Consider the following 144179-nt stretch of genomic DNA (forward strand, 5'->3'; position numbering starts at 1 on the left):
GTGCCTGCAGCAGCGCTCCTCAGGTGCTGGGCTTTGCCCTGGGTAGGGGCTCAGGGGGCTCATGGAGAGGTCCATAGCAGCAAGGCGAACTCCTGTGAGAAATGTTGACTTGATGGACTTTGCTTGTGGGGGGTGCAGGGCCAGAGGTTAAATGCAGAGAGGTGCAGAAGAGCCGGTGGCAAGCTGCAGATCCAGTCTGGGCTGAGCCCAGCTCGGCGCTGCCCGCTGAAAGGACAGAACTGAAGCACAGAGTCCTGTGAGTCACCTCCTACCGCAAACTAAACCCTAGGAGAGGTGGGAAAGTCATGTTCTGCGCAGCATTGCCTCTCCCTCGGAGCATTTCAGCTTCTCCTGCTCAGAAATCCATGGCAACTGCAAGGCAAGACCACGTGGCCGTGGGTTTATCAGGAGGCACAAGGAGCTTTTGTCTCCTTGCTTCTTGCCACGGAACTGCCAGCTCCTGATGTTCTGCTGCGCTGGGAGGCTGAAGAGGTGGGCTCAGCTGCATGTGTGCCCAGCGGTGCACTGATGTTTTGACCTGAAACTATCCTTGTTGGTCCTTTGCTCCAGGAGGCCATCCCAAAGTGGTCCTAGCCACTGACCTGGAAGGTGGTGGGATGAAGAGCACCCAGCAGCTCCCCAGAGGCACAGAGCAATGCCCTGGGAAGGTGTCTCCCCCGAGGTCAGGCTGCGAGCTGAGTGCACCGTGCCCTGCGTAACTGGTGAAGGTTAAATATTTGAGTTTTGAACGGAGAACGACATACTTGTGTTTCCAAAGTGAGTCCAGTGGCCAGCAGCATGTCCAGCATGATCAGGCCTTGTTAATGATGTGAACTGCACTCCAGATTTAGCTCTGATTTAAACAAAGTAAGATTGCTTCTGGAGGGAAGCAGCTTGCTGGAGGGAAACAGGGGGGTACAGGTTACTGAGAGCCTGTGCTCGCCCTCGTGCCGGCTCCCAGGAGGTTAAGCCTCATGTCACTCCTGCTCCATCTCTGAAGTCAGCAGGTTTATGATAAGGCTGGGTTAGATGTTTCTCCTGCTGCTGTTCACTTCATCAAGGTACTCTCCAGCCTGGATTCATCACTCTCTTTGAGTCCGAAGAACATCTGGGAGGACTCTGCATTGCTGGATGTAACTGTCTGTTTACTCTGATGTTGAAAATCCACACAGCTGTATCCAGGGCTCTTAAGACAGAGAAAGCTGCTGTCTTAGGTGGAATTTGGGTGCAAACAGCAAAAAAAAAATGTTATTTTTAAAAAAGTAATATAAATAAATCTGCACTATCTGGACAGTTCATCTCTAAGATGACAAAATCTAGCGGAAAAAGGGCTCCGCTGATTCAAGAGTGATGTGTATATGTTGCTTGTGAAACTGCCAGCGTAACAGGTTAAGGTGAAATGAACAGCCACGTTTCAGAGTTGGGAGGAACACTCTGTGTCGTCCTCTGGGGGTGGCAAGACCCTGTCTTTGCCCTGGAAAGGTTCCTGTCTAAACGCGAACTAATGCTGTGAACATTGTCAGAGGAGAAAGGGGCAAGGGAGGGAGGGTTAGTACCTTTGGAGTAAATACTACGAGTTTCTAAAGCCTTTTGGTTGAGACTGAGGCATGTTAAGATGGAGCAGGCAGCCTGGAAGTGGTGTTCAACAGGGAAAAGCGGGATTTGGAGCAGAACAGCTACAGATGCTCAGCTCGTGGGCACAGGGAAGGTGTCACTGGCACAGCAATACTCCGAAGAGCGCTGGCAGTAGACGTGGGAGGGATGTTTCTGCAACATAGCCCAGATGTATGTGGCAGAGAGCGCCAGAAGCTCTAGGGTCTAGAAGTTAGAGGGGGTGTGAAGATGCTGGGGTGTGATCTAGCATCAGGCAACGGGCTGGGACGTTGGTTTCCTACACCTTGGGTTTGCCAAGGCTGCAGCGGCGCACAGCTAATGAAAACACAGCAGCTGGGCAGCCCTGGCTTGCAAGAAATGGCAGAGGTAGCCCCAGGGGGCTCTGCAGTTTGGGGTGCAATGAAGTTACGTCCTGCATCGATGTGAACTGATAATTTCTCTAAAACCCGCTCACTTCAAGGGTGGCTTTTGCCTCTTTCTGCCTCGCTCATCATCCTGGACGAGAGAGGCAGCATTTTTCTAATTAATATGAATTGATATTTACTTAATGTCTAGACTAAGCAGCCAAATGTGTTCTGCTTTTGCCACTAGTGTGAGGCAGACTTTTTTTTTTTTTTTTTTTCACACTGGACACCAGAGAATCTTTTCATGCTGGTCATCAACTTGGTTGCCAAACAGCAGCCGTGTCTTGGCAGCTGTGTGGGGACGCTGTGGCTCAGGGAGGGGAGCAAAGAGGCTCTTTTGCCTGTTCTGAACCGTTCTGGCTGTCCAGTCCCTCCTCTGTTGTTAGCTGACCTTTTTAAATTTAGCAGAGGAACAAAATGGAGCACTCTTGGGAAGCAACCGTGCATCGCCGGCCGTCCCCTTGCGAGGACACGATGAGCCAAATCATTCTTTTGGTTTGCTCTCAAGGCTTTTGTGGTGCTCACGTTCCCCAGCAGGGATGTTTTTCGTTGGCAGCTGGGAACTGGTTTAAGCACAGAGCCCAGCCAGTCCCAGGCTGCTTCTCTCCTCCTTCCACACGTGGGGTGTTGACAGAAGGTAGGGCAGTGCACGGGAGAGTAACTTTTGGGAAAGACTCCGTGATCCTTAAAGCCACGTGGCTGTTTCAGATGGAACCCACACCTTGCTAATGCTTGACTTGGCGTGTAGTAGAAAAGGGGTCCTCTTACTGCTGGGAGGAAGGGTGGCTATGCTGAGTGAAGGTGCTCTTCCAGTTCCTGCATGGATCGTGGCTTCACCAGTAAATGCTGGAGAGGGGGAACAGGGCAGAATGGGTGGACAGTCACACCTGTGTCCTGCCACCCCCCCTCATCCTGGGTTTGCATTGAGAGGACCTGCCGTTCACCCCGAGGACCATGCTGAGCTGGTTCCGGATGCAGCTCATGCAGCAGGAATAGACACCGGGAGTGGGGCAGGAGCGTGACCCCACGCACTGTAGGCACCAACGGCTGTATTTTGGGCTTGATGCCTTATGTAGCTGAGTTGCATAAAAGCTTCACCGGCTTCTTCTGGAGAGGCAGAGAAACTGTCCTTCCCCTTGTTTTATACCCTCAGGTTCTCACTTCACACTTAGAAGCACTGATTAGTGAAAAGATGGAAAGAAAGCGAACTCCTAATTTTAGAATGTCTTTGATAGTATTGGCAAGCAGCAACAATATTTCCTTTTAACATGCTTAGAGGACTCTGAAAACAAGAAAAAACAAGACCCAGTGCTGCCTTTTTTTATATAAAAAAAGCTAGTAATTTAATAATTTTAAAATGACTCTCTACAAGATAACAAACTGTAATACAAGCTTGCAATAAAGGTTCTCCTTTTGAAAGCACAAACTATCAACGTAACCGCTAAGCTTCGAAACAACTTCTTGCTTTCTAAGAATACACGGCGAAAAAAAATGGACAAGGGATCCTGACAGAATCCCAAACAACACTAGCACAAAAGAGGTTTGCTTGGATTGCTTTTCAGCAACTGGCTGTTGGTTACGATAGTGTAACTGCCCTTTCGGGGTGTTACGCCAGAGCCAAGCCCTGGAGCCGATTCTGGGCCAGCTGAGGTTGTGCTGGCTCCTGCTGCCCTTCCAGGAACATTCTGGAACTCTGGAAGCGATATTACGGCAGCCATGAGCCACCTTCACTCTGGGACAATACATTAAGGCTGCAAGATTTCACGTGCTGCTGAAATAGTTTTGTTATCCAAGACGACAAATCCCATTTCAATGAGGCATGTGCGTGGACACTAACTGGGAAGGTGAGCGGTCAGGCAGGAGTGCCTGTTTTCTGGGTGCTGTTGATCTCATAACTGGGTATTTACCAGTGATCCGCTTGCTGATGCAAACGCTCGGGACACATCAGTGTGGGACTACCTTGAATTACACAAGGACGCTAGTGTTTCTGCTTTAAAACCAGAATCGCCCAAAATTTGCCTTAGCCATCGCTCACTTTGAGGCGTGGATTTTAGTCTGAGGACCCCAGGCAAATGGTGTTCTGTGACTTATTTTTAGGGAGTTTGCAAAAAGCAACCGTGACAAATAAGCTTATGTGTTTTGGAGCAGCCAGCACGTGTGAAATTTCTAAAGCAGTCTACTGCTCTGATAACAGTTTTTACGGGTCTAAATTGAAAATTACTGGGTAGGATTGTGTGTACTTAGTGATGGAACGGCCCCATTAAAACAGAAGGTCATTTTCCACAACAGTGTAGTGCAGAAGGACCAGCACCTATGCAACATAATTTGGAAAAAAAGCCCAATAATTGAATGGAAGTCAGAACTGCAACAGATACAATTAATTCCCAAGAATGTCCTAGAAGAATAAGTGCTATTTCTTCATTAAATTTTGTATAAGCTTAGAGATGTTTCAGTATCTGTTATTTCAAATTAAGCTGTCTTCTTTCCATATGAATTACAATGTGCATGTTTATCCCTCTGGAAGGGACTGGTATTCTAAGACACTGCTCATCTGCAGCCTCAAAGACGAGCCCAGTGGATCCTGGGATGCTCTCAGGAGAACTCTGAGTCCATGAACAATAAGGCTTTCCAGCCTCACTGTTAAATTTAATTGCTGATGCAAGGTCATACAAGGTAAACACGTATGAATTTACATTGCTGGGAGTTCATCCACATTTTGAAATCCCACGTTGCACAGCTACTAGAAATAGCAAAGTCTGAATGCCATCAGATATTAAATATATACGATTTTGCCTTCCTCCTCAGAAGGCTCTACTTATATATCCTAAAAACGCTTTTCTCCCAAATGCTGTATGCCTCGCTTGATGTGTTGCTGCTTGCAGTTGTGCATATACGCTAGTCAGAATGGTCAAATGCTGTACATAATAAAGCAACATCAAGAGGAGAGTTAAATCTCATGGAATTAACCTATAGAAAGTAATTTCTAAGAAGAGAATGGAGTTCTATGAGAACCATCACACTTGCTTCATGGATTGCTACAAGAAGGTTTCACAACCAAGTTCATGTGCCAAAATCAAGATGGAATGAAAGAAGAGTGCAGCATCCAGTTAACAAATATACTGAGGAAACGGGCAGTATATACAAAAAGATAGGCGCTGCTTACCCGACGCGTAGTTTTTAAGGTGCTTAATTGATGTTTTAAGGAACGTAGCAATATATACATATATGCAGTGTATACAAATCTAAACGTGTATTAGAAACATAATACAGAACCAGATATATTCCCAAATCCCTGATTTCATTAGATTCTCTAACGCGTAAGAATGTATTTAAAATTTTTCATAAAAAAAAATTCTAAAAAAAAAAATAATGATAACATTTACATAAAAATAGCTCCAGTTTGTCTGCTTTGCTGCTCACGGATTGGATTCCACTGGGTTTCATAAGGATGCCATTTGGACCAGCGAGAGTTTGAACAACTGTGCGTGACGAGACATCTCTGTGACTCGGTCCACCATCTTCTGTAGGGCTGCGGTGTTGGGGTAATGCAAGGCAGCCACCTTGGTAGCCAGAACAACGCTCTTCAGCAGTTCACACAGCTGGTTGCTGGAGTTCATCACTTTGTTGCGTATGTCCTGAGTTGTCACTTGCCTCATAAGCATGTCCCCAATGAACACAAGTTTGTGAGCGCTCAAAATGACAAATTTGCTGTGAGCCACGAAGATTCGGGGGGGCTGAGAAGCATTGACGCAACTGAAGAAGGCGTCAATGGCGTTTAGGAGGGAGTTGAAGTGAGTCTCGCACTGGTCAGAATAGAATAAAAGCAGCTGGCTGTCATGGGAGGTGGCGGTGCTGTTTGCAGTCTGGAGACCTTGAGGTGGTTTCCATTTTGAGATGTCATTCTCTACTGGCTTTGTGATCTCTTGCTCCAGACGTTGGAACTGATTGATCTGAAAGGCAAATGAAAAGGCTCTCTTCAAAGAGCATTCTCCTAAGACGTTGTTATGTGTTACAATTTCACCTTACGCCTCAGGACAGCCCTGGGCATCCTAGCTTGACCTTATGCTAAATAAGAAGTATGTTTTCTAAGATCTTTTATTTTTGGAGAGTGAGGGGCACTGAAGTGCTTTGGTTACCATAAATCCAAATACACAGAGTTCAGAAGGGAAAACCATCTAAAATACTTTATTTGCATTTCAACAAAAAGAAACCAACTAAAAAAACAACCAACCAGCCTCCTGAATTTTTACAGGCTGTTTGAATTTACAGGCTGTTGCTCATTTGGAATATTCTGAAATCACAAATGAGAGAGATGGAGCCAAGTGGCAGTGACTCCTACACAATCTTTAAAAAGCTGCCATCTCCGTGGGATTTTGAGATGACAAACCTTTAACTCTCACCTCCACATTGCTCATACAATTTTCTGCCATGCAATATGGCAACAACATATTGAAGAATTAATGAGGGCACAGTGACAGCCCTCCATCTTATATGACCTATTTTTTTTTAGCATTTAAAGTGATGTTAAGCACGATATTTAATTAATGGTATCACTGTTTACTGAACAAACGTGCAGGGGGCGCGTGTATTCAGTGTGGCCCAGTGATTAAGGCACTGAACTGCAGGTCGGGAAGGCCAAGTTCTCATGCTGGCTTTGTGACTGGCCCACTGTGAGACACTGCAGAAGTCTGTTTCCCCTCTGTGGTAAACTTTTGGAGACAGAAACTGCTTTTTCTTATATGTATGCACCGGGTCCACCACAATGGTGCATTGTATAAAAAATAATTACCTTCTGAAGTTGAGAGGGTTGGAAATTGTTTGCAAGGGAAAGGCTTATTTCTGCCACAAGAGGTGTCACTCTAAACACTGACAGCTGTGGCTAGGCTTCTGCTCAGGTATGGAGTGGCAACAAGGAAATGAACAGGGCAGCGATGCTGATCTTCGGAATAGCTGCTCTGCAGCAAATACCGAGGGTTTCTTTGGCATAAGCAATCACAGCACACATGGTGCCAGGAAGGTGCTAAAATTTTGATGCTTATCATGTCCCATTTGGAGCATGACAGTATGCGGCTTTGTCCTTCGCAGTCATAAATCCATTGATGGTGGAGCCTGACTGGTATAAATCCCACTTGGAAAGAAACTAACCTGGAGCTGCTGTTTAGCCAAGACCTAATACCTGTCATCTTCATCATCTAGCACCTGGGACAACTGTGTGTGCTGGCGCTCACGCACACCTCACAGCCATGATGCTAGCAGTTGCACACTGCTAAGGGAAGGGCCCCTCCTGCTTTACTTGACAAATACTCCTTACGTGCAAGCAACACTGCATACTAATGTGATTACTGCACCTGAGCAAACATACCTGATGGTGCTCTAGCTCCATTTTGTTTTGCTTGATGATATTTTCTTTCTCCAGCAGCTCCCTCTGTTGCCTTTCAAACTCTTCTTTCCCCTGTTTTGCATAACAGAAGACACTGTGTTAAATCAAACCCACTAAATGACATCTCGTAGGTCAAATAACAGGCTGCTTTGCATCGGCTTTTTCACTGGTAGTGCACCACTAAGAGTATGGAGAAGAAAAGGATAGTGTGGCACAGCAAAAGGCTACTGCTATTTTTATATATATTATATATATATATATCACCCCGGTGGAATTACTCTTGAATGTAATATGTATTAGTGCGGCAATCTAATTGCTGCTTCCCTGAAAACAGCTTCTGCAAAAACCAGACAACTCTTACGTGGCCTTGTGCAGAACAAGGTGTTGGGTTTACCTACCTGCAGGTGAACATAATCGTAGTCGTCCATCCAGCTCTTTTCTGAGCTCTCACTGGTGGTACTGGGAGGGTGCTGACCCTTACTCAGGAGCGGAGGAAGGGAACTGCAGTGGTTCTGTGCTTTTTCTCCATGACGCTGCATGTGAGGATTGTCATATAGGTAGTCAGGAGCGTTCATGATATTCTCTGGTATGTTTTTGAAACGTGAGCTACTCAACGCCTGTTTGAAGAGCACCTCTGCGTTGATGCTGATGGTAGTGGTCAGTTGCTTGGCATCATCCGGGACTGTCCTTGCCACCATAACAAACCGATCCAGGTCATCACACTTGTTCTGCAGTCTGTTGACAGCTAGAACGTTCAAAGACCAGTTGTAGCTGTTCAAGTCGTGACTGGTTTGGGTAAGGATCTGGTGAGAGTCCTCCAACCTTTGCACTTCCCTTCTCATTTTGTTAAGAAGGCCGAACTCAGATAGGCAGGAAGCATTGGCTGCTGATCCTTTCGCAAACTGGAGGTACTCCAGCAGTGACTGCTCAACCTTATCCACAGCAGTGTGAATTTCATTGATGTGTTTCTCCATATATCCATAAGACCGCCAGTCTGCTGTAATGAAGGCCATAAGGTTACTGACAGCTGTCTCCACCATCTGCTGGAGGCGATAAAGCCTCTCTATAGCAGTGTCTGGGTCAAGGATTAGTCTTTTGTCCTGTGCAGTTGATGCTGAGAAAGAAGAGTCTTTTGATGTTGTTGAAGATGTGGACATATTACTCCTTGTGCTTCCTGTGCTGGAGAAAGACAACCTGTTTATCCCATCAGTCACATCCTGTAAGCCTTTAGTGTCTTGGAGGACTGGTGGTGGCACGTCATATACACCTTCTCTTCCTTCTGGGATGAGACTTTCACTGAGTCCTGTCTGTTGTCCTGGGAATGCAACTCCTCTTGGGGTATCATAAACATCTTTTTGAGGTGCAATTTGCTGTCCAAGAAAATGGTTTTGATGGTTCACAGGGATGTCATAAACATTCTGTTTCTGTTGCACTCCATCTGGCAATAAAACGCTCTCAGGAGAAAATTTATTAAGTTCTTTCCCAGTTGCTTTGGTGATGGGAGGAGGAATATCATATACTCCTTCTTGTCTTACACTGTGGCCAACTGGAGACGAAAAATCCTGCAAATTTTCCCTCAGGCCTGTATCATCTCGGCATGCAGATGGAGGTGTAGCATAGACCTGCATCACAGAAAGCAAACCATGAAACTGGCTAGAACAAAAAGTATTTTACATCTTCCACATGGCCTATAAAATGCTGGGGTGGATGATCTGCCATTGACTTTCATGGAGTCAGCTACTTATCCTGCGTCTGACAGAGCATCACTTTCAGAATCTCACTTTTTAGCATTCATCTTGATGCAAATTTTTAAAAGTAGCAAAATCCAAAGACAGCACGCTGCCACAAAGAGAATATAGGTCTAATAATCAATTCACACTCCTTAACATTAATAACTTCGATGCAGTGCATCACTTTACCAGTTTTAACAGTTTAAAAAACCAAGGAAATCTTTAAAGTACTGAATCTCCTTTTCCGTCAGGATCACATATGAACTCTTGTTTAAATATGTCTTTGGTCAGACATGAAAATACAGGATCTTGTGGAAACAGCGTAATACTTACCCCTTTGGCGGGTGGTATGTCATAGACTCCTAAAGCTTTTGCTTCGTCCATGGGAACTGGAAGCGCAGGCCCCTTAACCGATGCAGGGGGAATGTCATATATCTAAAGAAAGAATAAATTGATACAGACAAGTCACCTCAGGAAAGCTCTGGTCTCAGGTGAGTTTTCCTGGTTTCTGTGTTTCCTCTCATACAGCCCAAAGATGATCAGAACTCTTCAACTTTGTTTCGTATGGGAGAGCTGCTGGGATTGGCCTGGGATTTTGGACAGTTAGGAGGAAATGCACTTTGCTGGGCCCCCTCTGGGCAACTGTGTGGACAGCAAGCTGGAGAGATGAAGTCATGGCTGACTTCCATCCTGACAGTTAAATCAAGGCCAGTCTATTATACATACCTGTTGGGGTGAACAGGGGAGCAGTATAGTCACGTCACCAGAACGAATCCCACCCTTAGTGACAGAGATCAGAGGGGCTGAGGAATAAGCTTGTACTAGTACGCACTAAACTCTGAAACTAAGGCTGCCCTTGTCAGCATCACCTGTCTGCTTTATCAGGTGCAGTGTGAGCTGTCTCACTAGCAGAGAGTACAGCTGTCAGATGTTTCAAGCATCCCGTTTGGTGGCGTGTCCAACGTTACAGTGGGTTCTGCATGTAGTCTAAGGCCACCATCTGAATGTCTCTTAAGCCAGACTTCCCAACAGTTCTGGCCATTCGGTGTCAGCCTGTGTTATGTACTACTGAGCTTCAATGTTATCCTCTAAAGGAGCTGCTCTTTCAAAGAGCCGTGGAGAGATGCAGGATCGTTGGGTTATAGGTCCTGCAAGCATTTAGATGTCTGTGGTCTTGGGGACTGAATGCTAAGGGTGTTCCCCAGAACAAAGATGTATTTAAGTTCAGTGACATGGTGCAGTAGACATGTGGTGAAAATAACTCCCTGCATAGTAGCTGTTCATCTAGGCGATAATTTTACCCTTACTGAGTAAATTACTGTCAACTATGCAACAACAAAGTAAGGGGGAAAAAAAGATTGTTCCCAGGGAGCAAGTTTATTCTGTTTAGATACAGTCTTTGATCAAAACACAGAAAACAAATGGGACTTTTGCGTTTGGTGTGCTGCCAAATCTTAGTCAACATCAAATACAACTTTGAAATACTTCTGCGCTCTGTGAATAAGCCACAGCATCTAATTAAAACATATTTTCCCTCTGAAATGAGAGAATTTGCTTTGCTCATAAACTTCCAGTAGACATTCATCACCTTCTGTGCCCTGTCAGTGCTGCTGGCAGTTTTATTGGTACTTACCCCTTGGAGAGGGCGAACAGGGGGGATATCGTAGGTATCCTTCTGGTATTTGGAAGGGAATTCATAAACATAACCTTGTCCTGACCTGACTGGAGTTATTACCTGTGGGATAAAAGAAAAGAGGAAACTAAGTCTCTGAGGATGTTGGCGTATTCTCTCTGTAACCGCACAGGGTATAAACAATCTAGTACTATTAACATTCACTCTTTATGTGGCAACGTTAGTAACACAAGTCTACATGCACTTCTGACAGTTGAACACCACCAAGTGACTGTTAGTAGCTACAAATGCACCATCTTTTCCTTTTAGACCATGTTCTGACATGGCTGCTTGCTAGTGCTACAGCATCTTCTGTTTGTCAAGCACATGTTCTCCAGCAGGGCTACGGGAGTTTGGTCCCTTCCTCCCACTGACCACAGACCACACAAGCTGACGGTTACACCACCCGACATACACGCTGATCCTACTGAGGTGGAGTGTCCCCACTTACTGGCAGAGGCTTAAAATACTACGTTCAGGCTCTGGGAGTCTTTGCTTGTGGAGGTACTTCCCACCTACTCTGGCAGGATGTCTTGTGCTACTGTGCTCCATAGCACAACATCCTGGATAACTGGGTGTGAGCTGTGGCTCTGGGAATTCTTTACATAGAAAAGCTATGCTTAACCCTTCCAAAGCGGGACGTTCAGCTTTCCTCTCTGTTTGGTTCGTCTATATTAGTGGCTAAGAGATAGGAAACATTAAGCCATTCTTGGAAGTATATAATGCAAGAACAGCCTGTGAAAGAAAAAAAAAACCCTAACTTAGAATTTTCATTTTTTGACATTTTCTACACCATTAACTACCATAATGACTTCAAATAAACCTTGGTAAAATGCCTCGTGTCTTGGACAGCATCTGCATGGCAGAATTTCAGTATAGTGTGGTATAAAACAAATGTTACCTAACCTCAAGAAAGAGCTGGGTTTACAGTGGAAATGCTGACATCTTAACCTCTGCTGGTGCTATTTAGCTCTAACAAAAAAATAGAAATACTGTAACACAAAGGCATAAAATGTCAAATTACAGAGGCCTGTACAAGATGTAGCTCTGTACTCGTATGGGGAGAATTCTGTATGACAGCTCCCTAACTGTCTTTGGAAATGTATGTATGACATACAACAGAGTTTCTGCCCAAATGCTCAGTAAAGATCCTGTAAGTGTTTGCTGTAAGGAATGCTAGTATCCCGGCCAGATTCCACAGGGAACTTTGCTTGACTGAGGTCTGCAGGGAAAGCCCCTGATGCTAACCTGCTACCCCCTCTCCGCTATGGTAACAACACAGGCTTTTCTTCTTGTACCAAATATTGCTGTGTAATCTCTGTCCCTGTGCCACAAAACAACCACTGGATTTTCCCCCTGGGGTGACTGCCGTACCAGTATGCAGTACACGCCTGACCGACTGGGAGCAGCCCAAGGCGGTGTGGCCACTGCCCCAGGCGAAGGAAGGCCATTCAGCCTGGCAGGCGGGGAACCAGTGGGTTTTGCAGCTGCTTTTCCTTGAATTAGCATCAGAGGAAGGAACTGGAAGCTCTATGGTCTCCAGAGTGCTGGGTCACTTCGTTGCCCATGAGAGAACTCCTGCTGAATTGGGTGTGCGGTTAATAGGGCTTACATACAAGAGTTTCTTAAAAAGAATCTAAAAAGGTATCGACTTTTTCTCTCCCACAGAGTCACCTACTGCACTGTAAAAGGTACCTACAGACACAACTTTCAGAAAGTTCTCCCTTAAATTACTGGAAGAAGCTTCCCATAATGGATCGCTCCAGACATTACTCCTCCCAGGCCACTCTCATGTAATACTGGGATTATTTTATTTGCCTGAGAAACTGCTAACCTGTATCAACATTGCTTCCTCATGCTTTTTCTGCCAGTGAGGGCTGGTGATCACACTAGCTGTCTATTTTTTGCCCCCTTTTTTTTTTTCTCCCCTTTTTTTCTTTCAGTTGGGTGCTGCCAGTCAAATGCTTTCCACCCAAGCCAGGAACAGAAAGATTTGGTTTTAGGCAATGTTTACTCAGACTTCCAGGGACTTCAAAATTACCATCCTAGCGTTGCTTTAATAATGAGTCACTGGGTGTTTAAAAATGATCCTGCGGGAGAACAGCCAATGCACAGTAAACACGCAGGGCTGTTTCCTGGGTAGCCCGTCTCCGTGATCCCTTCTGCTACTGTGAACACTGTGGCACTAGGCTGCTTGCTAATATGCCAGGAAACTGCTTGACCACTCCAGAGGGAAAAACCCCAGTCTGTCCATGGCAGGCAGCCAGAGACCCCCCACCAGTTGCACCCCTGCAGTTTGGCTCGGCTTTCCCCACTGCCTAGCAGAACAAAGCAGGAGGCAGGCTCCAAAAGGCAGGTATTGGTCCCTTGGTCTGAAATTTTTGCTTGAAACCCTTGCTCAGCTGTGGTCTACTTCAGAAGCTGAACTCTTATCGTAAACCCAGAGCAGGAATAAAATTTGACCACATCTCTTCCAGGTCTCAGATGTGCGATGCTTCTTGCAGTCCTGCCCATGGAGGCAACGTATGGCACCTCTGCAGCAGCTTTATGGCACCTCAGTTCTCCGAGGTTTGCACAGCACTTTAGAGAAGCGCCTTTCCACGGGCTCAGCCCTAACTGTCCTACCCATCTCATGCCTAAACGCGTTCAGGATACAAGACACCACCACCCTCTCCTTGCTCAGAGAATTAATTGCCACGAGCAAACTCAAAGAAAAGTCACAGGCTTCCAATATAAAAAAGGGAGCTCAGCTGAGCAGCGCAGGGAATAAGGCATAGAATCACAGAAGGTTGGAAAGGACCTTGAAGATCATCGAGCCAACCCTAAATCTAACACTGCCAAACCCACCACTAAATTGCATTCCTAAGCACACACAAGTAAAAGCACTTGCTGTGGTTGTTACAGGTAAACACGGTGTTTCGCTTTTGTAAAAAGAAGCTCTGCTGGCAAAGCAGATGATATCCTTACGCTGTGGAGACCAGGACATACGTGGAGAAGCTACGCTCACGCTCAGTATTTACAGAGAGATCCTCCCTCGCTCTGCGTACAGGAGTATCATGCAGCTGTGATTATTCTTGTAGCTCATCCTTAGAGACCTTTCCCATTTTTCACAAGAGACTGACACACCAGATGATATAGGAAAGGTTTACAGTGCTGCAGGGCTGCTTATATACTGTGCCATTATACAATCCTGAAGAACTACACTCAAGCCAGACCGGCCAGATGAAGGCGGCCCGTCTCACCCAGAGCTGCAGGGCTTCTGCTATCACGTATCTTGACACTTGCTCTCTTTCCCATACTTGACTAACCCAAAGGAGCGGTCAGGCAGAGTCACTCCTTTATTTAGGTGAAACAACCCCCTGCCCTGAGTGCTTCTGGCTGTTGTCAAAGGAAGCGAGAGGCTAAACCACGAGGTGCCTGATTCTGGGTATTCACGGGTACAGCCTGCCTGTAGGGTGACTGCAGGCAGGAGACCTGAGCTGCCTGCAGCGCTGTGCTTAGCGGTGCACTCTACTTAAGGTGGCATTTATTTTCCAAATAAAAATGCATCAGAGGCTTCTATGTCGGCTCCTTTCTAGGCTTGTGAAAAAGCTATACAGAAGACAGAAAATAAAACTTTAAGAAACCCAGCAACAACCAAGCTGTTGTTAACATGAAAGACAATTTTTCCTCCCAGTGACTCAGGTATATTTCCCTGTGTGGAGGATTATTATCTAGTAACAACATGTTCTGAGCGATTTCACATAAAATCTTCTGCAAATGCTGATCTGGTTTGCAGTGAGTACCAGAACATTCCCTGCTGTACCTCTACTCCTCTTCCAACACTCCTCACTAGGTTAAACATGCCTGTGAACTGCTTGTTCCTAGTCCATTCAGAACAGCAGCAGCTCATCGCCAAAACCTATCCTGAGCGAACGTTGTGTAACAGTAATTCAAACAATATCCACGCTACTTCACAAAGTGAAACTGTGGAGCTTTGTTCTGATTCTCATGTCTCCAAGACATGTCTCATGTCTCCTCATAGGTCATGTGAGCCAGGACATGTGGCTGCACTGCTGCTTCTGCATGAGAAAGAGGGAGGTAGCAGAGTAGGTGAATTAAGAGAAGTACCAAACCCAGTATTTTCAGAAGTAACTTTTGCTTTTGGATCTTCATCCATAAACACATTGAATGAACTTGCTGCTTCTGAATGAGATGCTCAGCCCTTTCAGTGCATTGTTCGACCATTTTTTATGGTTTTGAATGTTTGATGGCGGTTTAATTTTGAAGATGGACTTCAGAAGGAAGGAGGTGGCTGCAAAAGAAAAGGTCCTCTTCTCTCACTTCTGGAACAGGGATAGAAGCTCTATCTGGTACTTCAGAGTTTATTTCCTAACAAATGTCACTGAACTTCAGGCCTTGCGAAGATTTTTCCTCCTTTTACCTGTTCTCTTTTAAGAATGCCTGTGGTCATCTAAGTTTAAATAATCCTGCATTTCAAACCAGCAATTTTCCTTGTTTATGCGTTGAGGGAAACAGATGGTGTTCCCACAAATTATCTAGCCGAACATTCTCAAAACATTGTTAACCACTTAATCCATGCAGAGTAACTAACCGGGACCAGGTTTGGCTCTGGCAAAACATGTAATGAGCCTACTTCAAACTTCCAGTACCGCAAAAGAAAGACAACTGTGCAGAAAGTTTGTTCTGTTCTTGCTAAAGACCATACTCTTCCAAAAGCAATTACTTGGGTCTTTTCCATGCAATGGCATGTTACTAACCAAGAAAAAGAGCTGAATGTGCATGTACTTTGCAAAACATCCAGTCCTGTGGTTCATTAAATCCCTCTTCCTTAAATACAAGGAAAAAAACCCCAACTCATTCTATTCCTTCCAGGATTAAAATGGATGTTAGGCTGCAGTAGAGAACATTCCTAACCCAGGCAGCAATAAAACAGTTCTCATGCTTACGGCAGACGCACAGCAGCGTAGTTTACATTGTTTAACAAGGAAAAATAGCAAATAAACCTACTGAAGCCAACAGAGTTACTCTGAATTCATAGCAGCACCTTGGAGGGCAGAATTTGGACTGTTCCCATAAGCAGCAATACCTGAGATGCAGAATGATGGTGGGAGGTGGGAGAACTGAAGGTGAGGTTTGCTGCACCTCCGCAACACCTCACCTCACCCAAACCACAGGCACACAGGGGAGCTGAAAAGGGCAGCTTGCTATTTCCCAGCACGGTCTCTTAACCCCAAGAATGTCTGCTGACGACTTTTAAAATAGATCAGTTCTTTTTGGAGGTAGAAAAGAAGAGGCACATGAGGTGAAATTTCACGTATTCATTTTAAATCTGGATGAAGAATTGTATTAAAATATATCTCCTCCCATTATGCTCCCCTCTTCACCCCATGGTAACTCTCAGCAGTTGATGAGCTACTGCCACCAGCTGCTGCTAATCTCAGCTGTCAGCCCCCGTATCTATTAAAACCAGCTGTACCTTACCCTGGGAAGGGTCCTGCCCTGGAGGAGGCCAAGTGGTGGGGTATAAAATGGGGCTGTTAATAAACTGTGAATGTGTGGAAAAATGACTCAAAATGTAAGTAAAGGGAAAAAGAGCATGTTTGTTTTCTGTTGTGAAGTATTTCTGTAAATTTAATACAAAGCTCTAGTGGTTGAAGTCCTGTTCCTAAGCCTCTCGGGTGGATATGTAACAGCTACCTGGGCTTTCTTAGGCTTGTAAGAAAAATCAAATAGTTAAAGAAAATATGGGGAGATTGTAAGAGAGAGGAATTAAGGGGAAGAATGTAATTCCTGCTCTCTTGAACTCCCAGTCCTTTGGAAGGCAGTGGTGGGAGCCACTGAACAATGCAAGATCAGGCTGTAAGCTGCCTCTTGGCCATTCTGTTTTGCTGTATGTATTTAAGAAAGCCAGGTACGTCTCCTTAAATGATTTTTCTTTGGGAAAGTCCCTGTGGCAAAGTTGAACAGCAAGAAGGTTGTGTTAAAGAACGGAGTTTCTAAGGTAATCTGGGTATTTGAAAGAACCTAGCTAGCTGGCTAAAACCCTGCCCTTTTTACAGAGAGCATGTAGGGTGTCCTCTCTGTCTCTTGCAAGCTGCGTTAAGATTCCCAATAACTGATAATGAATTTTCTGACAGTAATACCTATTGTATCACTTGGTACTGCCTACTGTAAAAAAAAAAAGAGCAAAAATGTTCTTATGATGCAGTAGCCCCAACTTCTTTATTTTCTATATATGATGACACACAATGTTTTTCAGCTGTCAGTGAGTAAAGGTTGGGGTTTCATTCTCACATGTGTTACAGATATTCACTCATAAATGTATTTGTAGGCTGATCTAGGTCTTAGGATTATGAAATGGTAATGCTTTAACCTAAATAATGTATCAACACTGGGCCACTATAAACTGTCACATTGGAATATTTTCTGCCACAACTGAACCATTGAAGAGCTTTCGATCAAAGCTCACAGGCTGAAAGAGCGGGGAAGAAGCTTGTAGAAGCATTTCTTCTAACGCACCAGGCTTGTAGCTGCCACTGTGAGTTGTGTCTAGCAATGAGCCCAAACATTTCTGCAAGGTAAGAGGAAATCAGCAGAAATGACTGCATTTTCTTTCCTGGGTTGAGTGAGTTATCACCTCTGTGTGGTGGAAAGAAACGTGGTATGAACACACACAGTGATACTACCACTTGCCTTTGATTGGGTGTTCCCCAGTGAATTTTCTGAGAAGAAGATTTAGATACGTGAAGAAAAGGAAATGTGACAATTACTACCCTGATACAGAACTGATTTATTTCCTGATGTTGCTTTCATCTTCAAGATATACCTGCTTATTTTCTCCTATGCTTACGAAGATCTGCTTTTCTCCTGAAAGTGAACATGCTCTTAGGGCTAAAGTATGTCCAGATGTCGCTGATTCATGTGTGTTAAATTAAAAATGCTTAACATTGCAGGCTCAGGGATTTAAACAGCAGATTTTAAATGTGGCTCTGTAGTGCCTCACCAGTAGATGCCCAGTCTTAAAAAATGCCTGTGATACTGTAATGCAAATGACAACAATGAAAATGGGTGTTTCACTTTTCTCCTTTTGAAGACATACTATTTCAACCAGATTTATGCAAGTTCTGGGTTGTGAGTCTTGAAGATGTAGAGCTGAAGTTGTGAAACTGATTTAAAACACAAAATGTGAAGTCATGAGCTGGCCTTGATTCAAACCATCAGCTGCTGGTGATAATGGTATAGCCATAGCCAACTGCTTTGCAACTAGCCTAATTCTGACTCTTTAACTTCTGCTGTGACCTTTTCCATTGATTGGCACACAAAAGCAGGTTAATTACACTATTTTTCAGTTTTGTTTCTCCTATATTTTGTCTCTCCAAATATTTTTTTTTTAATCTATGGAGTTACATAAATGACCTAAGCTCTGATTCACATGAGGGCTGTATTAAGTGTAGGGGAATGCTGCTGACTTGCGTCAGATGTTGCTTTGGGTTATAGTGTCGAGTTTTTGCTTGCTGCTGATGTTCATGATCACAGACTAACTGCAGATACAAAGGTCTGTCTCTCTGCAGACCTTACTGAATGAGCAGTACAAGGCACAAAAAACCTCAAGAACTTTGTCACTGACAAGACTTGACTGGGGATTTTTTTGCTTTGTTTTATGATGTTTTTGTGACCTGGTCCTGCTCTCTCTCGTACCAACTCTAGGGCTTTCTGCTAGTTGTGTTATGAGCAATGTTTCTGCTTGCTTCAGTGGAACAGGCTTGGTGCCGGCTGGCCTTGAATTGCAAGGCTGACTCAGAAGGGGTATTTCCTAGCTTCTGGTGGAGTCATTCTTGCTTACAAAATGAGATTAAAAGGAGCCAAACTAACATTTCTGAGGATCTCCCATTTTTGAGAGGAGAGGAAGAGAATAAGAGATGAGCAAAATATATCCATTATTATGAAATTATCAGGATTTCTAAGAGAAGTGTGAAAGAGGATACTTGCCCAATACTCTTGTTACGAGTTTTACCAGTGCTGTCCCTGTGACAATTACTTCTTTTTAGACAGACAATGAGATCCCCATTTCTGCATGGATGGGCCAACAGGACTAAAGAGCTGCTGTGTTACCGTACTGGTGACAGAACAGGCATGGGCTTTGAAATAAATGTCTGTGGATGGCTCTTACAGAGAAAGAAACCCCCCAGATTATTGTGTGCTAAGTTCTAGTGGAGAAATAGGTGTAACTCCTAAAGCATTCTCTGGAAACCTGTGCTTAAATTTGAGCTGGAGTTTTAATTAATGAAAGTGTGTGGCGAAACTCAAAGTGTTTTGGTGTCTGGCCCGTAGTAAATATTTAAAGCAGCATCTTGCTTTGGCTGTCCCAGTCTATCTAGTCTTCCCATTTTAAAAAGGTTGTCACATTAAGAACCATTTGGCAAATACGCATTTGTTTTCTATGCCAGTAATACTATGACTTCTCAAAGACAGAAGCCTGAACTTAGGGCCAGTTTGAAGGAGGAGAGGAAACGAAGAAAAGGATGTGAAGATGAGGTGCTGGGACAGGTAGAACACTGTGGTCTTACTGTTGTGAATGACACGAAATCCTAAGGTCTCACAAACAATAAATCAGTTTGTTCACTCCAAACAACTTGTTTTAATTCCTTTGAGGAGCTTCATCTTATTTCAGTTATTTTTTTCCCTTCTACGCTGAATTTCTAGATGGAATGCTAGGGGCTGGAGGGGAATAAAACTTCATTTGGGATTTGCTTAAGTATGGTATTTCCATGACTACTTGTTTCCTGTCAAATATTTTATTTCTTCCTTTAAGACATTTCTCAGAACAGATCCTTCCCTGTCAACAGTTCCAGTTTTGGTGACTGGCAATTCCCAGTGGGTAAAAAAAAAAATATGGTTGAGATAAAGTACTGCCAAAGAGTTTCAATTCCACAAGACTGTCCTCAGAGGTACACTTGGGCAGAAACCAATGGAAGTGTCCCTAAAGCCTTTAGGTTGGCAACCATCTTGCTGAGAGAAGTAGGCTAAGAAAGCCTTCCATCAGGAAGAAGCTCAACTTAATTTGATTTATAGAGGCTGTCTGGCTCACAAGCTGTATTTTAGCTCCATTTTTGTATGGCTTCCTCAAGGCAGCTGTACAGACAAGTGCTCCCATTAACTGGTGTTTAGAATAGCTTGCTTTGGCAAGTTTGTGGAAGGTATAGACACCTTTTAAACAGATATAAACTCCATCCTTAACTGTCTGTTGCATCTATATAATAATTATCCCAGACCTTAGTCAGGACTGGTTGTGAATATAAAATGTTCTGATGAGACCCTATGGGAATAGGTTAGTTTCTTTTAAGGATTAGGGATGGACTCTTACGGAATGTTTGTCTCCTAAGAACTTAACTACATTCATTTCACTTTGATTCCATTCTAACAATCTGTTTTGGTAGAAAGATTTAGATTCATTTTTTTTTTTAAAAATGGATGAAATATTAGCACTGCTATTTTGAAAAGAACAATTGAGATGTTTCATGCCAGACATGTGGAGTGATGATATTCTGATGCTAATTAGTCTTCCTCCAAAACAAAATGTCTACAAAATCACTGAACACCTGTAAAGCCTTTAGATTGCAATAGAACTGTTTTCTGTCAGCAACCTGTCTTCATCTATTCATTTCCTATCTCCAGAAACCATGCTTCCTCCTTATGATGAAATTCACTCTCTGAATAATCGGTTTTCCACTTGTGTTTTTGTAAAATGCTGCTGTGTTTAGGTTTTAGTCCTTACAGGGAAACTTAGATTACCCAAAATCAATGCTTGGTTAGTGGGCTTCCAGATGTAACCAAAGGTCCGGTTAGGTTTCTAACCACCACAAAAAGAGCCCATAAAATTGCATTTTTCTTTTAATAGTTTTTTTTTAGCTAAGGTTTGATCCTGCACTTGTCCCTGTGCAGGCGGGTTTGTGTCCCAAGGGACCTCAGTTATTGGATGAGATTGCAGGACTTGCCTTTTTTCAGATACTAAAGGGAAAAAAAATGCGTGCCTCTGGTCTACAAATAGAACTGATTAAAAAGAGCCCCACGCTTAGGAAGAAACGGGGAGTAATCTTGAGCTCATATGTTTACTCAGCCTAATAAAATGCAGTCTTTTTCTTAAAATACTTCTCTACACATAGCATCAGTGACTAACTGCTGCTTACTCTGTCTTGTGGATGAGGGTTTCTTCACTCTGTGGTTTTCACAGAGATCAGATCAGGAGGACAGATTAACTGCACAGGCTCTTTATCAGTAAAATGTGTGACATTAATAGAAGAAAAGCCAGAAAGTTACAAGTGGAACTCTCAAGCCTAAGTAAAAGCCTGTGTGCCATTTTTACCATTGAGTTTGCATTGAATTTGAGAGAACTTCATCCTTTAGAGTGCACTTTGTGAAACAGAGCATTGAGTGCTGAGGTATGTGTTACTGCCCCTGCTCCACTCAGCAAATTTGCTGTGGGTTCAGCACTTTAACATTGAAGTGATGTTTTGTTACTAATGTGAAAGCAGAAGAAACGAGGGACTGTAAGATGACTGGCTGGGTCATTTGAGTAAACCATTTCACAGGAAGCTGTGGTATTTCAGACTTGAGGGTAAACGGGGACATCATTCAATCTTGTAATACAGATACATCTTGCCAGCAAACTACAGAATACTAGATATGCTTGTGGTCTTTCTGATGACAAAATATACCTGCCACACAACTCCTTACTATGCTTAATGTAGGTCTCACTTCATAAATGTGAAAATAGGCAAGAAAAAAAGTTAATAACGTGAAAGCAGGCTTATTTCTGGAACAAATGTTTTATATAGCAGTTTTTTTCCTCCCGGCTAAGACAGCACTTGTTTAATTGGAAGGAAAAACGTCATAACGTGGCTAACTGGCTCCTGCTACTGAAGTCTGTGCCAGAACTGTCAGGGTGGTGCTGCTTGTGGGGTGGTGTCTCCACTTCTCATGGATTCACCCAACACGACTCTAAAATAAGGACCAGGAAACAAGGTCTGTTCCCTTGGCTCTGGCTTACCCAAACCTCCTGCTGAACACAGTGAACCCTTGAAAAAGGTGGAGATAGCAGGATGGTGGGGTGTGAAACCCTTGATCTGTCAAGGGCATGTTTATACTTGGAAATGGGCCAGAGATGTTCACATGTGGACATGAGTTCCTTCCCTGTTCTGCTTTATCCACTTTTAAAAGGTGGATAAAGCTTGAGTGTTTCCTGAACTGTAAAGTTCTAGTTCAAACAGAACAACAAACAAAAAAGCTGCTATGTTCCAAGTTGGCATTAATCTCTATTTGCCTGACTTAGTCCATGCCTTGTGAGAGCTGCAGTTCAGGGCTGGTAACCCCTACAGTGCAGCCTCTTCCCTGCTCAAACAGCTGTGGTGCATCAGCCTTATATTCTTTTTTGTGCCAATTTCCCTTGATCTAAAGTTCTCTGGAAAGCTACTGATTCCTACAGAAAGCCTTCAGAATTTGTCAAAACTGTATTTCAACAAGGAAATGTTTCCCTTGCGTGTTTTGGCCAATGCTATTTCCAGGATAATAGGGAGTGCACAACAGATCAGTTAGGGGTAACACTGCACCAGAAAAAGTGTGTTTACAGTTAGGGGTAACACTGCACCAGAAAAAGCGTGTTTAAATTACAGTAGTGACTTTTTTTAATGTGTAGCCTTCCCTGTTTAAAGCTCATGTGTAAACTAATAATTAAACACAGATGCAAAAGAGACTTTGTGCTTTGACAGCATCTTTCTCAAAGTGTGTTCTCGAAGCAGTCTGTACAGAACAAGTTCCTCTCATAATTACCCCACATATTTTGCAGGTGAGATTGCTGAGGTGCAAAAACACTATTCAAGACTATGCAGCAGTCTGGCAAGGATAAAAACCCCAGGTCTCCTGAATGTCAGATTTGTGTAAAGGTTCCTTCTCTTTGCTGGCTGCAGCAAAAGAGTAAGTTTGAAGGCAGAGCACAAAGAAGGAAAAAATTCTAAGATACAGCTTTTGTATCTTTATGCTCCTCAGACTCTCTTCACACTTAGGGGTGTAGCCGTTCAGTGACTAGACTTGCAGAAGAGCTATAAAAGCTTGGGGCTAACCAAGACTAATTTTAAACCATCCCTTGTTATCGGTTTTGTTTATAGGGTGTGTTTTAGAAGGTGGTATTTCTATGTGATATAAGGAGCTGATACAGCTCTGTTGTCAACAGCTTGCTTGGCCAGAATCAATTAATCACTATAATTACCTGCCTCAGGACTCCTTTTTGACTTGCTTTGCCTTTCTGGCTAACAAGATGAGTTACCTCAGCACAGCTTTACAACATGCATGCTGTTGATTTACTGTTCCTTAAGGCTAGGCAATTCCTGCCTGACAGTGGTTCCTAAGCTCTGCCTGTAAAACTCGTATCACAGCCAAACCACAATTTGCACAAAGAAAACAGGCAAATGCGTGCAGAAATGGATAGGTCAGAAACTGCTGCTGGTCCTGCTTAGAACGGTGTCTAGAGGACACAGCCTGCTCTAGCTACTGCTATGGGAAAGGAGAAGGCTTGCGTATAGGATGCCCTCAACGCAAACCCCTTCCACAGCCTGAAAACTGGTGAAATGCAGAGCTTGCTAACCAGCTGTTTCTGCTGATGGGAGAAGGCAGAGTGGCTCACTTAAGCCACTGGCACAGGTGTCACAAGTCTGAGAAGAGATTAATCATTCTGGAAGTCAAAGCAAAGATTCTCAAAATCAAATCTTCAAGATTTCCAGCTTTCCTTTGTACTAAGGATTGCTTTTTATGATTCCTAGAGGAGGAGAATCTGGAGGACGGACTGTTTCCTCTGACAAAGGAGATGAGTGCTGAAGTGCTTCCTCTTAATTAGGCTTTTCTTTCACAAAGGCATAAGCAGATAGTTGCAGCTGTAGCAGTAAAAAGCAGTCTTGCAAGGTTAGGATGACAAAAAAGGGAGTATGTTTTGCATCAGACTCCTCCTTTACTAACAACCCTACACTTCTCTTGTCTACTAGGGTTTCAATCCCAATGAGCTATTTTTAAAAGTGTAGGACTAGCAATTCCAAGGGAGTAGAGGCATGTCTGCCCCTTGCCGAAGCAAGCCATTGCCATGAGGTTTGCCATCTAGCATGCCTGCCACTAGCGAGACAGTTGCTGAGACTCAGGGCTCTTAAGCTAAATAAATTTAAAGTCGGGATTAAAATGATCCTACCCTAAGTAGCAAGAATTGGCTAGTGCTAAGCATATCAGTAGCTACTTTGCTGAGGGTAAAATGATTTATAAATGTGCATGTTTAGTTTATTTTGTAGTTGGCAACGTAGCCATTTGTTTTTATACAGCATAGCTGACCTTTCATAGGTTGCAAGGAATTAAAATGAAACAAGTCAGCCAAATAAATGCTCTTGATTTTCTAAAGAAGGTGACCTGAATTCAGAAAAAATCATATTCAAGCTTGTTGAAAAATTTCCAGGCAGAAACTTGGAGAAAATAGATGCTTTAATGCTTCTGATTTTTGCATCTCAACAGAAGTTTGCACTTACACTGAGACTCTGAAATCTTTGGTTTAATTTATCTAGGGTTTTAACAGTCCCTGTAGCAACCAAGTCTATGTAGAATGTTCTATTTCAGAGAGAACAGACTTCACATGCAGTTGGAGAATGCTTTCCTTTCAGGCTTAAATTGTGCAGGGTACACATACACACTTGCGTTACACTAACTATGCCAGTGGTTGTTTAGGTAGGTCAGGTCCTAAAATTAAAGTACGTAACACTCCAAGCTGTTAGCTTGGGCTTCCCAACAGACTTCAGTGCAGCTCCTGTGGCATCTCTGCCGCAGCGCTGTAATGTTTCATGCAATGTACAGTAAAGTGGGATCTCTTCTGTGCTGTACCATCAAAAGGCTGTTCACCAGGTGCCCATAAACTACCTTGGAGGATATCTAAATGCTGCTGTGGATAGGTAAACTATATTGCCCCTGAAAAAGATTTCACTGTATCTAGTCTGTAGGGAAAGGAGAAATGGAGAGAAAAGATGTAATATTTCTCAGAAAACCTGCATAACTGCTCTAACAAAACTCCTATCTCTACATGAGCAGCAAGCGCAATTTTCTCACTTTATCTTTTTGCACACCCCACAAAATTTCATTGTGGAAAAGCTGAGCAAACAAACCTCTTTATAACCTGACTTAGTATGACTTCACAGGTCTCTTTCTCTTGCTCAGGAGGAAGAAAAAGAAATCAATTTTTACCAAGGAAAATGAAATTGTAACAAGGAAATAAAAGCATTAGTAGATGCCTTCCAAAGGCCTGATATGAAAAAGGCTTAGTTGGGGGAGAGGTGGGGGAAAAACCTGAAACAGCCTGTCTTGTTGATCTAAATTAGGTGACGAAAGTTTAAACCGCTCAGGAACTTCTTGACAGAGACATCATCTGCTCACGTAACTTGCAGATAAATACTATGCCTTAATCTCTAAAGGTAAGGAGGATGCTAGCATCTGGAGCTGTTGAGCAAGGAATGGAGGGAACGTAGGAGGTTCTCTTTGGCTTAGCAATAAGGGATCTGGAAGACAAGGAGAATCTCCTTCCTCCCTTGGGTACCTTCCTTAACCCTTTGCAGCCATTGGGGTACCTGGCTGGTACCCCATGAAGGTACAATGAGGGAGTGACAGGAGATGGGGAGAGCCTGAGAGGGTCAGCAGGAATAAGGGACCCACATAATGCAGTGCCTCTCATGGGAGCCTTGGGAGTTAGCAGCTGCTGCAGCGATGAAAGTGGGAGCTGCAACAGCTCCATGGTGCAATCAAGAAATTTAGCTGGAGACAACCATCAAGTGCACCCTTATAAACTTCAGGTTCAGTATTAAAAACATCCCTCACTATCATCATCCTCTTGCACCCTCGGACTTCCAAGTATGGCCCTTGTCTCATCAATCACTGTTTTCTTTGTAGTTTAGACCCACTGGGACTTCTCCAGCAAGGCAGTACATCATTTTTAATTAAACAAAAATTACTTGGGCAGATGATGTTAATTTGTGGGAGAGTTAATCTTACTGCAGCAGCTCTCTTTGAGCCTATAATGCAAGAGTGCCATAGGCAAAACGTGCTTCAGCTTCCTTGGGGAGCCTGTGAGGACACAAGCTCACGTGCTCTCCCTCATCTTTAGATCCTGCGGAAGCGCAGCTCCAAAATCCTCTGCTGTGTATCTTCGTGGCAAATTAAGCAAGCAGTTAAGAACTGGGCTTTTATTTGCCTCCCACAGGCAAATATACACCGATCCTTCCTATCATAGGCTATCACTGGACATTAACTACTTTACTGGTGCTCAGCACAAGTGAGCTGCTTTGGAGCTATGACATAAAAGCAAATGCACACACACCTTGTTAGTCAGAGCTGAACCATCAATACATCTCTGCATGGAAGGTGGCACTTGGTAAATATCTTGTCGCACGAGACCATGACCGGTGGGTATTTGGTAAATTCCCTGATTCGGATGGGAAGGTGGCACTTGGTAGACAGGATCACGTGCTGAGGCATGTGAGCTTGGCACTTGGTAGATCTTTTGCTGGTTGAAGGATTGATGCATCAGTCCTGAATTGGACATATCCTGGCCAGAAGGACTGTCCTGTACCACTGGACCTATCAGGAGTTTCACACGGTTGCCTGGAACAATGCCTTGCCGGCCATGCAAGGAGCAGAGCCACCATCCTTCAAGACCTTCAGTGTTCTGTTCTATCACCGTCAAAATGTCTCCTTTGCGGAAGGCCAACTCTTCTGCACATTCAGGGACATTATCATACAGGGCTCTTGCCATAAGATTCTGTGGAGAAAGAAGGGCAAGAAAAACACATGAACAAACATACTAGAATCTTCTAAAACTTCACATTCTAAGTGGAGAGAAATAAGAACTTATTTTGAAAAGAGTACAGGAAATCAAAATAACATGGGAAAACAATGCAGCACAGGATTTCTCTGCCCTGCGCATGAAAAATGAGAGGCTTGTGTTAGCAACACTGCTAGTGAGAAGTCTTCCAGTAATGCTAGGTCAGGTAGGAGCTCTTTATGTGGTCTAGTCACCTGAACAGACAGGGAGTCAGGAGAGCTCTGCTCTTGGCATTGAGATGCTATTCCTGTGAATGGGGGCTTGTACCTTCATCACTTGACATTGACTTCCCTGTAACTGTGCTGTGTGCTGCTACAGCCAGCTGATACTTAAAATAAAACTTGAATAAGGCTCTCAGGGACATAATCCAGAGCAGTTGTTTCCAAACATTTTTTTACGTTTTTCAGGGTCCCCAAAGACTTTCTGCTAGAGGTGCAGATCCCATTAGTGTGAAGGTGGTGAGCTGGCTTGTCTTAGCTCTCACCTGTAGGCTCCTTTAAAGTCAGGGATCTGTAGATCACCTGGTGAGAAAAACCAGCCAAAACTAAAAATTGACAAAATGTCACGGGTTTTGAACTATGATGCTCACATTGGTATGTAGTGCTCTGCCTTCTCATTCTTTCTGTGAACTTCCTTAGTGGTGTGGTGCAGCACAGCACTGGCTTAATGGGCAAAAAGCTTCTTCCCCCCACTGCCTCAAAACCACCATCACCAAAAAAACCCCCCAAACAACCAAAAAAACTCAAAGGAAAAGGTTCCCCAGAGTCCCCCTCTCTGTAGAGAGATCTTGAAGAGAACATTTTTTAAAAAGGTGTCCAGTGACCCCAGATGGAGTCATGCCTTTGCTGTGGGGAAAGCTGTAGCAATATGTGTGGGCTTGTCCTTACGTTAAAGAGCGTTAAGAATTTAGGTTCCAATCATTACCATAGAGTGCATCTGCATGCAACTTGGGAGGAGTCTAAAAGCAGTCAAGTGCCTTTGAGCTGTGCCAACGTACCTCAAGCACACTTACATTCATTTTGCTTGACTATGTCAGTGGAGCAGTAATAATACAGGGAACTTCATCACACGGATCTACTCCCAAGCATTTGCCTACTGTTTCAGGCAGGCTTTGCAGCCTGCCCTGACCTCTGTTTTGTTGTAGCTATGCTACCGGCAGTACCTCTACTAAGAAGTTTTAAGCCAGCTCTGAGTTGATGTATGATTGTGGTCTGACTCTCAGGGACTGAACCAGCTCCCTTTGCAGGTCCACATGGCACATGCAGGTCTGAGTAACTGGCCAGGTGTCGGTATTCAATGGAAAGTAGGCAAGCTGTCTGCACTGACATTCTTGGACCCCTCACAAAGGCAGTGAACACTTAATTTCTTGGCTCTGGTGATATTTCCAAATGCATTGGCAACAACTGTTCCATGCCTGCCTGCTTTTTGGTGAGGGCAGTCAGCAGAGACAGTTATAAACTAATCGTAAGCACTTGAAAAAAAACACAGGAAGCCCTGGGTCTGGAGTGTTCTAGCTGAAGCATTTGAATGGTGTACACAAACCGAAATGGTGCTAATCCACCCTAAGATAGGATATGCAGCTGTCTTGACGACTTATCTTCCCTCTGTTAAAGGGATAGCATCAAGTTCAGTTTAGTGTCTTCATCTGTCGTGTTTATTCTCCTTCTTGGACATATCAAAACTTTTTATTTTATCCCCCACTTGTATCTTTCCCCATTGACAAGCACTGATGTTTTTGCATCATCTCTGTGCTTCATCAAAACAGCAGGCTTCCATTTGACCTTGCTCAGTTCAACTTTTCCTAAGTGTAGTATACAGCTGGGAGGCTGTATGAAGGGGCTGACTGGTGGATGGAGGAAGGGTCAGCTCAGATGTCACATAAAAGGTAGAAGAATATGCTTTTCCCAAGACGTAGTGTTGAAATGGGGTGCGTGAGATCAGTTTTCTCTTCTCTGAATGGGGGATCAGCTTTCAAATGTATGAGAAACACTGGCTTTGCCTTTCATCGGTATCATTAGTGAGGCCAGCATAAATCAAGTTTGGCTTGGAAGAGTAGGATTGCCATTTTAAACTCCCATGCAAACAGCAGCACTGGGGCCCACCATTCTCTCTGTACAGCTACTCAGCTCATCAGTCAACAACACTCAGAAATGCAAATAGAGATAAAGCAGGGAGCAATTTTGTCCGTGCCTTGGCAGAACTGTAAAACTATTCTTTAGCATGGTCAAAAAACAGTGGTGTCGTCTTGAACACTGTATCTGTGCTCTTGCCATGTTGACTTGGCTGCTCAGCTGAGTCGAAAGAGCTCAGAAAAGATAAGTTCCTGCCCAGTCTGAATATTCAAGTTAATCTCTTACCTTTCTACATTTCTTTCTAGTTTGTCTTGCACAGGATAAATCTACTAATGTGACTAGCTCAGGCTGTGCAACTGACTGTTTAAAGGAAGCTTTTGCAGAGAGTATTATTTAACAAAGGAGGAAGGTTGGGGGGGCGGGGCGGGGGCACTGAACAAGCAGGCTAAATCAAAGATAAACGCTTATTCTTCCATACTTTAGTGATTAAAGGTATTTGAAAAGCTCGATTAGCTTCTGTAGCAAAGCAATTCTCAGAACAAAGCTGGAAAACTGGTAGAATTAGAGCAGATAAAAGTTCCCATGTGAATTTTTTTTCCAGTTGCTCATTATCTCTGTCCCAGTGACCTTCTCACCACCTGGCATGCAGCATGTTAATACTTTCTGGATATGCTTCAAGAACTTCTTTGCTGCAAACGGCTTCAGATTCTCGTTGTCAGTGTTAACTCAGGCACCAGTATGTGAATTATACTAATTGGTTGCCACTTGTTTCACAGCAATATCCTCAAGGCCTTTTAAATGGCCCATGCCACCAGCATCAGCCACTGATGGAGTACTGAAGCTGGCAAAATATTCCTGCAAATAAGAACTGGGACCAGAAATCCTAAGCCTGCTGCTTGTTGCCAGCAACACAGCCACTGTTCCTGCTAAGCAAACCTGTGTTTTGAGCATTTCCCTGATTTCATTCTTCCTTCACAGGATTTCTTAATATGAGCTTCAGGAACACTATCACAGTTGCTTTCATTAGTCAGCAGAGTCAGTCTTCAGAAAAAAGAAATTATCACCACAGAATGTCATCAGGAAAGCTTTTGAAAACCACAGAGCACCTTTGACCTGCTGTGGTGATCAAGACTGTAGTCCCTACTTTTACGCACACAAAAAGAAGTCCTAATCAAAGACACCCTGAACACTTGTGGGCTGTATCTGGATTGATTTGACAAATGCAAATAATTTTTGGATGCTGTGGGCATCACAGCCTGCATCTCAGAACACTCCCCATCACTGGTCTCACCAGCTCAGAGACTGGGGAGGGTTATCTGGAATTAACTGGACTTGCTCTTAGAGGCAAGGATCTGTCACTCACCTGTCTGTGAAATAGGCACCGAATAAGCACTAACACGTCTGATATAAGAAGGTAAGGCAACAGCAGTGACCTTTTTGTATGACTAAGTGCTACACAAATAAACTTGACCATTTCCTAAACAAATTGTCAATAGAGAGGGCTGCTGAGAAACTTGTCTTGAAGCTAGTTTTTCACAGCTGGCAAGTTGCACAGGTGTCCCTTTATTTCTAATACAAAGAGAAAAAAAATATATAGGTAAATATATAGCTCTATCATCCCGAGCCCTTTGTATTACAGCAGCCATTACTTCCATTAGTGCTTCTCTACAACTAACGGTTGACTGGAAAGGTTCAGTTCAGCTTTTGTATCCTCAAGCCTTGCTAGCAATACTGGGATGTTTGGAAGTGGAAGCCAGGGTCAGGCCCCCACTGTGTTTGTACTCTATACAGGCAAAACAAAAAGAAAATATTTGTTCTCAAGAAGCTTAAATTCCTCTTAACCTTGGACTCTTTGAGTGCAGTAGAAAGCACCTTCTGTAAAATCACTGAATAAAATGAAGTTTTTTAGTAGTCTGCTAAATCAAGTGCTATCCCAATTGTCATCAAGTCAAAGTGAAAGGGAGCCTGACCCTAATGACTGCTGCCTGGGGACTGTAGCTGGAACATGCTGCAGGAAGAGGCTCACCAGACTTTGTTGCTGCCCTGAAAGCTGTCAGCTGTTCTACTTGCAGAACCTAAACAACAAAACCTCAAAACCCTCTGTAAACTATTTTTCTTCTTAGATGCTGAAGGAATTACAAGCCAAATTCAGATGCATAAATGAGGTCTATCATTGAACAGTCAAAGGTGTGTCTAACCTCTCCTTAGCCTACTGCATCTGATGGTTAACATGCCTGCAGTTGAATAAAGACACGTGAAAATACTTTGAAGAATATGATCTGTTTTGGTTCGCCTTCCCTGCAGTGAAGGGATCTGGTAGAATTCTGTAATTTGTGGTTTGGAGGATGAAAAGGTTGTTTGTTGATGAGGCTGAATGGCAGAAGAGTTAAAGAGTGGTGGAAATATCTACTCTTTCTATTAGTGTGAACACATCCAGTGACGTGGGTAACAAGAGCGTGTGAGGTGCCCACAGCCATGGAAGCAAACACAGGAATAATAAATGACATGCTATGAGGTTAAATACAATGGACTCTTTAAGGGCTGAGTGTCGCGGTGCCAAGCTCCTAGCGCAGGGCTGCCGACTTGACTCCTCGGCCAGCTCTGCAATGAATGAACGCTCGAGGAAAAGGTTCAACCAACCATAAGCTTGAAGAATTTCAGTCGCTTCCACGAAAGTGCCACATGAGGATGTTCCAGAGCACACAGGCTTGTGGAGACTGATCCCTGCGCTGTGCTTGGCTGGTGGGACACGTTGTTTTGTTCTGCTTTGTCTTGTTTTTAAATATTGCTTCCTATATGTAGAGTTTTATGTGCAAACAGAACTAGGGAAATCACCTCTGCTTTTAAATGAAAAAGGGTGGGACCCTTTTCGTCTATTATTGGACAAACTGTTTCTTAAAATGCCAAACAGCTTTTCTACGTTTAGCTAGCTCAGGAGAAGGAAGGAAGAGAGGAACAAAGGAAGGAAAGGTGGGGGGAGACACCCCAAAGGAGTGTCTGTGCTCTAACCAGTAGCTTCATTTTGGTTGGCTCACTCTTAATTATCCATCACATAATAATTTTCAGTATAGATTCCCCCATCTTTTAGGTTTCTTTAAAACTAATCACTGCCATTCAAAAGCAAGCTTAAGCATTTATATACCCATGTATGGTTGCAGTAGGTCTAATAGTAATGATTTGCCTGTGAGACTGAAGAACTGATCTGAAAACCCAGTAAAGAATGAGTTTTATTCTGAGAAACAGTTTTGACTACAAGCAGTACTGGCAGAAGATAGGCAAGTTTGTGCTCTGCGCCTTCTGACATAAGGGCTTCAGTGCAAGAGTCACTGGACAGTTTAACATCGGCGCTTTTTAGCACCTTCTCTGCTTCTCACTGTCACTGCCCCTGAAATAAAGAATTTATTGCATGGTGTTTACAACGCAAGAAACTATCGAGGCACAGTAGGTAACAGGTGTATACCTTGAATAATGTGTGTTGCTGGTCTCCTCAAACCTGGAAGCAGGCAGCGCTTTTTGTCACACACCAAGATGCACCGGCATGTTCTTAGGTATGTCCATGTGGGTGCCAACATGGGAAATGAACTATAAAATGATGCCTTGTTGCTTGGCCGTAACAGCCCCTACGTGTGTGCAGACCTGTAACTGCTAATTGCCAGCAGCAAGCTGTGTGCAGGCACTTAGTATTTATCTTAAGTCGACAGCGAAGCAGAGGTGACAGGAAGTGCTACCACAGCATGTAGAAAAGCTTGCTGCACAGCCAAGGTGTTGCAGTTAACTGCAGCTTTGGCAGGAGGACTCTGCCAGGTCCTTGGCATCTCGTTCAGGCTGCGGGTCTGCTCGCTGGGAACTGTGAGCTTCCCTGGCTCTCAGCTAACGACAGAAGAGGGAGCCTGGTTGTAAATGCTCACCATGGTAATGTTTCAGTTCACGCTTACAGACAAAGCCCCCAGTTCCAATTTTCAGGCGCTTTCTTGCTTTCTTCCACCAAATTTTCTTTTAGTGCAGATACTTTTCTGGTCAAGCATTGCTAGCCCAAATAACTGCAGGTCCTGCTGGATGTAAATTAAGGCTGTTTTCCATGTGCAGATTTGGAAGTTTGGCTTTACAGCTAATGAGAGTTAACAGCCTCAGCAGAGCCCTAAGGAGGACAGGTCTTCGTCCACCCTGAGTATCCTTGCACTCTAGCCCTATGCGTCTCCGGAACAGAGGCAGTCAGTCACGCTCAAGTACGCCAAAATGCCTGGAGGTTGTGATGTGGAAAATCTTGGGTCTGCAGGGGAGAAAGGCAAGTGCCTTATTTTGGTGTTCTAGCTCTCCCAGCCCCTCTGTCTGGCCCGAAAGGTCTGAATTTCAGTTTGTTCTGCCTGGGGTTGTTTTGTAGCATGACCATTACACAGAAAGTTAAGGGTGAAAAATAGGAATGTCCCCTTTTTACTGGATTGTACTTGGATAAGATGAAGTAGGCCTTATGGCTGTCATGCTTTGGATGTATTTACTCTCAGTTTTTGCAGGTACAGCACTCCAGCCAGCTCAGGTGGCAGGCAGGCAGTGAGCAGACCAGGCAGGGCCCAGGCACTTCACACTCCTGCTCAAGATGCTGCTGTGGTCCATCAGTTCACCCAAAACTTGTATTCAAACTTAATTTAAACATGCGAGAGACTGAAGGCTCTCCGGCCTAAGAACATCTCTTGTTTCAGCAGAGCTGTTCTATTTTAAGCAAGTGCAAGATATTTGTGTAGCCATTATTTTTTTTAGGCAGTCAGCAAAGTGCTTTGTGACACCGAGATGTGGCAGTGAACCGGCAACTTGGGAGAGAATCTAAATGTGTGAATCCAAAAGAAGGAATAAGGAGGGTAGAAAAGGCTGGGAGGGAAGTAAAAAAGGAAAAATGTGAAAATGAAGGTTAGAGATCTTAACTGAAGCTCTGGCCTGTGTGAATAAAATACTTCATTGTTCTGCACTGAGTGCATCACCATGAAGTGCCTGACGTTTCAAACTGGACAAATGAGTTGAAAAGGAAGTATTCTGGCTCTGTGTCCGTTAAGAGTAACAAAATGGTAACTCTGCATTGCCTAGAAGGACAATAAACCAGGCTCTGTTTGTTTGTCTCTTGATTGAGTTTTGGCTGGGCTGGTTTTGCTTTATTTTAGTTAGAGAAGTTAGAGAACATAGATGCAGGGGTGTGCTGCTCTGATTTCCTGGGCACTACAAAGGTAATCGCAGAAACAGAATTTGAGGTCAGATGTTAAATAAGGAGAGCTGACTTACCCGCTTCTGTTTCTGATGCAGTGAAGGATGGATGTATTGGATGACAAACACCCTTTGAATCATGTAAAACCTCTGAGGTGCTCAGAAGCGTGTAGGGGAAGTCTGACAGAAGTGGCAACTCCCTTTTACTACATAGCAACCTTCTGTTTGCAGCCTGTGCCTTGAGACGCAACAGGTCATCGCTACGCTAGCAAAGGGCATATCTGAGGTAATGCTCACTCGCTCAGCCCTGGGGAACACCCCGAGATTAATGCCCACTGCTTCTGTGCTGTCAGACCACCCACCCTGTTTTGGAGCATCACAGAAGACTGATATGGTTTGTGACAGTAACATTTGCAGCAAAGTAGAGCAGTGATTTCCTGAGATATATCCTGATCTTGAGCTTATTCCCCTGCCCTCTGAGTTAGCGGGGTTTTACAGGAGTGCTGAAATACCACTTTCTCTGCTCTTTCTGGGAATGCAAACCACATCCCCTGACTTACCTTCAAGACCTATTAATATTTTGGGAAATTCCACCACACCTAACTCACAAAGTTTTCTATGTATGTTTTACCCTTGTAACCGGTTTCCTTTCCCCCCACCCAAGGAAGGGTGTGATCTAGTTCCATGACTTTAAAAGGCCTTTTCAAATCCGTCCCAGGGCTGTGTGCCTTCTGTGACATCAGCTGGGGCTGGGGGGGGGAGGGAGGAAAAAATAAAGCATGCAAACAATAGCCTTAGAGTAAATATGATCTCACTGTGATTAAACCACAGTACATCAAAATCAAAAAGCAGATGGAAAACCTAACCTCTTTCCTTCAGGCAAGCAATTAAAAACTTAATGAAAGGAGATCAGATGTTGAATGCTTAAGAATTGAAGGAGCAGAGGAGAAGGGAAAGGAAAAAAAAATGGAAAGAAAGAATCCTGAAATGTGTGTTTCGAGTTCTTAGTTTTCCATCTTCTGGCATTTGCGAGCAGTCTTCTCCCAGACAAAGCTTCCTTAAAAAAAAAAAACACCACACCATCCTCCTCCCAAATTTAACCCTTCTCTGTACAGCTCTGAGGAAACATTCACAACTAGACTGTCAAGAGACCATAGCTGTGCAGACACAGGACCTCAGTATTGTCACCAGCTTATTTCTGTCTGATATCTTCAGCTTTGGGGAAGTATGATTTTTTAATTATTTTTTTTTTAAATCTAGAACTTAGCTGAACCAGGACATGCTCTTCTTCTCCCAAGTCTCTCCAAAAATTCTCTATAGAAGGGAAAGCCACCCTTCTCTGTCACTTTAGTGTCACCACCTGGGATACTACATAGCAGCAACAACTTGGGGTGCTCTTAAGAGTCCAGCTTACCAAAAAAAAAACCCCAAGCTTGGGAACTCGTGTGCCCAGCTTCCTGCCAGCCCTCAGCGAGCTGGTGGGGGGAGAGGCAGCAAGTTGCTTGTGAATCAGAGATGCTTCCAGGGGAGCAGAGGAGGCTCTGCCAGGTCTGGTCAGGGTCTTCTCCATACCACAAGGCAGCAGCCAGAAGTCAACAAACCCCCGGAACAGCTTGATTTTGGCAAGCTGATGTTTTCTAGGGAAGCATACCCCTGGAGAAGGGAGAGGGAGGGAGGGTGCAGGTGTGCTTTAAGTAGTTAGTTATTACGCTTAGTCTCAGATTGAAATACAACTTTAACTGTGTTCTTAATCATATGAGAGATTGGCTTCTGCAGTTTCTGTGCAGTTGGGCTGCAAACGAGATAAAGCAGTGTAAGCAAGGAGAGAGGAAAAAAAGAGAAGATATCTGCTTGTAAAATAGGCTCTTTTATAACAGTAAAAATTGGTTTATTACCCTAAGCATTTTATCTGGATGTAAAGTCCATAGGACAAGGATATTCATGACCCTACCTACTGGAAGCTGCATGTTAAAACACTGCATGCTTCCAGTTGTTTTATACTTAAGTTTTGGTCAAAAAATTCCTTTGAAAGAGAATCATTGAATTTTCGTGGTCTGTATTTTCCTCCTCCTGCCCTCAACTAAGCAGGACATTCATTGGAGGAGTTGAGACTTACTCCTAGGATGCTTCAGCATTTTCTATGGTTTGTTGTCATCAAATGATCCACCGTATTGCTAAAACTTTCAACCTTGCTGTGAATGAGGCCTGCTTATGAAAGGCCTTCCGATGCACTGATGGCATTCCTGTAAACTTATTCTTATTACTCTTCCTTTTCCAGACAGGCTAATCCACTCTGACTGTGAATGAAGTGTTTTTAAAATGAATACAAAAATAGAAAGGCAAGAATGGGCCTCATCCCTATAGAGAAAAAAAAATATACAATTGGCAAGAATGGGCCTCATCCCTATAGAGAAAAAAAAATATACAATTTTTGTCATGCTATGCACTTCTGTTTCTAGAACTGCAAATTATAGCTTTAGCAGTCCTGTTTCTTGTCAAACACAAGCTATGTCCAAATCTGCTGTGGAAAAATGAACTTAAAATTAAGACAGTTTCCACTACTGTAATGTCTAGACCAAAAGGCAAAATAAAAAGGCCACTTGCCAAGAAAATGGGAACAGTAGAAGATAAGGGTTCTCCACAATCGTTGCAGCTAAGGCAGGCACCTATGCATGCTCTTAAGTGCTCATGTTGCTTTAAAAATGAAATTAAACTCTAGATCTTGGAGACAGGTGGGTTCCTAATTCCTGTTAGTATGAGTGGGATTTAAGTACTTAAATGTCTGTGGTGAGCTAGTCCAAACAAAATAAGCAAAACAAAAGTGGGTTTAGGTTACTTAGGGGCTTAGGTAAAGTCATCTATTGTATGCAGAAGTCATGCCTATGCCCCTAACATCTTTGATAACAGCAGCATGACAAGAAGCCCTATGCTCTAGTCATGGTTTTCTACTTCTTGTAGGCACAGAGACACAAGTTTGTTTACTGTTTCCAGATATTGAGGGAATGTCCTCTTCTCCTGTACGTCTGTGCAAGAACAGGATCTTGTGCTTGGCTAAGGAGTACCATGAACGCAAGCTATTTGCCAGATGACTTTGCAAGCGGAATAGGATTTTTGTCTCCTAGTGTTTCTAAAGTTGGTCAAAATAGCTAGTAGGTACACCCATGCCAGCTGTGGTGCATGGAGGTGTATGTGACTCAGGATTGCCTCACTTGAGCTTTTATTCGGGTCACTAGACACACCTGGCCTTGCTGCAATGATTCTGATATTTGTAATGGAGCACAGGCAGTTCAAAAATATGAACTTCTCCTAAGCCACCACACGTTTGAGTTCAACGTTCAGTGATAGGATACTGGTGCAGGTATAATCTTTCCTAACCCGACCTGTTGCTGTGCTTGAGATCAGAAGATTCCAAAGGTGAATTTGAACATGGTCTTAGGAACTGTGCTCCAATACTTAACAAGTTCACAGTAATGCTTCATGAGACTTCTCCCAAGTCTAGCCTGTATTCTGCAAAATAGTGGTAATTAGCTTAGAAGAGCTGCAGGACTCTCCTGAAATGTACTTTCACTTTTCCTTTGCAGAAGATGTTTGCCTAATAGTAAGACTTTATGGAGTTCTTCTGCTCTCTGATCTGGCAGGTCCCCCACTGATCAGCTCTTTTTACAGTATGGCACCATTTGGAATGACTAATGTTGAGTCAAAGTACCTCAAGGCAAAGTAACAGTCTAATGTGACTACAACCTCTAGCAGGATGTTACAAGCGTAAGTAAAACCCCCAGGTCAGTATCCTCTTGTACTATCTAGGGTCAAACTGAATTGAAACTATCAAAAATACAAGGAAGACTGTTCATCTGGCAGTTCTGCTTCCCCATCACATACTAGGAACTACTGGACAGAGACAGATTAGGCTACCCCAGTTTCTTGATGAAATAGATTTACAGCTACATTACTCAGGAGCAGGCATTAGCATTAAAACATAGAAATTTGAAAATCTGCAAACAACTGCACGTTGTTTAGCTATAATGCTTTCTGATGGCTCTTCTTCCTCTGAAACAAGTCCTGTAACATCCCTGAGCCTCAGCACCTCCATCTGTACATAAAAGAGAATTAACAGCACCTTGCCATCCCACCAAGTCTTTAGGAGCGCAAACAAATTCTATTGTGGAAGTTTCTCAAATATCCTGAGGTACTGAGGCAGTTACCTCTGTTATGTATACAAATACATACTTGACCCAAACCTGAAGGCTTATAAGCAGTACATAGGTCTGCAGGAGGGGAGGGGGCCACAGTGGCGAAGAGCAGGAATCTGAAAATGACAGTGGCCCTCCAAGCTTTGGGAAGGACCCAGTCCTATTGCTGCATCTCGCTCGTGCTGCTGCTGATTTAGGCCTGATGCTGCTAGACTTCTGCCCCCTCCCTCCCTCCATGCCCAGAGGAAAGAGGAAAAAATCACAAAACTTGCACTGCAAATTCACGACGGTAACAGAGACAGTGCTTGGACAGTTTTTTCCTTTGTTGGTTTGTTCCTCTAGTACTACCTTTTACAAGGTTTTACAGTTCCTATTTACTTCTAACTTTGACTGTCACCCTGTGATTGCTGAGGTATTAAAAAAAAAAAAAAAGGGAAAACAAAGAGGAATGTGAAGAATAAATGAAACTGAGAGGATTTGATTAGTAAAGTACAGGCAGTTCTTTTCCCTTTACACGGCCCGACATTCAGTCTTTCATTGCCAGGGTTACAAGCAGCTTTTCACAAGCATTTCTGGTTGGGAATATAGTATTTCTTCCCAGGGACACTATTTTGTTTGTCTTGGCGTGCAGGCATTGTAATCAAGTCTATATATTACAGGACTGTGCCTTAGCACAAATGGCAGGCATTTCAAACCCTATTTAGGTTTCTTCCTTGCCCAGCAAATTATCTAAAAATAGATAATCAAGACCTCATACTTTACATCTACGTCATTCCTTTTGGCTTAAATGAGGTAAGGAATGTAGTTGTTTTTCCTCTCCCCTTTCACTAACTGTTTGGATCTTTCAGTAAACATATTAAGTCCCCGTTTTTCCTTCCCCCTCTCTTTTTGTTTTGCTTGTGAACAGCCAACAAGCTACAAAAGCCTTGTTATGATAATGTCTTCTCCCTTTTGCTTCTGTCACACTTTATTGGCTGAGGTATGGGCATTGGAATTGCTGGCCAGCTATATCCTCTCCCATCCATGTTCTTCTCTCATCATGGCAATCCATTAGTATTTCTGTTCCTACATAGTTCATTTTAGCTGCAACTACCTCATTCTTGGAATCACAGTCCGAGTTTGATTTCAGAAAGGATTGATCCTACATTCTGAACTACAGAATATTAGAATGGCATCCTGTGAGAACTTGATGGGATGCAGTTTTGTACATGGAGATTCAGTGCAAAAGGATGCTGTTGTCATTGAATGAAGAACTGGGGTGTTGCCATAATAAAGTGCACCCTACAGGAATTAGTTTCTGAAAGTAGCTTACAGACAAGTAGGACTAAGAAATATGACCAACCAACACTTAAGTATTTGTTATACTTAACGTTTCCCATCTTTCCGTGGCTCAGTTAGAATAACTTTTGTGTCCTCCAATATTTAACTGGTAGACCAGGACTTAACATCGGGTCAAATTTGTCTTTGCTTTGAACAGTCACATCTTCACTGAATTTCACATGATGCGCAAAAGGTAGACGTGTAGAGACATATATATAAGGTAAAATTCTGAACTGGCTTAAATCCACAGGGATTTTCCCAGTAGCTTTCAGAGGATTCAGACTTGAGTATTAAGTTGGAAGAATGTTTAAAAGAGTGGGGTGGACAATAAAAGAAGCTTAGATGAAAGAGGAGAGGGAACAAGTTTTCAAAACACTTGAGTGAAAAAAAGGTAGACTGAGCAGTGTAAAGGATTTTTAGACCAGAAATTACCTCGGGTTTAGTCACAGTGAAAGTGAAGCCATGAGTGATGGAGAGACATACTCAGGGTCTCACACGTGAGTCAGTTCCTGTTCTGTCCAACTCTTAATACTCTAATTAAACTGCAATAAGCACCTCAATCGTTTCACTAAATGAGGCTACATCTTATGGACTATCACAACGCAAGTAGACAGGCCCCAATACAACACTAGGAACAGTTAAACAGACCCAACTCTACACCTGAAAGCTAAGCCACCTCTTGTGATGCTAAGTGATGGTATGTCCCGAAGGCAGGCCACAAGCATGCTCTGTATTTTCTGTATACAAGAAAAACTACAGGACCACTGTTTTCCTATAGAAAAATAAAATAAAGGGGAAAAAATACAGAAAGAAAATGCCAAAGACTGAATGAGCAAGTATTTTCTTTATATGTTACTCCTGGGATAAGAAACAGCTCTAAGAATGTTTGTCCAAGTTAAACAGTGTAACTACCTACTTCACAATTCTCAGGGAAAGTAAACACCCTAGTCTGACAAGAAGGTTTGTGAGGCCAAACCCCTTCGTCTCCCCCCCCCCCCCCCCTTTTTTTTTTAAATAGCTTTTTCTTTCTTTGTCTAGCTTTCTCTATCTAGAATTATGTAATCACAAAACCAAACCAAAATGCTCATTCCAACCAGACAAGGCAAAGAAAACTTCCCCCTTTTGAACCACCTTCTCATTCCCTACGCTAACGGGGACACTGCTCTTCTACCCCCGAGTGCCTGGCACTTTGTAGTAAGAGTCACAGCTTCTCCAAGCAGGTACAAAGTCTACCTGAACTGATCTGAGATGGAGTAGAAAGGGGCAGGAGATGAATTTGATCTCAGACTTCGAATCAGCCAGTAGTTTGAGATACAGGGGGGGAAAAAACCCCAAAGGCCATTAGAACCAGATAAAAATTTTCAAACTCATGGAGTATCTTTGTCTGTCTATATCTTACACAATTTCTTTTCCCCGGTTATTTTTAACCAACCATCATGAAATGGAGAAACTGGCAGCAGCTTTGAAAACTTCACTCTAGTGACCTCTCCCAAAGTTTGGGTATGAGAGATCCTGAAAGCTTGGGCTGAGCTTAGAGATATATGGAAAAGCATGAAAATCTGTGTATATTTACCTAGACATCACTCACACATCTCATTCTACCCAGGTTTATAAGCCTTATAGAACTTTATAGCATCAGGGCTGTTTTACAGTACGCTGCCTAAATCCGCTAAGAAGATGGCCCTCACTTCCAAACTAAGCATATAACGTGTGACATTTCCAAATCACCTTTTTATTGATGCTTAAGTTATTTCTGGCAGAGGAAGGAAAGTTTTTCCTTCGCTCCCCCTTTTTTTCCAATCGCACAAGCTGACGGTATGTCTGTACAGTAACCTAATGCCCCGTGGGCAACTCTGTGCCTTGCCCAAAGTTCTTTTGAGTAATATTGGGATGAAAGCCTTGACATTTGTGTCTTTTGGGGAAAAAAAACCACCAGCCAACCTCTGATAAAAAGTTAAGCCGAAATGACTTACCGTATTTAACATGGGAGACAGGCTACCCATTTTTTAATGAGATGGCTGGGTTTTGGTGGGGTTTTTTTCCCCTGACTTGCGACCCATCAAACAGACCCCCCCACCCCTGGAAAAGTGCCCTGGGCTCAGGATGCAGTCACGAAGGGCTGGCGAACGGGCGAGGGACACGGCGGGGAGAAGCCGCGATACCTGTCCCGGAGCGCGGCGGGCCCCGCGGACCAGCCCGCCCCTCCCGAGCCGCCGGGCTCGCACCGAGCGCCGCCGGCAGCGGCACCGCGCCACGCCGGGCTCGGGGGACAGCCCGTCACCCCACCGCCACCCGCCGGCCTGTCCCCTCCGCTGCCCCCCTCGTCCCACCGCGGGCGCCTCCCCTGGGGCTCCGCGCCTGGACACAGCGCGCAGGGCTCGGCCGCCCCGTCCCGGCTGGACCCGCTTGACCCGGGCGGGGGAGTGCTGAGGGGAGCCCCGAGCCGGCCGTCTCCTGTCAGGACGGCGGGCCGCTGGCAGGCTCTGGACGCCCGCCCGTACCCCGGCCCCGGGACGGCCCCCGCCGCCGGCTCACCTTGTACTTCATGGCTGCGGAGCGCTGAGGGGGCCGGCGGGGCTCCTACAGCGCCCGCCGCCGCATCGCCACTGCCTCTCCGCGCCCCGCCGCCCGCCCCGCCGCCAGGCTCCCCCGCTCATTTGCATAGCGCCTCCCCATTGGCCACGCTCAGGAACAAGGTGGGCCCTCCTGCCCCCGCCCACTTCATTTCCCGCCTTCCCGCCGCCGGCGGCGCAGCGCGGGTTACGCGGCGGCGCTGAGGGGAGCGGGCGGGGGGCGTTGGGCCCAGCTGCTCCCGGGGGGCGAAAGCCGCGCACGGAGCGGGGCCGGCGGCCCTGCTCTCTGTCACCCAGCGACTCTGCCCCCGCCGTTTCAAAGCCTCTCACCTCCAGTTCTCTGCGTGAAACAGGCACTCTGAACAACAGGCCTTCTGTCTGCCGCCCCCGCCACTGCCTCCTGCGCTGGGGGATTGCTGGGCCTGTCGAGGTTCAAAGCGCCTGGGCTATCGGTGAAGGGAGTGCTGGGAAGAGTGACTGAAGTGACAGAGTGGTGTGGCACTTCTAATGCCTGTTGCAGCCTGGCCTGGACCGGCCCTGCCAGCTAGGCTCTTGCAGGGGCCCCAGCCTGTTGTAAAACCCGCCTGGTGCTAAACCTTTTCCATCCATCCCTTCCGTAGTCACCTTGTGCAGCTTTCGGAGGGCTTGAACGCTTACTTCATGCTGCTCGGTTCTTCTCTTTGTATTGTTTCCTTGTTGATTTTTGTTCTCCTTTTAACTTTTTACTTTAAACTAGTACCTCGGGAATCAAAATGCCAAGTGTTGCCTTGCCTGGGAAAGCCTGCTATTTAAACACTGGTTAGGCACCAGAGGCCAAGATGGCTTTAATGATCGAAAGCTGTCCATTATAAAGAGTGACCATGGCAAATAAGAACTATTTAGAAAAGAGTAATAATTAACTCTGGTATCTTGGGGGTAGGAAAGAGCGGGGAAAATAAGTGTGTGCTGATCCTCCATGCTTTTTAAGTCTAACCCCTTAATCAGGCATGATTGACAAGATGCACATAATAGGAATCTTTGTGTATGGGGCATACTCCAGCTTGTTTGGGTGAAGGGGAAATAAATTCTCTCCTTTTTGCCCGAGTTGGAACTTACCCAACATTTCTAGGTCACAGATGGATGCAAGACTATTTCTAGTGGCCTAAGGAAAAACAGCAAAGGATAATCTTGTACTACCAGATTACAAACATAACTTCATTCCATAGTACAGTGATATCCATAAATTCTCATGTGACTACTCTTCTAGAGAGGGATCCTATTGCTAAAATGGCTTCATGGCTTCTAAAGTATGTCATACTTTTATCTGCAATCTCCTCCGTTCTCTAGTTTCAGCATAAAATACATGCTTGTACTAATTGAATGTGAATTTTTTTTTCTAGACCACCTTCTTGACAGCATATGCCCTAGTAGTTCATCGGTGTGAGTCCCTGTCAGTACAAAAGATGTCACAGTTACTAGCGAGAAAAGCGAGCTTCTGCTTTCTGTGTTGCAGAGCATGCCACTGTGACTGGGCTCCCTGTGCAGTGCTATAGCTTCACTGCCTATAACCCCTTGTAAGGGTTTTTCTTTCCATTTTTGTTGCTGTTGTTGATTCTTCTCATTTTCCAAGAAGATACTTGTTATCATTTTGTACGTGCTGAGTTTGGGGCAGCATTTTTTTAAGTGTAGCATCAAAATAAATTTGGTTAGTTTCAGGAGAATAATGCTCATTTGTATGTTGTGTCCTTAGACGCTGTATTTTAGAAAAGAATTCTTCCAGTGATTATGCATAACCAGCTTACTATTAGGAGAGCGCAAATCTCTTTGGAGTGATTCTTAACTGTAGAGTTTAACCTTTGATTTTCTTTTTGCATGTTTTTCCCCTTAATACTCTAAGGATAAAACTTTCTCCTGGGCGGAGAAAAATTTCTCCTAAGTACAGAGGACGCAATGGCTAAGGTGTTAGCATGGTATTGGACTAGCATGCAAATCCTGTTTCCTGACCAAGATCTGAATAATCTCTTTATGTGGCACCGTTGTCATGAAGATAAACGCATTCAAGACTGTAAAACCACATTAATAAGAACTGGATAAGTATCAGAGACAAAAATAAGAAAAGTAGAATCATATTTCTGACTTCACCTATATTTAAATACGGAGTGCATCTGGTTTCCAGTCACTCCACCAATACTGATACTTTTAATTGTTGTTTTTTCCTTTTTCAGAATGCTTTACAATCACATTATGAAACCTAAGCACATTTGAGAAGCTGTGCCTTCTACTTTTGTCTTAGCTTGTGTTGCTTTTAATGTATGTAAAATGTCCCTGACTGATCTTAATATAAGGTAACTGATGTGTTAATGTAGAATTCTAGTTGGGTGGTTCTATGGTAGATTTTGTTTTGCCTTTATCACTCTCTGTAAGTCATATTAAAAACTTTTAATTAGATGCCATTGAAATGACAGTTCGGGCATGAAAACACGAAGTCTATTGGTGTTGGTAGCTATACTTTACAATTCTGAAGAAGCAGAAACAAGAGTTGGTATTTTACAGGGAGAAAAAGAGATTGCCATTGCACACCTCCTCCTCAGTGAAGTCCCACTGCTCATTTAATGTGCGTACCCTCCCTCAACCTCTCACCTACTTTGTTTACTGTCTCAAGTTTTCTTTGCACTTTGAGGGAGTTTTTAATTTCCCCAAGGGTGAAATACTCCCGCTTAGTGCAACACTTCTAGCAGAGCTAGAAGCATGGTAGAGGTCCCCGATCTATCGTGAATATCAGGAATTAGATCTACCTTGAAAAAGAGATTTGTAAATATGATCCTCTAGCCTTGACACATTACTAAAAGAAGTCAGGATTGTGGCAAGTTCACATTTGTGGTTAGCGCAAGCACTTTGCTTTTCTTGATGACCTTCTTGACTGCCGTGCATTTACTATGTAATACTGTATTTCAGGCGTAGTCTAGGAAAGTTTTGAGTTGGTTGCCTTGGATAATCAGCTCAATTATGCAATGGAACATGCTGATGAGGAAGCCAAGACCTGGTATTACTGATGTCTGTCTTGTAGAGGCAACTTGAGCTATATTGCCAGGATTTATAACTACAGGATCCTATTGAAGTTCTCAGGAGGGTAATTCCTGTAATGTGTCTTCTTGCTTCACAGCACAGCAATGGCTTGATTCACTGCCTCATATTTTATGCTGCTGGAATTCTAGCAGAGTAGCAAATGGGTTCTGTGACTTGGTCTTGTGCCTGCATCAATGGCTTTTGTTTCTTTGCTTCTGCTGACGGCAACTAATATTACTCTCTGCTCCTTTGGGCAACCTGCTGCTTGCCTCCTACTCTCATACACCATCCTGGTAAACTTATCACTTGCTTTATTTTTCACTCTGTCACTGGTCTGTGTCTTCCTGGTGCCCTCCCGATTGCTGCTTGGGGTTCCGAGGTATTTGGGGGATGGCAGCAAGTAAAATGGTAGGGCAGCCAAAAGGACTGCTTGTCAGCCAGGCTCTGCGGCTCACCGGCCACAGCCCTAGGCACACAACATGAAACAGAGCTGTCAGCCGGGCTGGGACACGAATACCCGTTGAAGCAAATCAGCCAGCTATCACCCTGTGACAATGGATAGGAGAAGAACACAAGACAGATATCCTGCTCTGAAAGGTTACTCAAACAAAAATCCCTTGTTCCTATTTCCCCATGATACAACCTGAGAAAAGAGAGACACAGCAGAGTGTCTCCCTTACAACTGAGAGACTCTTTTCAGGAAGGGTCTGTGAGCTCTGTGTTTGGGAAACACTGAGCTATCTTTTTTCTTCCCTCCCCCCTCCCCCCCCCCCCCTCACTGCACAAAGCTCTAACTATCCTTTGGATAATGTTGTGTGGCATCTGCATCACTTCTTGCTGTGATACTTGGCCGGGGGGGGGGGGGGGGGGGGGCGGGCGGGATTGGGATTAAAATTAATTTAGTTATAGTGCCACTGCACTTTACGAGCAAAGGAGTCGTGGTAATTAGCCTTGGTCCTGCTGCCTCTATAATGCTACCCAGACTGGTTCAGCGGGTATGCAGTGGATGGAATTCCTTCAGTATAGAATAGTTCTATACACACGCAGAGTGGTGGAATTTGCTTGCTTGGACAAATCTGTTAAAAAAGATGAAACGCTGCTGTTTCCTGAAAAGAACACTAACAAAAATTCACCACTGATGTGGGCAGGCTTCTGTGTCTGTCTGCACAGAAAGGCCCCCTCTCCCACCTCACTAGGAGATAATGAGAAAAAGATTTCATTCTCACCCAAAGAAGGGAATATTTTGCATTTCAGCAAACCAAAACAAGGTCTGCTCTGTTTTTCTTTGACCAGCGATGGAAATCTTTTCAAGCAAGTGGTCTGTTCCATTTAATGGTAACAGAAGTCTGTCCTGGCAGACAGAGGGGTGAGTGGTGATCGCTGTAGTAGCCAGGTTTACATTATTACATTCTCAAATTATGAGGATAAAAATTGTTAATAGAACAGTCTATTTAAATTTGACTGTCCTTTGCCATTCTGCCTAAGATGCATTTTAACCGTGGAGCTAGTTCACTTGCCTTGCTCTTGAATTCTAAATTTCTTTTAATATATATGAACTAATCCTACACGCATTCCACCTACCTTCACAGTCAAGCACAAAAGCTGTTCACATTCTCAAGAAGGGCATTTTATGCAGTGTTTCTTCAGAAATCACTCATTTAACTTTGTAAGTCAACCATCAAGGCCCTGTTTAGTGACCCTCCTTCAGATAAAGGGAATAAATGGAGCTCAGCTCCCTCTGTCCTTTCTGTTTTGCTTCAAATGCCAGCCAGAGAGAAACATACTGGTGTCCTCCCACCCAAAAGATTTTGAAAGTGAATCCGGCCTTTGTTAGCTTGAGAAATTATGGCAGGCAGTTGGGGTTTAGATATTCTGGCACTGGCCATCATTGAGCCACCAGCCTGACCCAGTGAATGAAATCTGAAAAGTCTGTTTAATTAAAAAAAAAAAAAAAAAAAAAGAAAGAAAGAAATGGGAGGAAAATAAATACCACTACAATTTTCATTTGTTATGAGAAGCAGGCCGTCACCTTCTCAGGGGAAAATGAACACAGGAGAAGGAAACAATGGAATCGCTACTAAAAGAGCATGAGGGACCCATCTCACCCTGCAGAAAGGAAAAGAGAGAATGTAAAATCAAAATGAAGTACATTTATCTGTGATCCAGTGCTGAGCACTAGCTGCAGATGAGGATGGATAAGAAAAGCTTTTCCAGGTCCATGCAGCACAGCAGCTCCCCAGCCACCTGGCTGGTGTAGAGCAAGCGGGTCAGGGGGACTCTATGTTCTCAGCAGCACTGCGAGGAATTTGTGTGAAGACGGCAGCAAGCGCAGCTGAGCTGCCACATACACTTTGCAAAGCTGAGGCAAGTAAGAGCTCTGCAACCCTTGGTATGTGCACTGGTGCAGGTAACGGTGGTGCTTTGGGTAGGAGAGATGGCAGAAGCCGGTGGCTTCAAGCCAGGTGCAGGGCTGTGGCAGACTGGGTTCCCAGTGCTTGCCTGCCCATAAACTGGTATGTTAGGAGGGCAGGAAAAATGTCAGGTATGCGGGGAATACTGGAGAGGGAAAAGAATGTCAGGATGGAGCATGCACTGGCCTATTCCTTCCAGAGATACTGTCAAAGACTTACTCATTTCCCAAACAAACCAACCAGTCTAACAGTGGTGCTCACAGAATACGCTCCTTTATTTTCCCCTCTGGCACTGAATATTTTTTATATATGGGTTAAAAAATACAGGCTTGCTTCCAGACGTGTGGCATGCATGCCATTCAACCTACAGATGCCAAAAGAGGCTTTTTTTTGTTTTTCCTAATAAAAGCTGAAAAATAGCACAACTATGGAGACTGCAAAATAATTCTGTTCTCTCTGGTTCACAGTTGTGTGGATGAAAAATGATAAATGTAATACAGGGAGGTTGCTCAAGAGGAAATGTATATTTAGACATCACAGCTCATTTAAGATGAAAGGAATCCAGTATTGGAACCGGAATTGCCTCAGACGAGAAACTTAGGCACAAAGTTTAGGTGTGTTAAGCTTTTCATGCAGTCATAAGTAGTCATAGTGCTGGCATCCAAAAGCTCAGATCTTTACCTGAACTTTCTACTTGAACTTTCCTCAGTTTGGGCAAAACTCTGGAGCTGAGATTTTATTCACATGGATCATGTTACATTAGTCCACTAGGTATTAAAATTGTTAAAATAGGAGTGAGTTGAGTAAGGTTTTTCTTTGGGTTGGGTTTTGGTGGGGTTTTTTTGGTGGAGGCCAACCAGCCAACCACAGCACTATGATCCCAGTTTGGAAACACCCCAGGCTTTTTTGAATACATGCATCCAGAATACTAGTTTGTGGGAATGAAGTCCTGAGTCAAGTAGCGCATAAGCCACCCGCAGAGGAGTTCCTTCATAAAAGCAGGACTGCGAGCGTGGACAATAAAGTAGGAAACAATGGCCTGGACTAAAAAGGTTTGCTGACGTCCTGTTTGATATCTAGGAAGATAATAGTTTTTAGACTATCATCACTAAGTTTTTTTCTCAGCAGGTGTGATCTCGTCTCCACACATGCACATACAGAGTAATGTCAGCAATTCCCATGCCCAGAAGCTTTGTCTTGAATGCAGTAGTGCATGGCTTTGCTCTTTCCAGGCTCTGGTGCCCTGCTGCTGCCTGCTCTTCCTGCCTGCCTCTCCTTCCCCTCCTCCTGCCTTCCCAGTCCTGCAGTCAATGGGGTGGAGAGCCCTGAATCCAAACACATGTGCCAGCACTTTTCTCTGAATTTGTGGATGTTTTGGTCCATCTGTTGCAGAAACAGCCTAACATTTATTCCTGAAGTGGTATTTAGAAAAAGGTCCTGCGATTCAGTGGGAAACATTTAGGTCTAAAGATCACAAGGATGTTGCACAGAAACATGAAGCTACAAAATAGCATATAAAGAGGGGTGTGAACTGAAGTCCTTACACATCTGTTAGATTATAAATACTGCATCAAAATCCTTGAAATCTCATGAATCCTCTGTGCAGAGCATTTCAGCATCTTAGCCCCATCTCAGGGAGCTAGGACCAAAGAAACCCTTATCTAAATACTCTCCCCTTCCCCCCGAAACAGCATTTCATCTTTTTTAACAGGCACACTAACTTGGCAAAAACTCAAAACTGACCCTAAAATACAATCCCTTGACCATAAACTGTCCATCAGTTTTATACATCATCCAAGGAATCGTCCTGTGACTGGACTAGCCAACTGTGTCCATTTCGCTTGCAAAACCTGTTATATTTTTGTTTTCTCTGGTTTTAGGAACCTTTTGTTGCATGTCTCCCACACTTCTTTTAGTAACGGTAATCTGCTGTCGTTATATTTTATATCCTCATGTTTTCCCTCTCCCCATCTCTCACCCGGAACTCTTGCACAGCACCAAACCCATTTCTCCCTGGTAGGGCCAGCAGCTTGGTTGTTGTCCAGTAGCCAGCAACTAGTTCTTTCCACTGGGAGAAGGGGAAGCAAAAATGAAAATTTAATAAAATGCAAGTTAGCAATTAAAAAAGAAATCAATTAATCCAAAGGGGAAACTTATGTTTTGCCTTTAGCACCAAGCTTCCCCTGAAGTCTCAGCCCGGAGGTGTTTTGAGGCTTGAGGAATTTCAGGGAAATTTGCTTCTTTTGGAGGCGCTTGGAGCGAGGATATATGAAAGGAAAGCAATCAACTTTTCTCTCTTTTGCCTCAGCTAGATCTGTGGAGGTCAGTTGATATCCATAACAACAGGGAACTGCACGTGAAATGTCTCACACTGTCTGACTTATTTTTCTCTTCTTTGGGTGTTGGTGTTTAAGCTCTCATCTCATACTCAGTGTAAATTTGCATCTCCACAAAACTGCCAAAAATGGTTATCTTTGCTGCCATCTAAATCTGTTTTTGGTCTACTCTCCCAAAATCATTCTTTAAAGGCAAACAACTGGTTTCCAAATGCCTCCTCCTCTTCTGTTATTTTTAACAAGCAACTCAGTCTGATGTCGTTTAAAGAAAAAAAATCATTGCCTTACTGCGTGTTGCAGGACTCAGGAAACAATACTAGAAGAGAAGGAACGTGGGAACTCTGTTCCCTCTCTTTTCCATTGCTCTCGTTTGCAAACTCTGAATGCTTCCAGCAATGGGGTAGCCAAAGACGGGGTGAAAAGGACAGAACATGTTCCCATTGGCAAAGCTTCCCTCGACTTAAATGGGACCAGAATTTGGCCTGCGCCGTGTAGCATCCCAAGCCTTGGCTTTGACTTAATTGGCTCCTCATAGTAGACTGTCTCTGCTGAGGGAGACAGCGCTTGCAGATAACTTGGCTCTCACAAGTATCCACCACAGTTACTCTTCTGCTTGCTTCAGTCTGGATACTTACACTTGCACAGCTGATAGAAGCACCGGTCTTGGGATGACATGAAAGGAAGGCTGCACACAACCATTTGCTGGTCTGTCCTTCAACACCTACGTTCTCTTCTCTGTCTGCCCTTTCGCTCACATCGCAGTTGACTCACGGTGTTTGCTCCTGAAGTCTGATGAGGGCTTGAGTCATAAGTGCTGACACGAGGGTTTGACTCCTCTCCTCCTCAGAGTTCAGCCCTGCTGTCTGGGAGCTGTAAAGATCTGTGTCCGTGTGTGCTCATGCCTTTTGAGGAGGGGCTTAGCTCATTTCTTGTGCCATAAGGTCCTGGAGAATGTATGTCTGGAAGCCATTGCTGAAAATCCCTGGGACTGTCAGGGTGCTGTAGAGGCTGTCCTTTAAAGTTTTGACACAGAGCGTGTTGGCTCTGGCTCACTAGACAGTAAGTAGGCACTGTAGAAGCACCTTAGTCGTGCTTTCAAAAGTAAGGCAGCGTGGTGTGCCATAGTGAGTGCAGCTGCCATGGGATGGGTCCACAGTAGCTGTTCCAGGAATTGTTGTTTCCAGCGAAAGACCATGGTATGGATGAGTGTTTGCCCAAAAAGAAAGCCATGAAGGCTGTACATGTGCAATCCCCTCTCCCCAGAACATAAGCAGTGGTCTGACATGAGTACCTAGTGATCTAAATGCTGGCTCAGAGACGTGAAACTCAAAGATGTGCTGGGGCAGCAGGTTTCGGGTATATATGTGTAGATGGGTAACAAGGTTTGGACTAAAGCTGGTGGAATAGACTCCTTAGACTGGTCTTATCATTTTGTTTTCCATATTTCTCAGAGATGGATGTTCTGGTGCAGAGATGAAAAGTGGGAAAGCATAAGAAATGAAGGTCCCAAATGCTGACTCCTGATCTAAGCACATGGGTGAAAGAAAAGTCGGTCTGACCAAGTTGCATTTGTAGGGGTGGAATGGAGGGAGACAATTCTTTGAATTTGTGGGAAAAGGGGCAAGAAAAGGAAGGTGGGCAAAGAAATAGGCGATTATTAATCAAAATAAAGAGAGACAAGTAGTCAGGGGCATTAGGGATACAAAGCACCTCACACCTTATGTGGATCAGAACAGATTATAGCCTTTTCTGTCTTCTGAGAAATCTGTTCCCCTCACTTTCTTATTTAAAACGTTCTGCACGTGATAAATAACAAAAAATATAGTTCTTAAAGACCGAACCACATTCTGGTAGCAGCCAAGATAACTTTATGAAGACAGACAAACTTGTGTTAAATTAAAAAATACATATATCATGCTAGAAAGTTATGTAAGATTCTATTTTAAAATCATCTGGTCCTAATTTGCTAAATTTACTGCCTCAGAGCTAATGCCAAACTGCTACATTTGATTTATAGAAATACTTTAGCACATTTTTCCATCAGGCTATTGTAGAGTATATTTACTGCCTTTTTATTATTGTTAAAAATGCAGACTTCTTTAAAGGAAAGGAACATTTTTGAAGAGCTTATTGATAGTTTCTCACAGGATGCCAGGAGACATGCAGATAGTAAACAATGCTGTGTGCTTAGGAACATTCCACTCGATTTTCAACTCCTTCACCATCTATTTTTTTTCTTTGTAATTGAACAAAGCAATCCATCTGGTAAATGGATGTTTGAAAATGTCCAGTTTGTGCCAAACCACTTTTCTTAAGCACAGACTACATTTTTTTCAGGCAAATATTTAAACAGCAGCCGTACTATGATGCATTGCTAACCATTAAACAAACACACACAAAACCCAGACAGCGGGCAGGGGGCAGTCAGGGTGGAAGAAAGCTTAACAAATATTCCATTAAAAAAATCTATCTAAAAATATCATGCTAAACAACCCTCCTTCTTCCCCTTTCTCTCCTTGAGAAGGGCTTCCAAATGGGAAATGACTGCTAGGGAGTGGAACCTATGCCCTGCGTTCAGCAAAGTGATTGAATGCGGGCTTAAATTCATTTGTATGTGTGTGCTTCACTAAACTGGGTCCTTGATGAGCTTTGTACGCTTGTGCAACAAAATTGTATTCCAGAGGAGTTACGTTTTTCAAGATTTTGAGAATTCATCATAGTTTTTTTTCTCCTGCATCTATCTCCTGTTGAACATATCTGCAAAGTTTGCACCATATGCAGTGAGTTCTCAAATTTATGGATGCTGGATGGAGCTCTGGTTCAGGCCTGTCCCTAATTTTTATTCATCTCTGTATACTGATTGACTGAACCCAGAAGTGCCACAAGCAGAGGGAATTTTTCTAGTATTTCCAGCTTGAGCAGAAGTAGCTGGTATTACACATCTCCTCTTCTGCTGTGGTAAACTCAGACTAACTCAGACCAGATCTAGCAGTCATACCAATACCTCTTCTCCAAAAGTCCCCACACAGTTACCTGAAACTTGTGTTGCCTGCTTTCATTTTGATGCCTCTCTTTCCTTCTTCTCTACAACTGTTCTCTGTTCAGTCTTAGATTCAAATTCAGTCTCCTAAAGTCACACAACCAACTAACCAAGTTCAAGGACTTTAACTTCAGCCTTGTTTTGAGTCCATAAACTCCCTCCTATTTTGAAGTCCTAATCTTTGAGTAATTTTGAAGCTTAATTAATGAAGACTGATACTTTTTTTGCCTTGATGCAGCAAGACATCAGACTTTTAATGGCAGCTTCAAAAAAGCATCAATGCTTTTAAAGTGTCTGGTCTCAATAGCAATACTTCTAGGTGAGTTGGGTTTGCACAGCTGAAGAGGCTCTTACCTCAGCAAAAGAATGAGAGGGTGTGATGCTCATCCTAGCAAAGCTGTGGCTCGTGTAGCTGTGACTCCATGTTATTATCTGTTTAGTCTCAAGATAGAGAAGACCTAGTCAGTTATGCCAGTCTTACAGCGCCAAGGTAAAATTTATGAATTTTATGAAAAAAAATGAATCCCTTGCCACTGTGTCTGCTTGTAACATCCCAAGATTTTAGGGCATTTCTATTTTGTGAAACAGGTACTAGGCTGTTGTAGTTTTTGTAGATGTTGCTATGGTTGTTGGAGAAGGACTGTTAGAAAAGGGTAACTGTGTGTGTTGCTCAGTGTGAAAGGCTCCGTGCTAAGAAAATTTCCCTGCAGCTCATCAAGTACAAATCCACCAAATCTTCTCAAATGCTTCTGTGATATAGATGCATGAGAGCCGCTCATGAAGAAATGGACTGACATGAAAGGGAAGGAGGGTAAAAAGGTCACAGCTCAGAAAAGAAATGATTCAGCACTAGTTTTTGTGAGCTGGCATTTGTGTTTGCAGGTCAAAGTCAGTGTAAGGTTGCAAATGTTCTTTTGTGTTCTGCTCTGGAAAGGAGATAACGGTGCAAGACAAGCAAAGCACTAAAGTCTAAATTTAATTTGACACACCATGAAAATGAGACAATTGTGTGCTAGCTGGTTGAGGTCCAGAGATGTCACCTCCCATTACTATCATTTGCTGAGTGGTTGCCAACATTTGCGCGTTTTCACAGCCCCATCAATGCTATAGATGAATATTTCTGGGACTCCTCAGTAGTCTGAAGAAAAGTGGAGCTTTGTTTTTCGGGAGCTAATCCCCTTAAACCACTTCCTCTTCCCATTGGAGTGAGGTTTTCTTAATGCCTTTTTGTGTGTTTTGTTTTGTTTTAATGACCAGTGCTCTCGGGGCTGTTTCCAGGTCTCCCTGAAAGGTCAGGTCTGCTTTTCTCTTTGCTTGCCATTCATATGGTGAGTAGCAAGTGCTCCTCCTGCCTGCTTCCCTCAGGCTTTGAGACGGCTGTTTGCTGACCTCAATTCCTTTCTTTGAGGTTGACAGTGATTATTTCGTTATTTCAGTCTTCAGAAAAATAAGAGACTTCCTTAAAAACTTGTGAATTTATATCCCTTTTTGCTATTTATCACTACTTTGCCCAAATCCCTGGGTAAATAAAAGTACATCTGCATCTTTCCTGCTTTTCTTAACACAGTGATAGAATGAAAGACACCTGATGCAGAGAAGAATTTTTTTACTTGCAGCTCTGGAGAGCTTTCATCTCTGCTTTAATGTTTGCCTTTGTTGTTGCAGGGTTTGTTCTGCGTTTCAGAAAACAAAACCACACTTGTGACATGTCTATATAGTCATGGTTCTAGACTTCAGATGTATTGTGTGTCAGCAGGTGTCCGCAGATAATATAAAATATATCAGGCATGCCATTTTTATAGATGGATATGATAAAGCCCCTTAATTAAACTAGTCATACATCCTAAAGAAAGACTGCACCTGTCTTTGGTTCGTTCAAGATCCTGGTGGTGTTGAGAACCTGGAAAGCTATACTTAAGCTGCTTAGTTTTATGAGTGATAACTGTCTCTTGGGACCAGTCCAGTTGATAAAGCTTATGTTGAAGTAGGTGACAGGGTATGGCATTCGTATGTGTAGCGTAATAATTCTGACTTACTACATATAGATAACTTCATACCTTCATACCAGATTAATTCCAAGTGTCACCATGAATGATGAAGTTAGATACAAAAAAATATGTCAGAGTATGAGAAGATTTAACTAAGTCCAGCCTTCAAAGCAGAAACTATCTCCTCTGTAATCAAGGACATGTCTTTTTATAACAGTATTAAGTTCCGAAGTTCGGAGCTAGATAGCTAATGTGAGCTGGATTAATTTTGCTTCTTTCTCTCTCCATTACTTATTTACAAAAAAAATTGTACTATTTCTTGGGTTCACTGATATATTTTCAAAATAATTTGGGGCTTTTTGGCTCGTATCATGGCTCCAATTCCATAGAAGAATCATCTCATGAATTTTTTTCCTGCTATTCATGACTCTATGATCCATTCCTCTTCAAGGTTTCAAAAATGAATTGATTGGAGAGAGTGCCACTTTTGGACCAGATGAGGTCAGAAGACAATTGCTGAGATGCTAATATGAACCCATCTCTGGTCTACAACCACAACATGAGAAAAGGAGTACTAGAGAAAAAGTTGGTTCATTTAGCTGTGTTCTTTATCAGAGGAAAATAAGGGAAGGACTGCATACATCTTAGCCTGTCAATGGTATATTGACCACATGGTGGCTGAATTTTGGTTAAAAGAACATCTTCCAGTGTTTAAATATTTATTGACCTAGAACTATATATGACAGAGATGTAATACACCTGTTTGATCACGTTGAACCCTTGCATTTAAGAAAATTTACTGCATCCTCTACTCCATTTTTTTTCCTTGATGGAAGTAGTAGGTCAGCAATCTCTGAACTGCTGGCTGTGCTTTGACATAGAGTAGTATCATCAGTATTTTGCTGGAAGGAAAACTGAGGCACTTGGTGATTTGCTCATGGTCACACAAGAAATGCAAAAAAGTTGAGGTACAGGCAGCTGTGAGATGAATGGCAGGGAGAATTGGCTACTCAGCTGCGACAACAGTGCTTAATAGGGGAGCATGGACATCGCTCAGTGGGGCTGCTGTGTCTTCATTGAATCTCCCCCATTATGCCCTTGGCTGTGTTGTAATGCTACAAAGAGCACCTAGCTAGATTGCCCTTGCTCTCCGGTCTGTGTCATCCTCCTCCTCAAAAATCAAAGTGGTTTGGAGGTTTGGTTCACTTAGGCATGTGAATGTTTGAGGGCTAGGCTTCCAAAGATAAATGTGGGTCCACCAGGCATGGGACTGGGCTGACTGAGCATGGAGTCTATGGACAGGTCTACCTTAAGGTATCCCAGCTGACATATGGCTGCAACTCCAGGAAGGTAGTGGTATCCAAAAGGTCCCGTTGCCTTATACCCACCCTTTTATGGTTGGTTGAGAGTTGGGTGCATGAGCCTCTTGAATCCGATGCCTGAACATTTGTTGGGATCATGGCCAAGATACCTGAATGTCCTGGCTCAGCAAAGCTGAGCTGGAGTTGGAGACCTGCATCTCCCCTGTCCACAAATGCATTTCTTCTGGCAGAAACAAGACATGCAGAGTAGAAAACACATAAAATAATAATAATCACATCTTCAAAGTATGTTTGAGCTGTTTCCAGGTAAAATTTTGGTCCAGGAATTCTGGGAGCAGGAGAGATTTGGTAGTCAGAGTAATAGTAGTAGAAAAATCTGGGCCCAGTTTCCAGTCCCTGATGTTCAGCCAAGTGAAAATTCATCCATTGTGTAATTGTCACAGCCTGCTTGCTTAGACGGCCACGACCTCTGCCACTGTTATCCTGTAAATACAAAGTGGCCTCTTCCCTGGTTCTGTTCCCAAGGAACAGAAAATTATTTCACTGCAGTCAACCATCTCAGTGCTCAAAGTAGACAGTAAGTTTTTCCCAGGACTTCTGAAAATCCTCTTCATTTGATGGAATGCACGCAGAAGACAAAGATACCTTAGAGGGAAACTACTTTTTTAAATTGTTTTCTGCTTCTACTAATTTGCGCCATACGTAAAAAAATAGAGACCCTTAAATCCATTACTGATTCAGTAACTTCTACATCAATATCCTGCTCTCTGCACCAGCAGTCTTGCCTACCTTGCTAGCTGCAGTGACAAAATGTGTCTTTCTGGTTCTTTAGCATGAAATCACACCTCACACTTGGAGTTTCTAGGTCTCACATTCAGAAATGCTCACATTCAGAAAGGATGTGGTTTTCCTGTTCTGTATGTTGCAGCACAGAGCTGCACCAAAACGCACTCTGATGAAGCTTGCTGTGTAGTGTCAGCTGTGACAAATGCTTTACCATTTTTCTTCACAAAAGGATGAAACCTGCCGTTTTAGTCTTCTGAACTGCATCTGGCCTGCTGGGAAGGCTAGACTCAGGTTTAACCTGCATGCTGGGCACAGTAGGACAATAGGACAATAATTAGAAGGACAGAGGAACAAATGGAGACATACAGTGCAATGATTCTTGCCTAAGTGCTTAGTAAAACTGGCCCTGACTTACTCTTTGCTTTGGCTTCTTCTGATATTAAGGTGCCACCACAATAAATCTTTACTCTTTCAACCTCTGTGGCAGGTACCTAACTAGACTTTACGTCCTGGCTTGACTCCATACCCACAAAGCTGCACCATACAAGGAAACCTTACATGTCACCTTTTTGCTTGCCAAACATCTGCTAAGTCCCTGAGAGCGCTTAAGAGGTCTAGTCTGGGCCCTCTGGATTTGGAGTCTGCAAAGGGCCATGCTCACTGGAGCTAGTTTCTGTAACTCAGTTGCGAAAGGTATAGCAGACTTCCCAGGAGCATGGAAGAAATGCAGGTGGGGACATCTCCTTAAACCAAATGGTGGGGAAAAGCAGATGCAGCGGTTCCTCTGAAGCGTCTTCCAAAAGGGCTACACATTTCTAGGAACACAGGGCTAGTTCGGCAGGGACTAGCTGTGTCACTGAAGAAGCTATATTCATTCGCTCAACCCAATCCTGCTACAAGTCATAACACACAAACAATTTTCTTTCCTTTTTGCCAGCAAGCAGCCATGGTTCATCATCGGTGCATTTATATCTTCAGGGAGGGATACACTCCTCTCTGCTGGGACTGCAGTAGTCTGCAGGTCTTTATGCATGAGGACCAAAGTTTCTCTGTCCTTCCTGACCAATTTGCTAATAAATTGAGAAGAAAAAGCGTTCACCATGTTAATGCTATTTCTCCACTCACTGGCCAGCAGTGGACACCTCTTGTGCTAGGTGTCGAGGATGGCCCAGAGGTGACTAGCAGATGCGCACAGCTGTGCAATTAAAACATCCACCTGCCTTCTGGGAGCATTTGCCATACTTGCTGCTCTTGGCCAGAGGGCCATGCTGGCTAATGCTCCGTGGTAAACCTGTAGCGACACCGATTTGACAGAACTGGAACTGCTGAACATACTCAGCATGGAGTTCCTTAAGTGCTAGTATGGCAATGATGTCTCCATCTTTCTTCTCCATAGAGAACACACACACACAAAAAAAAGCTTTATAATCTAAAATCCCTCAAAGTTGTGGTTTGAAACTGCTACCAAATAAAAGTGTTGAGGAAATATTTGCCCACCAATTAGTAAACGGTTCTTTAAGGACAAGTTCTTGAGATTATTGCACAATTCCTGGTCTGCAACCCCATAATGAAAAAAAGTGACTTTTCTCTAAAACCACTGCCTGGCCACAAGTCAGGATTTCATTTCAAGGAAATGCTGATATCAAAATAATGAGACCAATTCCATTCATTACATTTTAATAATCTTCCAGACCATCTCATTTATGCTGAAGTGGCTTCTGTTTTTCTCAAAAGAAAATATGTAAAGCGTAGTCATCATACATAGGTTGGGTTCTTTTCCCCATGTATATGTTTTGAGTGTGAAACACGGGCTTCCAACAATTTGCTTTTGGTCTTGATTTCATCTGGGTTTTTAATGGGACACACAACAATTTTGAAACAGCTTCTGACCTAAACAGCTCATTGTTCTCCTTGTATGGCTGAGGACCACACATGGTGATTTAAGAGACAGTAGTTGCTAGTAGATCTCAGGTATTTTCTCCCTCTCCTGACAGAAGGTAACGTTTTACATACAGGAGATGTTGCGGCAAAATTTCAGCCCATACTGAAAAAAACCCAAGTCAGGACAGACATGGTAGTATGGGGACTGCAAAAGCAAAGGACTAGCTCAGGGCATGTTTGCACTAAGCTGGAGGAATTAGATAAATTCTCCAGACTCTTTTATTTTCTTTTTTTTTCTTTTTTTCCCTTTTTTTTTCCTTTTTTTTTCTTTTTTTTCCTTTTTTTTTTCCCTCCCCAAGATAGCCTCAGGTCTTCTGAATCATACATAACATTCAGCAATGGAAAGTTTCTGAAATCTTGCATTGGTTGAATTTTCACAGTGCATCTTCCAAAAGTACCCATGGCAGCATGCAATATTTATATCTAATCCAGTATTTTCAGACCCATTCTGCAACTGTGCAGCTTCTTCCTGGAGCAGTGAAAAAGCTCCAGGGGGACTCCCGCTCATGTGCCAGGCCCTCAGTTTAACAGCGAGGCAGTTTGATGCACTAGCACGTGAGCATCTCTTTTCTCTCTCATTCCTCAAGTTCAAAGAATACCAAACACAGATGAAAATGGCCCTGACCTTTCTACCAAGCCAGCAGTATTGTTCCATTTTTGCCTTCTAGTAAGCAGCTCTGACAGCCCAAGGCCTGCCTAATTCTACCTATATTTAACTGTGTTTTGTTCTGCTAATAGTGTAAATTATTTCACATGGAACAAAGGCTGCCAGGGGAACTGGATGCTCTTCCCCTTGAATAGCACACTGAGGATCTATTCCCAGGTCATTCTTGTCCCTGAATATTTTCTGAACACTTGCATTTTGATTTGTTCCTACCAGCCTGGCATGTGAATATCTAAATGGTGATGACTGCACCAGCTCTTATAGAAGTCTTACAGAATTCCATAGGCCAGATTATTAAAGCTATCTCTAGGGGAGGATTCTACTTTATTTGTGAAGTATCATAAGTGATTTAAATGATGCTACTCATCAGTTGAGGTGTTTTCAGTCAGAATAACGAAATACTGGATTCTGTACCTTCTAAAAAGGATTCCTGCTTTCAGTAACCTCATTTCTAATTTATAATGGATATTAAAATATCTGCATGTGTGCAAATTATATCCACATGTAAAAATACTCATTTTACAGTTGATCTTGTTTACAACTAATATGGTAAAGCATTCCTCTGTTTTTTAAATATCATAAGTGCACCTTAACACAGTCAGTAAGTACCGACTGCCACTTCATTCGAAGCACTGGTATTTCCTTTCTTTACTCATGTATTTCCTTTCTTTACTCATGTTGGGTGATATCACTCATCTTAAGTTGTCTTATCTTCTTTCGTAAGTCCAACTGAGAAGTAAATATTGTGGTTAAGAAAGTGTAACCAAGTCTAACCCAAGTACCTGTGCTGGTTAATATAGTATGTAATTTTGCAGCAAGCGCCTCAAATAAAAAGGAGTGTGAAATCAATTTGACACATTTATTTCCTATTTTTTGTCATATTACAGTGATTATCGAAAGGTTGATTTAGAGATTCCAACTTAAAAGATAGCCTCCTGAGTAAAGAAGAGAAATGGCTAAAAACATTATCTTTTTTTTAAAAAAGGACAACAATCCCTAGAACGTGATTTATCTGAAATATAAAAAAAGCCCCACTTGGTGTTAAGTGCAGACTGAAGAACAAGTGTGAAGATTTCAGGCTTGTCCCCTGGCTTAGCACAAATCATCCTGGTTCCGCTGATTTGAGTGAATCGATACACATCTTCGCTAACCAAGGACCTGGCCTTTACAAATATGTGAAATGATCTCTGGTTTCACAGTATTCATGACTGACTATCCATTCATTTCAACTGGATTAAGGTCCAGTGTCTTTCTGTTAGATTGCAATGGATATGAGACTTCTAGTGCACACTGCTTCCACCTTTCAATTGCCTCTACTCAGAGATTCAAGCAAGAAACTTCTCTGTTTTTTCCCTTCTACTTCCATTTAGATTTTTGGCTTCTGCAGTTGTTGCTAGTCCTCTGCAAAAGGACAAAAATCAGATGGAGTTTCCAATAGGTCAGAAGCTGTCTCTAGTCCTTGATGGGGTGGGCTTCTGGGCGGCTACTGAGGAACAGAATGTCCCTCTTGATGCCTTTCTGAAAGTTGCACTTACGAATCTTTCCATTGTTCTAGTTCAGCATTTAAAAAGCAATAAATGGATGTGGAGAAATTTGACCTGATCCCCTTTGGGGTGATAGAACAAAGGAGGATATGGAAACATCAAGATGGTCACCATTTTCCCTCCGTAGGCTTTCTTTAAAGCTAAGGATTTGACTGCTAAAAGTCACTGTTCCCTACCTTCTCATGCTTCTTCAAAAAGTGTTTTAGAATTGCCATTCTCCTAGCAGAAAAACGAGTGTTAAGAAACCCAGGAAATTCCTCTTGCCCTTGCAGGTGGTTTTAGAGTAGCAAGCCTTCGTTTCTCCTGGAATATGAACCACTCGTACCCAACTGCTACATAGTTTTGGGAATACATCTATATTGTGGTGGTCCTCTATGCAGATTTATAAATGGCTGCTACTTTAGGACACAAAAATGTTTAACCTTGTATATGTTAAGTTATTTTTCTATGAGCTACATTACCTATTTCCTACTTCACTATTGAGGAAAACCTTTAAGACAGTGGAGGAAAAGATTTCCTCCTTTCCTTCTGCTCCATGCTGTATCTATGAATATTGTATTTCCTACTAACATTATCCCCTTATATTGAAAATGCAGGCAGATAGGATGGGAAATAGCATCCACACAGCTCCTTATGAGGGCCTAGCTAGTGACTCCAGTGTATCAGATTTTTGGTATCTGAAATCAAATGAACATAATACCCCAAGGACAGTGACACAATGGCAGATAAGTTCTGTGTATTCAAAATGATCTGTATACTGCAGGTAACAGCACTGAGGCACGCTGAACTCCCTGCTTTTCTACATGAAATTGTTTAAGTTTTGCTTGCAGAGATTCTAAAACAAAACCAGATGACCTTTATTTCAATGTATTTATCTTTCTGGGAAGAGAAACGCCATGCTTGTATTTGGGGATATTTCTACTTGATTTCTCTCTTTTTTTCTCTCACGCACAAGAGGAGGGTGAAACTGGGGTTTCTAAGCCTGAGATTTTCCTGGTGTGAAAAGAGTACAGCTGTTGTGTGAAAGTGGTTTATTCCCTTTGTCTTCTAAGATTTTAAAGATTTTTTCCTGAATTTTTAAATGACAGAGAATAAAATCTCTATAATAACTGAGGTTTTCTTTTTCTTTTTTTTCTTTTTTTTTTTTTTTTAACATGTAAAAAAATGTAAGCTCTTGCTCTACTTCTCCGTCTTCCAGGGAGTGCCTGGACTGCTATCACCTCTCATTCCTCTAGGCCAATCTTTTCATGACCGTCCATCACTGTAAACACCATTCACTAGAAGACTAAATACTTCATGTTTATTACTCATTATAATTTTTCTTACAGCTGAAGCAGTTTATTAATTCACATTAGCAAAACAAGGTTAAGGCTTTGTCCCCCTTCCCAGCCAGACAGTTCTTGCTCTCTCAGGTAGTGCCAGAAAGGACCTATGCCTGTTGTGAATAAGACCTTGTCTAAAATCCAGGCTGCCATAAAGGAGGTAGCTAGAAGCATTTGCCGGACACCGTAATATCTGGAACTCATCCACAGAAATGCAATAAAGTATTTTTAAATACATACGAATCTTCCAAATCCTTGGAAATCTGAGCAGTTTGCTTTGAGAATGCCCATAAATTAAATATCTCACAGACCTGCAAACCACATCTGTTGCCAACATTTAATCCCAAATACCAAAAGTGCAGAAAGAAGCTGGCTCATAAAGTGTGCAGGGGTACTCCTGCGTGCAGATAGATCATCTGCTTTTGCAAAGTCCCCGACAAGTCCCCAACATGTTCAGTATGCAGCAGCTGCACAACTGCTGCAAAGGGGATTTCTGCATGCCAAAGAGATGGTTTTCTTGAAGATGGTGCTTTATGTACCTCAAGGACTTCAGAGGATATTTGGAATTTCATCTCACTGGGCTAGGCTCTGGATGAGCTACCAGCCTTGGCTCCCTGGAAGTCAAGAGTTTGAAGTTTCTGAAGTTCAGATAAATGGCCATACATGCACATGGTAAAGTTTTCTAAGAAATATGTATGTTATCCCTTAAGCTTTCATTGCCTTAGGAAGCACATCCCCACCCCACAGGTGCACTCACATACAGATTATACATTTTGTAGATCTATTTAAGATTCAGTTTGACAAGTTTACCAAACTGTACTGGTCCTTGAAGTACTATTTTGTCCTGTTGCACATCTGTGTAGGCTCATTGGTAGTTGACTTTCAGAACTAAAAGCAAGGGAGTACGTGTGGTTGCTGTAATGCTTCCAACATAGGTGTTATTGCAAATCTCTACTTATCTACATGTTAACCGGACTTGTGGGTTTGGTAGTGCTATTGCGTAACCTCTATTCGTGCAGCTGAAAATCTCGCCTCTTCCTGCATAATCAAGTTCTGACCATTAAAATCAGAACCCAACAAAAAAAGGTCAGCATTTAACAATCATCCATTGTATAAAATGTCCACATGTTGTTTCCTATTCCCTCCACAGATAACTAGGATGGATTTTTAGGTACTTTTTGGCTGACAGTTAACACATGTTCATTGCATAGTTTGTGTCTGTATTAAAGTATTTTGAATCTCAGCTTGAATGCTTTTATGTGATTTCTTCTGTGTAAGGAAATGAGGGTCAGACTTTTCCATTGGTTTCTCAAGAATAAGTTGCTTGTTCTTTTACTGCTGATGTACATGACTATTTATACAGTGCTGAGGTTGGACCAAATTAGACTGTTCAGCTAATGATTAGTTCCTTAGATCCTTCCAGCAAGTGAGAAGTGCAATTCCTCAGCTATTTGGTAGGATAACATTATGGAATCATATATTTTTTTACCAGCCAGCAGATAAAATGACAGCTCTCCCTGTGCCTTGGAATGTCATTGTGGTGGCCTCTTTTACAAGTTTTGTCAGCTTAAGTAAAACAAATGCCCTACTCATTTGCCTTAGGTTACAAAATAACAACTAGGCATTTACTGTTGCTATAAGGAACCATAATTATTATCAATTGCTAAGTATGCAAACGTATTTTGTATACTCAATGGATTTAGACCTATTTTCATTCCGGTCTAATTAGAAAGCTACATGGTAATCTCAGCCTCAGGCTTTTCCTACCCATCCTTGAGTGACTGCTTAACTTATCCCTTCAAAATAAACAAAGAGCTGCCAAATCAACAGCAAAGCTTAAAAGGAGGCCCCATACACAGTGACACAGCATTAAGAGATGACTTTTTTTTTTTTTTAGCAATTCCCTTTCATTTTGCTTTGCAAAATTGTCTACTAACTACTAGCTTCAGTGGGAAGATTTAATTTTGAAACTCAGTTTCAGTATTTCTACACCAAGTTAATATTTTCTTTCATACATGATGGAAGAGGAAGAAAACAAATGTGAAGCAAAGATTAGTTAGTTGACTATAAGACAAAAAAGATAAATTCTGGGAGTATAAAGTACTGAAGCAGGTATCTGGACGAGGTTATGATCTTTCTCATATGCTTTCCAAAGCATGTTAGATAAACATGCTGGGGTTAGCCTAGGGATATCAGATGCTGCCTCTGGGAAAAAAATGGTATTAGATGATCTCAGGAGGTCTCTTTCAGCCCTAGTTTTCAAAGATTACATTCAATTTAGACAGGGTGCTGAGCTGTGCGAGTCACTGGACTTAATCCACTACTGCTAGAAATCAGGGTGCACCAAAAGGCAAGAGCAGACCCTCCATTTGAGAACTGTGCCACCGCAGGAGGAGGTAGACATGGAGGTGAGAGGATGCTGGCCATACATCTCCAGGCTGGAGGGTGTGAGCAACACCAGTCAAAGTGGGTCACTCCCCTGGCCTCTGAGACTGGCAAGGTACTAGAAGGAGGGTTTGAAGGGAGCCTGCCCACTCTGCCCTAGGGAAGGCAAAGAACTGGCTGGAAGAAGAGGGATCCTAAGGTTTGGGTCTCTTACTCCCTGCTGGAACTTGGTGGGTGTCTCTGACATAATTGAATGTTTGCTGGAAGGCAGCTTGATGCCCAGCCTCCACATCCCATGTGAGCTGGGTTACTGATCTACCCTCTCACTTTCTGTGTTATCGCTGTCCCAGTTCAGGTGAGGAAGCAGGGTGGAATAAGTCCATCTAGTGAGACAGCGGGAGGACCACTCCAGGATAACATGTAACATAATGGCTAAGGTGGCCTCCTAGGAGTTTGAGAAACCATCATCCAACCCCTGTTTCACATCAGGTGGAAAAAGGCTTGAGCTCTCACTTCTGGTGTCTCAGAAATAAGATTTAGCCATTGAGCCTCTTGATAAAAGAGACGCATGGTCCTCTTAGTCTCCTCTTGAGCGTGATTTTGTGGTTTTGAGTGGATTTTGGGTGGTTGCTCTGAACAAGCCTGCTGTAGGACCAGTATTTAATGTGTATTATGCATGAAGCAGTTTGGAGCTGAATGAAAGAGATAACAAGGTTCAGCGTCTGCAGGCTGAGGTCTGGGTTCTCAGGGTGCAAACCACAGGCTTTGTGCAGAACACGGCAATTAGGCACCTAAACCACCCACACAAATCTCATCCCGTCAAACTGTGGTGTTTGTCTGTTTATGTTTATGATTATGCTTATATTTATATTTTAGAGGGAAATGCTAACAAACCTCTTTGCCAAATGAAAATACCTCACTCCACAAAAAACATTTCCATCAGGAAGAAGCGACCCCATATGACAGAGATGGTCACACCACCCGCTGTGCAACCAGGAGGTGTTTGATACCACAGCAATGATGCTTCCATGAGAATTTGGGTAGTTTAGAAGTTTCAAGATCCAGCAAAGGGCAGATGAATGCATACATCCTCGTGGTCGTTGTTGTGTGTGTGACAACCCATATATTTTGGTTGCAGGATGGGTATGCTTTTTGATCGTGGGAGAAGCCAGAGCTACTCATGTGCATTTGCAAGGTTAGGTAGCCTGACTCTGGCAAACAATCGGACTCTATTTCTCTGTATCGTGCTAATATTTCCACTCTGGGATATACATTGGCTTTAAGAACTCAGGAAGAGCCGTTTGTGCAAATTACCAAACAAATCAATGGTATGTGCATTCCAAGGGCTCATAACTCAGGCAGAAAAAAAAAAATCATCAAATTGCTCAAAGGAACTTGTTTAGGGTGGCAATTTCCTTGCCATATATCAGCTCTCTGTCTCCAGCTATTCAGGCTGTGAAAAATAAATCACTGTCTGGTTTTTTTTTTCTTCTTTTTTTTCCTGAACAATGGGGGAAGTGTAATCAGTTTGTTTGTGCTCACTCTTTTTTTTTTTTTTTAATTCTCCTTTTTCATAAAACCAAACAAAACCTGTGACTGTTTCTGTTGACAACTCTGCCCTAAGACCTAAACATGCAAAAACTTTAAAAGGGCTTAAAGTAGTATTTTAACCAGGAGAATCAAAATAGCTTAGCTGTTTTGCCTACCACTGGAATGTAATGCAAACTATGTACACAAACCAGGCCTCACATATTAAAAAACATCAATAAGAAGTAAGATCCATTCCCCACTGTAGAGGCTATGGCTTTCATCCTAAGTTGGAAGGATGCTGTGTCCAGACTCCTGTTAGATGGCCTCATCCCAGACAGTGGTGAGTCCATATAAAATCACAACCATTTGTGGGATATTTTTTGCCAAAGCTGAATATATTTCCCTTTGAAGTACTCATGGTGAGGAGCATGTTTTATTATGCATGGTGTTAACACCAGTTCAAAAATTTAACTTCTTTTTTCATATTACAATAAGAAATCGTGTCCATGAGAGTTTGAGACCAGCTTTTTAACTACAAGCTGCAACTTTTTTTTTTTTTCTCAAATGAAATAAAGGCATTGCTTGGGAGCAGGAGACCAAAAGGATGTTTCTAAGCTAAAAGGCAGGCAGAATAAGCTTGGCTTGTCACCAAGTTGCACTGAATTTGACAAATGAAATTTCATTAGAAGTGCAGGGGCGGTTGTGAAACTGCCAGTAAATAACTGTCTCCCCAGAGTCTCACACTTTTTCCAGAGTCTGTTTTCTCTTTGGACTCCATTCTGCCAGGGACAATATTTTAAAAGCAAAAACCAGAGCTAAGCGTCAGAGTTAGAAGTTAGTAGATAATAAAGGTCAAATGTATTTTTTCCAGGAGCTACTGGAATTTATGCCATTACTTTATCTTTTCTTCCTCCCTTGCGCTTTCCGTCACAGTTTTTACCACTAATGGGTGCAAGCCAAGGCCATGAATCTAGACAAATTCCAGGATGGTTCCAGAGCTAAGTTGTGTAGCTGACCATTTTCTCTCCAATGACCTGAAGCAAAACCCAAGTCCCATGCCTGTCACCCTGTGCTCTGAAATGCTTGGAGCTGCTTCAGACCTGGATCTGAACTTGATGGCTGATGACCCTCTCTAGTCATCATCCTTCAGTAATTCAAAATATAAATAAAATGCACATCATCATTCATCCCACCAAACCACAGCTGTGCATGCAGCTACTTTTGTGCTCTCAGGGCATTACAAAACCATGCAGTATCTCTCCTCCTTGCTGTTACTGAGCAAAGAAAAAGGGTTCTTGGTCTTGTTTCTTGCTGCTTCTGTAAGGAAGGTTTGCTACTCTTTCTGGCTTGGGGATGTGAGACATTGCCATTTCCAAACAGGAAGCTCTATCATGACAGTTTGTGTTTTCTGTAAGGATTATCTGTTGAATTTACTCTTCTGTACCACCCCTCACTGCTCCTCAGCTGAACTGTGGGCTGGGGTGGCCCTGACGGTGCAGCTCCTTTTGCTCTGAAGGCAAGGTGAGAAGCCTGGCGATGGTCCGAAGGGTGGCAAGGCAGCTTTCCTGCACGGATGCTGGCACTTGTGATTGAGACTGGTTGGACGGAGCACCTGAGCTCTTTTCATAGGAGGGTTCCCCCTCAGTGACACAGTCTGTATCTCTTAAATGGCACTCTGAAGGACACCTGCTTCTGAAAACACGTACTAACTGCATCTGTCTGTCGTTAGGCACAATTTTGATCATGCATAGAGATGTTTTATAAGGAAGCTCTTTCCTTCCCTGCATGCAAGGAAAGAGCTGGCTTTTCTTGGCATCAGGTTAACCCAGGCGTATGAAACACCTGCTTCTGAAGTGCACAGCAGTATCTCCAAATGGACAGGAAATGGAAAAGGAGGTGCCCTCAGACTCATTTGCTAGTGTTTATTTTTAAAAACTTGAGACCATGTGTTTTGGGCAAAGTTCATACCTGGTGCCATTAGAAGAGCAGAGCTGGGATTTCAGCTCCCTAATTTGATTGATAGTTTATTTTGCTGGGAAACAAGTCCTGCGTATCACATGCTTCAGTCAATAATATCAGCAGAACTTTACTACCTTCCCTCATCAGGCCATGTCACTGATGTAAATGGAAGTCATTATGCCAATAGTTTATGGGAAGAGGATTTAGGGTATGGAGAGAATAGAGCCCCAGTTTTTGTTCTTCCAAGTGTTCGAAAGCCAGAAATGCTTGCAGAAGCAATATGAAGAGCATATTTCCAGTGTAGAGGAAGTTGGAGGACTCAGTTTCTTGGTACAGCTTCTGCTTTCCAGCACCTTAATTGGAACTTCCAAAATTCACTGATAACCCTGATGTCTTGCCACTGCTTTTAGTAGAAAGTAATCCTAGATGACCTTCCACAAATCCCTTTTAATTAGCCTCTTTCCCAGAGTGTGCCATGCCAGCAGATGATTAATACATTAATCTTACTGTATTCGCAGCTGACTCTTTATTCTTTCTCTACAGAAAATAGAGTGGAGTTTTATTTTGAGGCCCCATGAAGTTTTAGCTTGCAGTCATCTACTGTACAATCTATTCTTACTGTTAGAGGGTCTAGTCATGTTTTGGGGAGGACAAGGGGAGGGGATGATCTAAAATAAAATCTTGCAGATGATATCGCACAAACCACCACACACAATTGCACACAACAACATACAGAATGCTGCCAGCAGTCCTGCTGCTCGAGAACAAAAACTCATGAAATCTGAATTTGCAAGTTGGTTGTAATGCTATTGAACAAGCTAACAAATGCCATACCCTTGGACAAGCTCACACAGGAGGCAGTGCTAATGCGTTTGTTAATGGTACCAAATTGTGCAGATGGTGACATCAGATATACCTTTAAGTCTTGAGAAATAAGTATTTGTTTATGGTGCTTATTATTGAGAAATAATAAAAGTTCAGTTATGGCACTTGATATTCTTCTTTATACTAGAGAGAAAATAGCCATGTAGAAGTAAAATCTGGGGGATTTAGTTGGGCTAACTAGATTTGCTGGAAAACATGTCCTGCATATCACCTGCTGCAAATTTGATCTGAATTTGGGTCATCAATCAGATGTTAGACTGAAATGCAATGTAACATTAGGGAGGGTCAGCACTGAGTTTCGTATTTAAAACATTACAATCTATGTCAGACATTAACTACATCAACTGCTACATACAGCACTATGGAAAGTATTTTGCAACTGGACTTGGTAACTCCCTGGAAACATTTTCCTTGAAACTTTCTGCTGGGGGGAAAAAAGGTAAAGAAGGAGATAAGTAGGCTTTTGCTGTCTCTGGGCTTTCTGAAGGCATGACTTTGTGGATGGTCATGGAGAGCAAGGATGGCCAGGTTCAGGCTAGCAATTGGTCATGTGGACCATGGGGAATCTGGAAGGAGGATCAATTAATCTGCTTCCGTTGAGTTTATCTCTCCCAGTGGCAATCTGGGTACCAGCAGGTGTGTGGTGGCTTTATGGTAGGCGTGGGTTAGAAGCCACTGGAAGGGCTATAAATATTCAGACTTGAGGCATGAACTGACACGTAACCAGTGGAGGTTAGGGACAAACTTCTCCCTTGGAGGAACCACTGGGTTATTTGTGTCTTATCAAGGCAGCTGGTTTTACATCAAAACCAGTGCCTGGAATAGACGGAGCGTTAGTTGTATCAAATACGGTGATTCCTCTGTCCCCCAGCTGTCAGGCTGGGTAGGGAAGCTCTGTCAGATGGTGAAAGCACACTGTAAAAGAGACCTGCCAGTAACTTCTGACAGTAGCTGTAGGTATCCTGTATAGTTAAAAGCTGAGATTCAGGTCCTGCAAAACCCCACCAGTGCTGTCATTTGTTTGCAAAGTCCTCAAAACGGAGCATATGCCATACCTTGCAGAACAGGCACCTGTCGTTTGAGTAGCAGAGGGGAAAAGCCAGAGAACAGGGAAATCTGGTGGTACAGAAATTTGAGACAGGCTCCAGAGAAGATTTTCAACAGTGGTATTTTGCACTGTTTCCCACTACATGCTGGGAGCCAGTAAAGATTTCTAAAGATGCTTGCTTGATAGAACACCCACTGCTTGTTGTAATTAGCTTGGTCTCATTCTTAATAGGCACCAGATGAAAATTTTGAGTGGCATCTTGCATACATTTCAGTGTTAATGCAGAAAGATGGGTCTGACGGAGTTCAAGTTCTCATCCTGGTTAGCGGAGGTGTAGTTCTGTGGGGTCTGGTCTGGCACAGCATAGCAGCGAGAGGCAAGACCCAGCCACATTAAGTTTTGTGGGTTGGGGCTATCTTTTCCATTTCACTTGAAAGACTTAAAACATATAAAGGCCATTTATGTTCCCTTTTGCTCATCTCTGTTCAAGGCTGCTGAGGTCTTCTGCTGAAAGCAGGTAAGGGTTGCCTGTGGTGAATAGCTTTCCTATTAAGAGGTAGCTAAAGCATACCAGTAATCCTTGGCTGACAGCAGACAAACCAACCTCCTCTCATGTTCCCTCACACAGAGCCTTTAAGCCTTGCTAGACATGCCTGAAGATGAAAAAGCCAACAATGAGCTGTGATAATAGCTTGTAAACACAGAGCATGGCCACACCTTGCAGTGTCTGCAGCCTAAGGGAACAGATCTGCCAACCTATATCTGCCCTTAAATGCCAAGAAACAAATCATTGGCAATAAACCACAATGGCTGTTTTCCATCTGCAATCAATTTCTGTTTAACTAATGATGTTAAGCATAAAATAGCCACAGTCATCTCTTATTAGGTTCTTGAATAAACAACGGCTGTAGCTCAAATGGTTCATTAAGAGGGAGGGAAGCAGTTCCTTTTCCAGGTGTCTGTAGCTGCTAAGGTTTGCATAGCTGAGGGCAGGCAGGAATGGCCCCTGTTACTGCCATCATCCTTTGCCTGTGTGATGGAGGGACCCGTGCCTCTGTTTGCAGCGTGGCCTGGACAAGTACGGTGTGGTCATAACATTAAGGCAAGTTCTACACTGTAGTGAAAAGAGTAAGTCTTTCTTTTAATCGGAAAGGGCTTTGGGCTCAACTGTGAAAAAAGTCACTCAGAGTCTGGGAGAAGTTCTGGGTGCCTGGAGGACAACTATAAACCTGGGTTTGTCTGTATGCTATTAAGCAGAGGTCTTGAGACAAGCCACCTCATGTGTTTCCTGTCTCTCCTTGACAGGCCTGGGGTGCAGCTGCTGGTGGCATTGCAGTCCCCTTAAGCTGCATGTAGTTAAGATGTATTTTCAGACTCAGTAGCAGAGAGAGGTTCAAGATGCAATGTCGGGGTTGGGGTCAAGTGCAAAAGCTGTCAAAAGCTGAAAGTGATGATATGACTTTGATTTGACTTGCCAAAAGCCATACACAGATAACACCTCTCAGCTTTTCTAGTTTAAGGTTATTCACTCTTTAAATTAGTTTTTTGTGCCGTCTGTAAATTACAAGTCCAGCTCTCTTAAAGTGGAAATTCTTTGCTATGTTATGCACACAGGGCTTGGCTGTTCTCTTACAACAAAATGCCATGCCAAATAAATAATTATGAGCATAAGGAAACGTCATGAATGAGAGAAGGGAGAAAACAGAATAAAATGAAATAAGGGTCCTTAAAAATATTGCAGGAAATGAGTAGACATTATGAGCGAAGACAGTATAATTTGTAGGCAGACTGGTGATTCTATGGTCTTTAATGGCATTTTAATCTTGCTGGTGAATCTATGTTCTTTAATGGCATTCTAATCTCGCTGCTAAGAAATGCATGTATTCATGGGACTTAAGTAGATGCTGGATCCTTTTGCTTTAGGATTAAAGCAAATACAGCTCTAAGGTATTTTCACAGAGCCCCTTCACTTCCAGCCTGCTCTTTGTTAGTCAAAAAAAAAAATAAAACAACCCAAAAAACCCAACTAACACATCACAACAGAAGAATTCCTAGAGGAAAATATTTATGTTCATTTGGAGCAACCCAAAGCCTTTCATTTGTTTTTGTTTTGAAAGGCAAATGTTTACCCTGAGTGTGAGCCTAGCCTGCAGGTGTTGTGGAACCGGGGAACCTGCTCGGGCAGCTCTCAGGGTGGGCTGCCTCGCCGGGTGGCTTAGCTTCAGTCTTTGCTGGGTGTGTTATAGAGCTGTCTGTCGTAAGAAAATCTGACTATTTCTGGCTCGGATTAGGTTAGAGAAACTGAGCGAAGAAGGGGTTTTGATTCCTTCTAGTTTTCCGTTTGTGCTATTCAGCACTAATGGTTTCAGCCAGCTCAACATTGAGAAAAGCAAGAGGGATTTCTCCCTGCCTTCCCCCCAGCATCTGATGCTTCTGACCGTGAAAATGTTGGTTCTGAGCATTAGATGTTAGCACTGATCTATTCCAGCCCTTTTGTGTGTATCTGTATTTAGTTTGCTATTCTGGATCCCCCTTTCTCCAACAGAATACTGATGGTGATCATGCAGTAGGGGTTTATGTAAAATGGCCATCCAAAAAATGCTATATCTTGCTCCAATTTACTTTGGCTGCTTCTCATGTGAGTTCTTGTGATCCACATACACGCTGTGGTGACCCTACAGAACAATGAAACATAACAGCTAGAGGCTGTCTTTAATTGGGCAAGGTAATATTGAAAAATTGTGTGATGAGTCACTGAAGCTGGAACAGCCCAGCCTTTAAATACTGCGTTACTCAACAGCCGATGAATGTGTCCCTGGGCTCTCTCTTCTGCAGTCATCCTTGTAACTCAGTGATACTTTCTCCATTTGATCAAGGTTGTATTAATCCATAATCCAAACTTCAGCTCAGTCTCTCTATCTCTGGTTCTTGCTGCTTTCCAGTAGGCTGGAGCTTGAGATGTGCCTCGCTTGTGCTTTGTCATGCTTGGAAAGGAAAGAGGACTAAGCTGGCTTTAAACTTTTACCTGGCTGTAGTCTAGGAGTTACTGACTTGAACACAGGCATGAAAAAGAGTGGGCATAGACTTTTTTTTGTGCGCTTCTTTTGTCTGTCAGCATCTCCTGAGGACTACTGTATTGCAGGGGATGGACTTCCCACTTGGGAGTTGTCTCTGAGATCTTACTGCTGCATTGAAGAACAGCAAATGCAGGAGCTGCTCCCAAGGGCAGGCTTCCTGGAGGGATTTCTTTAGATAAACCATGGCCAATGTGTGTTGATGAGCTACTTGTGCAGCAGACTGGAAACAAATGGAAAGCATACCAAAACTGCCTATCCACATCACAGGTTTGTATGTTTTCTGACTCTGCTTCTAATCCGGTTTGAAGGACTGTCTTTTTTCCCCCCTCCCCTTTTCTTTTCTCCTTAAAAAATATAAAAATCCAAGTACTTGGTATTTTTCTTCAAGATCCATTATGAGGTATTCTGTTTTTCTTGCTGCTTTACTCACTGGACACTAAACCCAAATTTCCCTATGGTAATTTTTAAACAACAAAAAGCTCTGCACACAACATTTTTGTAATTGGGTGTATTTCAGGCAGTTGCTACTTCAGGCCTTCATTTTTCTGTATTTCAACGGAGAGGAGAATAAGCCATCTATGTCAACTGGAGGTAGAGGTTATAGATGGAAAACTATGGCCCCCTTGAATTAAAGTATTATTCATGGAGTGAGATGTAATCCCCAGAATCCAGGCTGGGAGAACTGCTGCTCAGCTGAGGCTACTTTTAAAACTTGTAAGGCAACTTGCTTTCCTTGTAAACTAAGGAATTGGGTATAAATAAGTTTTACTGCACCTTTAAAGTACAAAACAAAACAGATGGTTGAAAGGTTCTGTGCTCTCTTGTCAGTTCTCACCCTCTTTATGTGGACTTCTTCCAGCCCTCCCAGTCTTTCTTTGTGGGTTTTAATACAGTTATTAATCCCAGTTTCCCTCCCCTCCTTGGCAAGGGGCCTCTCCCCTTGCCACTTTGGTTAGGTGATACTACTGAAACCTGATTCAGGACCTGCTAATGATGCCAACCCTGTGATTAGCTATTGTTTGGAAGCCCTAACAATTAGGTGAGGTGTATACGTTCATCTGGAAGCCGATGCTCTTGTCCAGCAAAGCATCCTCACCTCCTGAGCAAGTGTCATGGAGCAGCTCCGTTTACTGTAGTGCAAAGCATCCGGGGATGTGCAGCCAAAATCCCTGATGAACGCATTGGGAGAGGACATCCTCAGGAAGGGCTTGTTGTGCTGCAGCTGCCTGCACAATCCAGGTGGGTTGGCTTTGTTGCCTGAACTGCAGAAGCAGATAAAGCACTGAGGGCCGAGTAAAAAATACATAGCTCTCTTAAACAAAAAATAATCGAATGCTGCGGTTCTTGTAAAATCTGGGAACTGGCATGGCACGGTAGAAACCAGCACGTATTCTTAGTCTTTGTGTTCCAGAAAATGTATCGTGAGCTGGCAGTGCTGGACAGTGGAAGGCTTGTAAGGATAAAATATTAATGCTGTGTGCTTTAACGTGCTGCGTGTCAAGAGGGAGGTACTTGATTCAAATCTAACTTGCTTGGGGGGCCATCTGAGCCTGCAGACTTGTTCCAGCTTGTTATGAACTGCTGTGCCTTGTTCTGCCATCTACCTCCTAATGAGTAGTTAAGAGGACAATTTAATTTGGTTACGCAGCTCTCCTGAATCCAGGTGTAGCTGTGCCAGACGGGCTGGGTTGTGCACAGAGGGCAAACCATTGCCCTTGCCCTGTTACCATGCAAGCGCTAAGATGCATGGGCAGAGCTTGGTCTGCTGCTGTTTGGAAGGTGCTGGTGTTGGGTACAAATTATATTTCTTAGGGCAGGGAGGCTGAAATTTATCCTGCCTAGCTGAGATTCTGAGAGTTGGGTATTTCCAGGGCTTATTCAGTCTAATACCAGTTTCTGTTGACTGTGGAGAGAACAACTTGGTTTAGTCAACTTTATTAGGTGAGGTGGATTCTAATGCACTACACCCTTGAGTGCAGGGCTGGCTGGAGAAATAAAACTGATGCTAGCAAGATGGTCAAAGATTAGCCCTTCCTTCTGTAAATCCTGACTATGGAGTTGGGTGGTGTAGTGAGATGGGATGCCTGCACAGACAGATGCGGAGACAAATGTGATTGCCCTTTTTCCATTGACTAACGGAGGATGGAGTGATCCTGCTCCTTTCCTTGCTGGGCTACGAGACATGCACTTCACCTCTGCTGGGCAGTGCTGAAAAGCAAGACTTGCCTTCTTTCTTCTAGCTGGGCACACTGAGCCCAAGTGGAGGGTCGTGCTTTTGGTCAGATCCTGAGACATAAGGGAAAAGCTCTCTCTGAGTCCTGCTGTCTCTTCCCAAGCATGTTCTGGATGCAAGCAAGCCTAGGTATTTTATTTGACCTCAATTTATACTTTCCTAGAGAGAAATGAGGAGGGTCTGCAACTGAGTCCTGACTGGAAGAAAGCAAAGCCTGCCACAAGCATCTATCTGCCTGCCTTAGTAACAGGAGAGAAAGGAAGGCTTCTGCTTAGTGGAAGAAAGAAAGTGAATGCAGCTAAAACCTTGCTAAACGTGGGGAGTCCTTGCTACCTTTCAGCTCCTGCTTACTCCCTGTGATTTGGCAACACTCCATTCTGCCCACACAATTTCTTCAGTGTGACTGGGCTTTGCAAAAACCTCCTTAATCCAACACAGAAAGGTTTTATGCAATTGCATCCAGCACAGTCCTATTTCACTTGATTTAAATGAGAAAGTTAAATCTCAGTCTAGACGGAGTGCTCTGTAGCTCCTGTGAATCTTGCACCCGGCGAGATGTATCATCTATGAGTATGTTTCTCATTTTCCAGACGAGCCCAGGGGATCTGCACCCCCCTCCATAAAATTCCTGTCTGTGCTAAATTGCCTTTTGGTCCTGATTTATACCTCAATAAAACACATCATGCAAAAGAGAACATGTTTAATTGTGTAACTGACAGGACTTATGCAGGGCACATTTTTGGTGGTTATTTATGCACTTATCTCCTTTAAAAAGGGGCATAATGACATTCATTTACAGTGGGAACAGTAAAAGGTGAGGAAAATAAATGGGGTGGAGGACAAAGAGTAAACTTTAAACTAATATGGCTTCTGGAAAAGGACCTCTGTTAAAAGAATCACTGAAAAATATGAAGAGATGCAGGTTGGATTTGGGAACTTAAGGGGTTCCAAGAAAAACTTCTGAGATTCCCCCCCTCTATCAAACAAAGCCAAAAAACAACCTTATGTTGGGGCTGTTTGATGTTGAAAGCTGGAAAATATTTCTTTCCTCAAAGCAGGAACAAATGAAGAGATCTTTTATGTTGCTCATGAAATCATTGATTCTGAGTTCTTGTTTGATTTCTTTCACCCAGATCCCTTTCAAAATTGCACTGTGGTTTTCTTTTAAAATATTTTTTTCTCAAGGGTGAATAAGGTGCTAGAGAGTCAAGAGACAGGTATGCAAGCCTGTCTTCAGGTTTCTGCTGCACAGTTTCTACTGGCAACCTTGTCCTACTGATGACAGGCACCCTGGCAGCACCTTAAACAAGTGTTGAAGCGGCACATGCAAGATAAGATGACTCCAGGATAATTAGAAATGGGTTCATTACTGGGAGGCCAGCATGATTTACTTTAATTACATCATAAATGTGCTTCCTTATCTTTTCTATCGCCTGTGTAAGGATGTAGCTTCCAAGCCTGTTCTTCAGAGGTGAAAGCTAAAGAACAAAATTAAGCTTGTTGTTCAGCTCCAATTTGGTCTCATTACTGATAAAATGTTTATTATGGCATGGAGTTAGCGCTGACAAGTGCTTTGTTCTGCATGACATGACTCTTGCCTCAAGGGCCATCCAGACTTCAAACACTGGAGAGTAGGTGTGTGGTAATGCACAGACATGCCTGTATATTTGCATATTGGGCTGATAGGGAGAAGAAATACTCTGTAAATATGTAGGTCAGCAGCATTCTTATCTCCTGGTCTTTCGCTGTCTCAGCCCTAGGCCTGCTTGCCTTACCTGTGGTGGTGTCCTCTGTGTGGGAACTGGATTGCTGTAGTGCCGTGGGCCAGCAGACAGGGAGCATGAAGTCAGGAACTTGTGAAGGTTTCAGAGTGGTGGGGTACAAGGCCTCCTAAAATGTCTTAGACTGCCCATAGGAGATGCTGAATGCTTCCTGTTGACATCTAGAAATTTCCCTTAAATACGAGAACTGATGACCACAATCTTCAAAAGTTCTTCTCTAATGGAGAGGTGGACGACATTGCTCATGTCTTTGTACTTAGATGCTGTACCCCAATGGGCTGCACCAATCCCCTGAGATACCATTTACTAAAGGCTCTCCCTCCTTCACCAGAGACAATCCTCCTGGCACTATGTTCAGTAAAGATGTATTTACTACCAAGACCTGCAGTGTTGCCCCTACTCAGGATACCAGCTCTTGCTACTTTTGGTCTAAGAGCGGTTGTGACCCAGCCTAACAAGGAGTGCTCTGCCTGACTTCTGAACACTGTGGGTGTTCAGTCAGCCTCCGAGAAAGAGTTTTTGCTTGCTGAACTCAAAAGAAAGGCAGCTATGCTTCTATTAAAACAGCTTTTGACTTTGCAGAAAGTGAAACTTACCATTATCCAGTGTTTTTGGCTTCCACCTATAGTACGTTAATCGAAGGAACACAGGAGCTTTGTGCATCAGCGATGGTTATCTCCATAGGAAATCCAGCGTTGTGGTTACACTGGCTGGTTTTTTGCTTTTCCCAGTTGTAGGACTTCTCCGCACTTGCAGGATTCCCTTGTTCCAAATATTTCTTCATGGATCCAAATGCTTTTTTTTTTTTCCCCTCCTCTGAAAGAAAAGGTCAATGAAACAGAGATGAACAAAGGAGGAAAATGTCTTTCCGTTTACTTACTGTCCTGCCAATGCAAACAGTTCTGCATTGCGCAGGGTTTCCCTGCACGCCTCTCCTGATGATGTACAAGATTGACCTCAGGGGAAAACTCTGATCCTCTCTAAAATACAACTATAAGTAGATTTGCCACTGTCAGTGATATGTGTTTTTAATCAGCAGCATGACCTTTATTTATATCCCTGTTAAGGGCTAAGGAATTTTGGCAGGTATCATAAACCAATGCATGCTGCATGGCCTTTACTTTACTGCTCCCAATGCATTTATCAGGAAGGCTGATATCCAGAGCTGTTCAATAGCTCTGGAATGCTTATTCCAGCAGTTCCTTCATCTGCAGATCTGTAGCCTAACCTTGCAGCTCTGTGCTGGAAAACCAAAAGGTCAAACAGACCTCATCCAGGGTAAAATCAGCTACTTCATGGGCTTCACTGGACAAGCTTTAAGAGAAAATGCAGCCAATAAACCAAAGCACAAGCAATCCACAATTACGGCTTGAAAATCTAACACTTTATGAGTTTGAATAGCTTACCCTTTTTAAAAATATTTTTGTTGCTCTTCATACTGAGACAATGCCTAAAGCCAAGCCACCATATGGATTGTGCAAACATAAACCATAGGGTTGTTCTCTACACTAGAGATCATTAATCTAGTTTTAAAATGACCAGTCATGCTTTCAGAGGTCACTTTGGTTTGTTCTTTAAACCTGCTTGTTGTCTTGAGTATCCTAAAACATAACATTGCTGAGGCCCTGCCCTTATGCTGATAAGGGACACACAAACTGCTGTTGTGCTTGGAATTTGCCTCCTGAGCCTTCAGGTGTGGAGGTGGCTGCTTGCTGGTAACCAGCTCCTCTGGGTGCTGTTTCTGAGACCCATCATGTTTCAAAGAAAGACCTGAACTGCACAAAAAGGAAAAGAGGACGACGACGACACCCCAGACCCTATGGGAGTTGTCAGGAAATAGCTGAGCACGCTTCTGAGAAAACTGCGAGTTAAAGGAACATGAGAAGAGCTTATGCCATGTGTGGAGGGTGTGAAGTTTTAGACAGGCTGAGGGTACGGCTGCGGTAAGCCATAACGTAATCCTTCTAGCATGCGACAAGCAGGATGAGCTAGAAGTTGAGTAGATTTACTTGGCTTTGGGATCTTTTCTGTTTGCCAGGAGAGTCAGTCTGAAGGAAACCTTGGAAACACTGCGCACTTAGGTTTTTTGAAGAGCTCAGTAACTTTTGCTATTTGTACTTCCAAATCCAGGAAAATGGTTGTCACAAATGACTCTGTTCCTTTTGACTTATTTTGACTGAGGTTATGTCAGTGACTCCTGAACTTCAGAATCCTTTCGCTGTCCTTTTAGTAGCATGCAGAGAACCCAGGAGGTATGGCTTCTCCCACCCCAAATTCTTCTAGACAACATTAATGCCTTGTCCAAAAATTACAGAGGACACAACTGCACAAAGCAAGGCAGAAATGACTGCTGCCTTATAAATGCGCTCACTTCGTGGCACTAATGCTTCCCCCGGCTCCCAACCAAAACAGATTTATAACAAAGGCACTGGGTGAGCTGGAGGGTCCTTCACTGACAGCGAGACTGCTGGTAAAAGCTGCACAGCAGCCTCCTTTCTCTGCTCCCAACAAATGAGGAAAACCGATGTCCTGGCAAGGACTTTTTGTGTCTGTCTGTGCCTTAAGCACAGAAGCAGCACTTCCCAGGGAAGAAAAAGGCATTATTTTTTTGTTGTGCAAATAGCAGCCAGCTGCTGGTTGTGGGTTGTTTTTTGTTGTTGTTGTTGTTGTTTATTCTCCCTGCCCCCCCGCCTTCTAAAATGTCTTCAACATCTTGAACCCAGTTTCTCACCTCTCATCCAACCGGCAGAGGATTTAAACAACAGGATCAAAAACGTCTCTGTGTCACATACAGCAAGTGCCCTGAGGGGTGGAGGGGCCAGAGGCACCTTGCTGCAGCAAGCCCAGGGTACGAGCTCAGTGCTCAGGGATGTGATCAGTTTGGCCAGGTGGGAGACAACTTCAGGGGGGCTTTTCCTGAAAGCAGTGTGTGCTGCCTGGCTGCGGGGCTGCCGCTCTTGGTCTTTCTTAGGTCACCTCTCTGTTTCATAGAAGCTTTAGCAACCGTTTTACTCTCCTCTCCAGCCCCTGCGGTGTGAGCCGTGCACTGCTTGTGGTCTTTCCTCTGAGAGTGGAGAGCAGGAAAGTTGTTTCCCTCTCCGTCTTCCCACCAGCCAAACTTTTCCTCTGCAAGGTGTGACCTGGAGGAAGGGCAGTTCGTGCCTGCCTTGTCTCCCATCAGGGGAGTGACGGGGTCCAACAGCTCGTGCAGGATTTCATGTTCCTGCTGAACATGCGTGTCTCCTGTGATCTGGAAATGTGCTGATGCTTCTGGGGTTGGTCTAGGTGTGAGGAATCTTACAGGCATAGCTGTAGGGTGTAGTTAAGCCATTGCAGTTATGCCAACGTCAATTCCATTGCAATTATGCCAATGTCAATTCCTTTGCTTGTGGATTAAGAGTGTAGTTCAGGCTGTTTGAGCTGTTTCTGAAGTGATAACTCTTGAGTATGGGAGGGCAGGCAAAGTATTTGATCCAAGCAATGCCCCTTTGGAGTTACATTACTGACCTGCTGGTGGGTACTCAGCCCAGGAAGGAACATATAGCTGGGGGGAATCACCAGCTGAGGGATCCGTGCAACAGAGTAAATAAAGCAGGGCAGCCTTTTGCTAAGGGCATCAAGTGAGAGTCTGAAGTCTGTTGGCGTGTTATTTCATCTGTTGGTATGTTTGGTTTTTTTCCATTGCCCGAGAATGAGGCATGAAACCTGCCTGTGAAGCGCCTGCAGCATTCATCCCCCATGCTTGCTTAAGAGACTCTTGAAGGGAGTTGCATTAGTTGCTTTCAAGTTAGGCAGCAGTAACCTCATGCTAAATCCTGTGAAGGAAAGGCTGAAAAGCTTTCGGCCAGGACTTAACTTCATAGCTTAGGCAACCAAATAGCAGTCCAGAAGTAAAACAGCGTTTCTCAAATGAGCAATTTGGGATTATTGCCCTTACATTTCAATTAATGCGTTCATTCCTGTAGTGCCGTCTGAGGTATACAGAAAACATTTGTTTTACCAAATGGTACCGAGAGCAAAATTACCCCTCTATGATCCACGTGGTTTACCAGGTAGATCATAGTACTAAAAAATGATGGAAAGAGAGATTCAATTAAAATCCTTTTGAAAATAAAAACACTAAAGAAATCCTTGTCAGCTGTGTTTAAGGAAGAAAGGCAAACATAAAGCCCCCCTCCTCTAAAGAAGGACAACATTGTACTGAAAGGGCTAACTGCCGCTCTACATATTGCGTGACTTTACTTTGTATCCTTTCACGGCACTGAGGAAAGAAAATAAGGTACAACCCACATGCCTTCCGGATCTGCCATAAGGCAGCGTTTTTTCCCACCACTCTTGCTCCATAAAGAGCAAGTGCTCCGTGCCTTTGCTTCACAAACAGACTACTTATTGCTTGACACTGAATTTCCCTTTTATTTGCTGGATTATTTTCACCAGTGTATTTCGAAAGTTACTCTTTCAGGTATCTGCTCTTCTAGCACTGAAAAGTGCCTCTTTGTGCTGAATGAGGTGCTGGAGGAAGTTATTAGCTTCTAATTAAGACAACAGCCTGAGGGACAGGCTACACAGGCAGTCCTTGTGACCTGAGCAGGTAGCAGCAAGAAAGCAAGCACTGGTATGAGGACCTGAAGTGACTTGTACAAGAGCCAGGTAGAAGATCTGTGGCGGTGTTGGGAACAGAGTCCACATTTTCTGCATCACAGCAGGGTCTCATCTTTGACAACTCTGGGTGGGAGGATTCTTGGGACCCCAGAAAACAAGTCACTGTTGTAGTTGGAAATGACCATCTAACCTGCTCTGCTCACAAGGGAACTGGTTGGAAGAGTTCTAACGGCTGGGTGCAGAGATGGAGAGGAAAGTATTAGTAGGCAGGGGTGAGGAGAGCAGGGAAAAGTTGGTAAAAAGCAGGGATGGATGGCTGAGGCATCAGCCTTGATTAATGGGGGTTTGGTTTCGCTCTTCAGGAAGTGTGTGGGAGCTGGGAGATTGCAGAGGTGCATTTCATTTAACCTAAGGAGGATGTACCCAAATTCCCGAGTGACCTGCAGTGAGAGTCACCTGATGCTTCTCACTTGGAAGATCCTGCTTGAAGGTGTTCATGTGCCTTTGACTGGGTGGGCTGATGGCTTTGGGGTCAAACCAGAGGCACAGAGCCTGCAGCCAGCCCCAGCTCCTGAGCTGAGAGCTGCTCCTGCAGTGGCTGCGTGGGATGGGTCTCTCCTGATGGCTGCTGCTGGGCTGCAGCTTTAACCACCACACTTAAACCAGAAATGCCTCTCCCTCCATTAAGCCAGCTGGAGGGTAACTGGCTGAAGAGCATTACCAGAGGTCATTTCTCCTTCAGGACTTGAAGCAGGGATCGGGACTGTATTTCCTTTCTCTGCAAAAGGCTGCAAAGCTGCTGGAAGCTGTCTGCCTCACTTTCTGGGAGGAGGACCACAAAGGGAATCGCGGCAGGTTATTGCACTAGCTTTAGTAGGGAAGTGTAAATGTTGCTCACAAGACCTGATTTCACAAGTGAAAATCTGTTGTTTCAGTATATTTATTGTAAAATATTAAGAAAACTATGTTAGAAGCATCCTATCAACATTGTTTGATTGGTGGGTTTTGATGATACTAATGGTACTTTAAAAAATGAATCAATGCCAAATTCAAGTTCATCTGTATGAACTTCACTTAATCTTAAGTTGCTTAAATCATAAAACTTTTCTCCTCATCGTTCAGTCACTCTCTGTTTCCTTCTCATGCTGCATGCATTACCCCGTATATACTGTATGTCCTCCTCAGCCCTGAACTACATAGTTATTTTTACGTTTGGCTGTCAGGTAGTGCTGCGGTTGTAGATGTCCACCCGGTGGTTATCTGCCTGGTGATAAGAGATGTTATTTTGGAAGGAGAAGCACAGAAAGTTCATTCAGCATCATCCAGGGCAGAATGTGCTGCATCTGCCATCAGGCATCTCATGAGCCTCTCATCTCTCAACAGATGGGGAAAGACATTTCTAAAATGTCTTTTCAGTTGAAATCAACTTCTTTCATAATTTTTGTTTTGTTTTGTGTTGGGTTTGGGTTTTTTTTGGGGTGGGGGGCGGGGGAGAAATATGAAATCTAAAATACTGCTTTTCATTTCCATTTAAAATGTGCTTTTTCTATCAAAATTTAGATACCTGTATTCTTAACCAGTTTTGGTGTTTTTTTTTTTTGAAGATAGTAAAGCCAAATGTTTGCACTTCTGATAGTACCTACTGACAACTATTTTCTGGCTCTGACCCAGCTTTACTCACAGGCTCACTTAACTGAAAACCAGATTTGTTTTCAGGTCAAAACGAACAGTGACATTGAGAGGAGAATATTCCAAAACCTTTTTACTTGTACTTAACATTTTTCTTACACTACTTGATTAATTTAAGTATAGCCTTCTGCTTTTGGTTGTTGTGCTTGCTTATCATTCTAGCAAAGCAGGCCAAAAATGTTTCAGCACAATTAATTGGAACTAGATGAACATGCAGTATCTATTTTCAAAGTCTGGGGTTAAATAAGGTAATAGACATTTTTTAGGAACTGTGCAAATGTTATGGATGCAATCTGAGACTATGGAAACTTTTTTTTGTACAAGAGACCGTGATTTTTCTTTCAACAGACTGCGTTCGCTCCTTCTGTAGCACGTTATGACTTTACAACGTATAAAGCAGGGGCCTTCTAGACAGGATACTTACTGGGGCACAGCCCCCGACTAATACTTAAAATATTGGCGCTGAATGAGGCATGGGATTTATGGAAAATTAGTATGTGATAAAATGCATATGGGTAAAGGCTAAAGCTAAGAAATGCAGATATAAAGGCTATTTGCACAGTCTGGATTCAGAGTCCTTGCCTTTGTAGCTATGGTATTCTTTTAATTTCTAAACATTTTTTGGTGCTAGGGGTGCTAGACTGAGATGTGGCAGGAAGGTTTTTTGTGTATGTGCATATATATATATATATATGTGCATATTTAAAACATATATTTTGGTCTAAACCCCATGCTTGGTTGTTCTTCCAACCTGTATTCTGTCTGCATGGAGAGAATCAATGGAGTGGGGACCTGGACCTTCTCAGCCTTCCTGAGCGGTACAAGCAAACAGGCTGACGCAGAACCCTGCAGTACCAGCTGCGTGTGGTGCAGGTGATGGCAGGCAGGCTACTTGGATCAACAGGACTCCCCTCGCAGTGGAGCTTCACTTGGACAAGGGAGAAGAGCAGTTTTGGTGGCTGGCTGTGTTATTTAGCCTCATCATTTCACAAAAAAATCCAATGGGCAACACGTACGCTACTGATGCAAGGTGCTTAGATCTGGTGACAGGCTGCACCAGGATGGTAACTACCTTGCCTGAGGTAAGCGAGAGGAGGGAAATGAAACCAAAGATCAATTTTTCTACCCTTTGTCTCCTTGAGGTGGATTGAATTTGTTTGTCTTTCCACATCAGATGAGTGCGGACGTTGCAGCCTCACTCCGCGTGCCGTGTGGCACAGCAAGCACCCGGATGCTCTGTCAACAGCGCACTCTGTAGCTCCTGGGCTGAGCTCGGCCAGCTGCCTGAGCAAACTGTGCCAGGCCTGTTGGTAAGCAACGCTAGTTCAGTGCTCAGAAAAAACAAACTAGACTAGGTATCAGGAGCATTTGGCAGCCTTTTTCCTTCCTGTCACAGAGCAGCAGGGAAATATTGGGAAATTTGGCATGAGCAACTGAAACAGGTGAATGGACGTTCTGAAATACGCTTCTGTGCTTCGCAGTTTTGTGAACTTTCAGGTACACGCTGTTGTTTTGGGCCCCTCTCAATATATTTGCAAGTGTGGATCTGCTCCATAACCAACCCTATCACCGAGGTCAGACTGACAGACCTATAGTTCCCCACATCCTCCTTCCAGCCCTTCTTGTAGACGGACATCACACTTTCCAACTTCCAGTCAACTGGGACCCCCCCAGTTAGCCAGGACTGCTGGTAAATGATGGAAAGTGGCTCAGTGAGCACTTCAACCAGCTCCCTCAGTACCCTTGGGTGATCCAATCCAGCCCCGTAGACTTGTGTGGCTCTAAGTGGTGTAGCAGGTTGCTGACCATTCCCCCTTGGATTGTGGAGGCTTCATTCTGTTCCCTGTCCCTGTGTCCCAGCTCAGGGGGCTGGGTACTCAGAGAACAACTGGTCTTAATATTAAAGACTGAGGCAAAGGCCGTGTTAAGTACCTCAGCCTTTTCCTCATCCTTTGTCACTGTGTTTCCCCCTGCATCTAATAAGGGATAGAGATTCTCCCTAGCCCTCCTCTTTTTGCCAACATATTCATAGAAACATTTTTTTTTTAATTGTCTTTTACAGCAGTAGCTAGATTAAGTTCTGTTGGGGCTTTGGCCCTTCTGATTTTCTCTCTGCATAATCTCATGACTTTCTAGTCCTCCTGAGTGGTCTGCCCCTTCTTCCAAAGGTCATAAACTCTCCTTATATTCCTGAGTTTGAGCCAAAGCTCTCTGTTCGGCCAGGTCGGTTGTCTTCCCTGCTGGTTCATCTTTCAGCACATGGGGGTGGCCTGCTCCTGTGTCTTTCAGATTGCCTTCCTGAAGAATGTCCAGTCCTCCTGGACTCCTTTTTCCTCCAGGACTGCCTCCCAAGGGAGGCTCTCAACCAGGTTCCTAAACAGGCTGAAGTCTGCCCTCAGGGAGTCCAAGGCAGCGGTTCTGCTGACCCCCCTCACTTCTCTGGCGACGGAAACCTGTCATTTCATGATCGCTGTACCCAAGGCAGCCTCCAACCATCACATCACCCACGAGTACTCTGTTCACAAACAACAGGCCCAGCCAGCGCCTTCCCTCGTCGGCTCACTGACCAGCTGTGTCAGGAAGTTCTTCCACACGCTCTGGAAGTTCTTCCACACGCTCTGGGAACTTCCTAGACTGTTTCCTCTCTGTTGTACTGTATTTCCTGCAGACATCTGGTAAGTTGAAGCACTCCTGAGAACAAGGGCTAGTGATGGTGAGACTCCTCCCAGCTGCTTACAGAATATTTCATCTGCCTTTTCATCCTAGTTGGGTGGTCTGTAACAGACTCCTTCCCCCTGATCCTTCCCATAGACACTGAACCCCATCATCACCATCATTAAGCTCTAGATAATCAACACAGTCCCCAGCATACAGGGTTACCCCACCACCTCTCCTTCCTTGCCTGTCCCTTCTGAAGAGTTTATTCATTGCAGCACTCCAGTTGTGTGAGCCATCCTACCATGTTTCTGTGATGGCAACTGTGTCATGCTGTGCAATGGCTTCCAGCTTCTCCTGTTTGTTGCCCGTGCTGTGTGCATTGGTGTAGATGCGCTTCAGTTGGGCTATTGATACCACCACCTTTTTGGCAGGGCAAGGAAGCCCTGATTCCTAGGTGATTGTTCTCAGGTGCTTCCATGGTTTCTAACACATCAATACCCTCAGCTTCTCTGCTGTCACATGGATCTCCAACCTCTACCTCCACTGAGACTGAAGGACCTCACCAGCACATTGTCCCTCAAACATTGCTGTGCTGCCCCTAGGCTGATCTCTAGCGAGCCTGGTTTTATCCCTTTCCCCCTTCCAACCCAGTTTAAAGCTCTTTCAGTGAGCCCTGCTAGCTCCTGTGCATGAATCCTTTCCCCGCTTTCAGACAGGTGTACCCCACCCGTCCTGGTGTGTAAACTGACCCGTGATCCAAAACCCCAAAATTCTGCTGGTGACACCAGGCTCGGAGCCAGGTATTGATCTGCTGGCTCTGCCTGTTGCTTCCCTCACCATTGCCTGTGGCTGGAAGGATAGAGGAGAACACCACTTGTGCTCCTGATCCCTTAACCAGCCATCCCAAGGCCGTTTTCGTCATTGCCCTCGGACTTGCTTCTGGGCAAATCTACAGACTCCTGTTATCCCATCCGCAGCACAGTTTAAGCATGAAGTTTACCACCCACCAAGTCTTTAACTGTGCATGGGGGTAGGAGGAGGTAAGTCATATGAAACAGGAGGTAATAAAGAGCCCAATGAACAGCAGGCAGAGCAGACACGAGTTAATGTAAAAGCAGAGTGAGTAGCGTAGTTAAAAGCTGAAGGAAAATAAAGCTTTGGCTGTCCTGTTGGAAGTGTGTGTATCAGTGGGAGTCCCCACATTCTAATTTAAGTGTAGAATTAGTCACAGGCGGTAGAGCAGAGCCTCAGGGAGGTGAAGCAATGCCCGTAGCTGCCTCCCAGAGCCCCGCTCTTCCCATGGGCATGCCAGGAACCTCCCTGGTGTTTGCCGGTGGCCAGCTAGCCGTTAGCCTGCATCCTTCTGCGGTCTCTGGCTCACAGGCTCAATTTATCAGGGACCAGCTTGGTCCTGGGCAATAAACGAGCAATAAATGCTGCCGTGGCAGTGGAGAGGAGCAGGCAGCTGTCAGAAGGCTGGTGTCCCACCCTGTGCAAGCCCATGTGTTTGTGAGGGAGATGGGAACGCTCTGACTGGCACCTGTGGCATATGGACAGGATCCTCGAGTAAGTCATCGTCACAGAGTGCAGTTGTGTATGTGAACAGAGCCCAGAACTGCAGCTCTGCTCTTCCACCCGACTGTGCACTAGCTGACACTTGCTGTATGCCGTGCTGACGGTAGGAGAGAAGGTTACAGCTCAGTAGCTCTGTTTGGCTTCACAGCTCATGCTAGAAAGAAGTGCCTTTTCCCTCCCACACCCTCCTTCAGTTAACCAGAATGAGTAAGCCATTCTGAGTTCAGGAAAGACAAACACCAAATGCTTAGATTTACACACACACACCCTCCCGAGTTTGAGATGTGGCTTGCAATTCCTCTCGGGTCTAGCAGCAGCAGCAGATGATGGTGTTGCCACACTGGTGTGCCCATCACCTCTGCCAGAAGCTGCTGCCACCATGGCAGAGATGACAAGAAAGCAACAAGCTCCCCTCTCCCCAAGGCAGTTTGAAGCCTCACACACTAACACCAGCTGAGGTCAATGCCAGTGTGGAGGGGGATACTGGGCTCTCATGAGTGCAGCTGAGAGCCACGCTCCAAATATTTCTGTTTTAGCACTGGTAGCTGGTGTTTGCCTAGCCCTCAGCAGGTCAAGAAGCAGCTTTCAGTCCATAGGGACTGCACATTGCTTCTGACCTTGTCTGGTCTACCTCAGCAGTTTTATATTACGGTAGGTAAAATAATTGCTACTCACACCTCTTCCTCAGCTCTGAGGAACCCACTTTGTCATCCCTGCTCCAAAGTCATGTGTTGGGGGGTATCACTGAGATCCAGTCCCTCACCCTGCCTTAAAAGCTCTATGTTCTTAAACTCCTGGTCCATTTACTTCCTGTATTATGACTTCAATCCTTCCCAGTTCCTGTTTTTGTCTTCTCCCACTTTCTTACGATTTCTTGGCTGCCTAAGTCCATCCTCTAAACAAAGCTTATAAGAAAAATGAGCAAAACCACAGCAGAGCATCCAAGTTTAAAATTTATTGTAGCTTTGGATGAGTAATTAGCAATCACGTTGCTTCAAGAGCTATTTTCACGATTGCCATTGAAAGCTCATTACAACTCGTATTTCTTTTTCAGCAGTGATGCATCAGCTCATTGAATTAGTAGTTGTAAATGACACTCATACTTGGCAGGAGGAGGACAAATAATCTGGTTGGTTAAATAGTTTGGTTGTAAGATGCTGGGGTGGGTAGTGGTCTGGTCTAATATGAACATTCTAGGGGAAGAAGCGTGCGATTAGAGCTATAAAAAAATGTAGAAACTGCCATAGTTGGCAGGATAGTGATTAGTCTCATCACTTGGCTAATTGACAGTTTTGAAATTTGGTGTCTACGCTCCCTCCACCACATGAGGTGAACTGGGAACCTTGGCATGGGTTTGTGCTGTGTCTGTGATGACTTGCTCTGTGACTGGCCTGAGTGCGAGGGCGCTGGTGGATCAAGAGGCTTGGCTCACAGCCAGCTCACATTGAAGAGCTGAAGGCAGACCAGATGAGTACTCCCTCTTCCTTTTCCCACAAGGCTTTACAACTAGGTGGTTTAAGTTTGCTCACAAGAGTTGAGGCATGGGTGATCAAGTGAGACAGAGGAACAGAATTAAACGTTGGTTTCCTTGCATTGCAGCTAAGCTATAGGGTACAAGGAGGACCACAACCTTCTCCAGTTTTGTTTTATGCAAACCTGTGAGTAATCACTCTAGTTGTCTACTAAACTGGGCCTCTTGGACAGACTAGGCAAATGAAGTCTTAGTTTGTAGATCCCCTCTAAATGTGAACTTCAGCAAGCTAGCAGGTTGTTGAGCTGCAGCTTTGTTGGCCAAGATGTTTGCCACTCCTGCTTTGCACAAGAACGCTTGCCATAGTGTCAGGATATGTTATACAAGGCAGGCAAGGGGTTTGGCCAGCAAAGTCCATCTTCCAAACACTGTGTGTTCCAGTGGAGTAACTGCTGCCTTTGACCAAATGCTCCTATACCTGCAGGCTGGCTGAAATCCTCTGGTTCCCTCCGCTGCTGTGAACAGTTTTCTATATGAGACGAAGAGACTTGATGGATTTTCTGAAAAACTGTAACAGTAGTGGAAGGGACTTGCATCCAAGATGACAGTAGTTTATTAGTGACGTGTCTCATGAGATGAATGACTGCTAATGAAGTCAATTATGGTTTGAGCTGTCAGGACGGTAACTGAAGACAAAAGGACTAGTTTGGACTCTTGTGTGTTCAAAAAACTCCAAATCCCTCGCATACCTTTTTATTGAAACCAAATGTGTTTCTTTGAAAGGCAGGGGTTACCTAAGAAAGATACGTATTTAAACATGCAGACTTAAGTGTCAATTGTCAGCTAGTCATTTGGAGCCCTGTAAATAGTACCTTACCCGTTTTTGTGTCAGGAGATGTGCATATGATCGTTGGAGGTTATTGTGGGTATGCTTCCCTCCCAGTGCCAATCCAGTTCTGCTTCAGAAATACCAGTTCATTCCCTTTCGTGCTTATTTTCCCTGGTTTACTTGCAGTACTTTCAAATAATCAGAATGAAAACCAGCCAAAGGGTAATTGTTTTTAGCATTGGGATAAATATGAAAACACAACTTGTGACATTTTAAGCCATTCATTTTTAGGTTGTGTTTTTGGTTTTGTGGGTTTTTTTCCTCCCCTGAACACAGTGAGTTACATCCCTAGATAAACATCTTCCTAGCATACCAGTCAGACAGTCATCCAAGCCCAAATGTGTATGTTGGGTTTGCTGACATAAGGAAGGGCATACCACTTGGCAGCAAATGCTTCAATGCTTCTCAAAGTTCAGCAAGCCTCTAACATAAATTTATATATATATAAAAGGTGGTGGGCTTTTGGTTTTTTTGTGTGTGGGGTTTTTTTGTTTTTGTTTTTTTTTTTTTTTTTTAAGTTCTGGAAACCATTTCCCTTAAACCCCAACAATAATGAAAACCACCCGTTTGCAGCGAGACCTGCGCTGTTGCAGTGAAGGCTCGCCTGGAATGCGCTGGCTCGGGGGTGGGATGAGCTCACGGCACAGACGGGGAGGTGAGCACACGGTGGCATACAGCCCCAGCGCCCACCGGTAGGCAAGCAGGGCTGCCCGTGCCATAACGAAACATGGCACGTTAGGCAGCAGCCTGGGAAAATAACCCTGGTGTTCACGGTTTTCTCAGGTACAAAAGCAACTCTTGAGACTTTCATGCTCCAGCAGCTCCGCTGCAGAGTGTACCACCTCTGGGAGATGGTTTGAGGAACTAATGCCCAACTTTGACTTGGGTGTGCTCCAGGGGAATTCATCTCGTGAGAGCCCTGGCCATGGCACGGCGTGGGGCTGGCACAGCTCTTGCCCACAGCGGTGCAAATCTGTAATCACTCAGAGTCCGATAATCAAAGCAGAGTATTTCCCTTGCCGGGTCAGTAAGCCTACTTCACATTTATGTTCTGCGTGGCAAAACGTGGCCTTAAGGGCTCAGTCCAGCAGTATGCCGCCCAGCTCTGGCCAGGAGCTGGATGTCCTCTGCTCCTCTTGGGGGAAAAACTGTCCCTTTCACCTGGTGTGCTCAGGACCACACACAGCCACATTATTTCAAGAGCGGGAATAAGAGCTGTTGTACCTGTTGCTCTGATCCCTGGGCCATCTACACTCCATTTGAACAGCAATTTGTGTGCAGAAGAGTTATTGCATGCCTTGTGGTTCATGGCTACAGATAAATCTGATAGTTGATCAGTTCATTGCAGTATGGTTGTGGGCAACTAATCTGGGCAGAACCTCGAACAGGATTTCATGTCTTCATTGCAAGTAGTTCAGTGGAGGAGTAGGAGCACTGCGGAGAGCTGTGGTTTCCCTTCTCTAGAGATCTGCCTCTGGAAACCATGTGTCCCATTGCAGCTGAGACTCTTTTCATTTGCTGCTGACTTTGTCCTTTGAAAGCAAAGGGTAGCAATCAGTTTGTTCATCTCAGCTGCCCTGGCTGCATCTATAAAAATGTGTGATTTCCCTTATGTGCAACAAATGGGAAGTGAGTCTAAACCACCGCATCTCTGTTTTTCCCTAAGCTGGTGCCCTGGTTCTGTAGGGACCGTCTGCCTTAAAAAGAGTAAAACCCACTGCCTGGGCCAGCTCTGTCAAATCTGGCAGCAGATTCAAACCTTGGGAGAGAGGACCTGGATTTGCCTTTCATCAGATGGCACATGTTTCAAATGTGCTAAGTGATTAACACTGGACAAGCTTGGGATCCGTAGCCTTTGGGTGGCCTTGGTAGTGCTCAGATGCATGCAGGGGCAATCAGAAAGCAGTTTCAGTACATCTGCTTCGGTTTGCCAGCAGTCACAAACTCATAGTTGCATGTAAGCATTTTTTTTTTTTTTTGTTGGGCGGATGACAGAGGAGGAGATTGTGCATTCAAAGGAGTATTACGACAGGTCATTTTTTCGGTGGCACTGGAACGTGCTTTTCTAAGCGTGGAAGCTGTGGAGGTCAGAGGAGTCTCTTCCTGCTTTTGCAATAGCAGTTAAGTTTCAGTTTACAAAACAGTTTCCCTGGGACACAAACACAAGGCGTTTGACAGCCTTGTTAGAGATAAGTTTTTTGGGAATGTTTTTCTTGAGATCATTTTTGTAACAAACCAAAAACCTACTTTGTCTAAAACTAAAATTTTCCATGAGAATTAACAGTGATGAGAGACTTAGCTGTAAAAATTTCAGATTGTTTTAAATGTCCTGATATTTTTGGGTAGAAAACTTTAGCTTAAAACTAAAACTCTAGCTCGAAATTACCTTCATTTTAACACTTGACTTAGTTATAAGAACCCTGAAACAAGAAAAATAAAAAAGTGTTTTGAAATGCTTGAAGCTTAAAAAAAAACACAATGAGGGAAAGAAGGGATAAATGTGGTTTAGATTTTCATTTTTTGTAAATCTAGATTTTTCTTTAGAATAATTCTCCCCAAGCTTTAAATATTTCCCCCCACGTAGAAGGGTTTTTTCTAGTCCAGTTTATTATGGATTCAATAGTGAAGAGTCTTCCACAATAGATAACCCAGCAAATACTGTTTGGGAAGGGAAAGAAGTCTGACCCAGTCAGTCTCTTAATGGAATTACTCAAACCAGAGGCCTTTCTGACATGATACTGTGGGTACACCTCCTTTCTCTGATGCGTTCCAGACAGCACTCAAAGAAAAAGGGATGGTGTCTCTGAACAGAGGGGTACGGAGAAGTTTGGGTTGTACGGTGGAGTACCATTGAATGTGTAAACATGTACCCAGAGGCTGGGCAAAAGGAAAACTGAGTTTTGTTGAGCTCTACCATCCTACCTCCACTGCCATCTTCTAGTGGCTGTTTCCCCTTCTAGCCTTTTCTGAAATCCTCACCCTACAGGAAGAGAGAAGAGACCTCCCTGGAGGAACTGGGGTCTCAGCCACAATAGCTGTGCCCAGACCCCCTTGTGCCACGCTGAGAAGTGAGTGGGGTGAAACAACTGGAAGTGTTTCCCACACGTAGCACAAAAGATGCACATCAGTAAGGTGGAGCATCTTGGAGATCTCTTGTGGTGGACATTAGGCTTTTCAAGTAGGCTGTAGTGCCAGTGGTGTCCCACATTTAAGGGTTTTCCAACAACCCAGGATCACCAAGTGGGACTGAGATCATTTACCTTCCCGACCTACTGCTTCTCCCACAGCCACCAGTAACACTGTGTGGTCTGTAGGGCTGCTGGCACCCCTGGGAGATGGGCTGGCGAATAATGCAGATGAGATCCTGGCAGTGATGATTTATTTGCTCATGAGGGAAGTGGTAGAGGTTGACCTACTCCTATGCTCTCCTGCCGGACTTTATTTCAAGACCTCTCCTCTCTGTCCCTTTGCTTTGGTGCATGATATTCCTCCGTTTCCCTCCTTCAGAGTTTTCTTCTTAACATTTTTGTCCCCCCTGCTTTCCGCTGCTTTTGTGCTTTGACAGCCAATGATGAGAACAGCCACAGCCTAGGGCTTGCTATGAACAGAGCCTGAGCAAATCCATCCATTACTGCGCTTTTTTATTATTCATTTGTTCCATATTGAAGTTTTTATAATTTCAACTTAAAATTTGGAGGAGTATCTCGAAGGTGGGAGCATGGCAGCAGAACTTCTGGGGAAGTCATAGCACTGTAGGATTGTGTAGGTTAGAAAAGACTTTTAAGGGGATCTAGTCCAACTGTTACCCAGCACTGCTAAGTCCATCGCTAAGTCATGTCCCTGAGCACCACAGCTGCGTGTCTTTTAAATACCTCCAGGGATGGTGGCCCCACTTCCCTGGACAGCCTGTTCCAATGCTTGAAAACCCTTTCGGTGAATAAATTTTTCCTAATATCCAGTTTAATCCTGCCCTGGTGCAACTTCAGGCCATTTCCTCTTGTCCTGTCAGTTTAAGAAATAGCTAGCCACCTCGCTACAGCCCCTGTCAGGCAGCTGTAGAGCGCAACCAGGTCCCCCTGAGCCCCCTCCTCTCCAGGCTGAACACCCCCAGTTCCCCCAGCCCCTTCCCCAGCTCCAGCCCCTCAGTGCCCCCCTGCAGTGAGGGGCCAGAGCTGAGCCCAGGGCTCAAGGTGCGGCCTCACCAGTGCCCAGCACAGGGGACGGGCACTGCCCGGGTCCTGCTGGCCACACTATTGCTGACACCAGCCAGGGTGCTGCTGGCCCCCTTGGCCACCTGGGCACGCTGGGGGCTCATGCCCAGCCGCCTGCTGACCAGTGCTCCAGAGGCGTCAGTCTGAGGAGACAGCACCGACTGGGTTGAAAGAGGCTTTATGTGATAACGCTCTCTCCAGCTTCCGCCCTTTCCTGATTTAAAAAAGGCCAACCAAAGAGATCCTTTCCAGCAGGTCACCCTGCCTGCTGCTCCTTGATAAACATGCTTTATGTCAAGCATCTTAGCTCAATGCAGGTTTTCCCTGCCCCTGAGCTGCCCTGCTTCTGTGATAGCTGTTGCTGCCCTTCCTGCTGGGAGTGTGTTCATCAAGGGGGAAACAGCAGGGCAGGTTGTGGGAGAGGAAGCATATCCCTGACAAAAGGGAAGAAGAAGGTGGAGACCCAGACTCTGCACAAGATCCCCTCCCAAAAGCCCCTTCATCATCTTGTGTCACACCCCTGATGCCTCCTGTTTAATTCCTGGAAGTCCTTAACTCTTACCTAGTTCTCCCAGTATCACCATCAGTGAGAAAATGGTGCTTAAACCCAGTGCTGCTTGGGCCTCTTTGCTGGTTGACTCCGGAGCCAGCCGAGGTGTGGTGGGTGACCTCCTGAAGGCTGGCCATCCCCAGAGTAGCCCCGTAAGCTAAACCCAGTGAGCAAATCAGTGTGGAATGGCTCCATGCTGCAAAGGCTGTTTCATGTTGTTTTAAACTCGAAAGCTGGAAAATTCAGAGCCAGCACTAAATATTTGTTCCATTTTCAAAGCTGAGCATCAGGGAGCCATTCCTTAAGTAGTGGATATCTGTTCTCTGAGCCCAGATGTGCTTATAGCATGGGTCTTGCCAGCGTTTTCCCTTCCTCATGCTTCCCACACAAATGTGCACACAGCTTTCTAGCCATCCATCTTTACCCTTTAAAGTTGGTATGAGTGGTAACAGCTGTTCCTTCTTCAATACAGGTGGCAATAACATTGCACAAATTGTTTTCAACTTTAATCAGTAGAGCCTGCCACACAAGTGATCCTATTTCTTGCCAGAAGTGATAAATCTGATGCAGTTTTGGAGCAAACGAAATGTTAGACAATACATTAGCCAAAGATACTCCAGAGTATCGGTTACTTTCCTGTGGTCTGTGAGTAATAACTCAGTTCTTAAAACCTACCACCTGGATTTGGATGGTCACCTAAGCTCCTGTTGCAGGCATTTAGCAGCAAGTCAGTGTGAGGTAGTGGTGCTAAGCGGTATGTGACCTGATAGCCAGCTTCGTGTTACCGTTTGTGTAATCAGAAATAGCAGCAGGCTCCAGCCTGGAATCTGGGATACTGGTCTTTTCTAATCCATCTTACTGGCTCCAGGTGGGATGTTCCTGTCACTCGCTATCGTTTTACACAGGTAGCCAATCTGAAATTATCACAGCTTTATCCCTTCTTTAAATGGAGCAAGCTGGGCAGACCCAGGGTAATGGCAACACACAGAGATGCACCAGGCACAAATGGACATCTCCTGAAGGTCATTTGTCCCTTCCTTCGGTGGCTGCCTTCGCTTAGCGCGTGCAAGGGAGAGCTTATCCTGAATGACCCAGGGGAATCAAGAACTGAGATGATTAGAGAGGGGAGCTTTTTCTTTCCATAATGCCTCTGCCAGCTTTCCTTGCCCTGAGTAAACCCGTTGCTTCTCTCAAGGAAAGAAGGTGCTGAAGGAGGGCAGTAGGGTTATCCTCTTGTTACTGGCACGTGTGCTGCGGCACTGCTGAAGGGACCTGTCACTTTGGGCTTTGCTTGTTTTAGGCACTGCACAAAGCGTAACAAATTATGTGGTTTGAAGTGATGGAGTTGCATTGCTTCAAGTAAACTCAATAAGAGTTTGATGTAAGAAGGGATTCCACCTGCACCTCTTGCAGCAGGATCCTTCCCCTGACCAAAGGAAGAGCAAAGGTGAAAGTTTTGAAAGTTTTAACCAGGTTTTCTACACTAATTTTTTCCCCTAAAACAACCATGCTTGCACCTGTGTGTAGAAATTTTATTTCTAACCCAGCAGAGGGGACAACGTGTAGAAGAAGTCAGAATGGCCAAGACAAAATCACAGTTTTCTCTACTGCGGTCTGAGGAAAAATGTGTTCTCATTTACTGAGCCCATACCTCCATCATATTTCAGCACCAAGAATTGGAAAATAATGAAGTCAGTTGTGAAGACACTGAAGCCAAAACCAGCCAGCTGAGTCGAATAAGGAAAAGATGGGAGAGATCACTCAGATAGTTGAAGCGCAGGTGGTAAGTTCTGGGGCAAATCACAGGAAGGCTGATAGTGCATTGAAGTTAGGAAAGGGTTAGAAGAAGGAAAAAAATTAATGGTAATCAGTGTAGTTTTATGAAAACCGTCTCGTCAAATAATTGCAGCGTCTGGTTGGTGGAGGTAATGGTTTTGATATCTACCTAAACGTACATCTATTGAAATTTCTCTGAGGCATATGATTTTTTCCACATGACGTTCTGAGCGCAAGACAAAACTATAAATATATAAGACTAATTAAAAGCATTAAATGAATTACAATCTGGCTAATAGTCCCACTTTCTAAAGTAATTATACATGAGGAAGCATTCAGAATGGATGTTCCTGACAGATAAACCAAAAGTCTCATTCTTAGGCTAAGAGATATCCAGTTACTTGGGTTTTGACTTGAGAGCACACGTCGCATTTCATTAGGCAAAGACAATGATGATGATGCAACTGTTGATGAAGTAATAAAGAATAATGTCAAGGACAGAGCTATTCTTCAGGGTCTTCTGGATTGTCTGGTAAACTAATCTTATCCCAAACAAAAAATGTATTTACATATTCTGTCAAATTCAAGGTACTTACAGACAAAAAGTGTACTTTTAGAGCCATGCTGTTTGACTGGGACATTTTGTGTTTTGGAAACCAGTGACTCAGTCAGGCTCATTGCTAATGGACAGTCAGCTAAACACGTGCTCCCTGTGTGATACGGTATACCTGAAAGCAAATGCTGCTGCTGGGGATTAGAGCAGATTGCTGAGTAAAGGTCAAGGAGGTGGTATTTCCACGTGTACAGCATTAATGAGCCCATTACTGAGATACTGAGCCCGCTCCTGGTGTTTACACTTTTAAGAGGATGTTGACAGGTGGGCAGGGAGCAGAGAAGGGCTGAGCAGCACGAGCATGAGTTGAACCGTGCCCTCTAAAGAGAGGCAAGAGAAGCTAAATTGGTTTATTTTGTCAAAGGTGAGATTTTATATTCTTCCACTAATGCCTGAAAGCAAAGAGATATTAATTGAAAACTATCTCTGGATACAGCAAGGTGGTTAGGTGCTGAAGGTGGACAAATTCAGATTAGAAAACAGCAACTGAAAATACCTTTTGCTTTCAGCATCAGCAGCTAACCACTTGACTCAGGATGTGGGGCTCACCTGTTACATGAAGTCTAACTAAGCATGGGATGTTTTTCACAAAGATAGGACGCTGGTAAACAAAAAGTTTGTGAGAAGCACAAAGTTTGTGTTAAAAATACTGTAGTTGTTATAGTTCAAGCAAGTCAGGCTAAGTGGATTTACTAGTTTCAGTGGCTCTAGACAGAAAGAACTGATTTTCCCCCATGTAATTTTAGCAATTTGGAGTAAAAACACTGACTACCTGGAAACGATCAAATGTTTGATTGCTGCAGGCAGTGTTGTAGGGAAACTTGGTCTGATCTGAGCATCTTGGGTGGAAGGGGCAGAGCAGGCAAGGTCACATTCCAGCTTGCCAGCCAAGCGTGGAGCTCCTCAGGGATGCTGCCACTAACCACCACCAAGCCATCCCGTACGCCCCGTTTACCGCAGGTCACCTGCTAACTCAGTGGTGTGCGTTAAACAGGCAGGGTACCCCCCTCTCCCTAGCTTAGGGCTGCTTTCCCTCGTTCCCTCGAGGAAGGGCATCATCTGCTCAGGAGCTGTAACGTGTGAGGAGACCCACGGAAGGGGCGCTGGGGTGGTTCTGTGCTGTGGTAGCAGTGTGGGAGCCTTAAGGGAGGAAAACCTGGCCCTGCGGCCACTTCACACTACTCTAGTGATTAAATTCCCTGGAGAGAGGCAAGCCAGACTTTGGGTCTGTATCTCAAATCTGTTTGAAGCACAAACAAGGACCTATCAGGATCGAATAGTCCCTTTCACCTCTTGGCTGCCAATATCTTTATGGGTCCATAGCCGAGATGTTACTCTTGGGTTTGCTGTACTTGTGAACACTGCAAATACTGAGTAAAAGTGAAGCTTTTTCAGTGTAGTTTTTAAGCTGAAGACAGCCTTTCAAAAGGGCAGTGAAAGGCCAAAGTTCTTAATACAAATAAAATACTGGGATGGCTCTTTCATGGGTCCATGAGGCAATGAATATTTGTGTCAACTTACAACTCTTTTTCAAATTTAGTGTATCATCAGAATATAAATCATGCAGAACACAGTATAAGGCAAACTGTGTATAAATACATTAAAGGCTGAGAGGTAACAGATGTAGTGGATGTGTGTATATGTAGGAAGGTCTAGATCAGGATGAACATCTTGGTGTACTGTGGGATCTGAATGCTGGTTTTGGGACAGCAGGAACCTGTCAGTGACTGAAAGCACTGGCTTGTATGCGTGTGATATAGGACTCATCATCAGCAACCTTCCTCCGTAGGTGCCATAGGAACGGAAACATTAGACATTTGGCTGCACTTGGGTGCAAGAGGAGGCATTTTCTGTTAGGTGGCATGTGTAGCCTGAGAATCTATTCCTTGCTCACTTAGAAGACTGAAAGGAGTAAGCTAGCAAGCACAGCTCTCTTCATGACATGGTTTTTATGAAGTAATTGCACTCTGGGGAGTGTGATGTGTGGTGGGGGTAACATAGGAGTGAGGGACAGAGGTTCACAAATCTCTCAGGTAGAGAGACAGAAGCTGAATGGAGAGGCATAGAGGGCCATTACTCAGTGTAGAGGTAACTGGCTTTCTCATAAATGATCTGCCTCCACCACCACAGAGGTCAGCACAGGAAATTTATGACGCTTGACTGGTGTGAGCTGTGGTAAAATGTGTGTGTGTGAGTATCCATCCTGTATGGGAGTGCTTTGTGCCCAAACAACCCTGCTCAAGGGGCCACGGGCCAGGGAAAAGTACCGGCAGCACAAATACACCCCAAAAACCTCTTGATTCCTTCTGTGAGGCCTTCCTATTGGTTCCAGCTCAAACACTGCAGAGCAAGGCTTTTTGCACTGGCAGTGAGTAGCATGTCTCATGTTTGTTTGATGTGTTTTGATTTCTGGAGAGGCTGGAAGAACCTTGACTTTACATCCATTTGCAGCTCAGATTAGTTTCCTAAATGGAATAATCTTTATCAGCAGAAGGACTTCTGATGTTAGTATGATTGGGTCTACACGGGGGCCTTTGCTATGATCAACATTTTTGAATTTTTGTAATATATTCATTTTCACAGCTGTGCTGGAGCCAAAGCATAGAGTAGGTTGAAGGACCAGGGCCCTGCATATCTTCCTTTCATAGCAATGGCATTGCCCATATGTTTGTTCTGCTTCATGGGACAGATTTAGAAAAGCTTGTTTTGATAAAATGTTTGCTTGCTTGGCTTGGCATTGCCAAACACCATGTCAGCTTTCCACACAGCCATCTCGTTCAGATCGGTTGGGGAACTCAGCCTGCTGCTTGGCAGCGCTCAGCCAGCAAGTGGCATGACTCAGGGAGAAGATAATTGGATTTGTTGGTTGTTTGTTTTTTTGTTTTTTTTTCCTGAGTAATTACACAAGAATTGCAAAGCTACTTTCCAAAAGTGGGAAGAGAGGGTCTGAAATGGATCTGAATTTTCTACTGGGTGTTTGGGAGTGGAAAGCCGCTTTCGGCAGCAGCTAATGATGGTAATTGTAATACTTTCCTTTGGGTGGGGGATGTTTCTAGATGTGTGGCTTGTCCATTTGTGTTTTTCTGTGACTACCTCCGCAGCACAAGCCACAATTTCTTGTATGGCTGCTGCCAGCTACTCAGAGATCAAGTCTTGGGGAGTCTGCTCTCATACCGGCAGGAGGGGAGGGGGAAACAGGCAGGGACATAGCTAGAGATAAGACCTGAATACTCAGGGACTGATCTGCACCAAGGGATTCCCCAAGTACAAAAGACAAGCATCTTGCCTGCATGGAGGATCTCTGTGGCTCGTTCTGTCCCTCCTGAGCATCTCTTTCCCGTTTTAACATTTTATCTCATGAGCTCCATTACGTGGACAGAGAGGTGGTGGTGGGTGCCTGCAGGTAGCTTAGTAAATATAGGAAGGATGGAGCGATCAACCAGTATAAAAGTAAGTCAGATAAAATGGAAACATGAACAGTGGGAGCTGGAAAGTGAACACCACTGAAAAGCAGGAAGGCAGATCGGTGTAGTCCACAATTCCTAGTAGGCTGGCACATTCTCCAAGAGAAAACCAGTAAAATTTGGGCACGCAGCATTTATTCAGACCTGTGTACCTGAAAGCTTGTCTGTTGTTTTCTTAATTTCAGTTTGCCTCACACAAGCTACTGCTTCTCTGAGGCCTGTTTGTCATTTACGTCTTTATACTGCTGTGGCTCTGCCTGTCACTGGGATGCTGACAGAGAAGTCGTTTTGCAGGGAACGCAAATAGTGGGTGGATGCCAAAGGGATTCTGGTTTGGACATTGTTTTATTTGTGGAGGCAAAAATGCTGAAGACTGAATAAAATAAGTGAAAAGAAAATGAAATATCATTCTAATTTCCCTTCTAAACATGTTGCTGACCAGGGTAAACATATTTTCAGGGTGTGTGAACAACACCATCTTTCACCTGCGGCCACTCTCTCTTTTCTGCTCTGTTTCCCCACTGGGGGTGGTTTTGGGCAGCAGTTGGACCCTCTTCCACCTTCCCCCACCCAGGCTCAGCTTGCTGGGCTCCACCACAGTGGGTCCCAGCCAGCAGGAGCTGGTGGCTGCCGAGACCAGCAGTCTCACCCTTCACCCTGCTCCCGTTGGGGCATTTGCCCGGCTGGGAGCAGAGCCAGCCGTTGCCCTCCTCCCCTTCCCTCCCCTACCATGCTGTTATTTTTAACCCAGATCAGCATCTGGATTCACTTCACCCTGTGGCCTCCTGCTTCTGCCAATAGAAACAGACTGTGAAACTACAGGGTTAACCCCAACTTCTTCAGGCTCCCTGCAGCCCTTCTCACCCTGGGCAGCTCATCCCCATCTGCTGGAAGCATCTCCCCTAGTCACGTGGAGGACCAGTACTTTCCACTGCTATGGCAGATGAGGACAGGCTCATATTGCCTTTGTTGTGGGATCGGGAAGAAGCCTGGCGCAATCTACATAGGCTTCAGTGAAAAGTTATCGGATCCCACAGTGCATCCATAACTTGTAAGGTGTGCTAGTAGAGTCAGGTATTTTTCTTCTCTGCTTTCCTTATGTTTTTCGCTATGAAATTTCACCCAGTCTCTTGTTAGAGTCCTCAAGGCTGTTCCACCCGTGACAGTCAAAAAGGAAAATATCTCCCCAATAAATAACGGTTAGAATTGTGAAGTCGTGGGACTAAAACTCTAAACTGGAAAATGCACAGAAATGTATTTCAGCGTGGAGTTTGTATATTTTACTTCTGAGTCTGACTGTGGTGACCTTGATAGGCTCCAAGCATAATCCACCCCCTGCCGAAGTCGATTAGGGTAGGATCCATCTTCTCTAACTTTTCAGGTGTGTGCACTATACGCAGCTATAGCTGGAGTCATCAGACTGCCTTTGTAGTCTGGGGAGAGTAAATGTGTTTTGGCACTAATCAGCCTGGCTTATTTTAGTTTTCTGCCGAAGTATGTGGGCTTATGTCTTTTTGTGGGGAGTAATTCAGTTGCCAGTAATGAGTTCAGGTTTGGATATCTACATCTCAAGTCAGCTGATGTGTGCACTCAAACTTTCCAGTTACTTCACTTGGCTCCAGACCAGGTCTGGGCAGATCAGCATTTAGTCGTGACCACTCATGTAGTTATAATGATGATAACCTTTGCGTTCTTGCCTCAGAAGATCTTTAACTGAATGGATGTCGTGCTCTTGGAGAGAAGGACCATAGGTTATTATAGTTTAACTGCCCTATGTGCCCTCAAGAGCTACCCAGTGGTGACTGACAGTGTTTCTACACCTTTAATGACAATGACAGGTTACGGCATGAGAATCTCAGAGTAATTCAGGTAGGAAAGGGACGTCTTGACCACAACTAGCCCAACCTCCTGCTTAAAGCAGGGCCAGCTGTGGGGTCAGCCCAAATCACTCAGGGCTTTGTCCTGTTGGTCTTGAAAATCTCCAAGGATGGAGACTTCATGGTCTTTCTGAGCAACCTGCTCTGTCGCTTGGCTGTCTTCATGGGGAAAATTACATTCCTCATATCAAGCCAGAAACTCCTGTTTTGTCGTACAACCTTTGTGTCTCATCCTCCCGCCATGAACCTCTGAAGAGCCTGTCTCAGTCTTCATGGTAACCTCGTAGGTACACTGGGGCTATTGATCGATCACCCCAAAGCCACTACTTCTCCAGGCTGACTGAGCCTTGGTCCCTCAGCCGCTCTTCACAGGTTAGGTGCTCCAGCCATGACCATCGTGGTGGTCCTACACTGAACTGACCCTAGGCTATCGGTGTCGTTCCTGTATTGGGGTGTGTGTGTATATATATGTGAAACTGGACACAGTATCTAGATATGCTCTAATGAGCATAGAGCGAAGGGGAATAACTCCTTCTCCAGATCTGCTGGCCGTGCTTGTGCTGGTGCAGCCTGGTGCCCTGCTGGCTTTCATTGCTGCCATTGTGTGCTGCTGGCACACCGCTCTGCGTGGACTCCCACATCTCTTGGGCAGTCAGGTGCTCCCCAGCCTGTACTATTCAATTAGTAGGATTTTGGCAGAAGTTTTGTAGTGACAGAGAGCTGCGCTAAGAAGTAGTGGTCGCTTTTATTATTAATTATTGTTAATCCATGCATTTAGAATAGCTTCAAAAAAATCAAAAGTCCATTGGTATTTATTGGGAATACTTTTCTAAAGCAAAATGCACGCAGGGATTTGTTGTTTAGCTGAGTCCTGATACAAAATAGAGTTTAGAATCCGATGTGGCAACTCTCAATAGCTCCCATAAAAAGAAAAGTTAATTATATTTCTGGGAGATGCTGGTGCTGTTTGGAATCCTAGAAGGGTTTGGGTTGGAAGGGATCTTAAAGACCATCTAGCTCCAAACCCCCTGCCATGGGCAGGGACACTTTCCAGTAGAATGAAAGCTGTGAAGTGCTGAGGTGCTCAGGATGGTTGAGTACAACCTTTTTATTTTCTTTTCGGCACTTGGTGTGCACCGTGTGCATGACGTGCACCCACCGATGCGTTCAACCCTGTGACTCCCTTGCGAGGGAGGAATGAGTTACGCGCACTGTTTGAAAGTGGGAAGCCAAGGTGCAGAAACCCAGGCACCTCTGACCTAATTTGAATTGGCAGAAAGTCAGACATACAGCCCAGGTTAACAATCCACAATCCTTCTAGAAAGGGAGGAACGGATCCCTCCAGAGGTTCCTGGATTTCATCTCTTCCCTGCTTGTTTCGGGGTGAGGAATGGCCTGTCTGTCTTCACTGGTGCTGGCAGAACCTGAACAGTCAGTCTGAATTATTAGTCTTTAACTGAGGCTCGGGGCTAAAATCCTGGTTAAAGCTAAGCCCTGGCATTACCGTTTAAGTGCTTCTCCCCCAGACTAGTCGCAGGGAACTGTGAGTGCTTCTAGGTTTTCCTCCAAATTAAACAAAGCCTCCAGACCATCCCTCATGTTGCCTGGGGGAAGCCATGGAGATGGGGGGCTCTGAGGGAGGTGGCAAGCAGGCCATTCTCCTCCTCCTCCCTCACTCCCACCTTTGGCAGGACATTTGCCCTCCGTTGGTGTTGGCGTGGGCTCGTTGCCGCTGGGGAGGCGAACAGGGGGCTGTACTTGCTGTTTCCATTCCCGTCTCCTTGCATCTGTGGATGATCCAGGCAATGGGGGCAGAAACTGCACTCTGCTCCTGTTGAAAAGGGACCTAACTTATTTTGCTGGGGAAAATGTTGCCATTTAGCTGCCAGAGTACTTGGAGGTATCCTAAGTTATTTCCAAAGAAATGGCACTGAAATATCCCTGATGTTCTTCCCCACGTCAGTATCTTTACTGCTGATTCCAGTGACACCAGTCACCACAGCCAAACCGCTTCTTTTCTTCAGCACTTCTGCAGACACCTAGATGGATCCTAACTGCGGGTGGATGGAAGGTTTTGGGTTTTCTTCTGTACAGTTCTGGAGAGATAACCTGAACTCTCAAGCTGTGGGGAAAAAAATCCCCCATGCGTATGCAGCGCAAAGCAAAATGACAGCACCCTGGGACACCAACCACCAGTTTTATTTCCAGTCGGTGGGAATTCTGGCTGGGTTACACTGTTCACAGGTTTGACTAGGAGAGCGCTTCAAACAAAGAAAATTTAATACTGAAAAGAAACTTTGATTGCCTTTTCCTAAGTGTTGCAGAGGTCTCTTGCACAACCAGCTCTTAGCAATGAGAAATGCTGAGGGTCCCTGTCTCAGTCCTTCCTCAGAGGTGCCCTGGTGCTTTGGTTAGAAAAGTCATGTGGTAACCTAAATGACAGCAAGTCTCAATTAAGATTTAGTTGGGAGGATAAAAACTGCCCAATAATTTAGTCTCAGGGATTAAGGAAAACAAAACCTTACTGACGGCTGGATAAAATTCACATTCCTTTCAATTGTGATCATCCTACATCAAGGAAATGTTTGAAATGTTGGCAGTCTCCTACGATATGCCTGCAAAAGTTATTATATTGCTTTAAGTAATATAAGAAAAAGGAACCAAGAGCTATAGCACAAATGTGTTATATAAATCTTCATTGGGATCACTGTTGTTTTTACAAAAATAATTTGATTGATGTCGGGTCCCAGTGGGTGACCTTTAAAAGAGACCACATCAAATGGAGGGGCAGAGCTGCAGCTCTCCACCCCCACGCTGGCTCTTCTCCTCGCTTCTCCTCACCAGAGTGCCTCTAGACAGCTATGTCATCTGTAGCCATAAAATAAATTGAAGAATGTCTGTCTCACTAAAGGCAAAAAAGGAGCCCTTTCCTCATCTCTGTTGAAGCGGGCCATGTCCTTAGTTGTGCTGCAAAGTGAGCTGTGTACCTGCACGGGGGCTTAAATGACCATAAAATCTCTTCCTCCTCCTCCCTCACCTCGGATCAAGGCATCCTGGGTTAAGGGGGGATGCTTTTGTGTGGCCTGGGCAGGGAGCAAGAGGCGTCCTAGCTCTGTGCTACTTTTAATTTACTGTTTAATTAGTGTGAGAACAGAGTAATTTGTTACTCACGCCTATCAGCATCAAGCTGTTAATGCTAGGGGAAGGAGAAAATTTAATTTTCAGAGGGGCTTTCTGAAGCACAGCTCCTCCTCAGATGTACATGTGAGGTGGTTCATTGCCAGTGATGCTTCTTACCCTGAGTAAGCTCAAAAGAAGAGTTCAGCAGAGAACCGAAGGTGTGCAGCTCAGAAGATCGCTTGTCCAATATTTGAAACAGGCTGCAGAGGTCAAAACTCACTAATTATTGTGGCAGAAAAATCTGCTTAGGCATTTTTTTTGCTTTTTCTTCAACAATGGTCTGTTTGCTTGCAGCTTAGAGAAAGAAAATCTTTTTTGTACTGCTTTGAATCAGAAAGATGAGGAAAAACAATCAAGTGCTATCGTTGCACGAGAGTGTCTCACTTTTAGACAGCTATACAAGAGTAAGAGAAGGCAAAATAAAGTCCTGCTGAGGTATCCTGCGTGTGACATTTGGAGATGCTGTACTGGCAAACAAGAGTTTGTCTACTCGGGTAGAAAAGGCACTGGTGGAACAAACCATGACCCAGAGGGAGGTGAAGCGTTAGTGAAAGCGGATTTCTTTCCTTGTGGCCTAGGGGTGAAGAGGGGGAAAGGGATACGGCCACCTACTGTCCTATGGCCGTGTTCCTGCACCAGGCCACCGTGCGATTGTGTCTCCCAACACATTGTGTGGAACCCATGAAGAAATGGCACCCTGGTGCCCAGCTAGCCAAGGCAGCCTCTCTCAACTGGTGAATCACAGTAACAGAGGTCATTTCTTGCAGTTCAGATGATTTTATAAAGTAGGACCCCTTTTCCCTTCTTTAATTCTTTCCATGACCACATGAACAAATATCCTCTCCTCATATGTTTCAGTCCCTACTGCTCCTTGTCACTCTCTAGAAGAGCCCTTGGGTCCCTCTCTAGCAGTGGACAAACAGCAGGAGGAAGCCAAGAAGTTTAGAAAGTACCTTGGAGAAGGGGAGAATGTCGCAGAGCTTAGACCAGCTCAGGCTGAAGAACCCAAAAGGCCACAAAATCCTGTGGAGCTTTCCCATGAATATTGCAGTCATTTCCATAACAACAAGTAAGGTCCAGAAACCAGGATTAGGTTCTTTATGGAAGATAAGTCAAAGCTGCAGCAATGGGTGCGTGTTTGGATGCCCTTTTGGGCAGGGAGCCCAGTGCAGCTCAGGCACAGGACACGAGGATTTTGATCAGTAATTAGACAGATGGAAGAACGTGAATATACACCTGGGTTTGATCCCTGCCAGCTGTTACTTCAGGAAAGATGTCTTTGCAGTATTTTGAGAGTGTCTCCAACACAAATACAGGGTGGATCACTTACGGGGCATGTTGCACCTACAGCTTTTTTTCTGGCCTGCCATGTAGACGCAACCACAGAATTTTAAATCGGAGGGATCACAAAGAGTAATTGAAGATCATTAATTTTTGCCTTGTGATATACTGGCCTGACTAAACGTTCTGGGAGTCTGTTTGGTTAGATCTCTTTGTGGCTGCTGATAGAGGAGAACTGTTGACTTGGTCTTAGACAAGATGTCAGAAGGTCTGAGCACAGTCAGCTGCGTGCTCTAGACCAAGTAATAGATGTATTATATCACTTGTTGTACCACTCACAGACAGAGAATGGTCTCTGCTTTTCAGGCTGTTTGCCAGATGCTGTTAGGAGTGTTTTAAGTATTTGGTATTCATGACATAGTCTTTGATGAGTATTTGATTCATTCAAATTGTTTTTCCACTGAGTGGTAAGAACAATGGTTTCCAGCTTTGATTCTTGAAAGTACGACTTTAAAATTCCATTAAAATGCCAATATTTGTTTAAAATTTGCTGCTTCTGATAAAATGCCTGCCACTGAGCCTGCATGGTAGAGCACTCAGTGAATGCTTTGTTCTGAAAGAGCAAATTTAGGTGAGAAAAAGCTAATGACAGTTCTTTTGTTTTTAAAAAAGCAACCTGTAACCTACAATCAAAGATATTCTGAGTACTTATGGAATCATCTTAACTATCATTATCAATTAGTCCACCTGGATTACTGGGGACAAACTCTCCAGGAGCAAAGAAACCCCATAAGTTTGGACTTAGGAGATTAGGCTAGATCTACAGTTCAGTGCTTTACGGGGTGCTAGTGCAGCAGTCAGTTACATTTGTATGTAACAGCCCCTTCACGTTTGTGCTCTCTGTGGGAAACCATGCAAATCAAAGTGCATAGTGTAGTAGTAAGGAGAAAATTTGCTTTTGGGGAAAAAAGTAGGCAGAATGACTGGCAGAAGTTCATGGGGACCGTTAGTGATGAAGAATGCCATACCTTCCCCAAACTACTTCACCCTTCCTCGTCTCCCTTCCCCCTTGAAACACCAGATTGCTCCTTCCCTATTTGCAACTCCTCTCATGTCCTCTGTCACATGCCTGAATTTTGAATGCTCCTGCTGCAAGGTGTCATATCTCACCAACCTTCAGAGCCTGGTTCCAACATGTCCATTCCTCTCTGCTCCTGGGTACGGGCTAGGTCCCTAAGCTGCAGTGCGTCCCTGGCTCTGAAGGACAGTCTAAGCTCTTTCCAAGGGGCAGTGTGGCTTCTCCGATGAAACACAAGTTGCTATTATCAGCCTTGTTTTGTTTTCCTGAGAAACAGACAAAAAAATCCACGCTCCACACACTTAGCCTCAGCACAGCACTCCCATGCCTGTTCTTAGTTAAGCTTTTCCTACGGTTTATATGATGCTTTTACCAGGATAGGTAACTTTTTTTAGTGACCCTGTGAAGCATCATTGCTTCAGAGGAAGCCTCAGCACTGACCTGGATTTTCTCTCTGTTGTTCTCTGGAGGCTTAGAGAGGGCTGTTGTGTCTGCAGCTGGTAGATACGGACTTCAGCGCCCTACAGGGAGGTTGCTGAGGGTTGCTTTTAGTGAGATTTGGCAGCTACACAGGTGTCTCTAGCCTCTCCTTGTCCTTCTGGCTGAATATGGACAGGTCTCAAAAAGAGAAGTGCAGGGGAACTGTTCAGTGCAGTAGAAGCAATAGTTCCTCTTTAAAAATTGACAGGGTGTTGCAGATTACTTAGCTGAATTTACTTTACAAGCATTTTATCCAAGTGTATTCTTTAGCCCAGGAAATGATTCCTTCAAATAGCCCCAGAGAGGGCAGAACAATTCATTTTCTGCTTACAATACACAACGTGACCCAAATCATATCCTCTTATCATATCCTATGGCACCCTGAATGGTGTATCTCCAAGAGGCTTGGCTGCCTGGTGCAGATCACCATGTACTCTTTCCTGAGTATTCGTTCTTGGTCTCTGTACAATCGCAGATCAGTTGTGAACAGCTGCAGAAAGTGAAAGAGAGGGGCACATACCGCTGACACAGCTTTGTAGCTGTTATTCAAATAATGTTTGCAGATGCTTTCTTGCCAAATTTTTTTGCTGCTTAAATCAAATGCCACCAGCATTAGGAAACAGCTTGCCCACCACCGCAGACTAACAAAATAGCAATCATGTTATGTTCCTCCATCACTATGAATTGATGAAGTAAAGCAAAAAAATCATGATGTAAATTCAACCACGTGAAAATCTATAGGCTAGAAAGCCTAGGAATGAATAGGAATGACTGAGGCAGACTTATGGTGAAATCTGCACTTGCAAAGAATGATCTCTTATGTCTTTAAAACCCTATTTTAAAATTATCTTTGAGCTTTCTCACATCCTAAACCTCTGTTTAGAGAACTACTAGAATGTTCTGATATATGCAGGACAGATTGAAGCAGATCTTACTGTACGTTCAACACAAAAAAAGAAATTAGATATTTCCTGTCTGATAAGCATAATTGATGATATAATTGAGACCTGACAATCTGTTTGGTAGTGCCCAGCTTAGAGTAAGGGTGGGCTGTCTCCAGAAGAGTTTATAATGTGTTTCCTCTCGGCAAATGACAGGTACGTGGGGTTTGGCCCCTTCTCCAGCAGCAGTGGCAACTCTGCAAATAAACTTGCTGCTGCCAGCCAACTTCCTGACTTGCCTTTGGAAATGCAGCAGGGCTTCCCTGGTTTCTCATGAAATGTATCTTCACTAAAGAACTTACTGGTACCCAAATAGTCCAAGGAGGCAAATTGCAATGGTCAGTTGTCACACAAAATATTATTTCAACAAAAAAAGGCCATGAGAGCAAACCGGCTATTAATTTAGCCTTTAACAAGCACAGAGTTCATATTAATCGGCAGGGTTGTTAAAAATCTCAAGAAGGTCGCTGCATACCTAGATGCAGAGGGACCGGGCTGTTACAGACATACAGGTTCAGGCTCAGAAACACCAGCAACAGCAGCAGAGGGGTGTCACTGGGTGGCACTTACCTCGCCGGGGACGCTTCTCCTAATGCTCTCTGCCAACCTTCTCTCAACCCTTCTCATCGGGTTTCTTGCACCCTTGGTGAGTTTAACATAGCCCGAGGAAACCATGCCCACCCGTTGGCTCCGTAGGGAAGGCTCGGTTGTAGGAGTACATTTTTACTCTGTCTCCCCTCCTGCTTGTAAAAGAGAGAAACCACAAATGTTTTTCTTCCGGTTTTAGTCATTTCCTCTCCGCTTGGCAAACCTTGTTTTTTGACAGTATGTCTTAGATATTCAGGTTGAGTACTCTTAGAAATTCAGGCTGAGTGCTTCTTGAATAAGGAAGCCCATGGGGAGAGGTCAGTGGCCGTCCATGGCTGTCTTGTAGGCACCAAATTCAGTGGAGCTGTGCCAAGGGGCAATTTCATTTTATTCTGATGGTTTACTTGGCAGCCCTAATTGCCGAGGCTATTTCTAACCTTGCTTCGGTGCTAAAAGAGAGCTTTGTAGCTCTGGAAAGTGAGATTGTGGGCGCTGAGCTTTCCATGCCGCAGCCCAGCTGTGCTGTGCATGGTGAGATGGCTGCTGGCTCCCACAGCTCAGCACCTCAGTGGGTTATGGTCGTGGGCCATAAGAAACACCTCTGTGCTTCAAGACCCTCGCTGTCATTCTCGCAAATGATTAAGAAGCCTGAGTTGTTTTTACAAGTGGGATTAAGGAACAGTGGGGTGGCTGCAGATAGAGGTTTCGTCCCACACAGGTAGGGATCGTGTGATGGAGGTTTGGCGTGCGCCCCGTCACCGGTGTGGAGCTGGGACAAGGCTTGCGAGACATTGCCGCAGATGGTTTGGTTCTCCTGACCACAGGCGCTAGTGGTTTCTGGAGAAGCAACAGCTGTGATGTGATGGTGAGGGCAGGTTTGCCCGTGGCTGTTTGCAGGGCCTGAAGGGAACAAGCTGTTAAGCAGGTGCCATACAGCCATGCTGCCCTTCTGCCGGCCTGGCCAAGCAGGCAGGGGAAAGCCTAATTAACTCAGGAGAAAGGCACTAATGTCTCTCATGCAAATAATACTGAGTAACTGATCTCTCTGTAGTGAAATACAGGTCAGTACTGAGGCGTCTCTAAACTCCGCTTAATGCATGATGGAGCATGGCTGAAGGGAGAGGGAGGGTGGCATGGAAAGAGGTGAAGAGATGGTGTGAGACAGTAAAAAAGAAGTTATACAAATTTGTTTGCCAAAACAACATCCAAAGAGCTCTGTCAGTGAGTAGGGAAACTGAGCCAGACCTCTGAGGTCAAAAGCGGTGAGCAGGGAGGGAGTGGGAAGCATCAGGGCCTGATGGGCTGCCAGCAAGAAAGCTGGAGTTAGCAAGAGAAGAGGAGGTGAGAAAGAGATAAAACCTAATTCATTGCACTTCAGCTTCTTAGTCTCAGTGCACATGACTTCCAAGTAGGGTACTTGCTGAAGCCCTTCCTGGGGGAAGGTAGTACAAAATGTATATTATTAATTTTGTGTGTCTCACAACTGCAAAGAAGCCTCTCGATCTGTCCCCAAGTCTGTTTTGCTCCAAAAGGGATAAGCAACCACAGCTGATTGATCGATCACCTTACAAAGCAAGTGCTGTTTACATTTTTATCTTTATCTAAACTGCCTGTTTGTTCGTTGTAGCTTTTCCCACCTGTAACACATTGTTAACTCTGTCAAATATTTCTGATCTCCAGACCAATCAGCTGCTCACCCACGTAAACACACTCGTTAAATTGCTTGTGGAACATTTTGCCAAAGACCGGTCTTTGCATCCGAGATAGGATGACCCAGACCCAGCTGTGTGCTCACTAATAGCCAGCAGCTGGTCGTGCTGGTCTCCATCCTGAAGTTGCATTTCCCCTGTGCTTCACGAGCCAAGCTGGCTGGAGCTCCTAGCTTCATGGGTGCTAGTATCTGCTAATTCATTTCAAGGTGGCAAGATCAGGACTTCAGGTTCAGGTCCACAAAAATGGATTGCCTGCCTTGCCCTGGTCCAGAGGTTATCAACTCTGCGGATGCAGCAGCCTGGCTAACTTCTCTGCTCCTAAATTTCTAGGTATGACCATGTGTACCAAAGTGACTTGTATCAGCTTTAACCTGGCCACTGAGCCTCCTGGGTTGTGATCCCTCCTGCACTGGGCTGCTGCAGAAGCAGGGGCAGGTGCCAAGCTCTAGCAGCAAGGACTTCTCCAGCTTTTGCACCTTTTTCACCTCAGACAGTGAACCAGAGCCTGCAGGCACCTCGGTGCCTCTGTGGGCCATGTTCAGAAAGCCTGATTTCCACAGAAATGAACCTTCCTTAACAAAGACAGAAGGTGCAGCCATGTATTAGCACTGGGGGGTGCATGTTACCTCCAGAAGAACAGGGAAGGTAGAAGACAGAAAGGGTCCTCAGGCATTTGGAAACCTTAGAAAATCCAACTACATCAGATCTGAACAGGCTGGAGCTGTTATGGTGACGAGGTGTGAGTATTACTTTCTTAACCCGCGCAGTCCCCAGGGCAGACTGTGACAAACTGACAAAAGATGCCTCTCGCTGGTGAAAACCAGTCACCTTTTCACCTGCGGGTATGAGCCATCTCATACTAATTTCTGCTGCGCTGGGGAGATTGCTGTTTTCTGTGCCAGTGGAGAGATGAAGCATTTGCCTGGTCCTCAGAAATCTCATCATAGGTTTGTAAACTCTTTGCAGTAATTTCAGCTAGGAAATCTTAGCCAGGATGTGCTTAAATGCTCCCGGTGAAGTCAAATAATAGATATTTTACAGAAAATCCAAGGAAACGTATCAGAGTATGCTCCTTCATCCAGAAATGAAAGATTAACTTCAAATGAAAGGGAAACCCTAAATGCTTTTGCTGCAGTGTGTTGAGCACATCAAAATAATTACTTTAGTTTTCCCATCTCTTTCAAGGTCTTCATTCCCAGACTCTCATTTTCCTCAGCTGGACAGATTGATGCTTTGCGTCCAGACCGGTGCTCCTCCTTTTCAGGTATGACAACTGTGTGTGTGTCTTGTTATTTGGAATGGACTCAGCTTGTCCTTCCGTATGTGAAACCCATTATTCTCCAAATTCTTCGGTTGAATGATTAGTTCCAGGCTTACTTGTCCCAAAAAGAAATGTAGCAGTCCTTCTCAATGGTCACCGAGTTGGTGAAAAATGCCAGCAAAGTGTAGCTCAAACACCAAAAGAAAACAGACTCCCCCTCTCAGGCAGTTTCAGCACGTTTCAGTCTGCATGCACACTACAAACACCAGCTACTGCCACATTTTGGCTTGCAGAACCTTCTCCTTCCAGAGAGATTCCTGCTATAAATGCTAGTGGGTTCAACATGGAACAATTTGCTGTCTGTTAATTCTTTTACTCTCTTACAGCCTGCAGTGCTGCTTGGCAAAAGTTGTTTCCAGACGTATTGCGCCTTTAGAAGAAATCCTTTCCCTATTCAACACTGGTCCAACAGGTCCATTTATTCTCCCAAAGAGTAGCTTGCACCCCTGCTATAGTCATCTGTAATCATTTTCCCCAAGTCCAGTGGCCATCTCTTTCCATTTTTCTAAAGATACTTCTCTCGCCAGATCATCTTCCAACAGCCCCATGAATCTGTATGTTTACAGCCCCCTTTGAGGTAATTAGTGCTTTGTAATGTTTAGACTCATCAAGTCTTGCCTGAGCTTCAGCCCTGAGAGCTCTCCATGTGTCTGCGCCCCAGTTCCTCAGGAAAAAGTTGTTTTACGTAAACAGCTTTTATGCAGCACAGTTGCATGAAACGTGACACGAAACAAACGTTGCAAAATGACACAGCAGGCTCGAGGACTTTTGCATCTTGCTCCTTTCCCATTTGCACTGTCTCTGGCATGCAGCTGCTGTGGCAGGCAATCCTGTTTAGCCCCATGTGCCTCTAGGCCGGGGTCTGCAGACCTTGAGATGCTCTTGGAGCACTCTAACTAATTAAGCGTAACAGAGCAAGCCTCTGATTGTGGCTTGTTTGCGTCTTTTTTTTTTTTTTTTTTTTTTTCCCCTCCAGGAGTTGCTCTGACATAAATTCACCTGTGATGGAGCTTGCAGGCAGGTCAGATACACAGGCAGAGGTGGATGTGCCACCCCAGTGTAAGCAGGAGGGTTCACAACAGCGGTATAGCTAGCTGCTTAGGCAGTGGACTGAAAGTCAAAAGGCTTGAGGCTCTTTTCCCACCTCTGCCATGGAGTGTGGTCTCTGATAAGATATTCTGGCACCCTGTTAATACCTCTTTCTCTTCTTCTTGGCAATATCAACTGCAAGTCCCTTTGTATCACGATCGACTTTTGGCTTATATTTTCTTCAGTGCCTTTAAAAGCTGCTTGCTCTCCCCCTGGCCTGCATGTTAGATGGAGATGTTTAAAGTGATCCCCAGCACAAACCTTGAATAATGACAGGAGTAACGAAAAATGAACTAGAGAGACTGGGTCCTAAGAAACGCAAATTACACTTCATTGGTGTTTGCATTTGCATCAGCGTGTCTCAGTGAGCTCCCAGGGACAGCTAACTTCTGTGGCAGACAGATCTGTTTCAGGGGGTTGGGTCTGACCCCACCAAACGCTCCTTTCCTCTTTCATTGGAACAGAAATGTACATTAAAAGAATCCCAAATGTAGAGATATTGAAACCAGTACGTACCGTCTGCCTTGGGTCTCCTACTCATTTCAAGGCACTGAGTTCATTTCTGTGCTGGGGGAATGAAGCTGTCTTAAAGCATCAGCAGATACCAAAAAGGAAAACCATCCACTGAGTTTCAGCTGGGCTCATGTCAAAATTACGTGAAATGATAAGTCTCACTGGGCTTGCGAGTGAGGCTATAATAATTGCTCAAAATTACGCTCAGAGCATTAGAGATTTGCTGGAAGATTCATGGCTCAGAAGCAGCCTTTTACAGTAAATCTGGTCCCACATCTGGTTTGACATTGCAGTCTGAAAATGGGTACGGTTGAGAGAGTTTTGTGTCTTGCCAGGAAGGCTATAGCACAAAGCGCTTGATATGTTTTTCACCCCGTGGAAACAGAAAAGCCCAGACTTCTGTTGGTTTGGATGCTGACTAAAGCGGTGGCTCTGCGAGAAAAGGCAACCGTGGCTTCTGGGTGTTGTTTTACAAAACTGAAAATACATGTCCAGGAGGTGGGTTCTGGGCATGGTCTGAGTAGTTGTGTTGAACAACATGCTGCTGCATTATGAAAGGGCAAGCAGAGTCCTTCCTGATGGATCCCAGTGCCAGGGTGAATTAAACACAGCAAGAGTTTGCCTGAAACTGTGCGGACGGTGCAGAACAGTCTCCACTTGACGGGGCTGCTGCTGTGCTTAGCAAATGAGACGGGGCTGGGTCCAGTGGGGAGGGAAGGTATAGCGCAAGCCAGACCATTGCAACTGGCCTTGATAGATCCATTTCAGCCATGCTCGGGGTCCTGATTCAACTCCCACCTTTGGGATGCTCGCAGTCAAAAGAAATAATAGAAATAAGTTACTGTAAAATGGGAGGCTGGGATCAGCTTCGTAAGTTATAGCCAGCTGCACTTTAAATTCCCTCTTTTACTGCTTTCTAAGTGAAAGCTTCTGAAGCACAACTTTCTCTCGGGGCAGATAGATTATTGCACTAAAATTTCTGTGGGATACTTTGTTTATCTGTGCTAAGGTTGGACTGCTCAACACCTGTTTAAGTAAATAACATAAAACCCAAGGACTATCTTTAGCTACTGCAAAATGTTTTCCCTAAAATAATGAAGTACGTGACTAGCATTGCTTGGGCAAGAGTTTATCATGTTGTCTCAGTATCTTTTAGTGTAGTAGGAAGAGGGCAGGGCGGTAGAGAATACCTGGGAGTAAAGCACCAGTCCTTTTTCTTGAAAAAGCAGCCCAGACTGGCACGGAGGCAGCAGCAATCCTGGCTTCACAGATGGCTGAGGGCAGAGGCTGGGGTGTGCACCTGGTTCTGACAAGAGGGGGTCAGCAGGGTGGGGGGGGAAGCCTGTCAGGGGGGAAGCATCAGATAGTGGTGTGCATGGAAGGGAAAATGGGGAAAAAGTAGATGTGGTGCGCGTTAAGGTCTGTGGGTTGTTGTTAACTGGGAGATGCTCGTAAAGATTTGGTTTGGGTGGAACATCCTACGTCCCTCCAGAGCTGCATTTCTGGACCAAGGCTGGCGTAGGGGGTAAGGGCAGCTTCAGAGGAAGGAATCGGTGGGGCACCCTGAATGTGACTTGCTCGATCCCTGTACTTGGCTTTCGTACGCAGGGAAAGATGTGGGTGCACTAGTTGTGTACTGGTTGATCACAAGATCGCCCTAAGTCACTAGCACGACTTTCCCTTAAAGAAATGGAAATGTGATCTCAGCATGAATTGCCAGGAGGGGCGTAGGAATATCAATGCTATTTCGTAAAGCACCAGCAAGTTGTCATCTAGAAGTCTAGTCACCTACCTCCAAGAAAAATCAGTTTGCACTGGGACAGATGCAGCGATGGGTCATTAGGTTCGTTAAGTAAATGGTTAGGGGTTGTTTTTCTGTTAGGGAAAGGTATTAAAAAGCCTGCTGGTTTGTTTAGCTTAGCAAAGCAAAAACTTCAGGGGGGTACAATTGCTGTCTATAGATACTTCAGCAAACACACACCAGCAAAAGAAGAGAGTTGTTTAAGCTAAAGGAGAGCTTTGACACAAGGACTAATGAACCTCAAGTGCTCAGGCCAGCCCTGAAAGGGGACCTCTCCCCTTGGCAGAAGCAAGAAGGGGGTATTAGTGTGATAAAAACGAACCTCATTTGAAGGGCCAGGTGGAAAGGTATTGTATGGCCTGGGGCAGGGAGGTCCTTCCCAGTTTACGTCCCCATTAGCAGCAGGTTTGCTATACCTGGTAGTGAGAACAGAAGCTTTGTAGTTGGTCGGCAGTTTAACCTGGGCAGTATTTAACATCTTCCCTCGTGTTTCTAGAGCCTTGTGCTTGCACAGTTGTGTGCTCCTGTGGGAAGAGCTGCAGAGAGCCGTTGTTCTGACTTAGCTTTGCTTTGGGTTTGTTTGGACAAGGGTAAAAGTCTGCACAGAGACTGAGCTACAGATTCATATGGAGCCCAGCTGTGAAGAAATGGAGAACTTTTGTGAAAGGCTGAAGTATGTGCGAGGGCACTTGCAGCAGTTCTGCGGGTTGCGTGTCTTGTTAGTCTTTGCTGTTTATTACCCCGTTGTTTAAAATTAATGGGAGTTGTATGTATCTTGTAAATGAACGTATAGGAACATTTCCAAAGTCTCTGTCCATTTATTTCTCTCCTAAGTAGAAACTAATGAGATCTGCATAAACTGGTCATTGTAAATAAACTCCTTGACAAATATTTGCATGTTTCTGTTTTATAAGTTAGTTGTAAATATTTTTGTCATCCTTCAATTGTTACCAGAAATAAGTCAGTCCTGGAATTCACTCCCTGATAATATGTTACATCTTCCTGGAATAACTACATTCCAGAGGTCACATTCTGCGAATAGCTTTCCTAACTTAAATTACTGGCCAAATAGTCTGAAGGATCCTATATGACTGCTGTTGCAAAACCCAGCTTTCCCCGTAGCCATCTGCATTTAATCACTTTCAGGGAAAAAAGTTACGTGCAGTGCTTTCGGAGCCATGTCTTTCTTTTGAGAGTGCATACCTGCAAATGTCTTCATTATTCCATATTTTATGTTCATGTGAATGATGTTCATACCTCCTGTTCCCCAAAACACACAGTGGGGTACTGCTAACAGTGACCATTCTTCAGGGTCAAGTTATGCTTTGGCGATAACTTCAGTGTTATCGCTATGGTGCTATAAAGAAATGAGGAATATGTGTTTGGGCTTTGTTTAGAACAGAGCACTGCTGTGTTCGTGTATGTTCTTGTTGCTGTAATTTAAGGACTTCTAGGTTTGGTATAAGTTAGAAATCAACCGAGAGTCTGGCAACAACACAGGTAACAAAATTATCCCTTCATTCAATCTAAAGTTATTACTGTCCTTAGGGCAGGACTCAGTTGGCAGGGAGAAGGGGGAGGGATAAAAAGGGATGGATGGGGAGCACAGGTGGAGTGGCGTCCTGTAGGAATCATCTGAATTTAAGAGAACCACTTCACCTCATCTCTTCAGCATGAAAGATCTTCACCCTGCTGAAAGGAAACTTTACAGGACACAGGACCAAACCCTCTTTCTCAGTTATGCCACCTAATGACACGTGCCTTCTGCAGCTCTGTGAAGTTAGTGAGGAGCTGGAGGGCAGAAAGGCAGAGCTTTGCCACATGGACAAATGCAGCCCCTGAGAACGGAGCACCATGAAAACTATCAAGCAGAGCAGGGCATTGCTAGGGGAAAAATACAGGAAATTCTTCCTGCAGTCTCGAGGGAAAAAGGCTTATTTCAAGGTCAGAAGAAAGCAATTATCTCTATTTTCTTCCAGGTAAAAAAAGCCCAATTCCACAATCATATATCTTTCTTTTTCCTCAAAGTATAATTTATCATGAATGGACAAGCAGAAAAAAATCTGCTTCTGAACAGCCTACGTAACTTTTTTTTTCCCCTGCTAACAGTAGAACAGTGGTATGATCCTGGCTATTTGATGAGAAAATAGGAAGGGTCCTCTAGAACAGACACTGCTGCTTTTTTTAACATTTTGCACAGAAATATACTGAATTGGGCAGTGTATCAAAACCTGCAGTATTTTGGCTGAACTTTTTTGAGTTTGGGAGCATATGGGGATTTTTGCCCCAAAGGTAACATTTTACTTTCTACTAGAGGTACACAACGGATAATTTCATTTAACCAAACCCCAAGTTTTTCTAGAGGAAGCCATTTGCAGTGGATAAAGGTTGTGTTTCAGCTCAAAGAGCAGATGATGGGCTGCATAGCAGGAGGACCAGGTACCTAACGTAGCCCCGGTCGCAGCAGCAGGGCTTATGGTGGGGTATGTTTTCCTTGTGAGCTTTTATAACCCTGGCAGTGTTTGTAACAGCAAGCAAGTAGCTACCAGGACTCAAATAGCTCTCTGGTGACCACCATGTTCCTGAGGCTGTGCTTGACTGTGGCACGACTTTATATAGCAGTTTATTCCTTAATAGCTACAGGGATTGACCACATGGAACAGCGTCCTCGGAGCCAGCACCGCGCTGGCTCCGAGCCTGTGAGGCCCCCTAATTTCTCCTGTTACAGCCTGAGGTTGCTCCCTTTGGAAAGCCCAGGCCTGCTCGGTGGGATCAGTTACAGGGCAGCCGCTGCCAAACACCTTTGTGGGGCTGCTGAGGAAACGGCCTCCGGACCAGCGAGACTTGGCTTTTCTAGTGGTGGGGAGCAACGCTGGACTGTGCCCCCTGGGGAGGGCGAGATGGACCCAGGCATAAGGAAGGGTTTCTTGGATGTAAGCTGAGGTTTATATCGAGCACCGGTACTGCAGGGCAATACACCTCAGGCTCTCTGTACCCCCTGGGGGGCAGCTGGGAGTTAAACCTTCAAGCAACGGATGTCCTCAGAATCCCACATACAGGGGTCTCAGGCATCTGCCTCCACCTGATGGGGGGAAGTTGGCTGAAACACCCAGCCACGGCTTGGTGTGAGCAAGGGTTGCCTGCTCGGTGGGCCAGCAAGCATCCGGCAGGTGGGCATCCTGCTTGTTCCACCCACCCACCCACCCCCCCCCACCCCCCGTAGTCACTGTGCAGAGATGCAGTGACGGACAGCACTGCTAAACCTGCTGAGGCCCTGGGCTGCCCAATGCCACCCTGTGTTGTTGCAAGACTGTGTGGAGTGGTCACTCATCAGTACATACTCGATCCCCACCAGGGAGGGACAGACGGTGACATTTGGATGGGCAGGCCAGGCTCTGCTAAGTCAACCAGAACCTGCAGTACAGTGTTTATGCTGATTTCATGCTCGTATGGTGGCTTTGCACTGATGGCAAGGTCTGCTCCAGCATTATTCTTGCCGATGCAAGGGTAACTGTCAAAAACTTTTAACCAGCTTGAGCCAGCAGAATCAATTTGTATCAGATCAGCTTTTGCATCGCATGGCCATGTGGCTTCACATACGGGACTAGCAGCATGGGAATGTACTGTTTCTCATAAATGATGCCCTGCCTGAAAAAAAGGAGCTCTGGAGATCACCTGCACTTGCAGAAAGGGTGGGGAGGAGTAGGAAGAGAAAGAGAGGATGAGTTTGCCTGTTGAGGACTGAGGACCGCATGTGACTCACAGCCAGTGGTCCTAGGAGAGAGTTAACCCTGGTGCTCAGCCCTGGCTCTCCCCACAGGGCACTGCTGTGCTTGGAGAGGGGCTCGTAACCCCTGGGTGGAAGTGTGTCTGCAAAGGATGAGGGATGAGTTTTTATTTAAGGAACCTTTCCAGAAAAAGCTGTCCATGAGATGATTCTTTTGCAGTTCAACAACATACGTTGCAAGAGAGAGGGAGTACGATATTCTCCAGATTAGGGAAGGGGACTTTGTGTTTTGAACTGATTCAGAGAGGCCCCTTACAAAGGCTTCAGAACAAAACTAAAAATAGCGTACTCCATTAATACCAAGGAAACACTTTTTTTTTGCCAAGAAACTGCAATCCTATTTTTTATGCCCACTGATTTTAGAAAGCAGACTTCTACATGCCTTTGTGTTGGGCCTCTTTCTGAGTAAAGAGCATTAGAAAGATCAAGGTTGCTTTGTCCTTTGAAGAGCTATCAAATAGCAGTATCAGATAATGTGGATTATCATCTTATAGCGCTCTACAATTTTATTTGTTTAATTACTGCTACAGAAAGAGTTCTGTGGGACATCTGAGGCTTTAGAGACAGACACTAATTAAACAAGCAAAATGTGAGATCTCTGTTTTCCTCAACTGTATCAATAACAAAATTCTCTAACAGGTCAACACAAACTTCTCCTCTCCCTCTCATCTGAGGTGCAGGTACTCAACAGTGTAATATTTTCATAGCCATCTGATTTGCATAACAGCAGATAAACTCAAAACACAGAGAGAATTTGGGCCAGGAAATCCACAGTGGCTGTTGCAGTAGCTTTCCAGAGTCCCTGACAAACCTCACGTCAAATCCCCAACTGCAGCTTTACACAAAGAAAGCCTATCTTTCCCTGTGGATCAGCATTGCTATGAAAAAAATATTATTAAATCATAGGTAGAAAGGGTGATCTGTTCAGGGCAGGGTAGAAACATATCCAAGCTCAACCTGGTCCCAAATCTTCTTCCAGCAGGTAGGTGCTGGGAGGAGCATCAGTACAAGCTGAACATGCCCTAGAGACCTGAAGATCATTGACTACTTGCCTAAAGCCATTGGGAAGCCCAGCAGCTGATCCTGGGGGCATGGAAAAGGAACACTAAATCGTGTTCAAGAATATGCCCACATTATAGGGATGTGGGTGAAGGGCTGGCAGTTTCTTTCAACAGCCTTGTTCCTCTGTCAGAATGATGATATTTTAGCTCCTGTCTGGACTGCTGGCTCTGGTTTTATTTTGGGGGTTTTGGCCATTTTCAGTTGAATTGTTAGCTGCACGATGATTGTAGAAACCCAGGTGCTATACACAGTTGCTGAACCCTCAGCATCCCTTCTATTATTCATTCCTCTCCTTAACAGAGCCGTGTCCCTGGGGTCAGTTGCACGCTATTGCAGTGGGTATTGGACAATACTTGACGTGACACAGGATACTGCAATATTTCCAGGAAGAGAGCAATCTGAGGCAGGCAGTTCCCAGCGTGCACACATGTGCCTGTCTTTGTGTGCCTGCTGGCTATACTGTTCTCCAAAGCAGGGAGATAAGAATGGGATTATCCTGTATCTGCCAGCTACAGGCTTCTCAGACCTTTCTCTGAAGCATCTGGTGCTGGCTAGCATCAGAGACAGGATATTGACCCTGGTGTCTAAGCAAGTCTGGCAATTCCCATATTTCCAGGCATTGGACAGAAACAGACTGTTTTCTAGTAGAGGGTGGCTCATATTTCTTGCCAATGCTGACAGTCAAATGCCGCTTTCAAATTCTCTCTTACTCCTATAATACACAACCTCAGGCTGAAGGTCAAAGGGTAGATCCTGGATGTTCCCATGCAAGGAAAATCAATTTAGATTCACAAAAGACAGAGCAGTCAGTGCAGAAGGTCACTGCATGGTCTCAGTTGCTCTTCGGGTTTAGAAATTTGAACGGGGAGGAAGGAGGGGGATAAACAGGGATGAATTGATGGAGCAGGATCGCTTGTGGACTGGCAGAAAAAGAGCTTGAGAAGAGGCACAGGCAGAAGAGCCATCTGCAGTAGAGATTGACCCATCCTACTGTGCCAGGACCTGGACTATCCCAAAATCTCATCAGTGGTTGTAATCTGGGCTCAGTTTATCCCATTGTGAAGCAAGATGTTCACCAAGTTTGGAATTCAGATCCAACCTGAGACTTTTTGCTTTATTTTATGGAGAAATTTGATACCAGATAATTTGCTTTGAATCCAGCAAAGGACTTGGACAAATGGAGAATGACCTGATTCCTCACACAAGGATGAATAAAGATGCTGCTGAGCTTAAAATGCTGGCATAAAATGAGTCTGCTCTCCGGCTGTAGCAGGAAAATGTTTGGGCTATAACAATGTGACCCCATAGGAAATCAGAGCTGAGAAACACCCTCCAACAGGTTTTGGGGTGATTCTTTGCCTTGTAAAGATGCTCATTCCCCTTGAAAGGACATTAGTAGGAGTCAAATATTGTTTGGAGGGGCCGAGGCAAAAGACTTTGAATGAAAGGCAATGGGGAGAACAACTCTCAGGGCAATAACGCAGTGCACATCTACCCCCAGCACACGGGGACTGGGTGAGGTGTCGGTCCCCGCCACCCCCACCCCCACTTGCCTTTCTGCTTTCAGCCCAGTGAGTTGAATGGAGCTGCACTCCATACATCTCACCAGGCAGCGCTTATAGCTCATGTCAGGGATGCTGGCAGACTCACACTACTCATTATTGCATCAGGTTTCCGCGAAGTTTCACAAAGGGAGACAGACTGTTGCTCCTCTGAGAGGCTAACATCGTCATTTGGTCAAAAAGCACCCGGTGAGTGGATTCCCCTTGCGCCTCATCATGTTTTTGAGTGCCGCTCGGTGATAACACCATGCACAGGTTCAGGCTGAAGGACCAATGTCCCCACAGACACAGGCTGCTTTGCAACGTTCACATGTACGGCCGAGCACGACGGCTCCCCAGGGCCAGACCCAGGCTGCTGTTTTCATCCGCAGAGTCTAACACCCCGTCGAATTCAGCAGGGTTACATCAGGAGTAGAATATGAATTAGGAGCTTAGTTTTTCATTTGGCATCTAGTTCATATTTGGTGTGGCTATAAATAGGTCGTTGGGCTGCAGTTCTGATTTCCAGATTGATTTATTTATTTTTTTTTTAACCTCAGCTACGCTTTTTTAGACCACGAGTGTGTGATGAGTCTCAAAACATCAGACTTAGAATTGGAAAGGGCAGATACCTGAGGCATGGCTCACGCCTGTCCCAGGCTGCTCCCTGCCTTCCCGCTGCGGGTAGGAAAGGGCCAAATGACCAGTCTTGGCGCAGTCAGCCAGAATTGTTTTGAGTTCCTAGGAATTTAACCCTATGACTTTGACCTTTGACAAGAACACTTAATTATTTCCAGCTCTCCAGCCAGGTCATAAACTGGGCCTTTAGAAAAGTTTCCGGCTCTCCATAAAAGAGAGCTCCCGGCTCCTGTTGTAGCAGAGTTTACATTCTTTGGATGGAGGGGCTTCTTGAATCAGCGGGACACGATGGCTGGGTTACAGAGTTCAGCATTTGGTTTTGTTTTTAACAGTAGATGAATCCGTGTTCCAAAATGCCATCCTGTGTCCAGATTTTGTATCTCCCAAAATTTTCCTTTTGTTCTTTGTTCCCCCAGATTCCGGAATTTGAGATGATTCCATTCTAAAAACCAAGTCTATGAAATTAGAATGAAAACTATTCCACCCTTTTCTTATTTTCAGGGTCACACTTGGATAATAATCAGTTTTTTATTCATCCAAATCCCCAGCAATGACTGCCTCGTGCTCCTGAACTTTTAAGTTTTGGTAACAGCTTATGAGAATATCTCTTCCCTTGGCTGACGTGTCCAGCTGCATATGGCACGCTTTCTGTGCCAGGCAAGAGAAGCTTTTCACCTTTTTCTGGAATGGTCTCCGTGCATTCCACTTTGTCAGGGGGACATTTCTCCTTCAGTTTAAAAACAGTAAATGCAGAACATCAGTTCTGCCAGACTATCCAATAAATCAGAAGGCAAGACGCCAGCTGCAGGACGTCGAACCTTAATAAAGAAGTATTTCATCCCACGCTTTCTCTGATTTAAGTAAACACGCAGACCTAAACAACCACGATGCACCAGGGAGTAAAGAGACTCTGCCTGGCAGCCTTGCACGGCTCCTGTGCTTTAGCATCCCGGGGATGGGTGGGTGGGGAGCGTGCTGACCTCCGTGCCCGTGTCAGTGCCAGTAAGCAGCTCCTGAAACCATCGAAGCCTCACTTAAACGACAGTAAGGTTTAACAGAGAATGTGATCCAGCCTTCCACTTCACATCATTACCAGTAAGTTGCAGCTTTTTTCCTTACATGGGGATGTGGTTGGTGGGGACATTCTTTTAAAATGAAAAGGCGGCTCAGTACCAAAAACCACTTGCCCACATTTCTAGCGTGATGCACTGTAAAGCAGCAAAACAGACGTGAAAAACAAACTTTTACTGAAACACCTATTTTTAGACTGATTTCCCAGCTTTTGCAGCCCCAGGCTCTGCCTGCAGGATCTGAGGCAGAGCCCGTGCCCCAGGGCACTGTAGCTCAAGCTGGCCTCAAGCAGGTGGCTCAGGTCCAAATCTGTGTTTGCATCAGTCCAGGTGTGCAACCTGGGATCAGACCAGGGTGAGGAATCATTTGGAATTCCTGCACCCCGTGGAGCTTTGGCAAAGCCTGAGCTGTGAGCAGAGCCCCCACGGCTTCACCTCCAGGTTTGGGGTCATTGAGATGCCACAGCCAGCTGCAGAACCATCACAACCTTCACGCTAGTGAAGCCTGTGAGATGTCAGTGAGGAGACAAACAAACAGCACCCTTTCCTTGCCTCATTGCATTGAAATGGAAATGCATGCATTAAAGATCATCGGTGGTAGCAGTGATTACATTTTCTCAGTCTGCAGAGAACGAATTTGTTTAGACAGTGATGCTACGAAACTTGTCTTGGAGATCAGAAAGCAGTTGGAAGCATCTTTCCTGCTCAGAGGTAGCATCCCATGCCTCGCAGAAGGCTGGATTCTTGAGCATGACCTGGGAAATTCCAGCCCTTTCCCTGCCTCTGGGGTGCTGCCAGCTTCCACCTTAGTTATATGTGGGAATGCAGCCATTACCAGGCAAATGGGGAAAAAAATAAAATAATAAAAAAAAAAAGGCAGAAAGCTTTACAGGCCACAGGCCCTCAGGAAAAGGGCTGCGTTCAAGATAAATCCATTTAGCTCTAAACACAAATGGCATGTTTGTAAAATGGTGCAGAAACTCAGTTGCTAAAAACAAGGCAGCGATTAGTGGTGATGCTGAAGTCGGTGTCTTGAAGGGTTCATCTTTTTTTATACTTTTGTCCCTTCACAGTCTCCTGCCTGTACACAATGTCCTGAAAATGCCTTCTGCTGTATCACCCTCACCGACAGCATTCTGCAGCAGATGAATTGCATTTTTGTGTATCCTTATATTCTATAAGTCTTTTCTTCAGTTCAAGCCTGCAAATGATTGACTTTTTAAATTGCAATTCCATGCTGCCTGAACTGAATTCCCACCCAGAGGTTGCTTTATACTGCTCCAGCAATGCCAAACTGTTGAATTGCCAGCATGGTATAAAAGAGACCTGGACATGAAAAAAAGCATCCTTTCATGTCTCTAGAATATTTTCCATATTCTACAGAAGTACCAAGTACTTCTGTTTTCTCAAAATTAAAAAAAAAAAAAAGAGAAGCAAACTCACCCATGTAATATTCCTACTTCCCATATATACCATATGGTATTTTAAATACCATCTTTCAGTTAAGTTTTATGGTGTAAATACTTTCCCCATGAGGTTAGGAAACCAATGTGTCGGACACTGTATTTTCTAACAGTTATGGTATATTAGATCATGGTCTTTTGTGGTCAGGTATGACATCAGGCCACCACAAAGCCACACCAGGAGAATCACATGGAAGAAAACGTGTCAGCTTAATAGCTTTCAACATTCAGGGGAATTCGGAAACGCCAAAAGCTGGGTATGTGGAATGATCTGTTGTTATCCTGACAAAGCTAACCTGAGGGGACTTGCCAGCGTGCCTACCTATAGGATAGTTTAGAGGAAGAGGTAAGGTGAAAAGAATTTCTATTCGGATGCTGCAGCTTCAGCAAAATAATCGGCGAGGCAGGCAGGCCAGCCGCAGCCCCCACTGCCCCGCCGGTAAATCCCTGATTCACCTGCCATCTGAACCTTTTGGAACCAACTTTCCCAAATGAGAAAGGCAGCCCAAACTGCTAACAGACCCCCTGGTGACCTGGTGCACCTGGCCTGCCCCTTTGGTAATTTCATTTATCCCTTCCAATTACCTGTTTTTCCTTTTCTTAATGCAGCTCCGGCAATCCTTAGAACTTCGGGCCATCGCCATGAGGATACACAGAAGAAACATCCCTCTTCTCAGAAGACAGATCTGCGAGAGCAAGTGCCGATGGGCAGCTGGGGCACGTGCTGGGTCATGCTGGCTGCGGGGGGGTTAGGTGGGGAGGGGCGTCAGGACCCAGACCCAGATGGATTCAACCTACCTCCTGGGGGTTCCTGTTTTTGGGCTGGGTTGTGGAGCTGCCCTGACTTGTTATGGGCACAGAGGGATTAGTTCCTGCCTTGTCCTGTGCCCATCCTCCTGCGGCTCCTGCCCTAGCTGTTCTCCCCACCGGAGCAGCTGGGGAGCCTGGGTTTGCTCTCCTGCTACCGCTGCAGCCGTGGCCAGTGATCACCAGGGAGCAAAGGCCCCTCAGACATGTAGCAGAGCCTGGGGGGAAGGGGGTCTTGGCAAGGTCTGTCCCTGCTGCAGGGGGCTGCATCAGCTGCTGAGGAGAAGGTATTGCCTCCATGGAGCTGGGATCCCAGGGCTCTAGAGGGATTTTTTGGTGTTTGGTGTTTTGCAGAGCAAATGCCCGCAACGTTATACTTGCTATTCCTTTTTCTGACCCAAAAAAGGACTTGTCTGCCTGGAAGGTTTCCTCTTTTTTCTCACCGTACTAATTGGGCTAATGAAAAATGTTTCTTTTACCTATAAGCTTTATCTTGGGTAGGACTCGCCCCATCCCTTTCCCAGCAGATAGCAAAGCAGCTCCCACTGCTGGCCTTGTATGTCGAAGGATGGAGGCAACACGTGAGATACCCCGTATCCCGATAAACCTTGGAGAACTGGAGTTACAAACAGTCTCATACCGATGTGTGCACACGCCTGCACACACAAGAGGAGCTATCTCCAGTTACAAAGGCAGTCTTCCTACTGGCGTTCCTTAACGTTCAGGTCCTCAGCTTTGTAAGCTAAATAGTATCCTATTAGCACAGATTTACATTTAGGCATGCAATAAAATGCCTTCATATGTTGGCACCACCAGTTATTTTATATCATGACAGATTTATTGATACAATGGGTGCATTTTTTAATCCCCATACTGGAAAGGGTAAGAGGGACTTCAGATTCAGATGTATTTTATACACTGATGTTATGAATCGCTGCTACTCCTGCTCCATGGTCTGCTGTCACCACTGCTCCTGGCCCTGCCACAGCAGAGAAGCAATGTCAGATGCAGCAGCAGTAGGAGCTGTTTCACCCCAGCAGCGGGGGATGCAGTTGGTACCAAGTTTCTCTAATTTCTCTTTCCAAGGAGGGACACATCTTCCAGGAATGCTCCATCCCTGGCAGCGTTCCAGGCCAGGCTGGATGGGGCTTTGGGCAACCTGGTCTAGTGGAAGGTGTCCCTGCCCATGGCAGGGGGGTTGGGACTGGATGGTCTTTAAGGTCCCTTCGAACACAAACCATTCCATGGTTCTATGATTCTACACCAGTGTGTCTTAGGCACTGGGAAATACATTAGTTGCTGAGACTGCTCATACATGCAGGACTCTCCTGGGAGATAATCCATTGATACTGGTTTCCATTATAGCATATATTGATTTGATGTCTATAAGCAGTCAAGTCAGCAATATTTTTTTAAGTGTCCGATTTTATTATTTTTCACTCTTGTAATTTTTGTACAGTTATTATGACCTTCTATTCTTAATGGGGCTTTCCTTTGCAACATGCAGCTGAGAGGTAGAAATAAAAATTATTCAGAAACAATTTCATGTAATCCATCAGGCCATTCAGACTGAACCAGCCTGCTTGTACTCTGAATACTGACTAGGCACGGCAATGTGATTACAAAGGATATACAGCTCGAGGGTTCCTGTTAGACATTTTAAAGGAAATAATTCTGAATAAATAACTCAGATTTATTATTTTTTCAGCTGTTTACAGTCTGCAAACATGGTGAGAGAATAAGTTTGTGGACTGCATTGCATGAAATTGTAGAAATTATTAAGTTGAATCTAAGCAAAGCGGTCTGGGTTTTGACTTAGGATGGTTCCTCCTCCTGTCATTGTCCTTGCTAAACGACTTGTACAAAAGCACCAATAGCAAATTTCACATGCAGCGTTTCATATCAGCCCTTACACAGGGAGGCAGGGAGGTTAAGAAAGATATTTCTGATAACATTTAAAGTTATTCTGGTTTTAGAGTCCAATATGTTCATAACAGTGTAGAAAAGGAGACTGGTTCTTCCGGCTCTGCACGTGGGACAGACCCCCAGGAGCCAGTTCATTTGCTTCGCTGACGGCGAGCTGCTGCTCTCCACTTTCGATTTCATAACAGCTTGACACTAGCTTAAATATTATCCTTTTCAATTTACTTTAATGTGCTCAGGGATTCCTTTTTTCATTTTTTTTTTTGTTAGCTGGTTTTGCTTTGGATGGGGGGTTGGAGGACCTTTGTGGTCCAAGGCATAGGTCTAAACCCCTGCGCTGCTCCCTGTGCCTGCACCCTGGGGGAGACCAGCTGAACCCCAGCTGCCTGCTGCCCTCCCCAGGGAGCCCCACAGAGGGGAACCGGGGCTGTAGGGGGTGTGAAGCCTGCAAAAGCAGAGGGATCCCATTTTATTTGCCAAGTGACCGAGAAATACAGCACACCGAGCTCCTAGGTACATCCTTGGGTGCTGCACCAACACTGGCCTCCTGCAGCTTGCCTTCAGGTTTGTAAGGCACTTTCCTGAGGGTGGGTGGGGAGGGGGCATCATAAACACCTCAAAGCCATGTCACCCTGCACTCTTGTCCTGCGTTAGTCTCATCCATAACAGCTCCTGTCGCCTGTGGAGGGGTGCACCATCACCTGTCAGAAACGAGCGTATTGTCAGACCCTCAAACATGGGGTGCTCGCTGCTGGCTCAGCCTGGCCTTGGGCTGCCTGTACTTCCAGCCCCTCAAGGACAGGGACACGCGACCACCTCGCCCTGGGTTGTTGCAAAACACAGCTATTCATGGAAACATTCAGTGCGCCTTGTCTAAACCACCACTTAAGGATTATGGCCATGATTTTCAAGGAAAACCCAAGAGGGACATGCTTTCCCCAGGCTGGCAGCGCCGTGCAGCTCCCTGTGCAGCTGCAGGGAATTAACGGAGGGAGCAGCAAAGCAAAGCAGCCGTCTGTGTTATCTGCAGATGCTGTTGAAAATAGCGCTGCCCTGGGATGGCCTAAAGGAGAAATTTGTCCCCGTCACAGCAGAACCTTCAGAAATGAGTCCTTGTCAATTTAGCGGCAAAATCCTTTCTCTGTTGTGTTCTGTGACAAAGGTGGAGAATAAATATTCTGGGCTGGGAATTGTACAGAAGGAGCGCTTAGAAGTTCTGCAGTCCCTGGTTTCGGGCCATTAGCAAGGGGTTGTTTCAAGCTGTAAAAAAGGAGCGTAAATATTCCCTAGTTAATCTCTTTTCTTTGTCCGGATTCTTCTCATGTCTCCAGCTGCTGCATCCGTGTGCTTCCCCAGCTGGAAGGCAGCCAGACGCAGGGCAGGCGAGTCTGTAAGCTCGCGGGTTCCCTCTCACAGTGTTCAGAAAGCAGGGAAAAAGCACTAGAGAAAGGTAGTGGTGGCTCTTCCCCGGGCTGTTCTGCACCCTTTTGGTACGCTGTTACCCCACAAGCTGATGGTTACTAGCATAAGGATGGCTGTGCTGGTGGTTTTCCATTCCTAGTGGAAGGGTGAGGTTTCTGCTTCTGGCTGGTGTAGTTCATCACAGCTACTAGTAAAACCAATGGCTGAAGGTCCTTGTACTCCACTTTGGCTCCGGTCCAAGCACTGCATGTACTTACATTGGCATGCTGCAATGTAGTATAAACCTCTGATCGTAAACAGAGGTTAGATACATACTGCTGAGACAACTGATAACGGCCAGAAATAAAACAAACCACGGTTTGTTGCTATGATGGTGCTTGTCTTTTGGAGGAGGAGATGTTGCCTTTTTTCTGATGCTGATAACTTTCCCTGGTGGAGCAGCCAGCCCTTCTAGGAGAAGAAATGTGACTCTCACTGTATAGTATCTCTGTCTCTCCTACTTGGTATGTTAAACTGTGTATAAAAGACTGCTTGTTTGTATACTGGGCAAAGATGCTAACTCCTTTGAAGTTGGTTGAAGGAAGGATTTTACTTGTTATCTTGTTATCTTTCTTTTTAGTTGTTATTTTACTTGTTATCTTTCAGGCGGTTCTTGGCTAGGTCTGGATGCACAAAACATACGGACTCCCCAAGACCCTTCCTCCCCTCCCTTGCTCATGAGGAAGATGGACTTGATGTTGTAGAAGAGCATGTTCTCACACTGTAAGCAAGCTGCGGTGCTGTTCACAGCAGCATGGGTCAGAGAAGCAAGTTTCATTCGCTCTTGTCTATGGCTGTTATTCAGAGAGAGTCATGGACCTCAATTTGCCATTCAAAAAGCTCCTGTTTCTCTTACTTTCTGCAATGGAAGGAATCACAAAATGTCCCTAGTGCTGGACTAGAAGTTGTTGATACGGCTTCTCAGGGAACTCAAAGTCAAACCATTCATAAGGCTGATGGCCAAGTCAGAAGCTCTGCTGGAGGCAGGACAATGAGCTTTTTCCATTTTTATTGTCAGTGCTTGATGGGAAATTTCTCTAATGTCGTAAGAATCTGGACTGGAAGAGTCGGAAACAGTAAACTAAAATAGGTGGCTTTGGGCATCAGATGAAGTAACGCCTGCTTGCAGTACCAGTGAAGCTCCTGGGAAACACTAGTTAAAAGGAACACGGAGAAATGGTATATCTGGTGTGTGTACCACAACCCTCCACCATCACAACCATGAGCTTCTGTAAAATGGACTCAGTGAAACAAAACAGTCACCGGTAAAAACGTTGCTGGCAGATCTCATGGAGTTACTTTAATTATTCCATGTTCCTGCTTTCAGCAGCTGAGGACGACAAATACGGTAGACCCGTCCTTCACCTCTTCACCTCCTTCCTTCACCTCTCAAGCATTTTGTCTGATCACACTTTTCTCCATTTACCTTGGTGGCAGTGGTCTTGGAGCAGCCTGCCCACAGAAGAGGTCTGTGTGACAGAAGAGGAGTCACCATTATGATGCACTCCATGGGGTATTTTCTGAGGGCTAGGTTGTGATAACTTGCCCTGTCCCAGCTCCTGCCTTCTCCCCCTGTAGCTCTGCTGTATGTTGTTGTACTCTCATTGCCCTGTCAGCTGGCAAACCAGCCTTTTGCTGGGGAATGGTGAGACTCTTCCAGCGTCCAGGCTCTGCAACCTCTGCAAGGTCTCTGTGTCCTGTCACCAATGTGGTGTTCAGCAGTAGGATGGTATGATCTTATTTATGGTCTGTTTTCGTATTTCTGGTAAGAGGGAGGATGGGACCATGTAAAAGTTAACTGTTGGCTACCTGCCTGATCGACCTAAGGACTGATCACAGTGGGTATGATTGGTTTTGGTTTAAACAAACAGAATCTCTTATGAAGATTTTTGTAATAGATTTTAAAATCAAATTAATTAATTAAGTTCAAAGCGTAGTAAATTCAGAACGCAGATCTGAAGTTGAAGCCACCTCCTTTCCTCCTCACCCCAGCAAAAAAGACTATCTGGGTTTGTAGACTGGAAGGTCACTGGTGGGTGACAAAGGAGACCTTTGTTCCGCTCGTGGCCACACTCCTTGCTCACAGGCTGACCTCCTTCGGGCCAGCTCCTCTCGCCCTGCTTGAAAAGGGAATGTAACGATGCGGACCTGTTTGCCAAAGTGCTTTGAGATCTATCTGTGAAAAATTGCTGGGAGTGAGCTACCTTTGCAAACTTTGCATGTTTCACTTTGGGACGCTACTTCAGCTTGGAAAATATTACTTCCTAAATTTGGTGAGGTTTTAGCGTTTATGATTCATTCACTGAGAATTCCTGACTTCCCTAGGCTCTTCCCTTATTTGTAGGTATTTGCTGACTAGTTCAGTAAATGGGCTGTTCTGAGGCTGTTTGCTGCACTTGACATCACTTACCCCTCCGTGCGCCTGAGTCACGCACCACCAGGTCGTACACTGGCGTGTATCAACTGAGATAAGGCAGACGGAAGCAAAACCCCAGCCTGGAGCACAGCCTGCGGCCGGGCAGGGTGGGGTGGGGGGGGATGGGGTCCAGCCCCCCTTCCCCACGCCTGGGCTCTGCCGCTGTGTGACTCAGGGCTGGCTGAGCAGGCGGCCGGGCTTCTGGCAGGTCACAGGCTCGATAACAGCCGAGGACAAGGAGGAGCTGTTATTCGGTGTGCACGCCGTAATACTCTCCGTGCAGACAGGGGATTTGGCACGTAAAGCCACGAGCTAAGCACTGCGCGAAAGGTAACTGTGACAGAAGTACACCAAACACGTTTTGTTTGTGGTTACTTCCTCGATAAAATAATCTGCAGACTGCGACAGCTCTTTCCTTTAGCCACTTTCCTTTCTCCCATAGCTCCTATTTTAAGAATATTCCTGTCCCGTATTCTGAAAAAAAAAAAGTGTCTTGTTATTTTGAAGCCTCCTGCAAGGAACAGAGAGATGCAGTCACAACCTGCTCATGCTTTCTCATAAACTGATTTAAAACCTTGTCCGTGGCGACACTGTGGTCTCACCTGGTACTCAGCCTGATGTCTTCCACGAAAACACACAGCTGTCCCTTAGTGGGAGACTAGTGCTTCGATAAGGGGTCTTAAATAAGGTGTCTTTTTATTACTGTTGTTTTTTTTCTGAGTAATGAAACAAGCTTATGCTGTGTGCCATCAATGACATTACAAAGCATGTAATATAATGACTTGGTACTTTTTTTTTTTTTCCCAATGGAAATGTAGCTCTTTTTTCACTCTGTTTTTTATGCATTTTGGTTTGGGTTTTTTGTGGTTTTGTGTTTTGTTGGCGTTTTTTTTTTTGTTTTTTGGTTTTTTTTACAAAAAAGGTAGCTCTAAGTTTTTTTCAGTCTGGTTATTTCACAGCTTCAGAATTTGTTGTCCAAGTCCCTGGTTACTACATTTCTACAGCTGAAGATAAAGACTTGAAACCCTGAATCTCTTACAGCTCAGGAACATGACAGAAGTTAGCCCCCCCAAAGGTCACAGACAGCTTGTTTCTGTGGGAGAGGAGGAGGTGAGGAGGAGGAGGAGGTAGCCGAGCTGGCATGGGACATGAGCAGCCAGCACCGCTGTCAGCGGGGCTGCTGGCACCCTGGGGCTCTTTGGAACATTTTCTCTGAGTCTGAATTCTTCCAGCCTAGTTTAGTCTTTCTGGGCTCCCTTAAAGGTCAGCTGAGAGAAAACATTAATTGGTTTTTTCCAGAGGGAGCTGCTTCTTTTCTCTTATCTTCTTTTTTTCTTTTTTTCTTTTTTTTTTTTTCCCCTCTCTCTCCATTTGGTGATGCAGGGAAAGCATCTAAAGCATTGTGGTGTGAGAGAAATTAGCTGCTTCGGCTTTCTGCCTTCCCCTGTAGTAAACTGTGTTCCCTGAATGAACGAGCGAGGCTTAGTACCAATTCTATTCCCAACAGTCCTCATATGCAACCTAAAAAAACCTCAAACCCCACACATACCCCTTGTAGCCCACGGCTTTTTCTGGAGCTGATGAAAAACAGAGCTGATGTCATGGGCTATTTTTATACAGTGATGTCTAAAATGCTTTATTTTTGTAATAGTGAACGACTGTACTATACTTGTAAGTAGATTATTTCAATTTTATTGTTTCCATTTACGTAAATTGAAAAATATCAGAGCTGAACTCAGCAAGTCTTTTTTATTATTATTTTTTCCCCCCAAATTGCTTTTGAGTTGGTCAGCCCCACTTCCACCCCTGTCCTCTTTGGCTAAGTCTTGTCCATCGGCAGACACCAACACAGGACATCAGCCCTGTGTCCTCGTGCTGTCCTAGCAGCCGTGACAAGCTACCAAAACTTCACAGAGAAGTTCCTGAGGTGGTGGCAAAGAGCGAGAACCCAAATGTCCAGCTTTGATGTTTGATGAGTATTTGCCATTAACCATGTCAGATATAGGTTGGGTGTTTTTCCAGTTTCTGGGTTTTTCCTCCTTTGAAGCTGCTGAAGTGTTTGGGCAGCCATTCTGTTCCCTGTCAACTCCCACTTTTACTTTTTTTCTTAAAAGTAATATTAAAAGCATTTTGGTTTGGCTTTTTTAACTATTTGTTTGTGTTTTGGGTTTTTTTTTTTGAGTAGCAGAGTCTTGCCTGCTGGGTTTACATTTCTGCCAGCAAAGTCCCTGCTCCTGCCATGTGCTTGACACCCTTTTGCTGCTCACTACCAACCCAGGTGGGCACAGCACAGCCTTACTCTTGGAGCCATCCATTAAAGTGCATTTTTTGGCAATTCAAGCAAATCTGCAAAATTGAAAAATAAGAGTTCACGCAATGGAGCACAGGATGCTGCTGAATGCAGAGCTGTTTGGAAAAAGAAACTGTTTAATGAAAGCAATACAGGTTCTCTCCATCCTTGCTTTCTAGAAATCAAATCAAGGAAATAAAAATATTTTGGGGTTTATTCAGGCCCTACTTTAGCTTAAGTCTCCCTTACCTGAGGGAAACAGGTGTGACTAAGGTGGTAGGCAAAGGGCTCTTTTCCAAAAGGATTCAGGTACCTAGTGTCAGTCTAAGATGCTTCTGTCTAAATGCAGATCTCCCAAACCTCTTTGCTGTCCTGGGGGACCCGAAAACCTAACTCCAGGCCTCACCAATTGTACCAGAGCTCTGCATGAAATGGTGGTGGCTGCTTTTTATCTGCTTATTTTGGAAAAGGGAGTTAAACCCATTCATCTCTCTTTACTGCCCAAGGCCATTCAAATTCTTGTATCTCACTTCCCTGGAGAACGCCCTAAGCGGCTAACTAGAGAGTGCCCTGGAGTAAATGCTGCCTTTGTTACACCTCCTCCTGGTTTGAAGTATAATTATGAAGGTATAGACACACACACAAGACTGGCTGTGGCTGTGTGTTTGTTAAATACTCGTCGTAGGCTCCAGTTCTTACTCCAAGGATGTTAAGGTTTATTTCTATATTTATTTCTATACGTCTAATATTCAGTGAATTGTTCAGTTCAGAAAGGAGCAAAGCTTATTGAATCTTCAAAAAAGCTTGCATTAATTAAGATCCAACATTTGGGTCCATACACAAACACACGGACTCTAAAGGCCAACCTCCATGATATATAACTGAGCAAAACATTTTGAAGCCTGCTGTGTGCCACCGCAGAGCCAGCGTGGGCGGTAAGCACCAGCCTGTGTAGCAAAAAGGAAACACTCTTGTTGCCTGCCCAGAGCAGGTGCGGCGTCAGGCTGGGATGTTTTCATAAACACAGTCTCATACTTCTCGGTTACATCTGTGTCATTTAAAGAAAAATAAAAGGATAATCTTCTCATTGCCATCTTCTCCTCGTCCCGCTTCCTGAATTGTTTTCAGTGATTTCATGGTAGATGATTCTGTGTTGCATTATGCAGCCCAGGCTGGAATAGTAATTGCATCTTAAATACTTAAAGTAGAAAACACATTCCATTAACTTCTTGCCACCTGAAGGGTCATGTTAACTTTTTATTGCTATCTGCTTCCAAGCTTTCTCAAATAAGTATGATACAATATATGCTTTTCTCCTGGTTGGTTGGGTTTTTTTCAGATCATTTTGTCTGACAACTATTACACCATCTGCCTCTGGAGTACCAACAATTACCCCAAACCTACACCATTCTTGCCTGTCTCTGGAAAAGTAGCCACCGAAAGCAGCTGCTGAAACCCTTGGCCACCAAGGCAAGCGTGCTGAACTTGCTTCAGGCAGCGCTGGGGAGCCTGCCTCCATCCCCCGGGGTGCTGTAGGCTGGGGAAGGAAGATTCCAGTCTGGGAGAAATGGAAACAACTGGGAGGGTTTAAGCAGTTTTGTCCACTGAGGCTGAAGGAAGGAATAGAAGCGCCGGTGGCTGCCAAAGAGCAGACCCATCGGCATCGTCAGCGATCAAGAGGGGTCTGCAGACCCAGGGATTTACCGATCTGCCATGTGTCCCGTGGTACACAGCAAAACACTGTGCCACAGCAGCACTCTGAAGTTGCTGCGTTTTGATCTTGACCACATCTTGGCTCCTAAAAAGGTAGCTTTTGCATTTATAGTTGGACCTGTTAAGAAAATACAGTCCATCTGACAGGCTGTTATAACCTGAAGGGCCAGGACATGCATAGGGTAAGTTGTGCAATTTCAGCCCAGTGCAGTTAACTATGGATTTACTGAGACAGTTACTTCCCTCTCAGGAGTTTTTCCTTTTAAATACCCATATGCACCCCCAAAATCTCCGTCCTTCACGGGCACCTTGCAGGTGAGGCCTGCCTCCCCTGGATCTGTTGTTTTGATAGAGCTGAGCATAAACCTGCGGGATGTGGCTGCCCTGATTTCTCTCTCCCTTCAAGATGCAGCAGCTGTCTTTACACAAAGAGCCAACCTTTCCCTGTTCCAGGTCTATCCCTTCTGCCTTGGAGAAGTGCCCTCTTCTCAGAGCCCTGCCACCTTCCTCAGAGTGTTTATGTCCTCTCCCCAGGAAAGGATTACATATTATGGCATGAATGCATTTTTTAAAAACACACAACCTCTTATTAGACAGTGTTTTTAAATAAAACAGCAGGTGAGCTTGTTAACTCCATCTGCCACTCCTCTCATGGAGTATATGTTTTTTAAATAAACTTTAATATCCTCTACCAAATTAAAGAAGTGTTGTTTTCCACAGGAATAGCCTGAGTATAATCATGATATACACATGTGCCCTTTTTTTAAAAAAACCCACAATAACTACCATCTGCCACTTTCTTAGTAAACATTGTGATATTATATCATGAACTCAATTACGCAGATCGCTGGGGTGTGGACAACCGGTTGCTGCTTTTTAAAAATAAGTGTTGAAATAAAGCTTTGCTTTAGGTGCAGCAAATTCATTACTGAATGTTCGTCAAAGAGAACGTGCTCGCTTCAGCCAGCTGTGCATGTTCCCTTACGTCAGCGGAAAACTGCCTGGGTGCAACGACGTTGTTTCTTATTGACTCGTGTAATTATAGGCAGGGTTAATAAATGGCACCGGTTACTGCCAAGGCTTCCCCAAACCCTTCTGCTGCTGTGTCTGGCCAGGCTTGTTGAGAAATGGTGGGATCTTTCACCAGATTCACTTTTTGGCCAAATGTTCTCCTTGACAGAGGACGTGTACCCCAGGCTTGGTTTTAGAAATAGATTCATTTATTTAGAAAAAAAACACCAGCCCGCGGCCCTGAGACACTGCTAGTACGGGGGAGAAAGAGGAGAGAAAGGAGAATTTTGTTGACAAGGAGAAAATTTGGTAATGCTCCTGAAATCTGAGGTTGGAAGCTGCTGGGGAATGTCAGAAGGAAAGTGGGACTCAGAATTGGTGGCAAAGTGCTTAAATTCACTGAGCAAAGGTGCTGGACAAAGATAGAGCATGTGAGAAGGCAGGCAGAAAAGTGGCAAAAAGATGCATTTAAGGAATAGGGTGGGGGTCCATCCTCCCTCTCCCCCAGCTCCTAAGAAATCACCATTTATTCATTAAAGAAATGGTGGAAGCTCAAAAGCTAAGAACTCCAAGGTTAAGAGATGCTCATCTTAATCTGGGCCTTTTTAGATACAAGCAATTAGAAACAGTTCTTAACTGTACACTAGGTGTGATCACGCAGTGAGCAATATCTGCTAATTGAATGGGAAAAGCATCTTTTAGGAAGGGAAACAAGTTACAAGCCTAGAGGCAATCTGTATTGCAAATCTAAGAGGACAATCACAGTCACAATTTATTGCTCATGGGGCATTGAGTCATCTTCTCTGGAAAACCTTCAGAAATCTACTGTGTTACACCAGATATTATTCAGAAACATACTTAATTCTTTTTCAAATTATTACTGGCATCCGTTTCAGCCTGACACTTTGGGAATCTTTCAATACCTATGGACTTGGCTTATTTTACTGTCACAGAACAGACAGGTCAGACTCCGATCGTCCTGCTTCAGTATTAGTTGTAAATCGATGTTAGGCTGATACACCTGAGACGACCCCTGGGATTTTGCCGTGTGCATCCAAGCAGTTTGGCCCCTGCTGTCCTTTACTGATATTTTGAGGTGCTGATGTCGGAGGGGAAGGACACCCCTCTGCGACAGCAGGGGCCAAACTGCTCGGATGCACACAGCGAAACTTTAATGGGAGCAGGATCACCCGGAGCCTGTCTCTCTTCATTTTTGCAGTCTGTTGTTTGCTTTCTTTTTTATTATTATGATGGGTTTTGGGTTTCTTTTTGGCCAAAATGCAATAACGTGCTGTGGATATGTATCTGTTGCATTCAGTAAGAGACAAACAGAGCACTTTATGAGGTTCCCATGACCTGTTTATTAATTCGGGAGGTGTCGGTGTTTGATGTGGGGGGCGCATTGTGCCTGATTTGTTACACCTGTGTGGTTCTCAGCTGAAATCCGCTAGTGCAAAACTGCAGCCCATTGTGCTAAGGAGACTGGCCCCTTGGCGGGTTCATTGTGAGTTAATGATACGTATCCCTCTGGCTGAGTAAGACCTTGATGAACTTGTATCAAAGGATTTTCTGAACTCGTTTTAGGAGCATGATGTGAATTATATAGAGCAGGTGTGAGTGCCAGGGGAAGGCGGAGGCTGGTGTCACACTTCACAGCTGAAAGCCACCCACCATCGAGGCTGCTTTCCATGCACCCTGCCAGTACGAATCCTCCTGGAAACAGAAGGCTCTCTGAGGCTACGTGGCGAGCCTGAAGGGACAGAGCAGGCTTTTGAGGGAGGCAATAACAAACACTGGAAAAATTCCTGCTGCAAATCAAGGTAATTTTTAATGACTTGTAAGTCAAGACTGGCCTGGAGAAAAAACCATGGTGATTTACAGAACTCCTCTCCCTTGCCTTCAAAGTCGCTCAGATGCTTTCCAGGTCAGCTCGGTGGCGTCAGTCCACTGCAGCAAAACAGAAGGTGGCTTTGTAGGGGGAGCCGGTCTCAATCCTGGCATTGTGTCCCTGTCTCCTGTGAGGAGGGGGTGCGTGGTTTCATGTCAGATTGTGCCATGTCAGGCAGCGAGAGAGCGCCCTACACGGTGGCAAAAAAATGTCTTGTCCAGGAAATGGGATCATGGCACGTGCCCTGTTTTCTCCCCAAGGGACCTGCAATCTTGGATTTGACCCCTTTTGTGTTGGGTTAGAGCTACCCAACACTGCGACTCTTTCCTCCTGGAGATACAACGATGCCCTGAAGGCTGCAAGTAGGCCACCTTAAAAGGGACAGCTAGTGGTTTTGCTTCCAGCAAAATTCAAAAACTGTTACAACTGACAGAGCTTTTGTAGGGGTAGGGAAAGAAGTGTGTAAGGGCTGACGAAACTTGCTTTTAACAAAGCAATTTTGGATGGCTGCTGGTAGTTAGGGAATGCTTGTATTGTATACATCTAATAATATTGACTGGTAAGTTTTTCTTGCCATTGTATTTCCTGAGATGCTGATTTCTTAATTGTTCTCCTGATAATGCCCCTCTGCGCCCGGTGTTAGATGCTGCAGAAGACACCTAACCCTACAGTAGAAATTCCAGTGCATTTGATGGAGACTGTATCTGGTCTGGGGTGGGACACACCTGACTCACGAAGCAACAGAGCTTTGGGTACCCACGTCTATCAGCTGCTCTGGTTAAGTATTTGGATTTTGTATTGATTTGTTTGGTTTTTCAGCTGAGTTGGTTCTTCTGTATTGTTCCTTCCTTGGGGAAAGGAAGCTCCAAGAAAACACTACCATGGGAGGTTTCTCCACTGTAGTCCTACTAAATTAAAGTGCCTCCAAGAAGAAATGTCACTAGTCAAATCTGACCAGTTCTGGCATGTTTCGGTGTGCAGGTCTTTACCCTCTGCCTTAAAGGGTGTTAGGGTTAGGGGGTGCTGCAGCGGCTCTGACATAATGTTTTGTTTTCAGTCATTGGAATTGGGCGTGGGGAAACAAACAGAAAAATTGCAGCAGTGGGGATAGAGTAAGTTACTAAGAGTGGCAAAAGGAGTCTTTCAGACTGCCACGCAAAGCAGGCTTCCTGAAAAGCTAGATAATTTCTTCACTGTGTTGGCACATATCTGAAAAAAATGTTGTAAGCGTTCTTATATATTTCTGATTATGTAAAAAAAAAAAATAATGGGGAAGATGGGTTACGGTGTTACCCAGTATCAGCATGCTTTATGTAATTCTGAGGCTGTAAAGTTACAAAATTCAGAGCAGTTTGGTTTTATTTTTTTTAAAGATGTTATACAGTGTAACGTCTAAAGCAGTTGCTACCTATCAAGGGAGAAGAACATTTTCTTCCAGTTCTTAAATCAAGGGTTATGTTTGCAGAAGTGACCTTGGTTAAGGCTTTGCATTTCAAAGCTGTAATCTTCTGAAGTCGTGTTCCTAGCAGAGCTGGGTTCTGTTGGTGTGAACGTTAACGCCTACATGCGCAGCCTCACATGCAACAGTTAATGTTTGAACAAAGCTTTCTGGCTCGATTGAAACCTCTCACAATTAGTAAGTAATTTCAAAAAAAATATAGTTTGGGGTTTTTTTTTTTCAGTTTCTCAAAGCCAGTGTAAAACCCCAAAAACCTTATTGCTGAAATAATGGGAGAGGAGATCTTGTGTAATGCGTTGACATCTACAAACCAGAGTTAATTAAATCTTTACAATAAGCTTTTCATAAGTAATCTCCTTTATCGCTTCTTGGTGAATGGAGCTAGCATCAGCTCCCAGCCGGAAGAGCAGGGCTACCCCACAATCTGGTACTACACTGGCAGCAGAATAGCACAAGTAGGTCTGGGTTAACCAAAACTACCCTTTTACTTCTCTGTAGCCTTGACTTGGCAGCTCACATTGCCCATTGACCAGAGTCCATAGCCATGCATCATCCTCTTTGCAGTCTGGAAATACAATGAAGAATATGCTTGGCTGTCTGATTAAAATCTTCCTGGCAGAGCTAATTTGAAAGTCACAGTGGAGTCTGGTCAATGAACTAGCAAAAAGGAGTAATAGGATAGCAAAGTTATAGCCATGAACTAGGTATTACTTGGCACCTGTAACAGTCTTGGGATGTTAAGAATGATGAGACTAATTCTCCTGCTATTTTATTAATTAGTTAAGGATAGGGCAGCAGAAAGAACTTTAGGCTGTTATAAGCGAGAGGTGCGACCTAATGTTTTTCCAGGCTAGCATTTGCTATTCAAACGATCTGTACAGGGTTTGCAAAACCACAAATCAATGTAAAGGACACTTAGAAAGTGAATGCCTGAGGGAGGCGTGGATGTAGAAAAAGCAGAGACAACAAGCCGCTCTTCATTTTTCCCTCTTCTGAGCAGAGTATGTGTGATGTGCCATCTCCACCACCAAATGTACTTTGTATTTGTTTGCATGATTTTCTCTGCAGCCCCATCTCTTCCACCAGTCTCCTCTTCTGTGAATGCTTTTGACTGCACGTTTCTACTTTGATAGCAGGAGTAAGAGCAGGGAGTAAGGGCAGAGAAGACCTTTCCTAGCTAGTCTGTTGCGTTCTGAAGTTCTCTTAATCCCGTGGTGGCCTGGTTACATCCCTGCTTTATTTTCCCTTTAAGTGCCGAGTGACTTTGTCCTTGATGGAAATCAGATGTAGGTTGGTTTAACACCCGCTCCCTCCCACCTCCACCCATGGTTTATGGTTACTTTACTTGGGTTGTTTCGCCTCTTTTAATGTAACAGGTGGCAGGTGCTGAAGGCCTAGACTAAGGGAGTGTGATGTAGCTTTAAACATGATTTAAGTCTTCTGTGTATTCCTCAGGTTAGCAAAGGGCATTCCCACTTGCATCAACCTAAAAAGTAGTTGAAAACGGCAGCTATAAATATTCATCCATCACAAGCAAAGTCTGGGAAAACTAAACCCGGAAATTTTATGCTCTTTTGCTTTACCCTCAAATAAACTTTTTTTTTTTGGCTGGATATTTTAGATGTATTTCCTTAAATTCCTCTTATGGACCAGATACCGTGGGTTTTGCTCACCATAAATCTTGTTTTGAAAGTAACTCCAGTGCAGTTAAGGCGTTAATTGACAATGGGTGCATAGCAAGGCATTACTTGGAGCAAGTGTGTATGGCAGAAGCAAGGTCTTCTTTATCTGTAGTAAGTGTGTCAACATGCGTCTTGTTGAGATTTTAACTGTGACCACATGAAAATATGGGGGGGTGGGGATTGGGGGGAAGGGTGTGAATACAAGGCAGAAAGCTGTTACAGAGCCTTCCTCTCCTGAGTATATATATTGGAGTCCCCTTTACTCTTTCAACCTGCTTTAAATTCAGCTGGGTTAAAACAGTGAACAAATATTGCATAATTGTTCACCAGGACTATGATGATCTGGTGACAATTACAGCAGAGGACAAACGTGCTGAAATGCCCAGTAACCTCATCACCATCCAGCAATTATGCTGGTACAACATCGAGCATAACTGAAATGCTGGTTAATAAAATGTAATGAGGTAATTCTAAAACTGTTTTCCTACTTTTCTGCTGGGCAGTATGAGAGGTTTCTAACCATCAGTGACATGGAGAGGACTTCACAGGAAGAGGGGAGAGGGAAGTCTAGAGAAAAGGGTTGAGACATCTGTGCATAGAGTCTTCCCTTAAACCTAAACAAAGATTTTGTTTTTTTCTAGAAATGTGCAAGTTTTAGGATGTAGTTACCTGAAGCATTTTGTGTGTTGGCAAGTCTCACCTAAGGAGACTACCGACCTCTCGCTCCCGACGACTGTGCTGCCATATGCCAGCCTCTGCCTTGGCCGGTGCAACCATCTGTGGTGCTGCATGCTGGATGTGTTCCCCTGCCAAGGGACATGGAATGCCAGTGACCACCCCCCTGTGCAGCAGCAGATGCTGTGTTGAAGAACTTGACAGGCTTTTCTGGATACAGTCACATAAAATCGGTGGCTGATAACACAGCGATAGGCTATTAAAAAAAAGCCCAACAAAACTGAAAGAACCTCTTGGAGTAGAAGCCCTTAGAAGGGCATGGACCTCTGATTTCTGCTTACAGCTGGGTTATGAATTTTGGCAAGATCACTTCCTAAAACGCATTCCAGAAGACTATTCTGGTCTTTCTTACCACATTTTTAGAAGCACAAAATAACACATTGGGATGTCCAATGTCTCCTCTTTCTGCCTTCCCAATAAGGTCCCTATGAGCTGTGCTTGTCTCTCCTTCCCCTTTTTCAAGAGGTAGAAGCTGTAGATGCGAATGAAAGTTTAGACATGTAAATTCAGCAAAATGTAATTGCCCTGCAGGCAGA

The 144179-nt window shown here is 44.4% G+C and overlaps 1 protein-coding gene across 5 annotated transcripts; it reads right to left on the bottom strand.

The window, feature by feature from the left end:
- Positions 1–3330: 3330 nt before the first annotated feature.
- Positions 3331–113168, bottom strand: NEDD9 (neural precursor cell expressed, developmentally down-regulated 9). Of its 5 annotated transcripts, none has more exons than XM_080379420.1 (8): positions 110243–113168; positions 77934–78151; positions 26192–26632; positions 10762–10863; positions 9462–9563; positions 7797–9020; positions 7381–7470; positions 3331–5968 (listed from the first exon to the last, which is right to left on the bottom strand). In XM_080379420.1, exons 2-8 carry the CDS (start codon positions 77934–77936, stop codon positions 5459–5461), a joined length of 2472 nt encoding a protein of 823 aa, XP_080235546.1. In that variant the 5' UTR covers positions 77937–78151; positions 110243–113168; the 3' UTR covers positions 3331–5458. The 5 variants fall into 5 exon arrangements, with proteins under 5 accessions (XP_080235546.1, XP_080235544.1, XP_080235545.1 ...); XM_080379418.1 differs by having other exon boundaries at positions 77934–78148; positions 110239–113168; XM_080379419.1 differs by having other exon boundaries at positions 110239–113168.
- Positions 113169–144179: the final 31011 nt, after the last annotated feature.

Source organism: Falco punctatus, assembly GCF_963210335.1.
Source record: "Falco punctatus genome assembly, chromosome: 3".
Taxonomy (NCBI): domain Eukaryota; kingdom Metazoa; phylum Chordata; class Aves; order Falconiformes; family Falconidae; genus Falco; species Falco punctatus.

What these genes read in the sequence shown, in the direction of transcription:
- NEDD9 (XM_080379417.1), bottom strand. An exon ending in CTGTTCGCCCTCTCCAAGGG is followed by an intron (nt 9,564 to 10,761) that starts GTAAGTACCAAT and finishes TTCTTTCTTTAG; the next exon opens with ATATATGACATTCCCCCTGC. An exon ending in ACATACCACCCGCCAAAGGG is followed by an intron (nt 9,021 to 9,461) that starts GTAAGTATTACG and finishes TCTGTGATGCAG; the next exon opens with GTCTATGCTACACCTCCATC.